The sequence below is a fragment of the Pseudophryne corroboree genome, chromosome 8 (genome assembly GCF_028390025.1).
Source record: "Pseudophryne corroboree isolate aPseCor3 chromosome 8, aPseCor3.hap2, whole genome shotgun sequence".
NCBI classification, from domain to species: Eukaryota; Metazoa; Chordata; class Amphibia; order Anura; family Myobatrachidae; genus Pseudophryne; species Pseudophryne corroboree.
In genome coordinates, this window is record NC_086451.1 from 430139527 (window position 1) to 430283705 (window position 144179).

The 144179-nt window shown below is 43.5% G+C and overlaps 1 protein-coding gene and 1 long non-coding RNA gene across 2 annotated transcripts; one reads left to right on the forward strand and one right to left on the reverse strand.

Moving 5' to 3' along the window:
• Positions 1–5838: 5838 nt before the first annotated feature.
• LOC134947916 (uncharacterized) lies at positions 5839–8599 on the forward strand. Its single transcript, XR_010182854.1, has 4 exons — positions 5839–6069; positions 6586–6721; positions 7139–7262; positions 8195–8599. It is a non-coding gene; the product is annotated as an uncharacterized LOC134947916 (long non-coding RNA).
• A 654-nt stretch (positions 8600–9253) lies between these two features.
• LOC134949933 (uncharacterized) lies at positions 9254–62158 on the reverse strand. Its single transcript, XM_063938619.1, has 7 exons — positions 62095–62158; positions 45525–57350; positions 43702–43778; positions 40439–40499; positions 13438–16197; positions 11280–11348; positions 9254–9279 (listed from the first exon to the last, which is right to left on the reverse strand). The coding sequence occupies exons 1-7, from the start codon at positions 62156–62158 to the stop codon at positions 9254–9256; spliced, it is 14883 nt and encodes a 4960-aa protein (XP_063794689.1).
• Between the last annotated feature and the right edge of the window lie 82021 nt (positions 62159–144179).

The window sequence follows — 144179 nt, forward strand, 5'->3', positions numbered from 1 at the left end:
GGGCAGCGGCCTAGCGTTTGCAATGCTGCTAAAAGCAGCTAGCGAGCGATCAACTCGGAATGAAGGCCAATAGCCAAACACTGCCGGGAAAGCATGGAATTCGTACAGTGAGATCAGTGCATGTTTCTCTGTGTAAAAGTGTCTGAAATAGTTAAAAATAAAAAATAAATTGCGTGGGGTCCCCCCTCCTAAGCATAACCAGCTCCAGGCTCTTTGAGACGGTCCTTGTTGTTAAAATACCGGGGAGGAAATTGCTTAGGGTTCGCCAGCATTTACACAACCAGCACCAGACTCTTGGTCCGGTCCTGGTTCCAAATAATGGGAGACAAAAAAAGTAGGGGTCCCCCATATTTTTGAAACCAGCACCGTGCTCCACTAGCCAAAGAGATATTGCCACAGCCAGGGGACACATTTATACTGGTCCCTGTGGCCGTGGCATTACCCCACCCAACTAGTTACCCCTGGCCGGGGTTCCCTGGGGGACCCCTCAAATCAAGGCGTCCCCCTCCAGGCACTCAAGGGCAAGGATGAAGCCCGAGGCTGTCCCCAGCACCCCTGGGTAGTGGGTGCTGGGCTGATAGCCATTAAAAGTGTTAAAAAAAGAATATTGTCTTTGCTGTGGAAATACAAGTCCCAGCAAGCCTCCCATCATGCTAGTACTTGGAGAACCACAAGTACCAGCATGCAGAGAATTAATGGGCCAGCTGGTACTTGTGGTTCCACAACAAAAAGAAATACCCCCCAAAAAAGGACACACACACCATGATAGTACAAGTTTATTTACACAAACATGCACACTTACACACTCATACATACTTAGTGTCTCACGCAGCACTTCGGTCCCCTTGTCCATGTAGAATCCATTGGGGTACATGTAAAAAAGCAACCAGTATACTCACCTACAATCCAGTGAAAATTGGTCCTCTTCTGTCCATGTAGGCATCCACAGGGTTAAAAATAACAAACTGCAAAAAACCCAGTCCACGTGACTAAAAGGGAACCATGTTTACATGTCAATCAGGCGGAGTGCACCGGCTATAATGGAGGATAGCGATCCTTCATTATAGCCAATGGTGTGAACTTTGTAGTCTGCGGCTAACCACGAGATAAATTGAGGTGACTCTTATGTGTGACCTCAATTAACCTTGCGGTTAGCCGCAGACCGCAAAGTTACCACCATTGGCTATAATGGAAGATCAAGCTGATTGACAGGCCAGGAGCGCACAGCCAATCAGGAGAGCGCTATGATGTGGCGCTCCCTGATTGGCTGCAGGGTCCCCTATTGACAGAAGTCACGAGCGGCCCGGCATTTGGGGAAAGGGAATCCATGTGTAAACGTGGATCCCCTTTAGTCGCGTGGACTGGTTTTTTTGGGATTTGTTATTTTTAACCCTGTGGATGCCTACCTGGACAGAAGAGGACCGATCTTCACTGGATTATAGGTGAGTATATTGTTTTTTTCTTTTACAGGTACCCCAATAGATTCTATATGGACAAGGGGATCGAAGTGCTACTTGGGGCACTAGGTAAGTAAAGTATGTATGAGTGTGTAAGTGTGCATGTTTATGTAAATAAACTTGTACTATCATGGTGTGTGTGTGTGTGTGTGTGTGTGTGTGTGTGTGTGTGTGTGTGTGTGTGTGTGTGTCCTTTTTTTGGGGGTATTTCTTTTGTTGTGGAGCTACGGGTACCAGCTGGCCCGTTAATTCCCTGCATGCCAGTACTTGTGATTCTCCAAGTACCAGTATGTGTGGGAGGCTTGCTGGGACTTGTAATTCCACAGCAAAAGACAATATTCTTTTTTTAACACTTTTAATGGCTATCAGCCCGGCACCCACCACCCAGGGGTGCTGGGGACAGCCTCTGTCTTCACCCCTGGCCCTTGGGTGCCTGGAGGGGGTGACCCTTTGATTTAAGGGGTCCCCACTCCCACAGGCAATCCCGACCAGGGGTAACTAGTTGGGTGGGGTAATGCCACGGCCGCAGTGACCAGTATAAATGTGTCCTCCGGCTGTGGCATTATCTCCCTGGCAAGTGGAGCCCGGTGCTGGTTTCAAAAATATGGGGGACCCATACTTCTTTTGTCCTCCATATTTTTGAAACCAGGACCAGACCCAGAGCCCGATGCTGGTTGTATAAATACTGGGGAACCCTACGCAATTTTTCCCTGGTATTTTAACAACCAGGACCGTCTCAAAAAGACAAACAAAAGGTTTACGTTTCACTTTGCGCTACCCAATGTCCTCAAATTCTTCATACTATACAGATGAACTCCTCAGTAAATCGTTGTATATAGGAAAAAAATATACAAAAAACAACGTGTAAGACTGTATGTATGAGTCCAATCAAAAAATCCCAAATGTGTAGGAAACAGGAAGGTGATAAGTCCTCTCCCCAGCATGCATCAGAAGGATCCCTCAACAAGCGTTCCACACCCAAGGTGTCTGGATAATATTGATGGATGCTCACATGTGTGCTTACATGAATATTGCAGGAGCTTGCACATAAAGGTTTCTTTCACGATCCGTTATTGTACTGAAGTGACCATAGGTTCCTCATGAATGTCTCAGAATAAATTAAAAAGAAACGTATATGTAGTTTCCGTTTATTGGAACTAATTTGATTGATCAAAAATTAAAATTGGAAATCTGTCCCTTACCCTAACAACATGAGTGGGAAGATGATACCCGGGTAATCAAACACAATGTTGACGGGAAATGGACAGTAACTGCACACTGTACAACGCGTTTCGACGTACTGTGACTTATGCCAATAAAAAACATACATTCAATCCATATATGATAACATGCTTACCATTCTTGTAAAAACACTGTCTGTCTATACCAGGTCCTGCAGTTTCCTGCTCTGCTGATAGTCAAATGGTTACACCCACCCCCTCTCATATGGTATATATGGGGAGTTGATTAGTTAATTAGTGTCCAAATTAAGACGTGTTCATGCATTTGGTTAATAGAGGATTGCAACTTAATGTTACCTTATGCCAAACGTGCTTTATGATCAATATAAATGAACATATATATATATATATATATATATATATATATACAGTATATAAAATAACTTAAGACTATTAATCAAGTGGCGTCTGACATCATTATAGAGCGCCCGCTATCCCGGTTCCTATGTGTTGCCATGGCCATCGGACAACAATTAATTCTATTTAGAAGGGGACGTATTGTATGTGCGTCATCAATACCGGAATCCCCCATATGTATGCGTCCCAGCTGTGTGCTCTCCGCCGTCTGACGTCATGACGTCTCAAAAAGCCTGGGGCTGGTTATGCTTAGGAGGGGGGACCCATGCAATTATTTTTATTATTTATAAACTATTTCATATACTGTACACAATGTAGCCCTGCACGGATCTCGCTGATCCGGCCGGACTTCATTGTGTTAAGTCCTGTAGTGTTTTACTATTCTCTCCCGTAAAACACTGCCGGCAATACGAATTACTTCAGCATCGGTGAACTCGAATTGCAAAAACACGGTAGTTTAGTAAATTACCGTGTCTTTTTCAAAAAGTTGCAATCTCACACTGCCGATGTCAGCCGAGATTGTTCTCAGCTGAAATCCTAATCTTAGTAGATATACCCCTATGTTTCTTTTCTATATTTTTATAATTTAGATTGTTTTATATAGTACAATATGTGAGAAATCTTTGGGGGTCTTTAAATCATTTGTTTTAAATAAAGTTGTCTTTAAATGGAAAAAAAAGTTGTGTGAATAATGATCTGATTAGTTGTGATGGGTTACTAAATGGTTGCAACCTTTATTTATTAATTATTTATTAACAGTTTCTTATTTAGCGCAGCATATTCCATTGCACTTTACAATTGGAACAACAATAATAGTATAAAAAAACAGACAGACATAGGCCCTCATGCACGTGCGCATTGCGGCACATATGCATGCGCAGTTCTTCCATTTTTTTTACCTGATCGCTGCGCTGCAAAAATTGGCAGCGAGCAATCAACTCAGAATGACCCCCTTAGGGCCTAATTCAGACCTGATCGCTCGCTAGGGGTTTTTTGCACTGCTGCGAGCAGATAGTCGACGCCCATAGGGGAGTGTATTTTTGATTTGCAAGTGTGTGAACGCATGTGCAGCCGAGCGGTGCAAAAAAGTTTTGTGCAGTTTCTGAGTATCCCAGAACTTACTTAGCCGCTGCGATCACATCAGCCTGTCCGGAGCCGGAATTTACATCAGACACCCGCCCTGCAAACACTTGGAAACGCCTTCATTTTTCCAACCACTCCCAGAAAACGGTCAGTTGCCACCTACATACGCCCTCTTCCTGTCAATCTTCTTGCGATCGGCTGTGCAAATGGTTCTTTGTAAAATCCATCGCTCAGCAATGATCCATTTTGTACCCGTGCGACGTGATTGCGCATTGCGGTTCATACGCATGCGTAGTTCTGACCTGATCGCAGCGCAGCAAAAAAAACTAGCGTGTGATCGGGTCTGAATGACCCCCTTAGAGTAGATCTATATTCTTCATATCATTACAAATCCATCTCTAGTAAAGCCCATTCATAATAACTACAACAAAACACAGTACTAAGAATGGTTTAATACTTTATTCAATATAAATTAATAAATATAAACATTTGTACAAATGAACAAGTACTGTGGAAAGTGTTATACAGTAGATCTTAACACATTCTACATGATGTTACTAAGGACATACACCATACAAGTATCTGCCAGATCTGACTGCTGGTAATGGATGAGAGCAAATAACAATCAACCATTTGCTCCCAAACACTGGAAAATTAACAACAATTATCGTTCAGACAAATTTATATAATCACTGATTTAACCAATTTGTATGAACGATAGATTTTTGTCAATTTTCCACCGTTTGGGAGAAAATGGTCGATTGTCATTTGCTCTCATCCATTACCAGATTTTCATTCCAACCAGTCAGATCTGGCAGATAATTGTATGGTGTATGTCCAATTTAACACATAATAATTGTCAGGTACTAAAAAAGGATTACAACAGCAAAGGACAACATGCGGTAAACACCTAAAGTGATAGAAGTTAGTGGGGTCGATTCAATTCACCGACAGTTGAATAGCGCCGGGAATTAGCTCCCGGCGCTATTCAATGCAGCTCAAGTTAAGTTGGCAAAAGCCCGTTCTCCAAGACTTAACAGGTTGATTTGTCGGGAGAAAGGGCATTCTCCGACTTAACTACCCGCCACGATGCTGATTCCCGACAGAATCAGCCTCGCGCCGGCCGCACGGCAGCACTTTTGTTGGATTTCTTCTCTCATCCCCTGGGGGTGAGAGAAGAATTCCTGACAATTGAGTGTCACTTGGCGCTGTATTGAATAGCGCCGGGAGCTAATTCCCGGCGCTATTCAACTGTCGGTGAATTTAATCGACCCCATGGAGCACTTTAAAATGCGTAGAGAAAGTAGCAATACACTTTGCATTCACTACAGTTCGTAAATACCAATGGTGACTTTGGGGGTTGGACTCACTTCTGTATCAGTTATTGAGTGCTAACTAGAATACTCTTTATAAAGCTGTAGAATCGCTTATAGCAGAAGCTAGACTACATAATACAACTCCATCTGCAGTAGCCAGAGTATATAAAATCAAGGGATACAAATTTATATTGCACCTCAAATATAAGAAAATATACAGTATAAAACACATACTAATATAATATAATAATAAATAACTCAGTCAATGAGTTACAAAACTAAGTCACAAGCCACTATGTACAAAACTCAGTCAATATTCAGTGACTGACTTTCAGGGCCGTCATAGAGGGAGGACAGCCAATACTTCAGTCCTGGTGCCGGACTGAGAGGGAGCCAGGATGGCAGCAGTTAAAAATAGGGCCAGGCTCTGATTGGCCGGCAACTGGCACTACATTCAAAATACTGCCAGCTCTGTCCCTCCATGGCTTTCTGCCGGTAACCGTGCCCTGATCCACGCTGCTGCCACCCGGGCCCCTTGTTAATGCACATATGGACAGCTGCAACCTCTGTCTCCAGCCTACAGCTCTCCAACTAGGGCAACAAGCACCCAGAATGGTAAGCTGTGGGGTTGTGGGGGTGAGGCTAGAGCTGTGAGGGGACGGCACAGGCAGACTTCGGTATGTGTGTGTGGGGGGCTGTGGGACAATTTTTGTGTGTATAGGACAGTGTGTGTGTAGCTGTGTGTGTGGCTGTGTGTGTGTGTGGTGCTAAGGGACAGAATGTGTGTGGCGATGGGGCTGTGTGTGTGTGTGTGTGTGGCGATGAGAGTGTGTGTGTGTGTTTTTGTGTGAGAGTGTGTGTGTGTGTGTGTGTGTGTGTGTGTGTCTATGGGACTGTGTGTCTGTGGCTATGGGGCTGTGTGTGAGTGTCTGGCTGTGTGTGGGTGGCTATGGGACTGTGTGTGTGTGTGTGTGTGTGTGTGTGTGTGTGTGGGGGGGGGGGGCTGCCTATTTTGTCAGTGCTGGGCCCCACAATTTCTGATGGCAGCTCTGCTGACTCTGATGCTTCTCCAATCTAAAGTTATGCAAGGAACTATCTGATCCTAAGAGAAGCTGATTTTTATATACACAGTACATCCATTAACAACTGGATACAACATGGAGCTATGAAAAAATAGCTGGAGTGTCCATGCAGGAATTATAGCTCTGAAGAACCATATTTTGCATCTATAGAATGGTGAACACAGCACACAACACTGCACAGTACAGTAAGTGGCTTTTCAGATATGTAACACTGGTAGTTGCTGTCCAACGTATATTTACTTCTACAATGTTATGTTTCCAGCCTCCAGCCAGAAAATGACTTATATTCAAAGAAACTTTCATCTATTAAACTTAAGGAAACGCAATCATTAAGATTCCTCTCAGTATAATACCATCTGTTGTACTAGATATGTTTAAATGTGTAGATTCCAAAATGCATTCTAGATTACAGAGTTGAGTTATGTTACCATGGCAATAAAACAACAACTACATTTTCAATATTAGTAATGATAATGAATTGTTCTGACAAGCACATTATTTGTGGTGTTGTACAGATTGGGATGGTCTTTGAGGATCGGCATTGTCCCTTCTTGAGGCTTCCGGTGTCCTGTTATGTTCTGTTAACTCTACTCCTTTTTCAGGGTCTGGCAGTAAGGAGGGTCTAGAAGAATTAAACCAGCCTTCGGAATGAGTGAAATAGCTGGGATAAGACGTAACAGCATACCCGGATGTTCGGAAACAAGCCAGTATCTGTGGGAAAAAGAGGTAGAAAATAAAATGCATTTGCTATACAATATACAGAATCAGCATTTCTACATTATCACCAATGTTTAAATGGAAACTGACAGAGGATTTATTAGATCTATAATTTCAATAAATATCAGGCAGAGTCAACTCACCCTATTTATTAACTTAATCTCCAGGTGTAATAAATATTAATCTTGAGCCTGAGAAACCCAGCCCATTGGGTGGAAGCTGCCATTTTCCAGATGCAAACGCTGATGCAAGGGAGCTTTAAAAGGGCAGTGGGGTGATCACGGTAAATGTGGAACCCCAAAACATTGATATTGTTCCCAGATACGCCCCTGCCTCTGTGCTGGTTATTCATACAGTAACCAGCAGTCAACGTCATGACAACTTAGCATGCTAACAGTGAGCAGCACAACTTTCATTTCACTTTGTGATCAATGAGATCTAAGAGGGAAATCGGACAGATATGTTACATAACCCATACAGAGGTAGCACTGCAGCGTCCAGGGTGCAGAGTGTGCAGTGCACGTTGACCCCTGGATTTGGGGGGGGAAGGGTGTGTGCACACAACAGACACCCTGCACCCACATAATTACATTTACCGCTCTGTTGGCTTGGTGCTGGCTGCAGAAATCCCTGGGGGAAATGGCCGCAACTACCATTTTCCCAGTGATTTGCGCATGCAGAGTTAGGATGTCCCTGGCGGGCGCCATGTTTACGGAGACCTGCAGATGTGCTGTAGACTCTTGCACAAAGCCAGAGTCTACTGTTACTCTGGATAGGAGGGGGCCGCAGGGAGCCTACACACGGGTCCCCTCCTCTCATAAAATGCCCCTGATCCTTAACTTTCTTCGGAGACACAAACCATACATTTGGGGTTATTGTCTAAAACAAGTTTTTCTCCAGGCTAATATTTTCATCTAATTTTTATTTTATTTTTTGCTTAGTTTGTATGGAAACTGAATAAGAACAGGTTGTGCAATCTGCAATCGGCATGTCTATATCTATGGGCCAAATTCAGAGGTATGCACAAATCCTGCGGCAACTGCAAATTAGTACCAGGCGATCTGCAAACACATGCAAAAGTTGCAGCCTCAGGGATTTGTAAAGAGGCGCCAACTACCTGCAACTGAAAGACACCACCTGCATATGAAGATGCCGCTTTTGGTTGCATTGGAGTCACACTGGTTGCTCCCAATGTCTGCCATAAGTAAGACACCGGAGCCATTACAACTACGAATGAATTTGCAGACTCAGGTGCATCCCAGTAATGGACATGACACACCTGTATTTGACTAGCCACTCCCCCATTACCTTCCCCAACCGGTCTCTACCTGTCACTCACTTGTAAATAAAGCATTACTGCATTTGTCATTGTACTGCAACTGTGGTGCAAGCGCAAACTCAACTGCGCAAACTGCGCAAACATCGGCATTGCATTCACTTCTGAATCAGGACCCAGATGACTATTTAGCTTTCCCAAAAGTCTCACGTGACTTGCAGGTCTCTCCGTATATTACTGTATGTCAAAACTCTGTGGCCACCGACTGCATAAATCATTAGATTTGTGTGTGTGTGTGTGTGTGTGTGTGTGTGTGTGTGTGTGTGTGTGTGTCAGGGACGTGCGGTGAGCTAAATGGCTTAGGAGCCACTGGCTAGCACCAGAGCCAGATTTACATGCAATATATGAGCCAAAGGGTACATTTGGGCATTATAAACAGGTACAGCAGTATAAACTCCTGGAAATTTGGCTAGTGTTAATCAGAGATGTGCAGAAAAGATAGTCAGGGAAGGCAATGCCTCACCTGCCATAGACTTTTCACTCCAGAGTTTTGGCTATAAAAATTATTAGAATAATGCAAAGAAGATATTTCACGGTAAATGTGGAACCCCAAAACATTGATATTGTTCCCAGATACACCCCTGCCTCTGTGCTGGTTATTCATACAGTAACCAGCAGTCAACGTCATGACAACTTAGCATGCTAACAGTGAGCAGCACAACTTTCATTTCACTTTGTGATCAATGAGATCTAAGAGGGAAATCGGACAGATATGTTACATAACCCATACAGAGGTAGCACTGCAGCGTCCAGGGTGCAGAGTGTGCAGTGCACGTTGACCCCTGGATTTGGGGGGGGAAGGGTGTGTGCACACAACAGACACCCTGCACCCACATAATTACATTTACCGCTCTGTTGGCTTGGTGCTGGCTGCAGAAATCCCTGGGGGAAATGGCCGCAACTACCATTTTCCCAGTGATTTGCGCATGCAGAGTTAGGATGTCCCTGGCGGGCGCCATGTTTACGGAGACCTGCAGATGTGCTGTAGACTCTTGCACAAAGCCAGAGTCTACTGTTACTCTGGATAGGAGGGGGCCGCAGGGAGCCTACACACGGGTCCCCTCCTCTCATAAAATGCCCCTGATCCTTAACTTTCTTCGGAGACACAAACCATACATTTGGGGTTATTGTCTAAAACAAGTTTTTCTCCAGGCTAATATTTTCATCTAATTTTTATTTTATTTTTTGCTTAGTTTGTATGGAAACTGAATAAGAACAGGTTGCGCAATCTGCAATCGGCATGTCTATATCTATGGGCCAAATTCAGAGGTATGCACAAATCCTGCGGCAACTGCAAATTAGTACCAGGCGATCTGCAAACACATGCAAAAGTTGCAGCCTCAGGGATTTGTAAAGAGGCGCCAACTACCTGCAACTGAAAGACACCACCTGCATATGAAGATGCCGCTTTTGGTTGCATTGGAGTCACACTGGTTGCTCCCAATGTCTGCCATAAGTAAGACACCGGAGCCATTACAACTAAGAATGAATTTGCAGACTCAGGTGCATCCCAGTAATGGACATGACACACCTGTATTTGACTAGCCACTCCCCCATTACCTTCCCCAACCGGTCTCTACCTGTCACTCACTTGTAAATAAAGCATTACTGCATTTGTCATTGTACTGCAACTGTGGTGCAAGCGCAAACTCAACTGCGCAAACTGCGCAAACATCGGCATTGCATTCACTTCTGAATCAGGACCCAGATGACTATTTAGCTTTCCCAAAAGTCTCACGTGACTTGCAGGTCTCTCCGTATATTACTGTATGTCAAAACTCTGTGGCCACCGACTGCATAAATCATTAGATTTGTGTGTGTGTGTGTGTGTGTGTGTGTGTGTGTGTGTGTGTGTGTCAGGGACGTGCGGTGAGCTAAATGGCTTAGGAGCCACTGGCTAGCACCAGAGCCAGATTTACATGCAATATATGAGCCAAAGGGTACATTTGGGCATTATAAACAGGTACAGCAGTATAAACTCCTGGAAATTTGGCTAGTGTTAATCAGAGATGTGCAGAAAAGATAGTCAGGGAAGGCAATGCCTCACCTGCCATAGACTTTTCACTCCAGAGTTTTGGCTATAAAAATTATTAGAATAATGCAAAGAAGATATTTCAAACATATTCTTTGTATTTTCCATATACTTTATACAGTCAAAACGTTGGCACAAACGTTAGAATGGCAGGAAAAGCTCTGCCTCACCTGCCTCACCCCACCGCATGTCACGTGTGTGTGTGTGTGTGTGTGTGTGTGTGTGTGTGTGTGTGTCTATGTCACTCTCTTGTGTCTTGTGACAAACGTTATTATAAATTATGATGGAAATTATACATGAAGTCAAATATATTTGCAAACAATTATCTGTCAGTATACACTATGCACATATATAATTTTAGCAATCAATTATAAGGTAAGTACTTACCCCGCACAATAAACCTATGATTAGGGCTACGCCTAAGATAGAAACCAGTCCTAGAAGAATAATCCCCCAATATGGAACTGCAAGGAAACAAGATTCAGTCATCTGTTATAAAATGTGTTATGAGCATAATACTGTACATCACTTATTCAGTATTGAATACTCACATACTTAGTATGCTATATGGAGATTAATTGTACTGTACAGTATTTCTCAGATGATTTTATTCATGTAAAACATCAAGGTTGATACAGGCCAAAAATGTTCTAATTACCTGCAGATTGGGCAGAGGTTGTTTTTGTGGAGACTGTAGCACTCTGGGTTAGTATGGCTCCGTTCAGTGCTGTAGATAAAATATATAGAATTATTTAGACACGTAGTATGGTACAGAGCATATGGTCATACAATTGACTATTGTTTCAGTGTTTCATATTAACCACTTTAGAAAGAAATGGCCAATCATCAATCAGGACAGCCAATATTGTACTTCTGGCAGGCTCGGGTGTTAGGGGCGTGGCCACGTGAGGAGGCATTACCACTACCCCTCATTCAGCACTTGCCTGTGGTGCACTTTGTCAGAGTGCACACCGGGGGAAGTGTCATGGCACAGCTGAGTGTATGGATACGCTTCAACTGCACTCCAAAACCCCTACAGATGCCTGGGTCTGGGTAACTTGCATCCTCCCCCCCCAACACCGGTAGACATTCGATATGCCAGCTGTCGGGATCCTGGTGCTCAGCATACCAGTGCCGGGATCCCGACAGTTGGCATACCAACAAGTATTCTCCATCTTAGGGGTCCACGACACCCCTGGAGGGAGAATAAATAGTGTGGCATTCGTAGCGTGCCACCGTGCCTGCAGCGTGGTGAGCACAGCGAGCCTGCAAGGGGCTCTTTTGCGCTCGCCTCACTACTGGCATGCCGGCGGTCGGGATCCCGGTGCCGGTATGCTCTGGGCCTGAATCCCGACAGCCGGAATAACGTAGTACACCCCCCAACACACAAACACACACACACACACGCACACACACACACACACACATGTACTTCTAATACTCTTCTTGTGCTTTAGTACCAGTGCTTTCAGGAAAAAAAATGGTTCCGTACAGTATCTCTTCGAATATACCACTTGGTTTGTTCTCATATACATTGGGGCTTATGGGGGTCATTCAGAGTTGATTGTAGCCGTGCTAAATTTAGCACAACTACGATCATGAACTCAGACATGCGGGGGTACACCCAGGACAGGGCCAGTCCGCCCCGCATGTCAGTGGCCCCCCCTGTAGAAGTGCAAAGGCATCGCACAGCAGCAATGCCTTTGCACTTCAAGAGTAGCTCCCGGCCAGCACAGCTTTAGCGTGCGAACGGGTCAGAATGACCACCTATATGTATTATGAAAATGAGTAATCAGTAGGACTGTTTTTATTGCACTGCTCCAAGTGGGCCTGGAAATGGGCTTCTCTGCCACAGGTGGTACAGAGTGGAGGCAATAAAAGTGCATAGAAACAAGGACTAGAAATAGCCATGCATCAATCACCCATTAAAGGGAAAGCCCCACAAATGCACAGATGTCACAGCTTTGTTTCATTTAAATAGTCTTACTATACAAATCTTGTTTCCGCACAGCGTGCCTAGGCCACACGTGGCTAAGAATGATCTTACTCACTCATCACTTAGTGCACGTTCCTGCCGCTGACACACTTTAGTTAGAATCTACAGTAGATTTCCTTGGGCAAATTTACAGGGTATCCAGTGTCTAGGTCCACCACACTTAGGTCGACAGTCACTAGGTTGCCCACTATTGGTCAACATGCATTAGGTCGACATGGTTTCTAGGTTGACATGGACACTAGGTCAACATGTTCTAGGTCGACATGAAAGAAGGTCGACATGAGTTTTTCACAATTTTTTTACAAAATTTTCATACTTTACGATCCACTTGCACTACAATTGGGAACGGTGACCTGTGCCAAGCACAGCGATGCAGAGCGAGGCACCTTGCTTGAAACATGGTGAGCAAAGCTCGCCATGCGAGGGGACATCTTGCACTAATTGGGGTTCCTGGTCACTCTACGAAGAAAACGACACAAAAAATAAATAAAAAACCTCATGTCGACCTTTTGTCATGTCGACCTAGAACATGTCGACCTAATGCTTGTGTCAACCTATTTTGGGTGTCAACTTAGTTACTGTCGACCAATAGTGAACCACCCTATGAACCACACCCAATTTACAGACCAGACATAAATACATAATTGCTAAGAACAGTTCTGGTAAAGTGTATGTCCAACTAGTTTACCAGAAACTGTTGAGAAGTTGTTTATTTTACTGATACAATGTTTACTTTAAAAGGTTTACTGTAGATTCATTTTACTGTAGAAATAAAAAAAAATATTCTATATGTTCTGTACATAGAAAATGTGTCACTTACTGGTGACTCTCGTAGAAGAGCTTGCACTTGCTACTACTGATGTGGAAATGTTGGATCCAGGATTGCTGCTAGTTACAGGAACTATTGTGCTTGAGTTACTTGGTCCTACAGAAGTGCCTGTATTATTAGTAGGAGAATTGCTGTTGCTATTTGTGTTGGTGACAGTGGATACTGTAGTTGAGATGGTATTGTTGGTAATGCCACCAGTAGGCGCAGTAGAGGACAATGTTGTGGTAGTAATGTTTGTGGTGCCAGCCACAGTGGTACCAGTGGTATTAGAACTGGAGCTTCCTGCAGCTGTGGATTCTGTAGTAGAGATGGTATTATTGCTGCTGCTGCCAGGAGTTGCAGTAGAGGACAATGTTGTTGTAGTAATGTTTGTGGTACCAGTCATAGTGGTACCAGTGGTATTAGAACTGTTGCTTCCAGTAGTCGTGGAGTCTGTAGTAGAGATGGTATTGTTGATGATGCTGCCAGTAGGTGCAGTAGAGGACAATGTTGTGGTAGTAATGTTGGTGGTGCCAGTCACAGTGGTACCAGTGGTATTAGAACTGTTGCTTCCAGTAGCCGTTGATTCTGTAGTAGAGATGGTATTGTTGATGATGCTGCCAGGAGTTGCAGTAGAGGACAATGTTGTGGCAGTAATGTTTGTGGTGCCAGTCACAGTGGTACCAGTGGTATTAGAACTGGTGCTTCCAGTAGCTGTGGCTTCTGTAGTAGAGATGGTATTGTTGGTGATGCCACCAGGAGTTGCAGTAGAGGACAATGTTGTGGCAGTAATGTTTGTGGTACCAGTCACAGTGGTACCAGTGGTATTAGAACTGGTGCTTCCAGTAGCCGTGGATTCTGTAGTAGAGATGGTATTGTTGATGATGCTGCCAGGAGTTGCAGTAGAGGACAATGTTGTGGCAGTAATGTTTGTGGTACCAGTCACAGTGGTACCAGTGGTATTAGAACTGGTGCTTCCAGTAGCTGTGGATTCTGTAGTAGAGATGGTATGGTTGGTTATGCCACCAGTAGTTGCGGTAGAGGACAATGTTGTGGTATTAATGTTTGTGGTGCCAGTCACAGTGGTACCAGTGGTATTAGAACTGGTGCTTCCAGTAGCTGTGGATTCTGTAGTAGAGATGGTATTGTTGGTGATGCCACCAGGAGTTGCAGTAGAGGACAATGTTGTGGTAGTAATGTTTATGGTGCCACCTATAGTGGAACTAGTTGTATTAGAACTGGTGCTTCCAGTAGCTATGGATTCTGTAGTAGAGATGGTATTGTTCATGATGCCACCAGTAGATGCAGTAGAGGACAATGTTGTGGTAGTAATATTTGTGGTACCAGTCACTGTGGAACCAGTGTTAGTAGAATTAATGCTTACAGTGGTAGTGGATTCTGTGGCACCAGTATTATTAGTGATAGTTCCCGCGGTAATGACTGTGGATATGGTGTTGCCACTTATAGTGGACTCAGTAGTAGCAGGTACTGTTGTAGCAGTTATATTTGTGACAGCCCCTGAAACAATGAGTCCTGATACGGTAGTAGCACTAATCTTAGTCCCAGTAACAGTGGATTCTGTAGTAGAGATGGTATTATTGGTGATGAAACCAGTAGTTGCAGCAGAGGATGATGTTGTGGTGGAACCTGTGACATTGGAACTGGTGCTTCCAATAGCTGTAGGTTGTGTAACACTTGTGCTATTTGTGATAGGTACAGCAAATGTTCCAGATATGGCAGTAACATGTGTTGTCCCAGTAGCAGTGGAATCTCTTGTACCAGTAGCACTAGTAGTACCACTGGAAACAGTTGCACTAGTTTGTGATCCAGATGTAGTGGATGCTGTTGATCCAGTGGTTGCTTGGCTGTTTGTAGAGTCACTAATAGTAGAGCCAGCCACAGAAGATATCATTGAAGCAGTGGATCCAATAGTAGTAGGTGTTGATGTGTTAGTTTGGAAGGTATTAGGCTGTGTTGTAGATACACTAGTAACGGATACAACTGTACTGGACATTGGTAAAGCAGTGGAACTATTACTAGTGGGTGTTGTACTAGATGGTGATTCAGTTGAGGTGATTGCTGTTGACACATTCGTTGCTTGACTGTTTGTAGAGTCACTAGTAATAGATGTAGAAGTAGATGATATCATTGCAATAGTTGATCCAATAGTAGTATGTGTTGGTGTACTTGTTTGAGAGGTAGATTGATTGGTAACAGATACAGATGTACTAGGTGTTGATAAAGTAGTGGAAGTAGTACTAGTGAGTGTTGTACTAGATGGCGATTCAGTTGAGGTGGTTGCTGTTGACACATTGGTTGCTTGACTTTTTGTAGAGTCACTAGTAATAGATGTAGAAGTAGAGGATATTGTTGAAGCAGTAGATCCTATAGTAGTAGGCGTTGTTGTACTTGTTTGAAAGGTGGATTGACTAGTAACAGATACAGATGTGCTGGGTGTTGATAAAGTAGTGGAACTAGTACTAGTGAGCGTTGTACTAGATGGTGATTCTGTTGAGGTGGTTGCTGTTGTTACATTGGTTGCTTGACTATTTGTAGATCTTATAGTAATATATTCAGCAGTAGAGGATTTTAATGATGCAGTGGATACTGTAGTAGTGGGTGTTGCTGTAGATCCACTAGGAGTGGATGCAGATGAAGTGGCTGTTTCTGTGGCTGTGGCTATTGAACTTCTTGTGGTAGTAGATGTTGTAGTATTAGAAGATGTATGTGTGGTAGATACTGGTATTTGGGTAGTGGTAGAAGTACTGAGCACTAGAAGAAAAATACAGAGAATTAACATAAAAATCTATACATTGTTAGAATGCCACATTATTAAATTACAGTACATGCACTAAGATGATAATTTAATAACATTTATTTATCAACATATATAAAGTGCCATCATGTTCAATTACGATTGCATTGATACCTGATAGGTCAGCAGAATACAAAAATAAAATATGTTTGTAGCTCTATTGTTTCCGATTATACTGTAAATGGATCTGAGTCACACACTACCTAAGTTGTGGATATAAGATAATATATATATATAAAACTTGAATGAGCCGCACTCGTTATATGATTAATGAGGGTGCCGGTTTAGAATATTTCCATAGTAAAGTCCATGTCCACCTGAGCCATTTGGAGGTACAGAAGAGCACGGGTAGCCAGCACACCAATTAAGATGCAATTAAAAGCTTTTAATTTAGTTTATAGCAGCAATGCTTAGACATGTAGATAAAAATAAATAAATCACAATTTGCAGTCAATAATCCGGGTATAGCATATTCACCCATTCCTTCAGGATATATATTAAAGAACCATCAGTCAATGAATTTGTTTTGGTGGTAACAGCCACCTTTATCCAGGACTGCCAGGACAGAAACAAATTCATTCCATAGCGAAGCATGGGTATTTAGAAAGTATATATATATATATATATATATATATATATATATAATATACTATATATCAATATATATTTACAACACACACACATATATATATATATATATATATATATATATATACACTGCTCAAAAAAATAAAGGGAACACTAAAATAACACATCCTAGATCTGAATGAATGAAATATTCTTATTAAATACTTTGTTCTTTACATAGTTGAATGTGCTGACAACAAAATCACACAAAAATTATCAATGAAAATCAAATTTATTAACCCATGGAGGTCTGGATTTGGAGTCACCCTCAAAATTAAAGTGGAAAAAAACACACTACAGGCTGATCCAACTTTGATGTAATGTCCTTAAAACAAGTCAAAATGAGGCTCAGTAGTGTGTGTGGCCTCCACGTGCCTGTATGACCTCCCTACAACCCACACAAGTGGCTCAGGTAGTGCAGCTCATCCAGGATGGCACATTAATGTGAGCTGTGGCAAGAAGGTTTGCTGTGTCAGTCAGCGTAGTGTCCAGAGCATGGAGGCGCTACCAGGAGACAGGCCAGTACATCAGGAGACGTGGAGGAGGCCGTAGGAGGGCAACAACCCAGCAGCAGGACCGCTACCTCTGCCTTTGTGCAAGGAGGAACAGGAGGAGCACTGCCAGAGCCCTGCAAAATGACCTCCAGCAAGCCACAAATGTGCATGTGTCTACACAAACGATCAGAAACAGACTCCATGAGGGCGGTATGAGGGCCCGACGTCCACAGGTGGGGGTTGTGCTTACAGCCCAACACCGTGCAGGACGTTTGGCATTTGCCAGAGAACACCAAGATTGGCAAATTCACCACTGGCGCCCTGTGCTCTTCACAGATGAAAGCAGGTTCTCACTGAGCACATGTGACAGATGTGATAGAGTCTGGAGATGCCAAGGAGAATGTTCTGCTGCCTGCAACATCCTCCAGCATGACCGGTTTGGCAGTGGGTCAGTAATGGTGTGGGGTGGCATTTCTTTGGGGGGCTGCACAGCCCTCCATGTACTCACCAGAGGTAGCCTGACTGCCATTAGGTACCGAGATGAGATCCTCAGACCCCTTGTGAGACCATATGCTGGTGCGGTTGGCCCTGGGTTCCTCCTAATGCAAGACTATGCTAGACCTCATGTGGCTGGAGTGTGTCAGCAGTTCCTGCAAGACGAAGGCATTGATGCTATGGACTGGCCCGCCCGTTCCCCAGACCTGAATCCAATTGAGCACATCTGGGACATCATGTCTCGCTCCATCCACCAACGCTACGTTGCACCACAGACTGTCCAGGAGTTGGCGGATGCTTTAGTCCAAGTCTGGGAGGAGATCCCTCAGGAGACCATCCGCCACCTCATCAGGAGCATGCCCAGGCGTTGTAGGGAGGTCATACAGGCACGTGGAGGCCACACACACTACTGAGCCTCATTTTGCCTTGTTTAAGGACATTACATCAAAGTTGGATCAGCCTGTAGTGTGTTTTCCACTTTAATTTTGAGGGTGACTCCAAATCCAGACCTCCATGGTTTAATAAATTTGATTTCCATTGATAATTTTTGTGTGATTTTGTTGTCAGCACATTCAACTATGTAAAAACCAAAGTATTTAATAAGAATATTTCATTCATTCAGATCTAGGATGTGTTAATTCAGTGTTCCCTTTATTTTTTTGAGCAGTGTATATATATTGATAGTATATATATATATATATATATATATTGATAGTACCGGCTCTCCTACCAGCTGAATATTCTGCGCCGGGTGCCCGCGTAGAAGGGATTCAGTAAATACATGTGTAAATGCAGCACTCCAGGCGACTCAATAATGAACAGAAATCGGCAGTATGTTAGCGACGTTTCAATGCTTTAAGTAGTCTGAGGAAAATGCTTAAAGCATTGAAACGTCGCTAACATACTGCCGTTTCCTGATCATTATTGAGTCGCCTGGAGTGCTGCATTTACACACACATATATACAGTATAGTAAGTAGTCAGGTTTTAAGACTCTGTGATAGTGTAGGACCTGCATGAAGGTGGGGTACCTTGAAAATCGGTATGCAGGCTTCCGTGCATTGGCCAATCCACTAACTAAACCCCCATCATTTATTTATTGAATTGTTGAGGATAAGTGAGTTTACTTTGGTGAGTGCTGGGTTCTTTGTTTGTATTTATTAGAGCAATGTGGTCATGGGCTACATGCACCCCGCCCTGTGAGTGGTAAGTACAGCTGTGTACCCCGCTTTGGTGGTGGAGAGTGCTGTGTTACATGCACCCCACCCTGTGAGTGGTAAGTGCATAGCTGTGCCCCGCTTCTGGTGTGGTGAGTGCTGTGGTTTTTTTTCTCTGTGTATATATATATATATATATATATATATATATATCCCCTACAGAGAAACATAAGTTGATTCCAAATTATATTCAAAGTAAAACTTAATTGGCCAAATGAGGGCATTTACTAGGAAATGATTATATCAAAGTATTTATTTAGTAAACATCACCATATTCAGTCTACATTTTAGCCCCCCGAAGGGTCTCTGTCAAGACCAGTAGAGTAAAATTAAGCCATACTCTGAAAACAATAATAATATATATATATATATATATATATATATATACCAGCGGTCAGCCTTGTTGAGGTGGTAGGGGGGTAGTGGGGGGGGCGGATGGGCGAGCAGCAGGTGAGTGAGTGGGATGGTTGCTGGTGGGAGTCAGTGCCGTTTCTTGCGGCGGGCGAGCCGTGCAACCGCACGGGGCGCCCGCCGCGGCACTTTGCAGGTCCCGGTTTCCCTGTCCTCTGTCTTTCCGAGTGCTCTTGCTCGGGGGGCGGAGTTTCGCGGAATGACGCTGTTGCATCATGACGTCACGAGGCAATTGCGTCATTCCGCGAAACTCCGCCCCCCGAGCTGGAGTACTCGTGAAGACGGAGGAGGGCTGGCAGGAGGAGGCGCGAGGATGCTGGAAGGAGGAGGCGCGAGGAAGGAGAGAGGGCCATCCCGAAGAGCGGGAAGATCCTTCATATGTAAGTTGTCTCTCTCTCTCCCTTCCTTCCCCCCCACTTGACACTTGCCTGCCACACTGTGTAAAATTTGGACTCTGCACTGTGTAATACTAATTGGGGACACTTGCCTGCTGCACTGTGTAATTGGGGACACTTGCCTGCCGCACTGTGTAATTGGGGACACTTGCCTGCTGCACTGTGTAATCGGGGACACTTACCTGCCGCACTGTGTAAATTGGGGACTCTTGCCTGCCGCAATATGTAAAATGGGGACTCTTGCGTACTGTGTAAAATGGGGACACGTGCCTGCCGCAATGTGTAAAATGGGGACTTGCCTGCGTACTGTGTAAAATGGGGACACGTGCCTGCCGCAATGTGTAAAATGGGGACTCTTGCCTGCCTACTGTGTAAAATGGGGACACGTGCCTGCCGCACTAAGTAAAATGGGGACATATGCCTGCGTAATGTGTAAAATGGGGATTCTTGCGTGCCATAGTGTGTAAAATGGGGTCTTTTTTCCCCCTGTGGTTGCCGTGATATCAGATGAGGCCACGCCCATTTTAATGAGACCACGCCCATTTTAATGAGACCACACACCCTTGTCGGGAGTGCGCACGCATTTTTTGTTTTTATATCTATGGGGGGGGGGGGGCGCATTTTGAAATCTCGCACTGGGAGCCAAATTGGCTAGAAACAGCCCTGGTGGGAGTGGGGGGAGGTTCCTTGTTTTGGGTGCCTTGAGGCCACAGAGGACTTAATCCTGCCCTGTTTGTCTGGATTCTAAAATATGGTGCATATAATATAAGGCTTACTCCATATTGTACAACACTGATACAAGATTCATATTTCATTATAGTAGGTCTAAAAAAACCAAAGAAAAACATAAGATAAAATCTCTGTAATGGAGTCTTTAAAATTCATATTAAGATAGCTGCATTCATAAAGTTGCAATCATTTTTCAAAGTGTCAAATACCGTTAATATTAATAAAGTTCAAAAACTACTTACAAATAATATTTATTTAAAATGCAAAAAAATAGTTTTTAAAGCTACTTTCAAATTAGTATGATGCAAATTTTGTTTTTGCTTTTCTTCTACCACTACTTCAGAAAAAATAAGTAAATCTTTGACTGTAGAGTGCATAGACCATACAACAGTGATCATATAACAGGAGCAGTTAATGACATTGATGTGAACTGAGTGAATGAATAGAAGGCGCGGCTGCTATGTGTGTCCAAAACTAAAGAAAGGATTTGTTGTGCTGTACAAACAAGAAGTTAAGGACAGATGTGATGTCAGATGTACTCATTAAGGGTGTGAATGGGACCAAATATGTAAATTGGATAAAAATTACAAGAGTCACCATTAAAACAATTCTCCCCGTCATTAACAGAGCTTTTGAAATTGTTGTAAATAAAATAAACTATCCTTAAAATGTATGAGAAATCAAAAAAATTCAACACAAGGTAGAAGAATGGAAATATATATCTATATTTTATATACTATACCTGATGAATTGCTTGTCTGTGCACCTAGAAGCAGAAGACAAAATATATATTATACTACAGTATGATAAAGTCAGATAAAACACTACTGTAGATTTAATGAAGTCATCATTTAATTCAATGCACTAAATAAAAAAAGTCGAAAGCTACTAGCTCAAAAAAATGTATTTGGGTTAGAGAACAATTATAAACTGATGTTTAGGACATACATCGGATGTTGAATTTTTTGCCTTCAAACTCATGTATGTATATATATATATATATATATATATATATATATATACATACATGTATATATATATATATATATATGTATATATATACATATATATATATATATATATATATACACATATATGGAGCTATATCAAACTTTGGAGAGAGATAAAATAGAGAGAGAGATAAAGTACCAACAAATCAAGATCTAACAGTCATTTCTCACAAGGGGTCTATTTACTAAGGTTTGGCGAGAGATAAAATGGACGGAGATAAAATACCAGCCAATCAACTCCTAGGCTGTGTTTGAAAATGGCAGTTAGGAGCTAATAGGCTTGTACTTTATCTCTGACCACTGTTTCTCCATCCAAGGCTTAGTAAATAGACCCCAAAAGTCATTTTTTCAAACATAGCCTGTAACATTGCGGGTAGTAGCTGATTGGTTGGTACTTTATCTCCTTACACTTTACTATTTCACACCAAGGTTGATAAATATCCTCCATGTGATGTGTGCAGGGGCTGGCTGGATAAGTGGGCAGGGTGCCATCTGACGCGGGCCAGTACAAATTTATGTGTGGTTGTTATGGTTTTGTATAAATTGGAAAGTGGAGTATAATATTATTAAATTAGTTCTTGTGGTTTTCAATTTTTTCAAGACAGACTGACACAATTTTGACTTATGGTTATTTTTTTTTATGTATTGTCATATGGAGGAGGTTGGCTAAATCTGTTAATAATACTATTTTGGTGTAACTGTGTTATAATGGTCAGCTCATGGTATAAATAAATCATGCTATATATAACTTAAGCTTTATATCCATATGCAGCAGTCCATTGAAAGTTTCTCTTTAATTCATACTAAACATTGTACTCAAGTGATAAAATAGAAATGAATGTGTCCATTAAAATATCACGTGGACAAGTAGACAAGTAGGGAGGTTTCCCATAGCAATGTTACTTTTTCATAAAATGCCTTAACTTAAAAAAAAAATAATAATAATAATAATAATAATAATAATAATAATAACAATAATACTGAATGAGAAATTTTCATAAAGGTTCTTACTAGAAGAAAAAAATAGTTGTTCTTACATCATAAGAATATCTTTCAGAATATACAGGTTGAGTATCCCATATCCAAATATTCCGAAATACGGAATATTCCGAAATACGGACTTTTTTGAGTGAGAGTGAGATAGTGAAACTTTTGTTTTTTGATGGCTCAATGTACACAAACTTTGTTTAACACACAAAGTTATTAAAATATTGTATTTAAATGACCTTCAGGCTGTGTGTATAAGGTGTATATGAAACATAAATGAATTGTGTGAATGTACACACACTTTGTTTAATGCACAAAGTTATAAAAAATATTGGCTAATACTACCTTCAGGCTGTGTGTACAGGGTGTATATGTAACATAAATGCATTCTGTGCTTAGATTTAGGTCCCATCACCATGATATCTCATTATGGTATGCAATTATTCCAAAATACGGAAAAATCCGATATCCAAAATACCTCTGGTCCCAAGCATTTTGGATAAGGGATACTCAACCTGTATCAGTAGCTCTCATGATATACAGTATATACAAATTAAATTAATTGGCCAAAAACATGGCAACTATATAAACCAAAACTCTCCGTGAGCACTATACAATTATTATTTTATGCATACAGTACATCACATTCTATCTGTATCATTAGTAGTAACTCAGCCTCCTCTCTGCTCAAGATGAAGGACACGGTTAAATTCTTTACATGATGAATAGTAAAAGCATAAATATACAGTGCCTGCTGCACAGACATGTTTCCCTTCTCTGAGTAATTACAGCGTAATCATTTCTGAGATATTTATGGTTTGTTCCAGGTCAACAATTTTAAGTTTCATTATTTATTTTCCTCCTATTTACGTGTTCTATTAATTATATCCCCAATTATATCCCCATGGTTTACCTGTATTGGCAAAGAACAAAGAAATGAGAAGTCCAAATCTGGCCAAAGTCTTTGATGTTCTCATGGTATCTTCTGCTAATGTCCTCCAATAACTGTACTTAAATTTCCCAAAGCAGCAACCAAGAGTCAGAAGTGAAGAACTGGTGAAAATTTGTAACGGGAGTTTTTATGTTGAGGTGTGCTGGGGTAGTGACAACTTGTGTCGTTACTCAGAGGTGACACCCTTTCATACTTTTATTCTTTATTCAAAATGTTTATACAATTATTTCAAGTGTTTTACACATTCACATCAGTAGGACCTGTGACACATCATGTAAATATGCCATGTTAATCACATTATTGTACTCATATGACTGAAAAATGACGTACTGTATATGTACTGTAGCTCAGAGGCAAATATCTTAGGTGTGTCTTGAGTACATGGACTAGAGATAGGGGTGTGTATGCTCTAACTAGGATGTGCTAACAGAGATATCAGTGCATCACACATGATGGTTAGGAAGATTAGCAAAATAATGATCTGGCAGAAAAACCGGTACGCTTTCCACAATTTAGGTAAAACAAGCTTCCTTAGTATATGGAGAATTACGTAAAACAAAAGGAGTTGTTGGGCATGTACAGTCATAATCTTGTTTATATACATTGATAGATGTGTCCTTTTATACCCAATCTCGATAGGCCATACAGTCCAAGACGATCTATGTGATTGAGCCTTTGTCGCATACGTGGAAAAAGGTAGACAGTAGAAAAGGTCGGCCGGTACAAAACATCGACAGGGTCAAAAGGTCAACATGACAAACACTAGTTTTTTTGGTGTCATTCCTTATGTTTCACCATATTTGAGCCAAACTGGAAACGTGTATTATTGTGGGCTCGCATCACTCGCCACGCTTCAGGCAGGGTTACTATTCCCAGTCATCATGAAAAAAAAATCCTTGTGTTGACCATATATGTGTGTCAGCCATAGTCATGTTCACCTTGTGAACCTGTCAACTTTTTGACCCTGTCAACTTTTTGCATGTCGAACATTTTGGTTCGACAAATTGACTGTCTTTCTTTTTTCTGTAGATCTTTAAAATTTATCAGTGCAATCTAGCAAAGTAGTTTATTTTACGTCCTAGAGGATACTGGGGTCCATTTAGTACCATGGGGGTATAGTCGGGTCCACTAGGAGTCATGGGCATTTGAAAGTGTGGGCTGGCTCCTCCCTCTATGCCCCTCCTACAAGACTCAGTTTAGAAAATGTACCCGGAGGAGCCAGTCACGCTGAAGGAAGCTCCTGAAGAGTTTTCTGCATTTATTTTCTATGTTTGTTATTTTCAGGCAGGGCTGGTTGGCACCAGCCTGCCTGCTTCATGGGACTTAGGGGTGGGGGGGGGGGGGTGCGGCTCCCGAGGGAACTATTCCCAAGCCCCAACGCGGCGAGCGTACATTCCCGCAGCTCGCCGCCACCTCTAACAGAGCCAGAAGAAAGAAGAGTGGTGAATACTAAGCCAGCGTCCCGGTTGGCGGGTCGCCGCCCATTATGGCGGCATGAGGGTGCGGAGACGCGCGACTTCTACATGGCTTCATCCTCCAGCTGTTTTATTTGCGTGACTAAGACACATATTATGGGCAGTATTTAATTGGTATATCGCACCTGATCTTCCATCTAAAGTGACATTCATTTGTTCCACATTATCACTCTTATCGCTTGTTCCCCTAGTATTCAGGTTTAGCCACATAAAGTGGCTAAACGTGACTAAAGTAATGGCCGCGATCGCATAAAGTCCTGTTTGAGCACCCAAGCATGTCACTTTCACACATTTCAGCTTGCCACCTCCAGAGGTAGCGGGCTGAAATTACGTTCTCATGCCTGTCAGCAGAAACTGTTGAATAGCTGCCAGCAGGCAATTTAATACCACCCTTTGATTGAGAAAGATGCTCATTGTGGCTGAGTCACTGGGACCTGGTGCATCGAGAGGCTGTTTGGCACAACTGATTACAGTAAGGGGATGTTCACTGAAAATGCATGCCATGGGGACCACAAGTAAGATGCACAGTATGTACATGTTAGGATAGTGATAATTTGGGGTTACCTATGTTTCCTGCTCACTGTATCTCCCCTCAGTGTCACCCTTGTCTGCCTGCACCTCAACCTTTGAATTTAAGCTTTCACAAGCAGGGCCCTCTTCCATCATGAGCCTTACCTTCCCTCACTTAAACCATCATCTCTTTCCCAGTGCCTGTAATGGCACCTGGCCCTTTGGTTCTGTCGCCCTACTGCTCATATAAGTATTATGTCTGCTGATGCAATGATGTTTCTAAACAATGTGCATGTCCTGAAATGCTCTGTACTGTAAGTCCCATCCTTCTATTGGTTTGTTCATACTAATTTTGTTTTGCTACTTTGTAAGGTTCTGCGGCCCCTTGTTGCGCTATATAAAAAAGGATAGAAAGAAGGAGAATACTGTACAATGCATACAGATGATCATGATGGTATAATACTATTGAAAAGTGGCTGCTGTAATCTATTCACATTATTAGTGATATTTTTATTGGTCCACAATAATAAAGCATATATCCATTTCAGCTTTTATAGTGGCAGATACATGTATTCATTTTAAATTATTTAATATTTGTATTTTGTCTTTTACTTAGATCTATCACATTGTAAATGTAACTTTATTAATTACTAGCTGATTTCCTTATTGTCTCTCTCTCTCTCTCTCTCTCTCTCTCTCTCACCATCCCTTTGATAAAGCTAAATATTTATCTTACTTAAAACCCTTTAAGAGGTCTAAGAACACTGTACGCTATTAACGTATGGAATACCGTAAGGGTACGCACGTTGCGTAACAATCGCTTAGCCGTAGTCGAGACGCTCAAGCGTCACGTTCGCTCACGGCCAAGAGATCACAGGCAGGCACGCTATTGGCTGCCGACTAACGTAATGATTCGCTATAGCGTAGCGGACGCTCGGGACCACGAGGAGATCACCAGCGGCGCAGACGCTCACAATGTTAAACCTTTATAACTATACCATAAAACAGTGTATTATGCAGTAAACCTTGGTGTAGTGATAAGATGAGAATACAACACTGTGTAAGATGGTTTACACTAAAGCTGTTTGAGCGATAGAGACGCTCCTATTACCCTCTGCAATATAATGAACATACAATACCGGTCTAAGGGTCTAACGCCTTTTAAGGAAATGAATGAACGTTCAAAAAGAATAATACAATACAAGTCATACACTACCAATATAACATAGACTACCTAACCAGATAACTACACATGAAATACAATATCAGTACAATAACTATATAAGAGAAACGAGAGAGAAAGAGAAGAGAGAGAGAGAGAGATATGGCTCACAATAACAAAAAAGACAATATGATTGCGGAGAAAACTTACGCACAAAGGGGAACGATCGCATGCGCCTCTGGATATCCAGCTCCCGATTATCAGCAATGAGAACCGTTGAAGAGTGAGAGCTGGATATGATCGGCTTGTCTATTTATGCCCCACACACAATACAATTCAATGGTCCCTACAATCTCATTGTTCATTGGACACAGGAATTCGTCTTCGCATTATAACAAAAGGTCATAGGTTGATTCATACAGGTGGGCTGTGACTATTTCCAACTGCTCAGGTGGGTGGGAAACTAGGTTTCCCGCCGCATGGATAAGTAAGTGCAAATAATAGTAAATGGACATAAACTTCTTATGTCCATAACTATTCGCACGAGCGATTAATCCGCTTCAAACCAACACCGGAATATTGCTAATTAAATACTCTTCCGATGGATACTAAACACCACTGTATAATCCTTGTCTGGCCCTTTGTATCAGACAAAGAGGGATCTCTCTGTCCATGAACATGCTACATTAACTAAACTTTCAGAATCTATCAAAGGGACCATGATCTACAAAATACATTATATGGTTAAAATATATATCGATTGAGTCGCCCGCTAGACGCATACAAACTCTACCGTAAATCCGCATATCGTGCGCCTGCGGGTGCACGCGAAGGCGAGTATGCGCACGCACGGGAGAGCTCTTGCACGCGCAGCGGGAGCTCGCATGAGGTGCAAATATGGCAGTGTGTATGGTGATATTTTTCTGACTTTGACACCTTTCATTCTCTTCTTCTCTCTCCCCTCTTGTCCTTCTCTCTCCTTCACTCCCTCTGTGTCTCTCTCCCCCTTTAAACTACTCTAGTATCTCTTTTGCTACTCACTTGTCTGAGTCCAGTCCACATCTAGGTCCCTACACATTGTCAGGTAACATACCCAGATGTACCAATGTACCCACTTGAACACACACATTAATGTGCTCACTCCTCTCAAGGAGTACACTCCTTTACGTGGTGGTCTTGGCGCTCTACAGTTCAAAGCCCTTCTCTACTATGGTATGCTCATGATTATTATGATGCTGTCAGCCCTTCTTTGATCTGTTTTCATTCTTATGATTGGCGACGGCTGGCATTGGGTGCCGTGGACCTAACTTACACAGCTCATGCCAAGGGAATGACATACATTTCATAATCTAATATAAATAGAAACGGTACAGACTAATTGTTGTCTATAGTGTTGCCTGGATTTCTCTCTCTCTCCATCTATCTACTGTATTCTCTCTCTATAGACTGAAAGTATCAAGCATTGCATTTTGGATGTGATACATTCCGCCAGTTGCCGCGTACATAGTAGTGGTTATTATATCCATAAGAATGTAGATTTGCAAATATAAATGCAAAGGGCAACTTTTCCAAAAAGTCCTTTGCGGTGCTAGAAATTCCAGGTTTGTGATCCATTACTCCTTCTGTGCATAAGTGCTGGAACCACAGGGAGGGATCCTATTGGATCCCTATTGGGGACTTCTGTGAAGAGAAGCCCACATGCTTCTATAGGCAATGCCATTTATAGATGGTATTGCCTATTAGGTACAAACTCTGGAAATTGTCATATGGGAAATGTGGTCAAACCTCCAAAAAATTCAGTTTTAATATTTTACATTTATTTGTATTTTGATATCTAAATCAGAAATAATTGACTACAGTGCTAGATTTAATGTAGTGATTGATGAGATCGAATCAATGGCATAAAAACAATAATAATACATGTTGAGTCTCCCATATCCAAAATACTTATGACCAGACACATTTCAGATTTTTCTGTTTTTGGAATATTTTCATACAGATCCCTTTAAGATGCAGACAGAGGAAGATGTGGGCTCCAGAGATGATGAAAAAGCTTGTGGGCACAAAATCTGTCACCTGTAGCACCACCAGGGTCCATGTTGGGTTTAAGGAGAGTCCTAAAGGGCACATTCAGCAGTTGTGGGATCTCCAATGATGGCGAATGCCGAGTGGAGACTGTAGAGGAACCGGTTCTGCGCACTAGTCAGCAAGCAGGTTACTATACTGTATGACGGACAGTCGGGTATGCTGTCTAACCCATCACATGACATCAGTGTAAAGCCACATGTCAACGCTTGAAACATTTTGTTTTTGGAATATATATATCTATTATATTTATAAATTAACAGATATGGACATAGAACCTGTGTTAAAGCAACATTTGTCCATTATATTGTATTATATTGTATAGTCAACAAGATTCATTGCTAAAAATATATAATGTCACAATTATGATATACTGTGTATAGTGATACTAATTTCTTAAGTAATGATGGTAGTAATCCACGTTTCACACCAGTGGTTTTATATTAATTACCAAATAAAAGCATTTCAATTACCGTTTCACTACAATAAAATCTAAAGCAAATTAGACATGATTTCAAAATAATTGGACATTAACCTGTAATTAATTTTGCACGTAAATTAAACAATTCTAAAAATGTCTAAATATAACGAGATCTGCTGTAAAGCATAACATTCATGACATGCAAGCAAGATTATAGTTACTGAAATAGATCTACAGTATATTTCTCATACAAGTTCAAATCAAAGTATACACTAGAGGTAAAAGAGAATCAATACATACAGTAATAAAACATAGAACATACAGTATATGCACAATAAAGTTGATATTTGGAATAGGAAAATGTATTTTTAACAGACTGAAACTTGAAGCAGTTTGGGTTTAGAGTTGAGTCACCTGTGAGGGATTAACAACCAATTTTGGACTGTGCTACAGCCTCACCTCAGGAGCTGCCTCTGGTTTCAACATATTCACATCAAATTACTGAGTTACTGTACAAACAAACATGGGTTCCAATATTTCTTGCCCTAAGGGAGCATCACATCAGTTTATTATGTTAACCCCATACCTTTCTTTTTCAAAAAAAAAAAAAAAAAAAAGGCACATATATTTCCATTATTCATAGAAATTATAAAACATTTGAAAAAAAAGACCTTATCAATAAATAAATAAAAAAAGACAAATTGAGCAATGGCTTTGAATTACATTGACACATGTTGGAAGAATTGTGATCTTATACAGGAGGTAACACCTTTAAAGCAAAGCTTGTTCAGAGAGAAGCTATTGCATTTATAATACATAAATATTATGTCAACAGCGGTCACTAGGGTGTAGACTGTATTTTGCTGTGCTGCCCCACACAGCACCCAAACACAGGAAGAAAATACAAACTCCACACAGATAGGAATTGGTCAGGAATCAAACTCATAATACCAGTGTTATGAGGCAGTAAGGCTAATTACTAGGGTTGGGCTAGGGTGGTCCAAAATTGGGTTGGTTAAGATTTTATTATCTTCCAATTAGTGGTGTGTCAAAGTTAAATTAATACAATGCTTCACTAATAATATAAAAAAAAAATCTGAAATTAGGCTTTCGCATACAATAACCAGAGAGAAACATTTGCTTATGGTATTACATATCAACAAGAAAATGTGTGATACACATGTATATATTAGAGATGAGCGGGTTCGGTTCCTCGGAATCCGAACCCGCCCGAACTTCAGGTTTTTTTACACGGGGCCGAGCGACTCGGATCTTCCCGCCTTGCTCGGTTAACCCGAGCGCGCCCGAACGTCATCATCCCGCTGTCGGATTCTCGCGAGGCTCGGATTCTATCGCGAGACTCGGATTCTATATAAGGAGCCGCGCGTCGCCGCCATTTTCACACGTGCATTGAGATTGATAGGGAGAGGACGTGGCTGGCGTCCTCTCCGTTTATAGAGAAGAGAGTGAGACTAGAGTAGAGAGAGACACAGTATTTACTTTAGTAATTTTGGGGAGCATTAGGAGGAGTACTACTACTTGCTGAAGTGATAGTGTGACTGTATATCTGACTTGTGGGGGAGACAGTGGGGAGCAGTTAGAGTCTGAGAGCAGGAGTACATATTTTAACGTACAGTGCACACTTTTGCTGCCAGAGTGCCACACTGCCATTGTGACCACACTGACCACCAGTATATATTGTGATTGTCTGCTTAGGAGTACTACTTGCAAGTTGCTGATAGTGTGACCAGTGACCTGACCACCAGTTTAATTAATCACCACCAGTTTAATATATATATATATATATAATTGTATATAATATATATATAATTGTATACCACCTACCCGTGTTTTTTTTTTTTTCTTTCTTCTTGATACATACTACTATAGTAGCTTACTGTAGCAGTCTGCGGTGCTGCTGAGCTGACAGTGTCCAGCAGGTCCGTCATCAGTCATTACATAATAAATATATATACCTGTCCGGCTGCAGTACTAGTGATATTATATATATATATATTAATTTCATCTCATTATCATCCAGTCTATATTAGCAGCAGACACAGTACGGTAGTCCACGGCTGTAGCTACCTCTGTGTCGGCAGTCGCTCGTCCATCCATAATTGTATACCACCTACCCGTGTTTTTTTTTTTTTCTTTCTTCTTGATACATACTACTATAGTAGCTTACTGTAGCAGTCTGCGGTGCTGCTGAGCTGACAGTGTCCAGCAGGTCCGTCATCAGTCATTACATAATAAATATATATACCTGTCCGGCTGCAGTACTAGTGATATTATATATATATATATATTAATTTCATCTCATTATCATCCAGTCTATATTAGCAGCAGACACAGTACGGTAGTCCACGGCTGTAGCTACCTCTGTGTCGGCAGTCGCTCGTCCATCCATAATTGTATACCACCTACCCGTGGTTTTTTCTTTTTTCTTTCTTCTTGATACATACTACTATAGTAGCTTACTGTAGCAGTCTGCGGTGCTGCTGAGCTGACAATGTCCAGCAGGTCCGTCATCAGTCATTACATAATAAATATATATACCTGTCCGGCTGCAGTACTAGTGATATTATATATATATATATATTAATTTCATCTCATTATCATCCAGTCTATATTAGCAGCAGACACAGTACGGTAGTCCACGGCTGTAGCTACCTATGTGTCGGCAGTCGCTCGTCCATCCATAATTGTATACCACCTACCCGTGGTTTTTTTTTTCTTTCTTCTTGATACATACTACTATAGTAGCTTACTGTAGCAGTCTGCGGTGCTGCTGAGCTGACAGTGTCCAGCAGGTCCGTCATCAGTCATTACATAATAAATATATATACCTGTCCGGCTGCAGTACTAGTGATATTATATATATATATATATATTAATTTCATCTCATTATCATCCAGTCTATACTAGCAGCAGACACAGTACGGTAGTCCACGGCTGTAGCTACCTCTGTGTCGGCAGTCGCTCGTCCATCCATAATTGTATACCACCTACCCGTGTTTTTTTTTTTTTCTTTCTTCTTGATACATACTACTATAGTAGCTTACTGTAGCAGTCTGCGGTGCTGCTGAGCTGACAGTGTCCAGCAGGTCCGTCATCAGTCATTACATAATAAATATATATACCTGTCCGGCTGCAGTACTAGTGATATTATATATATATATATATTAATTTCATCTCATTATCATCCAGACTATATTAGCAGCAGAAACAGTACGGTAGTCCACGGCTGTAGCTACCTCTGTGTCGGCAGTCGCTCGTCCATCCATAAGTATACTAGTATCCATCCATCTCCATTGTTTACCTGAGGTGCCTTTTAGTTGTGCCTATTAAAATATGGAGAACAAAAATGTTGAGGTTCCAAAATTAGGGAAAGATCAAGATCCACTTCCACCTCGTGCTGAAGCTGCTGCCACTAGTCATGGCCGAGACGATGAAATGCCAGCAACGTCGTCTGCCAAGGCCGATGCCCAATGTCATAGTACAGAGCATGCAAAATCCAAAACACCAAATATCAGTAAAAAAAGGACTCCAAAATCTAAAATAAAATTGTCGGAGGAGAAGCGTAAACTTGCCAATATGCCATTTACCACACGGAGTGGCAAGGAACGGCTGAGGCCCTGGCCTATGTTCATGGCTAGTGGTTCAGCTTCACATGAGGATGGAAGCACTCAGCCTCTCGCTAGAAAAATGAAAAGACTCAAGCTGGCAAAAGCACCGCAAAGAACTGTGCGTTCTTCGAAATCCCAAATCCACAAGGAGAGTCCAATTGTGTCGGTTGCGATGCCTGACCTTCCCAACACTGGACGTGAAGAGCATGCGCCTTCCACCATTTGCACGCCCCCTGCAAGTGCTGGAAGGAGCACCCGCAGTCCAGTTCCTGATAGTCATATTGAAGATGTCACTGTTGAAGTACACCAGGATGAGGAGGATATGGGTGTTGCTGGCGCTGGGGAGGAAATTGACAAGGAGGATTCTGATGGTGAGGTGGTTTGTTTAAGTCAGGCACCCGGGGAGACACCTGTTGTCCATGGGAGGAATATGGCCGTTGACATGCCTGGTGAAAATACCAAAAAAATCAGCTCTTCGGTGTGGAAGTATTTCAACAGAAATGCGGACAACATTTGTCAAGCCGTGTGTTGCCTTTGTCAAGCTGTAATAAGTAGGGGTAAGGACGTTAACCACCTCGGAACATCCTCCCTTATACGTCACCTGCAGCGCATTCATAATAAGTCAGTGACAAGTTCAAAAACTTTGGGCGACAGCGGAAGCAGTCCACTGACCAGTAAATCCCTTCCTCTTGTAACCAAGCTCACGCAAACCACCCAACCAACTCCCTCAGTGTCAATTTCCTCCTTCCCCAGGAATGCCAATAGTCCTGCAGGCCATGTCACTGGCAATTCTGACGATTCCTCTCCTGCCTGGGATTCCTCCGATGCATCCTTGCGTGTAACGCCTACTGCTGCTGGCGCTGCTGTTGTTGCTGCTGGGAGTCGATGGTCATCCCAGAGGGGAAATCGTAAGACCACTTTTACTACTTCCACCAAGCAATTGACTGTCCAACAGTCCTTTGCGAGGAAGATGAAATATCACAGCAGTCATCCTGCTGCAAAGCGGATAACTGAGGCCTTGACAACTATGTTGGTGTTAGACGTGCGTCCGGTATCCGCCGTTAGTTCACAGGGAACTAGACAATTTCTTGAGGTAGTGTGCCCCCGTTACCAAATACCATCTAGGTTCCACTTCTCTAGGCAGGCGATACCGAGAATGTACACGGACGTCAGAAAAAGACTCACCAGTGTCCTAAAAAATGCAGTTGTACCCAATGTCCACTTAAACACGGACATGTGGACAAGTGGAGCAGGGCAGGGTCAGGACTATATGACTGTGACAGCCCACTGGGTAGATGTATGGACTCCCGCCGCAAGAACAGCAGCGGCGGCACCAGTAGCAGCATCTCGCAAACGCCAACTCTTTCCTAGGCAGGCTACGCTTTGTATCACCGGTTTCCAGAATACGCACACAGCTGAAAACCTCTTACGGCAACTGAGGAAGATCATCGCGGAATGGCTTACCCCAATTGGACTCTCCTGTGGATTTGTGGCATCGGACAACGCCAGCAATATTGTGTGTGCATTAAATATGGGCAAATTCCAGCACGTCCCATGTTTTGCACATACCTTGAATTTGGTGGTGCAGAATTTTTTAAAAAACGACAGGGGCGTGCAAGAGATGCTGTCGGTGGCCAGAAGAATTGCGGGACACTTTCGGCGTACAGGCACCACGTACAGAAGACTGGAGCAACATCAAAAACGCCTGAACCTGCCCTGCCATCATCTGAAGCAAGAAGTGGTAACGAGGTGGAATTCAACCCTATATATGCTTCAGAGGTTGGAGGAGCAGCAAAAGGCCATTCAAGCCTATACAATTCAGCACGATATAGGAGGTGGAATGCACCTGTCTCAAGCGCAGTGGAGAATGATTTCAACGTTGTGCAAGGTTCTGCTGCCCTTTGAACTTGCCACACGTGAAGTCAGTTCAGACACTGCCAGCCTGAGTCAGGTCATTCCCCTCATCAGGCTTTTGCAGAAGAAGCTGGAGACATTGAAGGAGGAGCTAACACGGAGCGATTCCGCTAGGCATGTGGGACTTGTGGATGGAGCCCTTAATTCGCTTAACAAGGATTCACGGGTGGTCAATCTGTTGAAATCAGAGCACTACATTTTGGCCACCGTGCTCGATCCTAGATTTAAAACCTACCTTGGATCTCTCTTTCCGGCAGACACAAGTCTGCTGGGGTTCAAAGACCTGCTGGTGAAAAAATTGTCAAGTCAAGCGGAACGCGACCTGTCAACATCTCCTCCTTCACATTCTCCCGCAACTGGGGGTGCGAGGAAAAGGCTCAGAATTCCGAGCCCACCCGCTGGCGGTGATGCAGGGCAGTCTGGAGCGACTGCTGATGCTGACATCTGGTCCGGACTGAAGGACCTGCCAACGATTACTGACATGTCGTCTACTGTCACTGCATATGATTCTCTCCCCATTGAAAGAATGGTGGAGGATTATATGAGTGACCGCATCCAAGTAGGCACGTCACACTGTCCGTACTTATACTTGCAGGAAAAAGAGGCAATTTGGAGGCCCTTGCACAAACTGGCTTTATTCTACCTAAGTTGCCCTCCCACAAGTGTGTACTCCGAAAGAGTGTTTAGTGCCGCCGCTCACCTTGTCAGCAATCGGCGTACGAGGTTACTTCCAGAAAATGTGGAGAAGATGATGTTCATTAAAATGAATTATAATCAATTCCTCCGTGGAGACATTGACCAGCAGCAATTGCCTCCACAAAGTACACAGGGAGCTGAGATGGTGGATTCCAGTGGGGACGAATTGATAATCTGTGAGGAGGGGGATGTACACGGTGATATATCGGAGGATGATGATGAGGTGGACATCTTGCCTCTGTAGAGCCAGTTTGTGCAAGGAGAGATTAATTGCTTCTTTTTTGGTGGGGGTCCAAACCAACCCGTCATTTCAGTCACAGTCGTGTGGCAGACCCTGTCACTGAAGTGATGGGTTGGTTAAAGTGTGCATGTCCTGTTTATACAACATAAGGGTGGGTGGGAGGGCCCAAGGACAATTCCATCTTGCACCTCTTTTTTCTTTTTTTCTTCTTTGCGTCATGTGCTGTTTGGGGAGTGTTTTTTGGAAGGGCCATCCTGCGTGACACTGCAGTGCCACTCCTAGATGGGCCAGGTGTTTGTGTCGGCCACTAGGGTCGCTTATCTTACTCACACAGCTACCTCATTGCGCCTCTTTTTTTCTTTGCGTCATGTGCTGTTTGGGGAGTGTTTTTTGGAAGGGCCATCCTGCGTGACACTGCAGTGCCACTCCTAGATGGGCCAGGTGTTTGTGTCGGCCACTAGGGTCCCTTATCTTACTCACACAGCTACCTCATTGCGCCTCTTTTTTTCTTTGCGTCATGTGCTGTTTGGGGAGTGTTTTTTGGAAGGGCCATCCTGCGTGACACTGCAGTGCCACTCCTAGATGGGCCAGGTGTTTGTGTCGGCCACTAGGGTCGCTTATCTTACTCACACAGCTACCTCATTGCGCCTCTTTTTTTCTTTGCGTCATGTGCTGTTTGGGGAGTGTTTTTTGGAAGGGCCATCCTGCGTGACACTGCAGTGCCACTCCTAGATGGGCCAGGTGTTTGTGTCGGCCACTAGGGTCGCTTATCTTACTCACACAGCTACCTCATTGCGCCTCTTTTTTTCTTTGCGTCATGTGCTGTTTGGGGAGTGTTTTTTGGAAGGGCCATCCTGCGTGACACTGCAGTGCCACTCCTAGATGGGCCCGGTGTTTGTGTCGGCCACTAGGGTCGCTTAGCTTAGTCATCCAGCGACCTCGGTGCAAATTTTAGGACTAAAAAAAATATTGTGAGGTGTGAGGTATTCAGAATAGACTGAAAATGAGTGGAAATTATGGTTTTTGAGGTTAATAATACTTTGGGGTCAAAATGACCCCCAAATTCTATGATTTAAGCTGTTTTTTAGTGTTTTTTGAAAAAAACACCCGAATCCAAAACACACCCGAATCCAACAAAAAAAATTCGGTGAGGTTTTGCCAAAACGCGGTCGAACCCAAAACACGGCCGCGGAACCGAACCCAAAACCAAAACACAAAACCCGAAAAATTTCAAGTGCACATCTCTAGTATATATCACTATGCTCCACACACTTGCATGTTGGTCAGAACTGTCTCTTACACGTTATTCCTTAAAGAAACAATTTTTAAAGAGAATGATCTTTTTACATCTTTGCAGTCAGGATGCCAACTGTCACAAAACCGACAGCAGCATCCTGACACTAATAATCCTGACACCGGATGGGGTAAGTATTCTACCCCTCCCCTGTCCCCTACCCTAGCCCTTCAGGGGTGGCAGCTATGGCTAACTCTCAGGGGGTGGCAGCTATGGCTAACCACCCCCCTAGTACTTAAGCCTAACCCCACTAGTGCCTAAATCGATTTTTTTTCCCCAGAGCCTAACCCTAACCTGATACTCACCTTTGGGATGTTGGCTGTTGTGTTCTGGTGAGGGTCTTCTGAGTGGTGACGGGATTTTGGCGTCGGTCACTTGACCACCAGCATCACGACCACCTTTCTGTCTCAAATATTTTATTTGTTCAGTACCTCTCTCCACATGTGTGCAATTGAGCCCCCTTTTGTTTGTTTTTCTCTTTTCTTTCCAAGTGTGTATGTAATTTTCTTTTCCCTCATTACCTGTTTCTAATTTAGTATGTTCACCCTTATCTCTCAATATGTTGTACTTTGCCCCAATTTCTGTGTGTAAGTCTCTGCTGTTAGAAACTGTAATGAGCACAGCTTAGTAGATCATAGCCAGATTAGGGTTTTTTGCTCCAATCAGTCTTCTGGTAACCAGTCAGCTGTGCAGACTAGGTCTCATTGTGCTGGACTTAATGCTGACTCTAAATTGCTGCAGATGTAGTTAGAATCCTGCTCGATTCTTTGACAAGTGCTTATTGGATTTTTCAGCCATTATTGGCAGTCTCCCTGAACACTCTGTTTTGGGTTGTAATCAGCCTGACCCTGTCTTATCCTGGTGCATACTTTCATTTATTCTCTGAGCTGCTCAGCAAAGTTCATTGGCTTATATCATTTGGAATACCTATTACCTGATTATATTTCTCTATGGTAAAGAGCTAAACGCTAACCTGGACTCTGTGAGAGATCTGATAGATATTTTGCTACAGTGATTTGATTTGTGGATAATAGTGCTATTAATCTGGAGGATTGTTAAAATCTACTCAATAGCTTGCTGCTGTGCAAATTACTTGCGTTATTGGAATGAACTGTACAGTATTTATATACAAAGCATTTACCTATACATACTGTACTAAAAATCTGTTACTTCTCATCAATTCTATATTGTGGTAAAGACTTGTATTATTTGAGAGAATTTTTCAGCAACACATTTATTAGTGCTATTTAGAAATTGGAGAGCATACTGTTCAGTGAAGACTGCCCATGCTATACTGAAGAGCTGGCATGCTGTTTTCTGTAAAGTTTTAGTTGTCTCTAAGGTATCCTGTTCTCTTTAAATATATATGTCTGTGCTCTTGAGCTTATGCTATTTATAGTGGAAGTCTGGATGGCCGCTGAGCACCAGTGAATCATTGTGGTTCCAGAAAAGGGGCTGTTGTACTGTAGGTGAAGCACTCAGTAAGTGGAATACTCAAGCAAGTGTAAGCTCAAGATCACACTAGGCACTAACAATATCTGCATTGTTGGTGTGCTCCCCCCATTTTTGGGTCTATCTGTGTTCCACTACTTCGCTATCATTTCAGTGCTACACCAACACCTTTTCATTTGTGTGTGTGTGTGTGTGTGTGTGTGTGTGTGGGGGGGGGGGGGGGGATGGTAGCTGAAGTTATCTTTATTTTATTCCATGTTACATAAAAAGCAGCATAGTTTAGGAATTAATTAATATTTTGATTAAAAAAAGCAATTGTTTTCATAGTTTGCAAATCCTACACTGACCATAGGCAAACACAGGGGGTTTCCAGTTGCCTGGAAACCCCCCTCTCTAGCCCACACCATGACCATAATAGCCAGTGTATATAATGTTACTAGTGCTGTATGTTTTAAAGATCTCCTCAGTATTACAAATAAAATAGTTAGCAATACAGTTGGATCTTTTACAATGTGCCAGCCAGTAATTAACACACATGTGTGCACCCACTGGGAGATCTGTAAAACATGCACTGCTAGGGGTGCTCTGCTATAGACCATCCATAGGGTTAATTATTAATACCGTCCAGGGCAGTTTCCAGGTTCTTCTGCCGCTCCCCCCAGCCTTGCTCTAATCCTCTGGATTGGTGATCACATATGATATAAAGCATTCAGCTAAGGCAGGATGTCCCACTGCCACATCTAATGGCTTACTGTGGTCGCTGGCCCTATATACAGTATGTTGGAATTATGACATACAGTGCATTGCAGTTTGTATGAAGCATGTTATGGCTGCTTCATGCTAATTTTGCCCTCTTTGTGGACTGGCCACCTGCACTTTAACATCAACCAGTTGGAAACCCCCGTCTAGAAATCCGGTGTTTGCCACTGCTGACAATTATGCTTTAAGTAACACTGCATGAAAGATTATTAAACCACACCTAGACGGCCTTAAATAAGCTGGACGGACAAGTACTAAAACAACAATAGGATCATTGAGTAGTACAAGGAAATAAAATAGAAAAGAAATGAGCCAATACTCGTGCACACAAGCATTTTAGAAAACATGAAACTCAATGAGATTTTCTTGTCTTGTGTTTTTTAATTGTACTTTGTTTAGAATCCACCTTATTTTTACTATTCTAATTTAGATATTTTTCTGTAGTACGACAGTAGTATTTTTGTTCTTTAAATTCTTGATTTTAAATAAAGTTGTCTTTAAATGGAAAAATGTTTTGTGTGAGTTATGGTAATAATCTGATTAGTTGTGACGGGTTACTAAATGTTTCCAAACTCTTAGTATATCTCTCTTCTTTATAGCATTTTACTTCCATCCGTAACAAAGCTCATTGATGATGATGATAACGATGATGATGATGATGATGATGATAATAATAATAATAATAATAATAACAATAACAAAATACAACACTTGGCTAGTTTAAAAAAAATACTTTAATAGCTATAAATTAATATAAATAAACATTTTGTAACAAATGCAATGAACAATTACAGTTAAATCTGTTATTGATCTAAACACATTCTGCATGACATTACTAATGCATATAACACATAATAATTGTCAGGTATAAAAACAACACTGCAATAACAAAGATTCAGAATGTGCTCTTAAAGCGATAAAAGCCATAGAGCAAGGTTATTGGGTATGGCTCCTGCATAGAACGCAGCACAGAAGTGATCAATTAAGTGACAATAGCTTCCTGACTCTAATATTTAATTAAGAATAAATAGAAATAAAAGTGCATGTCTTTTTCAATGTTGATACAAGCTGGATATCAACACTTGGTTCAATTTGAAACAAAATCAGGTTTCTTCCGTTACAGTTCCCAGGCATATAGAAGGGTGCACAAACCATTAAGTAGGTTTGCACCTTAAATGCATGACTACAGTTCCTAAATGCCCATTGGTGTCTTTGGGGGTTGGACTCTCTTTTGTCTCATTTACCTGCTAAAAAATACTGTTTATGAAGCTGTAGAATGGGGTATAACAGAAGCTTGACTACAATCTGCAATAGCCAGAGTATTTAAAATACAGAAATAACAATAAATATTGCATATTAAATATGAGAAACGGTATAATACATACTGATATAAAATAATAAATAAATAACAATCATTGAGTATTCATAAAACGTGTTGATGCCCTCTCTTTGGCCATTACCCCTAAACTCACTATGTACAAAAATCAGTCACTATTCTGTGACTAACTGTGATGCTCCTACAATCTAATGTTATGTAAGAACTATATGATCATTAGAGAAGCTGATTTTCCAATACATCCATAACCAAATGGATACACCATGGAGCTATGAAAAGACTCTTTTCCTTATATTCCCATCTCATGTGTTAGACGTGGGGTTTCTAGAATACAAGATGGATTACAGAGTTTTGTTTTGTTACCACGGCAATGAAATAACAACATTTTGAACAATAATAATATTAATTCATTGTTCTGACAAGGACATTATTTGTGGTGCTGCGTAGTCTGCGATGGTCTCTGAGGGTCATCATGGCCCCTTCTTGAGACTGACGGTGTCCTGTTATGTTCTGTTAACTGTACTCCCTTTTCAGGGTCTGTCAATAAGGAGGGTCTGGAAGAATTTAACCAGCCGTAATGAGTGAAATAGCTGGGATAAGAAGCGACGGCATAGGTGGATGTTCGGCAACAAGTCAGTATCTGTGGGAAAAGAGACAGAAAAAAAATGCATTTATTATACTGAAAAAAGAAACAGAATTTTTAAAGAATCATCAATGGTTAAATGTAAACTTACAGAGGGCCTAATTTAGGACTATGATAGCTGTAATATCAGGCACAGTCAAATAGCCCTATTTATTAACTTAGGGCCTGATACAGAGAAGTACGCATTTGCAGCTGCAAGTGCGATTTTCTATGCAATGCAACAGCAGATATCAGCACGTGAAGCTCCTGCCCAGAAATTAGAAGAGACACCCACTGTAGCTACAGCAACTCATTCATAGTTGCATACAATACACATACACAGCCTAAACGCAAGAACAAGGAACATGGGGGGTCATTCCCACCCGATCGCTCGCTGCAGTTTGCCGCAGCGCAGCGACCGGGTCGGAACTGCGCATGACAGCTTTCATTGCCTAGCGATTGCCTCTGAGACAGTGGCGGTCGCTGTGCGGGAGGGGGCTGAACGGCGTCAGTAAGCCGCTGTTTAGGGGGAGTGGTCCAAACAAAGCAGGTGTGGCTGGACCATTGGGGGGACGGGCCCCGGTAGCTGCGTGACGTCTCACGCAGCCGCTGCAGCCAGTGGCAGCGACAATTAACTCCCGGCCAGACGCAGGAGCTGCGCTGGCCGGGAGTTACTCCTCAAATACAAAGGCATCGGGGGCCGGCACTGACATGCGGGGCAGACTGGCCCTGTGCTGGGCGTCCCCCCGCATGTCAGGGAAGATGATCGTAGCCGTGCTAAATTTAGCACAGCTACGATCATCTCGGAATGACCCCCATTGGGCTGCAGGGTAGACGAATGACTTCACAGACTGGGCCCAGAAGTAGTCACGTAGGCGCCATGTGTAGGACTCACAGCCGACATCAGATAAAAGCCCCCAAAACAGCCATGACACACCTGCGTTTTAACAACCACTCCCCGCTAACACCATGTCAACACCCGCAAATGGTCACTTCCTTTCAATCACTTTGCATGCTGGTTTGCAGCAGCACCTTGACGCATGAACACAGCACATGTGCAGTCTGCCGATAATCACTCAGTTCCATGGAATATCGGCTCTGCTTACTTCTCTGAATCAGGCCCTTAATCTTAAATATAAATTTTGAACCTGAGAAATCCATCAGGTGCATGCTGCCATTTTCATGGTGCAAACTCTGATAAAAAAATCACTATGGAAGGGCAACCAGGTGATCATGGTAAATTGGGAACCCCAAAAGATTGTTATCGTAGCCCATATACACCCCTGCCTCTGAGCTGATTATTCATACAGTAACCAGCAGTCAAAAGTCATGACACGCTAACATTGAGCAGCACAACTTTCATTTCACTTTGTGATCAATGAGATCTAAGCAGGAAATCAGACAGAAAGGTTATAACTCATACAGAGGGAGCATACAGTGATTAGACCATCTGCAGCAAAGATTAACAATATAATAAAATCCACAATAATCCTTGTATCAATGACACAAGACATACAATTGTGGCTATTGTCTAAAATGTAGGTACTCAAATTCAGGACCTCAAACAGTTCACATTTTCCAGGTCTCCTCACAGAATAGCAAGTGAAATAATTAGCTCCACCTGTGGATCTTTTAAAATGTATCAGTGAGTAATAAGTACACCTGTGCACCTGCTAGGTGACCTGGAAAACGTGAACTGTGTGGGGTCCTGAGGACCGGGTTCGAGAGCCACTGGTCTAAAATAAGTTTTTTCCTGGGTAATATTTTCATAATTTTTCTTTTTACTTAGTTTCTATGGAAACTGAATAACAAGTTGAGCAATCTGCATTTGCTGGGTGGTTTATAGTTATAGTGTGAATGGGTCCTGGATCACATCGGCCCAGGTAACCTGTTCACACCGCACCTGACCCAGAAATAACCCGAGAATAACCCTACTGTCGACCCGGAAATTCGGGATTTACCCCTTTCACACCGCACATCGACCCACGTCGACCCGGCTATATACCAGGTTATTTGTGCAGTGGGAAAGGTGTATCAGTATTTAGAAAAGAAAATATTTGTTTACAATTTTTAACATGTCTAGATCTATAGGCCTCATTCCCACCATGACTGCAAATCCGTACGCAGTGGATCTGCAAAAATATCCAAATGATCCAGCGAAAGTCTCAGACGCCCCAGAAATGATCGGGATATGCTTGAGTTTGACTCTCAATCAGGCCCCATATGATTATTTAGCTTTCTCAAAAGTCACATCTGACTTTCAGGTCTCTCCCTAAATTACTGTAAGTCAGATATCTGTGACTACTGAATGCATACTGTAAGTGGCTGAAAGTCATTGGATTTCTGTGTACGTGTTTCTTTATTTGTAACGGACACATATTGATCAATGATGGGTTAATCTTTACTGTCAATATTTATTGTAGCTCAATCGATGATGTTGAAATTTATACATAAAGTTAAAAATAATTGCAAACATTTTAGATACACTATGCAAATGTATAAATCACATGTGCTCAATATTAGCAATAATTTACAAGGTAAGTACTTACCCCACACAATAAACCAATGATTAGGGCTACACCCATGATAGATATCAGTCCTAGTAGAATAATCCCCCAATATGGAACTGCAAGGAAACAAGATTCAATTCATCTGTTATAAAATGTGTTATGAGCATAATACAGTACATCACTTATTCAGTATTGAATACTCACATACTATATACAAATTCACAATATCTCTCAAATGATAAAATGTATATAATACATCAATGTTACTAATGATTATATTATACATTATCATTATTACTAATTACAATAATATGACAATTGCTCTTATACATTATATGGATGTTTTCGTTATAATGCTTAAACATTGGTGATATAATGTAATCAGGCCAAAAATTTTCTAATTACCTGCAGATTGGTCAGAGGTTGTTTGGGTGGAGACTGTAGTACTCTGGGTTAGTATGGCTCCGTTCGGTGCTGTAGATAAAATATATAGAATGATTTAGCGTATAGAACAGAAAAAATGGTTCATACAATTGACTGACCATTGTTAAAGTGTTTCTTAGTTACCACTTTGTAAGCAGTGGCGCACGCAGGGGGTGTTTCTGAGCACCCAGAAACCCCACCCCCCTGATAGACCACATGTATTTTTCAGAGACGGAGACATCCCATGAGTGCCGCCTACATTGGAATGCTATTGTGAGGTTGTATTGGAAAATGATGGAAGACACCGGGGCATTGTATGGAGTAAAAAGTAGAGTGCAGGTTTATGCTATATATATATATATATATATATATATATATATAAAAATATATACACACACGGAACCCCCCCCCCCCCCCCCCCTGGAAAATCCTGTGTTTGTCCCTGGTAAGAACAATCTCCAATCAGGGCAGTGAAGACTGATGACTGATTCGGATGCTAGTGGAGCGGGCACATTAGGGGGCATGACTACTCCCCGTCACGCAAGACTTCTCTATGGTGCACATTGGGAGAAGTGTCATGGCATTGCTGGGTGCTTGGTTACACATAATCTAAACTCTGAATCCCCTACAGATGCCTGGGCAATCTGTACCTGCCACCTCCGCATCCCCTGCCTCACAGGTGGCTACTTCTGTATTAGCCTACGGCAGCTGGAACCCTTAATCAGGCCCTGCCCCCCCACCCATTCCCCCCTTCCCCCCACACACTCTCCGGGGATCATATAGCCTACTATTTAAGTAATTGTGCTTTTAATAAAGTAATCTGTTTAGCATTTCTTCTAAAATGTGCCTTGGTTTATTCCCACATAGCGCTATTAAATGTTTTTATTACACTGCTCCAAATGTGTCTGGTCATGTGCTTCCCTGCCACAGGGGGTACAGAGTGGAGGCAATAAAAGTGTATAAAAACCAAAGACTGCTTGCTCTGTGCTTGTGCAATATTCCAAATCTTTTGGAGAGTAGAAATTGCTGTACACCTATCACCCACTGAGGGGAAAGCCCCTACAAATGCACAAAAATCACAGCTTTGTATCATTTAATTAGTCTTGCTATGCAAATGTAGTTTCTGTATTACTATACCTACTGTATGCCGAATGGGGCTAGGTACGACCTCATCACTTGCACATACAGTAATGCAGGTTTCTGCCACTCTGCAAACTCTGCTATCTCACTGTGCAAACCTACACACTTTAGCTGAAATCTAGGTTCACTTGTGCAAATTTACAGAGCAGACACACTGTACAGTAAATACATTATTGCTAAGAACAGTTACAGTACTGATAAAGTGTATGTCCATCTAGTTTACCAGTCACTGTTGAGAAGTTTAATTCTCACAGGTTCATTTTACTGTATATATAAAGAGAAAACAAATTGTCTCTTACTGGTGACTCTTGTAGAAGAGCTTGCACTTGTCACTACTGATGTGGAAATGTTGGATCCAAGATTACTTCTAGTTACAGGAACTATTGTGCTTGAGTCACTTGATCCTACAGAAGTGCCTGTATTATTAGTAGGAGTATTGCTGTTGCTATCTGTGTTGGTGACAGTAGATTTTGTAGTTGAGATGGTATTGTTGGTGATGCCACCAGTAGTTGCAGTAGAGCACAATGTTGTGGTATTAATGTTTGTGGCGCCAGCCACAGTGGTACCAGTGGTATTAGGACTGATGCTTCCAGTAGCTGTGGATTCTGTAGTAGAGATGGTATTGTTGGTGATGCCACCAGTAATTGCAGTAGAGGACAATGTTTTGGTAGTAATCTTGGTGGTGCCAGTCACAGTGGTACCAGTTATATTAGAACTGATGCTTCCTGCAGCTGTGGATTCTGTAGTTGAGATGGTATTGTTGGTGATGCCACCAGTAGTTGCAGTAGAGGACAATGTTGTGGCAGTAATGTTTGTGGTGCCAGCCACAGTGGAACCAGTGGTATTAGAACTGATGCTTCCAGTAGCTGTGGATTCTGTAGTAGAGATGGTATTGTTGGTGATGCCACCAGTAGTTGCAGTAGAGGACAATGTTGTGGCAGTAATGTTTGTGGTGCCAGCCACAGTGGAACCAGTGGTATTAGAACTGATGCTTCCAGTAGCTGTGGATTCTGTAGTTGAGATGGTATTGTTGGTGATGCCACCAGTAGTTGCAGTAGAGGACAATGTTGTGGTATTAATGTTTGTGGTGCCAGTCACAGTGGAACCAGTGGTATTAGAACTGATGCTTCCAGTAGCTGTGGATTCTGTAGTTGAGATGGTATTGTTGGTGATGCCACCAGTAGTTGCAGTAGAGGACAATGTTGTGGTATTAATGTTTGTGGTGCCAGTCACAGTGGTACCAGTCATATTAGAACTGATGCTTCCTGCAGCTGTGGATTCTGTAGTTGAGATGGTATTGTTGGTGATGCCACCAGTAGTTGCAGTAGAGGACAATGTTGTGGTAGTAATGTTGGTGGTGCCAGTCATAGTGGTACCAGTCATATTAGAACTGATGCTTCCTGCAGCTGTGGATTCTGTAGTTGAGATGGTATTGTTGGTGATGCCACCAGTAGTTGCAGTAGAGGACAATGTTGTGGCAGTAATGTTTGTGGTGCCAGCTACAGTGAAATCAGTGGTATTAGGACTGATGCTTCCTGCAGCTGTGGATTCTGTAGTTGAGATGGTATTGTTGGTGATGCCACCAGTAGTTGCAGTAGAGGACAATGTTGTGGTAGTAATGTTTGTGGTGCCAGTCACAGTGGTACCAGTCATATTAGAACTGATGCTTCCTGCAGCTGTGGATTCTGTAGTTGAGATGGTATTGTTGGTGATGCCACCAGTAGTTGCCGTGGAGGGCAATGTTGTGGTAGCAATATTTGTGGTGCCAGTCACAGTGGTACCAGTAATATTAGATCTGGTGCTGCCAGTAGCTGTTGATTCTGTAGCACTAGTACTACTGGTAATAGTTCCAGTACTAATGGTTCCAGAAATTGTGTTAGCATTTATAGTGTTCTTAGTAGCTGCAGATTTTGTTGTAGTTGTGATATTAGTGTTAGCGTCTACAGCACTGGGTCCTGATATGGTTGTAGCACTAATAATAGTCCCAGTAACAGTGGATTCTTTAGTAAAGTTGGTATTGTTGGTAATTCCACCAGTAGATGCAGTAGAGGACCCTAATGTGGTAGTAATATTTGTGGTACCAGTTACAATGGAACCATTGGAATTAGAATCAATGCTTACAGTGGTAGTGGATTCTGGGGCACCAGTATTATTAGTGACAGTTCCTGCAGCAATGGATGCATGTATGGATGTAGCACTTTTTGAGGTTTGAGTAGTAGCAGATTCTGTTGTAGCAGTGATATTTGTGACAGCTACTGAAACTATGGGTCCCGATATAGTAGTAGCACTAATCTTAGTCCCAGTAACAGTGGATTCTATAGTTGAGATGGTATTATTGGTGATGCCACCAGTAGTTGGAGTATAGGACAATGCTGTGGTAGAAATAATTGTGGTGCTACTAACAGTGGTATCTGAGATATTGGAAATGGTGCTTACAGTTGCTGTGGATTGTGTAACACCAGTGCTACTGGTAATATTTCCAGCAGTATTGGTTCCAGATATGGAAGAAAGATTTGTTGTTCCAGAAGAAGAATTTGTTGTACCAATAGTATCAGTAAAAGTAATAGAACCAATTGTACTACTTTGTGATCCAGATGAGGTGGTTGCTATTGATCCGTTGTTTGCTTGACTATTTGCATAGTCACTAGTAATAAATTCAGCCCCAGAGGATATAATTGAAGCAGTTGATGCAATAGTAGTTGGTGTTGATGTATTGGTTTGAGAGGTAGTGGGTGGAGTTGTAGATATACTACTAACTGATACAATGATACTGGACATTGGTAAAGAAGTGAAACCAATACTAGTGGGTGGTGTACTAGTTTGTGATTCAGTTGAGGTGGTTGATGTTGACATGTTGGTTGCTTGACTATTTGTATTACTAGTAATAGATCCAGCAGTAGAGGATACAATTGAAGTGATGGATCCTACAGTAGTAGGTATTGTGCTTGTTTGAGAGATAGAATGAATAGTAACAGGTACAGATGTACTGGGTGTTGATAAAGTAGTGGAACTAATACTAGTAGGAGAGATACTAGATGGTAATACAGTTGAGCTGTTTGCTGTTGACAAAGTGGTTGCTTCATTATTTGCAGATTCACTAGTAATAGATCCAGCAGTAGATGATATAGTTGAAGAGTTGGATCTTGCAGTAGTAGGTATTTTTGTACTTCTTTGTGAGGTATATTGACTTGTAATAAATACGGAAGTATTGGGTGTTGAAAAAGTAGTGGAACTAGTACTAGTGAGTTTTGTGCTAGATGGTGATTCAGTTGAGGTTGTTGCTGTTGACACAGTAGTTGCTTGACTTTTTGTAGATTCACTAGTAACAGGTCCGAAAGTAGAGGATATAGTTGAAGTTGTCGATCCTACAGTAGTAGGTGTTGTGCTTGTTTGAGAAGTAGACTGACTTTTAACAGGTAGAGATGTACTTGGTGTTGATAAAATACTAGAATTAGTACTTGTCAGAGTACTACTAGATAATGAATCAGTTGAGGTGGTTGCTGTTGATACAGTGGTTGCTTGACTATTTGTAGATTGACTAGTAATAGTTCCAGCTGTAGAGGATATAGTTGAAGTAGTGGATCCTACAGTAGTGGGTACTGTTGTACTTATTTGAGAGGTAGATTGACTAATACCAGGTAGAGATGTACTTGGTGTTGATAAAATTGTGGAACTAGTACTAGTAGGAATAGTACTAGATGGTGATACAGTTGAGGTGGTTGCTGTTGATACAGAGGTAGCTTGACTATTTGTAGAATGACTAGTAATAGGTCCAGCAGTTGAAGATATAGTTAAAGTGGTGGATCCTACAGTATTAGGAACTGTTGTACTTGTTTGTGAGGTAGATTGACTAGTAACAGACACAGAAGTACTTGGTGTTGAAATAGTGGAACTAGTACTAGTAGGAATAGTACTAGATGGTGATTCAGTTGAGGGAGTTGCTGTTGATAAAGTAATTGCTTGATTATTTGTAGATTCACTAGTAATAGGTCCAGCAGTAGAGGATATAGTTGAAGTTGTGTATCCTACATTAGTAGGTGATGTGCTTGTTTGAGAGGTAAAATTACTAGTAACAGGTAGAGATGTACTTGCTGTTGATAAAATAGTAGAACTAGTAATTGTCGGAGTACTACTAGATGATGATTCAGTTGAGGTGGTTACTGATTCACTAGTAAAAGGACCAGCAGTAGAGGATATAGTTGAAGTGGTGGATCCTACAGTAGTAGGTACTGTTGAACTTACTTGAGATATAGATTGACTAGTAACTGATACAGAAGAACTTGGTGCTGAAAAAACAGTGGGACTAGTACTAGTGGGTTTTGTACTAGATGGTGAGTCAGTTGCTGTTGATACAGTAGTTGCTTGACTATTTGAAGATTCACTTGTAATAGGTCCAGCAGTAGAGGATATCATAGAAGTTGTCGATCCTACAGTAGTAGGTATTGTTGTGCTTGTTTGAGAGGTAGATTGACTAGTAACAGGTAGAGATGTACTTGGTGTTGTTACAGTTGTGGAACTAGTACTAGTAGAAATAGTACTAGATGGTGATACAGGTGAGGTGGTTGCTGTTGATACAGAGGTTTCTTGACTATTTGTAGATTGACTAGTAATTGGTCCAGCAGTAGAGGTTAGAGTTAAAGGGATGGATCCTACAGTAGTAGGACCTGTTGTAAATGTTTGTGAGGTAGATTGACTAGTAACAGATACAGAAGTACTTGGTATTGAAAAAGTAGTGGAACTAGTAGTAATGGGTGTTGCACTAGATGGTGATTCAGTTGAGGGAGTTGCTGTTGATACAGTGATTGCTTGACTATTTGTAGATTCACTAGTAATAGGTCCAGCAGTAGAGGATATAGTTGAAGTTGTGGATACTACAGTAGTAGGTGTTGTGCTTGTTTGAGAGGTAGATTGACTAGTAACAGGTAGAGATGTTCTTGCTGTTGATAAAATAATAGAACTAGTACTAATCGGAGTGCTACTAGATGGTGATTCAGTTGAAGTGGTTGCTGTTGACACAGTCGTTGCTTGACTATTTGTAGATTCACTAGTAATAGGTCCAGCAGTAGAGGGTATAGTTGAAGTGTTGGATCTTACAGTAGTAGGTACTGTTGAACTTGCTTGAGATGTAGATTGACTAGTAACAGATACAGAAGAAGTTGGTGTTGAAAAAGCAGTGGGACTAGTAGTAGTGGGTGTTACAGTAGATGGTGATTCAGTTGAGGGAGTTGCTGTTGATACAGTGATTGCTTGACTATTTGTAGATTCACTAGTAATAGGTCCAGCAGTAGAGGATATAGTTGAAGTTGTGGATACTACAGTAGAAGGTGTTGTGCTTGTTTGAGAGGTAGATTGACTAGTAACAGGTAGAGATGTACTTTCTGTTGATAAAATAGTAGAACCAGTACTAGTCGGAGTGCTACTAGATGGTGATTCAGTTGAAGTGGTTGCTGTTGACACAGTCGTTGCTTGACTATTTGTAGATTCACTAGTAATAGGTCCAGCAGTAGAGGGTATAGTTGAAGTGTTGGATCCTACAGTAGTAGGTACTGTTGAACTTGCTTGAGATGTAGATTGACTAGTAACAGATACAGAAGAAGTTGGTGTTGAAAAAGCAGTGGGACTAGTAGTAGTGGGTGTTACAGTAGATGGTGATTCAGTTGAGGGAGTTGCTGTTGATACAGTGATTGCTTGACTATTTGTAGATTCACTAGTAATAGGTCCAGCAGTAGAGGATATAGTTGAAGTGGTGGATCCTACAGTAGTAGGTACTGTTGAACTTGCTTGAGATGTAGATTGACTAGTAACAGATACAGAAGAAGTTGGTGTTGAAAAAGTAGTGGAACTAGTAGTAATGGGTGTTGCACTAGATGGTGATTCAGTTGAGGGAGTTGCTGTTGATACAGTGATTGCTTGACTATTTGTAGATTCACTAGTAACAGGTCCAGCAGTAGAGGATATAGTTGAAGTGGTGGATACTACAGTAGTTGGTGTTGTACTTGTTTGAGAGGTAGATTGACTAGTAACAGGTAGAGATGTACTTGCTGTTGATAAAATAGTAGAACTAGTACTAGTCGGAATGCTACTAGATGGTGATTCAGTTGAAGTGGTTGCTGTTGACACAGTCGTTGCTTGACTATTTGTAGATTCACTAGTAACAGGTCCAGCAGTAGAGGGTATAGTTGAAGTGTTGGACCCTACAGTAGTAGGTACTGTTGAACTTGCTTGAGATGTAGATTGACTAGTAACAGATACAGAAGAAGTTGATGTTGAAAAAGCAGTGGGACTAGTAGTAGTGGGTGTTACAGTAGATGGTGATTCAGTTGAGGGAGTTGCTGTTGATACAGTGATTGCTTGACTATTTGTAGATTCACTAGTAATAGGTCCAGCAGTAGAGGATATAGTTGAAGTGGTGGATCCTACAGTAGTAGGTACTGTTGAACTTGCTTGAGATGTAGATTGACTAGTAACAGATACAGAAGAAGTTGGTGTTGAAAAAGTAGTGGAACTAGTAGTAATGGGTGTTGCACTAGATGGTGATTCAGTTGAGGGAGTTGCTGTTGATACAGTGATTGCTTGACTATTTGTAGATTCACTAGTAATAGGTCCAGCAGTAGAGGATATAGTTGAAGTTGTGGATACTACAGTAGAAGGCGTTGTGCTTGTTTGAGAGGTAGATTGACTAGTAACAGATACAGAAGAAGTTCGTGTTGAAAAAGCAGTGGAACTAGTACTAGTGGGTGTTGTACTAGATGGTGATTCAGTTGAGGTGGTTGCTGTTGACACAGTCTTTGCTTGACTATTTGTAGATTCACTAGTAGTAGGTCCAGCAGTAGAGGATATAGTTGAAGTGGTGGATCCTACAGTAGTAGGTACTGTTGAACTTGCTTTAGATGTAGATTGACTAGTAACAGATACAGAAGAAGTTGGTGTTGAAAAAGTAATGGAACTAGTAGTAATGGGTGTTGCACTAGATGGTGATTCAGTTGAGGGAGTTGCTGTTGATACAGTGATTGCTTGACTATTTGTAGATTCACTAGTAATAGGTCCAGCAGTAGAGGATATAGTTGAAGTTGTGGATACTACAGTAGTTGGTGTTGTACTTGTTTGAGAGGTAGATTGACTAGTAACAGGTAGAGATGTACTTGCTGTTGATAAAATAGTAGAACTAGTACTAGTCGGAATGCTACTAGATGGTGATTCAGTTGAAGTGGTTGTTGTTGACACAGTCGTTGCTTGACTATTTGTAGATTCACTAGTAATAGGTCCAGCAGTAGAGGGTATAGTTGAAGTGTTGGATCCTACAGTAGTAAGTACTGTTGAACTTGCTTGAGATGTAGATTGACTAGTAACAGAAACAGAAGAACTTGGTGTTGAAAAAGCAGTGGGACTAGTAGTAGTGGGTGTTGCACTAGATGGTGATTCAGTTGAGGGAGTTGCTGTTGATACAGTGATTGCTTGACTATTTGTAGATTCACTAGTAATAGGTCCAGCAGAAGAGGAAATAGTTGAAGTTGTGGATACTACAGTAGAAGGTGTTGTGCTTGTTTGAGAGGTAGATTGACTAGTAACAGGTAGAGATGTACTTGGTGTTGATAAATTAGTTGAACTAGTACTAGTCGGAGTACTAATAGATGGTGATTCATTTGAAGTGGTTGCTGTTGACACAGTTCTTGTTTGACTATTTGTAGATTCACTAGTAGTAGGTCCAGCAGTAGAGAATATAGTTGAAGTGGTGGATCCTACAGTAGTAGGTACTTTTGAACTTACTTGAGATATAGATTGACTAGTAGCTGATACAGAAGAACTTGGTGTTGAAAAAACAGTGGAACTATTACTAGTGGGTGTTGTACTAGATGGTGATTCAGTTGAGGTGGTTGCTGTTGACACAGTCTTTGCTTGACTATTTGTAGATTCACTAGTAGTAGGTCCAGCAGTAGAGGATATAGTTGAAGTGGTGGATCCTACAGTAGTAGGTACTGTTGAACTTGCTTGAGATGTAGATTGACTAGTAACAAATACAGAAGAAGTTGGTGTTGAAAAAGCAGTGGGACTAGTAATAGTGGGTGTTGCACTAGATAGTGAATCAGTTGAGGGAGTTGCTGTTGATACAGTGATTGCTTGACTATTTGTAGATTCACTAGTAATAGGTCCAGCAGTAGAGGATATAGTTGAAGTTGTGGATACTACAGTAGAAGGTGTTGTGCTTGTTTGAGAGGTAGATTGACTAGTAACAGGTAGAGATGTACTTGGTGTTGATAAAATAGTTGAACTAGTACTAGTTGGAGTGCTACTAGATGGTGATTCAGTTGAAGTGGTTGCTGTTGACACAGTCGTTGCTTGACTATTTGTAGATTCACTAGTAGTAGGTCCAGCAGTAGAGGATATAGTTGAAGTGGTGGATCCTACAGTAGTAGGTACTGTTGAACTTGCTTGAGATGTAGATTGACTAGTAACAGAATCAGAAGAAGTTGGTGTTGAAAAAGCAGTGGGACTAGTAGTAGTGGGTGTTGCACTAGATAGTGATTCAGTTGAGGGAGTTGCTGTTGATACAGTGATTGCTTGACTATTTGTAGATTGACTAGTAATAGGTCCAGCAGTAGAGGATTTAGTTGAAGTTGTGGATACTACGGTAGAAGGGGTTGTGCTTGTTTGAGAGGTAGATTGACTAGTAACAGGTAGAGATGTACTTGGTGTTGATACAATAGTTGAACTAGTACTAATCGGAGTGCTACTAGATGGTGATTCGGTTGAAGTGGTTGCTGCTGACACGGTTGTTGCTTGACTATTTGTAGATTCACTAGTAATAGGTCCAGCGGTAGAGGATATAGTTGAAGTTGTGGATACTACAGTAGAAGGTGTTGTGCTTGTTTGAGAGGTAGATTGACTAGTAACAGGTAGAGATGTACTTGCTGTTGATAAAATAGTTGAACTAGTACTAGTCGGAGTGCTACTAGATGGTGATTCAGTTGAAGTGGTTGCTGTTGACACAGTCGTTGCTTGACTATTTGTAGATTCCCTAGTAGTAGGTCCAGCAGTAGAGAATATAGTTGAAATGGTGGATCCTACAGTAGTAGGTACTGTTGAACTTACTTGAGATATAGATTGACTAGTAGCTGATAAAGAAGAACTTGGTGTTGAAAAAACAGTGGAACTAGTACTAGTGGGTGTTGTACTAGATGGTATTTCAGTTGAGGTGGTTGCTGTTGACACAGTCTTTGCTTGACTATTTGTAGATTCACTAGTAGTAGGTCCAGCAGTAGAGGATATAGTTGAAGTGGTGGATCCTACAGTAGTAGGTACTGTTGAACTTGCTTGAGATGTAGATTGACTAGTAACAGAATCAGAAGAAGTTGGTGTTGAAAAAGCAGTGGGACTAGTAGCAGTGGGTGTTGCACTAGATGGTGATTCAGTTGACGGAGTTGCTGTTGATACAGTGATTGCTTGACTATTTGTAGGTTCACTAGTAATAGGTCCAGCAGTAGAGGATATAGTTGAAGTTGTGGATACTACAGTAGAAGGTGTTGTGCTTGTTTGAGAGGTAGATTGACTAGTAACAGGTAGAGATGTACTTGGTGTTGATAAAATAGTTGAACTAGTACTAGTTGGAGTGCTACTAGATGGTGATTCAGTTGAAGTGGTTGCTGTTGACACAGTCGTTGCTTGACTATTTGTAGATTCACTAGTAGTAGGTCCAGCAGTAGAGGATATAGTTGAAGTGGTGGATCCTACAGTAGTAGGTACTGTCGAACTTGCTTGAGATGTAGATTGACTAGTAACAAAATCAGAAGAAGTTGGTGTTGAAAAAGCAGTGGGACTAGTAGTAGTGGGTGTTGCACTAGATAGTGATTCAGTTGAGGGAGTTGCTGTTGATACAGTGATTGCTTGACTATTTGTAGATTGACTAGTAATAGGTCCAGCAGTAGAGGATTTAGTTGAAGTTGTGGATACTACGGTAGAAGGGGTTGTGCTTGTTTGAGAGGTAGATTGACTAGTAACAGGTAGAGATGTACTTGGTGTTGATACAATAGTTAAACTAGTACTAATCGGAGTGCTACTAGATGGTGATTCGGTTGAAGTGGTTGCTGCTGACACGGTTGTTGCTTGACTATTTGTAGATTCACTAGTAATAGGTAAAGTAGAGGATATAGTTGAAGTTGTGGATACTACAGTAGTTGGTGTTGTGCTTGTTTGAGAGGTAGATTGACTAGTAACAGGTAGAGATGTTCTTGCTGTTGATAAAATAATAGAACTAGTACTAGTTGGAGTGCTACTAGATGGTGATTCAGTTGAAGTGGTTGCTGTTGACACAGTCGTTGCTTGACTATTTGTAGATTCACTAGTAGTAGGTCCAGCAGTAGAGGGTATAGTTGAAGTGGTGGATCCTACAGTAGTAGGTACTGTTGAACTTGCTTGAGATGTAGATTGACTAGTAACAGAATCTGAAGAAGTTGGTGTTGAAAAAGCAGTGGGACTAGTAGTAGTGGGTGTTGCAGTAGATAGTGATTCAGTTGAGGGAGTTGCTGTTGATACAGTGATTGCTTGACTATTTGTAGATTGACTAGTAATAGGTCCAGCAGTAGAGGATATAGTTGAAGTTGTGGATACTACGGTAGAAGGGGTTGTGCTTGTTTGAGAGGTAGATTGACTAGTAACAGGTAGAGATGTACTTGGTGTTGATACAATAGTTGAACTAGTACTAATCGGAGTGCTACTAGATGGTGATTCGGTTGAAGTGGTTGCTGCTGACACGGTTGTTGCTTGACTATTTGTAGATTCACTAGTAATAGGTCCAGCAGTAGAGGATATAGTTGAAGTTGTGGATACTACAGTAGAAGGTGTTGTGCTTGTTTGAGAGGTAGATTGACTAGTAACAGGTAGAGATGTACTTGCTGTTGATAAAATAGTTGAACTAGTACTAGTCGGAGTGCTACTAGATGGTGATTCAGTTGAAGTGGTTGCTGTTGACACAGTCGTTGCTTGACTATTTGTAGATTCACTAGTAGTAGGTCCAGCAGTAGAGGGTATAGTTGAAGTGGTGTATCCTACAGTAGTAGGTACTGTTGAACTTACTTGAGATATAGATTGACTAGTAACTGATACAGAAGAACTTGGTGTTGAAAAAACAGTGGGACTAGTACTAGTGGGTGTTGTACTAGATGGTGATTCAGTTGAGGTGGTTGCTGTTGATACAGTAGTTGCTTGACTATTTGTGGATTCACTTGTAATAGGTCCAGCAGTAGAGGATATCATAGAAGTTGTCGATCCTACAGTAGTAGGTATTGTTGTGCTTGTTTGAGAGGTAGATTGACTAGAAACAGGTAGAGATGTACTTGGTGTTGATAAAGTTGTGGAACTAGTAGTAGTAGAAATAGTACTAGATGGTGATACAGGTGAGGTGGTTGCTGTTGATACAGAGGTTTCTTGACTATTTGTAGATTGACTAGTAATTGGTCCAGCAGTAGAGGATATAGTTAAAGGGATGGATCCTACAGTAGTAGGACCTGTTGTATTTGTTTGTGAGTTAAATTGACTATTAACAGATACAGAAGAAGTTGGTGTTGAAAAAGTAGTGGAACTAGTAGTAATGGGTGTTGCACTAGATGGTGATTCAGTTGAGGGAGTTTCTGTTGATACAGTGATTGCTTGACTATTTGTAGATTCACTAGTAATAGGTCCAGCAGTAGAGGATATAGTTGAAGTTGTCGATCCTACAGTAGTAGGTATTGTTGTGCTTGTTTGAGAGGTAGATTGACTAGTTACATCTAGAGATGTACTTGGTGTTGATAAAGTAGTGGAACTAGTACTAGTAGAAATAGTAGTGCTGGGTAGTGATAACGATGTGGAACTAGTACTAGTGGGTGGTATACTAGATGGTGATTCAGCTGAGGCGGTTGCCGTTTGCTGAGTATTTGCTTGACTATGTGTAGATCCACTAGTAACTGATGTTTCAGCTAGATTTGTTGTACCAGTACTTGATAACAGTTTTATATTAGATGTGGATGCAGATGACTTTGCTGTTTCTGTCGAGGTGGTTATTGAACTTATTGTGGTGGTAGATGTTGTGGTATTAGAAGATGCAGGTGTAGTAGATTCTGGCATTTGGGTAGTGGCAGACGTGCTGATCACTAGAGGAAAAACACACAAAATTAACATTAAAACATGCATTATTAAAATGTCTTAATTTGAACTACATGTACTAAGCTGATTATGTACAGTTATAACAACTATTTATAACATAAAACTAATATTTGTAGCTTAATAGGGATTTTTTCAATTATAAATATATCTGAGTTAGTCGTTTACTAAATGAGCTGTGGAAACAAAGATATTTTTCACCCAGTCTGGTTATAATATTTCAGTCATTTTTGGAGTATATGAATCAGTAATTTAATTGAGCCTGTATTTGGGTTATAAAAATGTGTGGAACATTTTTTACATTTTAGAATGGGTCTTTGCATTAATATTGCAGAGGTCTCATGATTTTGTATACAGTACATGGATTTTAAACTGTTTCGAATACATGATTTGACTACATGATGTTCTAAATAATATGTTAATTTGCACTTGAATTTTTTTTTATTGCCACATAATTTTAACAATCATATATATATATATATATATATATATATATATATAAAATATATATATAATATATATATATATATATATTATAGCTACAGCATTACCTCTTACACTATTTGGTAAATTGATGAGTGCAGCACTGTTTAATTTTACTTTTTAAGTACAGTATTTGGTTGCCAACTTTTTAACAGCTACTTGGTTCATTCATATAATTGGTTGTCATAGTGTCGGCTCCAGATGTGGGACTGCAGCGAGGTCCAAAATTTATGTAGGGGAGCCACACCAACTGCCAGTGAGTCCTGGCTAGTGATGTTTGTGGGGGCAGTTGGTAGGGCTCCCCTATTTGAATTTTGGACTGCACTGCAGCCCCTCATCTATGGCTGCCACTTATCATAAATTCATAGTCCAGCGCTTTGGGTTTGTTTTTGTATTGTAGGTACAGCAGGGATCATATAATTGGTATTGATAAAGCAGAAAAGGTTGGTGACATTGAATTAAACTACAGTAAGTGAATAAGTAGGAGGTGAGGAAGTTACTTCTGTCCAATTCTCAAACATTGTGTGTACTGTAACTTAAATAATAAAATCTGGGCAATGGTGGGAGTCACAGCTCGTCAGTCATGCACACCCAGTATGGTGTGGGAACAGAGGTAAGGGGGAGGATGAGGAAGAGGATGGGAATGTTTTATAGGATAATGGGCCTAATTCAGACCTGATCGGTGCTGTGCGAAATCGCACAGCAGCCGATTAGGTCTGAAGTGCGCATGCACCGGCTGTCAGAGGCTAACGATCGCCTCTGCCTGATTGACAGGGAGAGACGGTCGCTGGGTGGGAGGGGGTGTGGTTTAGGGGGCGTGGTCCAGCCAATGCAGGCGTGGCCGGACCGCGCAGGGGGCAGGCCAGGGCAGGCGGCGGCGGCGGCTGTGTGACGTCACAGGCGGCCGCTGCGACCCAGGCAGCATCAAGCAGCTCCCAGCCAGCGCGCAGGAGCTGCGCTGGCTGGGGGCTACTCCTGAAGTACAAAAGCATCGCCACTGTGCGATGCTTTTGTACTTCTGCGGGGGATCGGGCCTGACATGCGTACTGTATACATTATACCAGAATGGTTTTATCTACAGCACTATGTTTAATGAATACAGTACATATTGTAATTCAAAGCACTAAAAGAATTAGTTCAGAAATAGGAAGCTACAAGTGCAAAAATAAATTGTTTTTGGGTTCGAGAACAATTATTAATTGCATGCAGTTCGAGACTTTGCAATCCACCACACACAGGAGCATACTGTTTGGAACAGAGCTTGGAGAGAGATAAAGTGAAAAAAAGTTAAAATGACAACCAATCAGCTCCCGTAATTTTTTAAACACCGTCTGTACACTGACAGTTAGGAGCTGATTGGTTGGTTATCTCTCTCCACTTCGACGTTTTCCAATTTTTTATACATATGACCCATAGCATGCTGAATTTTCATCCTTCAGACTGCAGGATGGAAAAAGTTGGCAGTTTGGCTATGAACACTACCGTTGCGGGATGTACTAAGGCCAGAAATGTGTCCAAAACTCAAAAAATTAAGTTTTCAGAGTTTTGGCTAGTTTAGTATCAACTATCAAGCTCCAAAATGTGATACATTCGGAACTTGGACACAGTGAGTAACACCATCTTTAGATGGCGTTACCCCAGCCTATGGTGCCGATCCAGCACCTCCTGTGGTGCCGGTGCAATTTTACACATGCACAGGAGAACTCCTGGGTCCTAACCCAGAAAGTCCAGTGATCGCATAGGACAACTCTAATCAGGAGAGCTGTCCTTTGTGATAGTAACCTTATGTCTAGGTACATACTGGTATTATTAACACTGGTATGGAACTGACAACTGGCAAGATGTATCACATTGCGAATGTGATGTATAGTACATCCCTCCCCATGTGAGATGTACTAATCCATGAAGAGTGATAAAGTGGAGAGAGATAAAGTACCAGCCAATCAGCACCTAACTGCCATGTTACAGACTGTCTTTAAAAAAATACAGCTAGGAGCTGATTAGTTGGTAGTTTATATCTCTCCTCTTTATCACTCACCAAGGTATAAATGAATCAGACTATACATAAGTAGACCTTTCTAACAATATATAATGGTCTACTATTAATTATTTAAAAAAAATTCTACTAAAATTATAAATTGTTTATTATTATTGTTATCCTTTATTTATATGGCGCCACAAGGGATCCGAAGCGCCCTATTACAGAATACATAAACAAATAATCAAAACAGGAAAACAGCAACTTACAGATGAAGACAATATAGGACAAGTACAGGGTAAATATAAGCATAGCTACATCAACAGACGACACTGAGATAAGGGGTGGCAGAAAACCACAGGTTTTGGTAAATGAAAGAGTTCCTTAAAGTGTCAAGTGGAGACTTTACTCATCTCAGTAAATCAACTTCTAGCTAACTCCCTATAAATCTGCTCATCAAAGTATCACTTGGAGGCGGAGCCGGATTAATGGCGGGGCGGAAGGGGCGGTCGTTCCAGGGCCCCCACACACTGTCCTCACAACTGCAAAAGAAACATCGGCAGCTGAGACGTTCCATTACAGCTGTAGCCGCCGAGGAGCTTCACTCACTGCAGTGTGAAGTCTCGCGAGATTTGACATTATGACATTATCTCGCGAGACTTCACACTGCTGTGAGTGAAGCTCCTCGGCGGACGCAGCAGTAAGGGAACAGCTCAGCTGCCGAGGAGGACGGAGAGGAGACAGGTAAATGCTGTACTCCTACTCCAATGTTTTTTTGCATTTGTGAGGACAGTGTTTGGGGGGGGCCCACAAATTTGTTGCCCAGGGCCCCCACAGACCTTAATCCGGCCTTGCTTGGAGGGTAAAAATTTTATGACCCCTAATGCAGAATAATATCTAGGTTTATATAAAAAAAATTACTGACATTGAAGAAAAATAATTTTATTTATAATAGCAGACAATTATGGTAAAAAAAAAAAAGTTAAGTAACATCATTAATATACTGTAACATTAGTTTATGGCATTTACTATTCTTTTGTCACTTGGACAGCGTGTAGACTCACTTGTGTCTACATAGGTAATAAGTGTTGCTTAAAGCCCATTTCACAGTTACTCTACTTGCAATTAAAGAACATGATATATTAATAATTCAATATTATTCCCACCAACTAGCACAAATGTGCCACATTCTCCCCTTGTTAGAGAGCAGTTCTCCATCTGCTCTGCCTGAGTTTGGTATATACAGTGACCGACAGTAAGTCCACAAGGTCTCAACATGTGGGAGAACTTTGAATACAACGTTAAGGCCACATATATTTTTTAATAACAATTTAATTGGAAAATATTACAGAAAGAGATGATAGAGCACTGAACACCTACAGTATCCTAATGCAGCTCTGAGAGAAAAAAAGCAATAAAAGTCCAACAATACTTCATATAGACATTAAATAAAGAATAAATGGTTTTCCGTAGTGTGCGGAGGTATCATAGGCGATCTTCTCAGTTCTACTTTCAGACATTTTCTCCAGATCCACATTGATGTTTAGAAATTGGGTTAGAGGAACAAACAAAACTTCATAGTGTAATATACTTGAAATTAATTAATAGATAAAAAAACACAATGAGGTGTCCATCATTATATTAATGTCAAGTATATTTTATACTATGAAGTTTTGTTTGTTCTTCTTTCCCAATTTATGTTCATCAGCATGGATCTGGAGAGAATATCTGATATTAGTATTGCGAATATTTGTCAATGATACATTTGCACACTATATAAAAAAATAAATCTTTATTAATAATAATAATAATAATAATTAATTAAAAAAATTATACTGTACACTCTTATTAGAAGAAAGCAATAGTTCTTCCATTAGTCTATTCATATGAATCTCTCATAATAAATATTCAAATTAAATTAATTTGCCAATAAAATTACAATTTAGAAAACTATATAAACCAGAACTTGCGCTGAGCACTATACACACTGATTTTAATGTGCATACATAACATTCTATCTGTATTATTATTAGTGGTAGCTCAGCCTCCTCTCTGCTCAAGATGAAGAACGCGCTTGAATTCTTTAGATACTAAATACAGCAGTAAAAGCATAAATACACAGTGCCTGCTGCACAGACATGTTTCCCTTCTCTGAGTAATTATAGCATAAGCATTTCTGAGATATTTATGGTTTGTTTCAGATAAACAATTAAACGTTTAATTATTTATATTTTCTATTTGCATATTCTATTAATCATATTGCAGTGACTTACTTGTATTGCCAAAGAACAAAGCTATGAGAAGCCCAAATCTGACCAAAATCTTTGCTGTTCCCATGGTATCTTCTTCTAATGTCCTCCAATAATTGTTATTAAATTTCCCAAAGCAGTGACCAAGAATCAGATGTGAAGAACTGGTGAAAATTTGCAACAGGGGTTTTTATGTTGAGGTGTGCTGGGGTAGTGACAACTTGTGTCATTACTCAGAGGTGACACCCTGTCATACTTTTCTTCTTTATTGTAAATGTTTATCAGTTATTTCAATTGTTTTACACATTCACATCACTAGGACCTGTGACACATCATGTAAATATGCCAATTCAATCACAAAGTTGTACTGATAGGATATTAAAAAATGACATATAGCTTAGGGGCAAACATCTTAGGTGTGTCGAGAGTACATGGAATAGAGATAGACGTGTGTATTCTCTAACTAGGATGTGCTAACAGAGATATCAGTGCATCACACATGACGTTTAGGAAGATTAGCAAGATAATGACCTTGCAGAAAAACAGGTACGCTTTCCACAATTTATGTAAAGCAAGATTACTTAGTTTGTTGAGAATTGCGACGTAACACAGAAGTGGGTTACTTGGCATTTAGAGTTATAATCTTGTTTATTTACATTTACTTTACACATTTTGGTGCTCATTAAAACAATTAAAATTGATAAAAAATTAAATTTTCAGGAAGAAACACACCAATATCTTATTTTTCAACTGTGTGTGTGTACCAAAAATTCTTACACATCATTTTCCATGTCAACTGAGATATAATCCCCCACACAAAAAAAAATTATTATCCCCCACATAAAAAACGCACATTATCCCCCACAGAAACAGTAAAAAACATATTGTCCTCCACAGAAAAACAAACAAAACACACTATCCCCTTAGAAAAAAATACACATTATCCACCACAAAAAAAACACATTATCTCACAATAAAAATCCCCACATTATCCTCACAGACATAAAACCTTATTATTCCCAACAGTTATTTTTTTTATCCCTCACAGGAAAAAAAAATATTTTTCCCCTCAGAAAAAAACCCATTATCCCCTCACAGATAAAAAATGTCTCATTGGCCCAAACAGAAAACATTGTACAACCGAACACAGAAAACTTACCTTACCTTTTGGGTTCTCTGAAGGAGAGGAGATCCCAGTCCCTCCCCGGCCATCCATCAGTGCCTGCACTGCAGCCTCAGTGCTGTCTCCAGCGCACTGTGTGTGCGGGACCATGGCAGGCTGTGTGACCTACAATGTCATGATGCCGTGTCACCTAAGGTCATGGCCCAGGACACGTCGGACCTGCAGGATGAGCCCAGTGATGTTCTACTGAAGATAAATCTGCTAGTGTGGCTGTCACTGACTTGACCAGTTTAGGGTCCTGGTGGCAACCACACTGGCCATTGAGCCAGCCCTGCTCCTCAATGTCCACTTGACAGCTGGTGCTCGGAGGCAAATTTCTCAATTGCCTCCAGGAGTTCCACCACTGTTCTTAGTATCCCCCACCAATAAGGGCTGGAACCTATAGTAGCAGGGAGGGAGCACCATGGTGAAGTGTCCAAAAATCCCATACCTTCAGTGGTGCGGAGTGGGAGGGTACCAATTACCCAGGCCTAGGTCTGATGGAGGGGGCCCCGCATCCTTACCTGGAAGCAGCAGCTTTTCTCCTCAGTCCAGCATGCAGTGCTCCCTGAGGCCTAGCCTGATTAACAGGCTCAGGACATTTGGGGGTGGGGAAGGGGTGGCGACCGGGTCCGTTCCTTAAAATGGAGGTGTGTCGCCTCCGTTTTGTTGGAGTGCCAAGGTCAGTGTCTGTTAGTTTAAAGATGGGGACTGCTCTCACTCATACATGGGTATATGGGGGTATGTAGGGAGAGGGGTGGGGAAAGGATTCGGTGTAGCTAGACTGGGAGGTGTCCTGCCTCCTTGATAGATACACAATGTGGGGGTTGTCAGTGCACACAGGAATGGGGGTATGCGGATTCCACATCCACAGCCCCACCCCCCTCTCTCTCTCTTTCTCTCTCTCTCTCTCTCTCTCTATATATATATATATATATATATATATATATTCCCCTTCTCACTCTCCCTTCCTTCCAATCCGCATACCCCCATTCCTGTGTGTGCTGACAACCCGCACAATGAAGGTCAGTGTCTGTGTCTGGCGATGGAGCTTTATTGATCATGGCTGGGGAACTGAGATGAAAATCTGAGTAACCTGAAGGTCACTCAGATGACTGATGGTCACACACAGTGATCTAATGGTGCTGCATTGCATTCAGCTGTACTAGCTGTATGCTATTGCACTGCTGCTTCAATGTGGCTGTGCAATAGCGTACAACACTGAATCATGCCCATAATGTCAGGTATGATTATACTTATTATTATTTATATGGCACCACCAGGGTTCCGCAGTACCTAGCAAAGTACATAAATAAACAAAACAGTAACTTACAGCACAAGACAATGCAAGATGAGTACATGGTTTATAAACATTGCTGCATCAGCGGTTATAACACTCAAATAAGCAGCAGGGTGGCAGAAACCGAGGGCTAGGTGCCATTGATAGATTAGATAATAGACTCAGGGGGACATTTACTAAGCAGTGATAAGAGCGGAGAAGTGAGCCAGTGGAGAAGTTGTCCCATCAACCAATCAGCAACTCTGTATAATTTTATAGTATGCATATTATAGATGTTACTTCAGTGCTGATTGGTTGCTATGGGAACTTCTCCACTGGCTCAGTTCTAAGCTCTTATCACTGCTTAGTAAATGTCCCCCTAATAAGAGAAGAAAAGCACATAGGGGGCTCTCAGGGCCCTGCTCCTGAGAGCTTACATTATAAAGGGGAGAGGCAGACAGACAGGGGTGACACAGTTGGAGTAGACAGAGAGTATGTAACAGAGGGGCTGCCGACATTGTCAGCTGTTGGGATATTGGCATCGGTATTCTCAACACCGGGATCCTGACAGCCGGCATTGTAACTGCATCCCCCTGAGAGATGTCTGGGTTTGATGAAGAAGTGGGTCTCGAGAGCCCATTTAAAATTTTGCATTTGCTGTGTGCTTTTATATGTGTTTTATAGGCGGATTCTTGTGACTTGACAGCTTCTAATAGTGTAAATATGAACTTTTTTTGAAACAGAAAACCGTGCTATTTCGCTGTTACTTTTGGCCTGCTTGTGTTGTGTAGACGATGACTATTCATAAACAGTAGAAGTAACAGTGACACACTCAGGTTATAAAAACTGTTTATTATGTATTTATAAGTTTTTATGAGCTATCCCTCAATGTGCAGCAAAAAAGGTGACCACCAGAGCAAGTAAACCTTTGTTTCAACTAGCATCCAAGCTGGAAGGACGTCTGCCGGTGTGACAAGTTGCAAAGAATTAGAACAAAAATGATGGAACAGAGGGGGCTATATATATATATATATATATAGAGAGAGAGAGAGAGAGAGAGAGAGAGAGAGAGAGAGAGAGAGAGAGAGAGAGAGAGAATAAAATAAATAAATAAATACACTAAAGAAACATTAAACATCCTAGCTGGTACATTATAAAGTCAAAGTGCTTATTTTTTAAAGATACTTTTTGTATTATGTTTGGTAAAGAGACCAGCACTTATGAAAGAATTTTTTTTTACTGTTTTGCATTTTTTTTTTTTAAATGCTGGTTCCGTGTTTTGTTTTTTCTTCATATTCCTAAATTTCCTTTGTTATCCAAATTATAAGGAGTAACCTTTATTTAATTGTTTTCCCTATTATAATGAAAAAATATATATTGGTGGTATTTGTAGACTGAGAATGATTCATATAATAAATAACTGGATAACTGCAGTCATAATTTTGTGCTATAATAAAATGTAAATATTTGAAGCATGCTGTACAATGCCATATGTATTCCTTCCCTTATACGTAAGAATAACATAGACACACCTGCTCTGAGATAGTTACCAGTGATGAACGTGATACTGACATGCAGTTAACGTCAAGACTTAGAGAAAGTGAAACTACGTCAATTATAAGACAGTCATTGTGTAAGGTTAGCTGTTGCTGGGATACAAAAGAATGTATACTCGGTAAACAGAATACACCAAGTTACGCAGACTTTACAGTTACTATAAACAAATGTAAATTCACTGTGATGTACAAACAGACCTACAGGTGTTTTTTGTTTGTTTTTGTTTGTTTTACAAAAATGTGGACAATGGGGGTCATTCTGATCCGATCGCATGCTGCAGTTTGTCGTAGCGGTGCGATCGGGTCAGAACTGCGCATGAGCCGGCGTCGCAGTGCGCTGGTGCATGCCAGAGAGCCGAAGGCCGTCAGGCGCTACGATCACCTTTGCCTGATTGACAGGCAGAGGCGGTCGCTGGGCGGGGAGGGGGGCAGGACGGCCGCCTTTTCGTGTGCGCGGTACAGCTAATGCAGGCGTGGCCGAACCGAACGTGGGCGGGCCGCAGCGGCTGCGTGTCGTCACATACAGCCGCTGCGGGCCAGTGAGCAATGAGTAGCTCCCGGCCAGCAACCTAAAGCTGTGCTGGTCGGGAGCTACTCTTGAAGTGCAAAGGCATCGCCGCTCTGTGATGCCTTTGCACTTCTGCAGGGGGGCTGGCACTGACATGCGGGGCGGACTAGCTCTGTGCTGGGCGTCCCCCCGCATGTCTGAGTTCATGATCGTAGCCGTGCTAAATTTAGCACAGCTACGATCATCTCGGAATGACCCCCAATAGAACTACAGTCATTGGCGTTTCTATAATGGGTGCAGTGTGTGCGGTGCACATGGGCCCCTGAGTCCAGAGGGGGACACATCGCACACACTGCACCCATTTTTTTAATGCTCACCCCTCCAGAGTCACACTCTGACTTCACCGGCGCTGATAAAACCACGTGAAAATAGCACAGCGGCCATTTTCATGGAATTCTGCACATGCACAGTAGAGAAATCTCAGGGAAATTGGCCGCCACACCATTTTCCCAGAGAACTGCGCATGCGTAGTAGAGTCTGAGCCCTCTAGTGCTCAGACTCTACAGCGCTCCGGGCAGAGAGGAGGGGGCTCGTACGGAGGAGGCTGAAGACGGGCCTCCTCCTCTCTTAAAGCGCCACTGACTACAGTATATACTGTACAAGAAATATTTTAAATATAAATATTTAAATAGAGGAAGCAACCAACTTTGCTTTAACACTGATAGAGAATACTTAAAAACAAAATAGAATAGGTAGATGAATAGAATAGGTAGATGAATAGAATAGGTAGATGAATAATGCTGATTATCTATCATGGTCAACATTTAAAGAACAATGAAAGGAAAAAGAAGTCTGACTTAAGGTGGGCACACATGGGACAATGGGGCAGATGTATTAACCTGGAGAAGGCATAAGGAAGTGAGAAACCAGTGATATGTGCAAGGTGATAAAGGCACCAGCCAATCAGCTCCAATATGTAAATTAACAGTTAGGATCTGATTGGCTGGTTCCTTTATCACCTTGCACATATCACTGGTTTATCACTTCCTTATGCCTTCTCCAGGTTAATACATCTGCCCCAATGTGCATACGATGCGACATTGTCAGCGATGGGACACAGTGGAGGGGCCGGCATGGCCAAGTGCATACACACTGGCAGCGACGAGCAACAGAAGGGTGGGGGTCCGGGGTCATGCTGCATTCTCCAGCATGTCATTACTAGCAACAGCGCCAGATCTTCTTGCATGTACGCATTGGAATAGTGCGGAACTCACAGCACTTTTTAAAAATGATTTGTTTTTCCGATCGGTTAAAAATGGGCAAATCATTTACAATCTCATGGCATCTGTACGCACCTTTAGAGCATTGGCACACTGCCAACTCCGCAGTGAAAAAATCATGTCTCTGAATCAGGCCCTGTATTGAATGAGGGTGCTGATGTCTGGGATTGAGGGTAAATTGCTTCAGCGAAGCCTTCCAGGCACTGCCCGTGCCACGCCAGAGAGAGGACAGGAGGAGGCCCGTGTGCCGGCTCTGTCTGAGCCCACTCCTCTCTAGCAAGCAGCGCTGTGACTCTGGTCTCCAAGGGACCCTAGCACTGTCCCAGACTCTACAGCTCATGCGCAGAACACTGGGAAAATGGCGCCGCACCATTTTTCCAGTGATTTCTGGATTGCTGCTGCTGCACTGTGGGACTCCGGAGGGTAAGTATTAAAAATAATGGGTGCGGGGTGGTGGGCCCCCCCTGGACCCTGGGGGCCCGTGTGCACCACACACACTGCACCCGTTATAAATACGCCAGTGCCGCCAGGTGAAACTGTCATGCACAGACTGCCCGTCGCGCAAATACATGACACAGAAGCCCGTCGCTGGCAGGTATTTTTATTTATTAAGTGTATGTTCCATATAAAATTTTAATAAATGCACACGCAACATATATACAAAATACACATCTGCTGTATCCTCCTTTAAAAATCAAGGCGCATCTCTTTTCCAGCAGTACTTTACAGTTCTTCAAAAGGAAATATGAATTAATAAATAAAAATAAATGACAGTAACCTCACATAATACAGCAGTCACACTGTTTATTTAATATCAGTGGCCCTAACAGTTTATTTATTATCAAATTGTAGCATTATCATTTGGTCATTGTTATAATCATCATTATTTAGCATCATCATCAATTCCTTATTTCTTCTCATTGCACAAGAACTCAGCACTCACAACCGCTCTGCTTCCCGACTCTTGTATGTGTGTTTGCGTCGTGTGTGGTATACAAGATCTACAATGTCTAGGTCGACAGTCATTAGGTCAATCCCATATGGTCGACAGGCGTTAGGTTGACACCAATAAAATGTCAACATGTCTTAGGTCGACACTGTCAAAGGGTCGACATGCATTAGGTCGACCCTGCTAAAAGGTGAACATGTGAAGCTGTCAACATGGACAATGGTCGACACAAAAAAGGTTGACACTGCTTTTATTTTCACCGCCAGAGCACAGGGAACCCCAATAAGTTTTCCACGTGGATTGTAAAGTATGAAAAAGGTGTAAAAATGGGGAAAAAAATTAAAAAGCTGTGTCGACATGTTTTGACCATATGCATGTTGACCAGTATGATGTTGACCATATGATCCTATCGACCTTTTGTCAGTATCGACCTAATGTCTGCCGACCATATGGGGTTGGCCTAATGACTGCCGACCTAGACATTGTCTTTCTAAACATTGGAACCCGTTTGCACCCAGGTCTTCCTCACTGGTAATTATGTCCAGCTATGCTTGTCTGCCTTCTCCCTTCCCCGATATTCTTCACTTGTAGGAGCCGTACAGTAAGTACAATTTATTTATTTATTTATTAACAGTTTCTTATATAGCGCAGCAAATTCCGTTGCGCTTTACGTCTGGACACAATGATATGACAAAACTGGGTAATTACAAACAGTCATAGAGGTAGGAAAGCCCTAAGTTTGCAGATGGACGTCTGTATACATTTAAAACAATACAAGTTATTAGGTGATCCCATGCGCACTCCAGGAGCAGCAACATGTGGAAGTGCACTCAGTGGGGGAGATTCAAATGTGTGAAAAGTCAGTTGGGAGTCTGTTTTTTCCTACCTAATAGACAGGGAAAAACAGACACCCAACCGACTTTTCACACATTTGAATTCCCCCACAGTGTCACCACACACCAATTCAACAATTTATACAAAACACTTTTTTGTCACTAACACAGATAGCGCTCACTTCATGAGTCAAACAAGATGTATATTATCAAATACCACCAAGTAATTTGACATAAGTCAGTCTCTCAATTCAACGCTTGCTCCAACATTTGTGGTCAAAGGCAGATGGTTTTCCTTCTTTCAATCATTTCTATTATTGAATCGCTCGAAGAGAAGAAACATATATAGTGTAGTACTGACTACTACATATCATGTATCAAAGAAGGAAAGATAGTTCTTTCAATCACCGATGGTGTATGTAAACTATAGTAGCGTACCGTACTCACACCAAAGTGGAGTAGATTACTCCTATAAAGGTAATTTTGTACTTCTTTACACGACACCACACCTGGCCAGTGAACTCTTTAGCTTACTATAGGGTCACCCAATTGTGCACGGCAAATATAGTATTCAATGGGCGTACCCAGCTTACGGCAACAAATACTGTAACCCGTATATAAATTAGAGATGAGCGGGTTCGGTTTCTTTGAATCCGAACCCGCACGAACTTCACTTTTTTTTTCACGGGTCCGAGCGACTCGGATCTTCCCGCCTTGCTCGGTTAACCCGAGCGCGCCCGAACGTCATCATGACGCTGTCGGATTCTCGCGAGACTCGGATTCTATATAAGGAGCCGCGCGTCGCCGCCATTTTCACACGTGCATTGAGATTGATAGGGAGAGGACGTGGCTGGCGTCCTCTCCATTAGAATAGATTAGAAGAGAGAGAGAGAGAGAGAGATTGTGCAGACAGAGTTTACCACAGTGACCAGTGCAGTTGTTGTTAAGTTAACTTTTATTTAATATATCCGTTCTCTGCTATATCCGTTCTCTGCCTGAAAAAAACGATACACAGCAGTCACACAGTGTGACTCAGTCTGTGTGCACTCAGCTCAGCCCAGTGTGCTGCACATCAATGTATAAAAGCTTATAATAATTGTGGGGGAGACTGGGGAGCACTGCAGGTTGTTATAGCAGGAGCCAGGAGTACATAATATTATATTAATTTAAAATTAAACAGTGCACACTTTTGCTGCAGGAGTGCCACTGCCAGTGTGACTAGTGGTGACCAGTGCCTGACCACCAGTATAGTAGTATATTGTTGTATACTATCTCTTTATCAACCAGTCTATATTAGCAGCAGACACAGTACAGTGCGGTAGTTCACGGCTGTGGCTACCTCTGTGTCGGCAGTCGGCACTCGGCAGGCAGTCCGTCCATCCATAATTGTATAATTATATACCACCTAACCGTGGTATTTTTTTTTCTTTCTTTATACCGTCGTCATAGTCATACTAGTTGTTACGAGTATACTACTATCTCTTTATCAACCAGTGTACAGTGCGGTAGTTCACGGCTGTGGCTACCTCTGTGTCGGCAGTCGGCAGGCAGTCCGTCCATCCATAATTGTATTATTATAATATATACCACCTAACCGTGGTTTTTTTTTCATTCTTTATACCGTCATAGTGTCATACTAGTTGTTACGAGTATACTACTATCTCTTTATCAACCAGTGTACAGTGCGGTAGTTCACGGCTGTGGCTACCTCTGTGTCGGCAGTCGGCAGGCAGTCCGTCCATCCATAATTGTATTATAATATATACCACCTAACCGTGGTTTTTTTTTCATTCTTTATACCGTCATAGTGTCATACTAGTTGTTACGAGTATACTACTATCTCTTTATCAACCAGTGTACAGTGCGGTAGTTCACGGCTGTGGCTACCTCTGTGTCGGCAGTCGGCAGGCAGTCCGTCCATCCATAATTGTATTATAATATATACCACCTAACCGTGGTTTTTTTTTCATTCTTTATACCGTCATAGTCAGTCATACTAGTTGTTACGAGTATACTACTATCTCTTTATCAACCAGTGTACAGTGCGGTAGTTCACGGCTGTGGCTACCTCTGTGTCGGCACTCGGCAGGCAGTCCGTCCATCCATAATTGTATTATAATATATACCACCTAACCGTGGTTTTTTTTTCATTCTTTATACCGTCATAGTGTCATACTAGTTGTTACGAGTATACTACTATCTCTTTATCAACCAGTGTACAGTGCGGTAGTTCACGGCTGTGGCTACCTCTGTGTCGGCAGTCGGCAGGCAGTCCGTCCATCCATAATTGTATTATAATATATACCACCTAACCGTGGTTTTTTTTTCATTCTTTATACCGTCATAGTGTCATACTAGTTGTTACGAGTATACTACTATCTCTTTATCAACCAGTGTACAGTGCGGTAGTTCACGGCTGTGGCTACCTCTGTGTCGGCAGTCGGCAGGCAGTCCGTCCATCCATAATTGTATTATAATATATACCACCTAACCGTGGTTTTTTTTTCATTCTTTATACCGTCATAGTCAGTCATACTAGTTGTTACGAGTATACTACTATCTCTTTATCAACCAGTGTACAGTGCGGTAGTTCACGGCTGTGGCTACCTCTGTGTCGGAACTCGGCAGGCAGTCCGTCCATCCATAATTGTATTACAATATATACCACCTAACCGTGGTTTTTTTTTCATTCTTTATACCGTCATAGTCAGTCATACTAGTTGTTACGAGTATACTACTATCTCTTTATCAACCAGTGTACAGTGCGGTAGTTCACGGCTGTGGCTACCTCTGTGTCGGAACTCGGCAGGCAGTCCGTCCATCCATAATTGTATTACAATATATACCACCTAACCGTGGTTTTTTTTTCATTCTTTATACCGTCATAGTCAGTCATACTAGTTGTTACGAGTATACTACTATCTCTTTATCAACCAGTGTACAGTGCGGTAGTTCACGGCTGTGGCTACCTCTGTGTCGGAACTCGGCAGGCAGTCCGTCCATCCATAATTGTATTATTATAATATATACCACCTAACCGTGGTTTTTTTTTCATTCTTTATACCGTCATAGTGTCATACTAGTTGTTACGAGTATACTACTATCTCTTTATCAACCAGTGTACAGTGCGGTAGTTCACGGCTGTGGCTACCTCTGTGTCGGAACTCGGCAGGCAGTCCGTCCATCCATAATTGTATTATTATAATATATACCACCTAACCGTGGTTTTTTTTTCATTCTTTATACCGTCATAGTCAGTCATACTAGTTGTTACGAGTATACTACTATCTCTTTATCAACCAGTGTACAGTGCGGTAGTTCACGGCTGTGGCTACCTCTGTGTCGGCAGTCGGCAGGCAGTCCGTCCATCCATAATTGTATTATAATATATACCACCTAACCGTGGTTTTTTTTTCATTCTTTATACCGTCATAGTCAGTCATACTAGTTGTTACGAGTATACTACTATCTCTTTATCAACCAGTGTACAGTGCGGTAGTTCACGGCTGTGGCTACCTCTGTGTCGGAACTCGGCAGGCAGTCCGTCCATCCATAATTGTATTACAATATATACCACCTAACCGTGGTTTTTTTTTCATTCTTTATACCGTCATAGTCAGTCATACTAGTTGTTACGAGTATACTACTATCTCTTTATCAACCAGTGTACAGTGCGGTAGTTCACGGCTGTGGCTACCTCTGTGTCGGCACTCGGCAGGCAGTCCGTCCATCCATAATTGTATTACAATATATACCACCTAACCGTGGTTTTTTTATACCACCTAACCGTGGCAGTCCGTCCATAATTGTATACTAGTATCCAATCCATCCATCTCCATTGTTTACCTGAGGTGCCTTTTAGTTCTGCCTATAAAATATGGAGAACAAAAAAGTTGAGGTTCCAAAATTAGGGAAAGATCAAGATCCACTTCCACCTCGTGCTGAAGCTGCTGCCACTAGTCATGGCCGAGACGATGAAATGCCAGCAACGTCGTCTGCCAAGGCCGATGCCCAATGTCATAGTACAGAGCATGTCAAATCCAAAACACCAAATATCAGAAAAAAAAGGACTCCAAAACCTAAAATAAAATTGTCGGAGGAGAAGCGTAAACTTGCCAATATGCCATTTACCACACGGAGTGGCAAGGAACGGCTGAGGCCCTGGCCTATGTTCATGGCTAGTGGTTCAGCTTCACATGAGGATGGAAGCACTCAGCCTCTCGCTAGAAAACTGAAAAGACTCAAGCTGGCAAAAGCACCGCAAAGAACTGTGCGTTCTTTGAAATCCCAAATCCACAAGGAGAGTCCAATTGTGTCGTTTGCGATGCCTGACCTTCCCAACACTGGACGTGAAGAGCATGCGCCTTCCACTATTTGCATGCCCCCTGCAAGTGCTGGAAGGAGCACCCGCAGTCCAGTTCCTGATAGTCAGATTGAAGATGTCAGTGTTGAAGTACACCAGGATGAGGAGGATATGGGTGTTGCTGGCGCTGGGGAGGAAATTGACCAGAAGGATTCTGATGGTGAGGTGGTTTGTTTAAGTCAGGCACCCGGGGAGACACCTGTTGTCCGTGGGAGGAATATGGCCGTTGACATGCCAGGTGAAAATACCAAAAAAATCAGCTCTTCGGTGTGGAGGTATTTCACCAGAAATGCGGACAACAGGTGTCAAGCCGTGTGTTCCCTTTGTCAAGCTGTAATAAGTAGGGGTAAGGACGTTAACCACCTCGGAACATCCTCCCTTATACGTCACCTGCAGCGCATTCATAATAAGTCAGTGACAAGTTCAAAAACTTTGGGTGACAGCGGAAGCAGTCCACTGACCAGTAAATCCCTTCCTCTTGTAACCAAGCTCACGCAAACCACCCCACCAACTCCCTCAGTGTCAATTTCCTCCTTCCCCAGGAATGCCAATAGTCCTGCAGGCCATGTCACTGGCAAGTCTGACGAGTCCTCTCCTGCCTGGGATTCCTCCGATGCATCCTTGCGTGTAACGCCTACTGCTGCTGGCGCTGCTGTTGTTGCCGCTGGGAGTTGATGGTCATCCCAGAGGGGAAGTCGTAAGCCCACTTGTACTACTTCCAGTAAGCAATTGACTGTTCAACAGTCCTTTGCGAGGAAGATGAAATATCACAGCAGTCATCCTACTGCAAAGCGGATAACTGAGTCCTTGACAACTATGTTGGTGTTAGACGTGCGTCCGGTATCCGCCGTTAGTTCACAGGGAACTAGACAATTTATTGAGGCAGTGTGCCCCCGTTACCAAATACCATCTAGGTTCCACTTCTCTAGGCAGGCGATACCGAGAATGTACACGGACGTCAGAAAAAGACTCACCAGTGTCCTAAAAAATGCAGTTGTACCCAATGTCCACTTAACCACGGACATGTGGACAAGTGGAGCAGGGCAGGGTCAGGACTATATGACTGTGACAGCCCACTGGGTAGATGTATGGACTCCCGCCGCAAGAACAGCAGCGGCGGCACCAGTAGCAGCATCTCGCAAACGCCAACTCTTTCCTAGGCAGGCTACGCTTTGTATCACCGCTTTCCAGAATACGCACACAGCTGAAAACCTCTTACGGCAACTGAGGAAGATCATCGCGGAATGGCTTACCCCAATTGGACTCTCCTGTGGATTTGTGGCATCGGACAACGCCAGCAATATTGTGTGTGCATTAAATATGGGCAAATTCCAGCACGTCCCATGTTTTGCACATACCTTGAATTTGGTGGTGCAGAATTTTTAAAAAAACGACAGGGGCGTGCAAGAGATGCTATCGGTGGCCAGAAAAATTGCGGGACACTTTCGGCGTACAGGCACCACGTACAGAAGACTGGAGCACCACCAAAAACTACTGAACCTGCCCTGCCATCATCTGAAGCAAGAAGTGGTAACGAGGTGGAATTCAACCCTCTATATGCTTCAGAGGTTGGAGGAGCAGCAAAAGGCCATTCAAGCCTATACAATTGAGCACGATATAGGAGATGGAATGCACCTGTCTCAAGTGCAGTGGAGAATGATTTCAACGTTGTGCAAGGTTCTGATGCCCTTTGAACTTGCCACACGTGAAGTCAGTTCAGACACTGCCAGCCTGAGTCAGGTCATTCCCCTCATCAGGCTTTTGCAGAAGAAGCTGGAGGCATTGAAGAAGGAGCTAACACGGAGCGATTCCGCTAGGCATGTGGGACTTGTGGATGCAGCCCTTAATTCGCTTAACAAGGATTCACGGGTGGTCAATCTGTTGAAATCAGAGCACTACATTTTGGCCACCGTGCTCGATCCTAGATTTAAAGCCTACCTTGGATCTCTCTTTCCGGCAGACACAGGTCTGCTGGGGTTGAAAGACCTGCTGGTGACAAAATTGTCAAGTCAAGCGGAACGCAACCTGTCAACATCTCCTCCTTCACATTCTCCCGCAACTGGGGGTGCGAGGAAAAGGCTCAGAATTCCGAGCCCACCCGCTGGCGGTGATGCAGGGCAGTCTGGAGCGACTGCTGATGCTGACATCTGGTCCGGACTGAAGGACCTGACAACGATTACGGACATGTCGTCTACTGTCACTGCATATGATTCTCTCAACATTGATAGAATGGTGGAGGATTATATGAGTGACCGCATCCAAGTAGGCACGTCACACAGTCCGTACTTATACTGGCAGGAAAAAGAGGCAATTTGGAGGCCCTTGCACAAACTGGCTTTATTCTACCTAAGTTGCCCTCCCACAAGTGTGTACTCCGAAAGAGTGTTTAGTGCCGCCGCTCACCTTGTCAGCAATCGGCGTACGAGGTTACATCCAGAAAATGTGGAGAAGATGATGTTCATTAAAATGAATTATAATCAATTCCTCCGCGGAGACATTGACCAGCAGCAATTGCCTCCACAAAGTACACAGGGAGCTGAGATGGTGGATTCCAGTGGGGACGAATTGATAATCTGTGAGGAGGGGGATGTACACGGTGATATATCGGAGGGTGAAGATGAGGTGGACATCTTGCCTCTGTAGAGCTAGTTTGTGCAAGGAGAGATTAATTGCTTCTTTTTTGGGGGGGGTCCAAACCAACCCGTCATATCAGTCACAGTCGTGTGGCAGACCCTGTCACTGAAATGATGGGTTGGTTAAAGTGTGCATGTCCTGTTTTGTTTATACAACATAAGGGTGGGTGGGAGGGCCCAAGGATAATTCCATCTTGCACCTCTTTTTTCTTTTCTTTTTCTTTGCATCATGTGCTGATTGGGGAGGGTTTTTTGGAAGGGACATCCAGCGTGACACTGCAGTGCCACTCCTAGATGGGCCCGGTGTTTGTGTCGGCCACTAGGGTCGCTAATCTTACTCACACAGCTACCTCATTGCGCCTCTTTTTTTCTTTGCGTCATGTGCTGTTTGGGGAGGGTTTTTTGGAAGGGACATCCTGCGTGACACTGCAGTGCCACTCCTAGATGTGCCCGGTGTTTGTGTCGGCCACTAGGGTCGCTAATCTTACTCACACAGTCAGCTACCTCATTGCGCCTCTTTTTTTCTTTGCGTCATGTGCTGTTTGGGGAGGGTTTTTTGGAAGGGCCATCCTGCGTGACACTGCAGTGCCACTCCTAGATGGGCCCGGTGTTTGTGTCGGCCACTAGGGTCGCTAATCTTACTCACACAGCTACCTCATTGCGCCTCTTTTTTTCTTTGCGTCATGTGCTGTTTGGGGAGGGTTTTTTGGAAGGGCCATCCTGCGTGACACTGCAGTGCCACTCCTAGATGGGCCCGGTGTTTGTGTCGGCCACTAGGGTCGCTAATCTTACTCACACAGCTACCTCATTGCGCCTCTTTTTTTCTTTGCGTCATGTGTTGTTTGGGGAGGGTTTTTTGGAAGGGACATCCTGCGTGACACTGCAGTGCCACTCCTAGATGGGCCCGGTGTTTGTGTCGGCCACTAGGGTCGCTTATCTTACTCACACAGCGACCTCGGTGCAAATTTTAGGACTAAAAATAATATTGTGAGGTGTGAGGTATTCAGAATAGACTGAAAATGAGTGTAAATTATGGTTTTTGAGGTTAATAATACTTTGGGATCAAAATGACCCCCAAATTCTATGATTTAAGCTGTTTTTTAGTGTTTTTGGAAAAAAACACCCGAATCCAAAACACACCCGAATCCTACAAAAATAATTCGGTGAGGTTTTGCCAAAACGCGTTCGAACCCAAAACACGGCCGCGGAACCGAACCCAAAACCAAAACACAAAACCCGAAAAATTTCAGGCGCTCATCTCTAATATAAATGTATCTTTCTTGGGATCAAAGATTCCTTGTCTGGTTCCCAATCGTTCCTAGGAATCCTCGTGCTTACAGTGAGATGTCACAATGAAACAAGGACGTCTATATCAGGACTTATGTCTTAAAAAACTTTACATTTATTTCACATAACAGATATACTTTAAAACAAAAATACTTGTACATAGGTCAGACTCCTAATGTAAATGATGTCATATAAGGGTACACCACTTTATGGTGATGATGTGTCCGGACTCACCACCAGGCAGTGAACACCTTATCTCCTCCAGAGTCCAAATCCTACAGCGCTCTACACCAACACGTTTCTACTGTTAAGTCTTCCTCAGGCTGTTCTGCCACTGAACAGTCAACTCACGCAAAAGCCAGATTGTTCTAGGAGTCCAAGAAACTTCCTACTTCTGCAATATACAGTACAGAGGTGTAGAAAGAGGAGTAAACAGATCACAACTTTACATTCACAACCCGCATCCTCTCCTTGCATTGCCCGGGAATAAGCGTAAGTTATTTTACAGCTAAGCCCACCCCCCGGCCAATAGGAATCCGGGGTGCGGGTTAAACTCCATAATGGAGTATGCTGATTCCCGGGCGCCTTGAATTTCCATGCATACCACCGAAAAGGTTAAAAGGAAATTTTTCCCGAAATTTCTGTTTTCCCAAAGTCACTGACCTCTGCAGTATAAAGTAAAGAATATGGATAATGATTTAGAAAATGTAAAATCACATTGTAACGAATGGACCATTTAAATTAATGGGAAAAGCTTAGAAATAAATTTACTTCCAAAATGCTCAACCAGCCCCAATAGAAGAAAGTCTAAGCTGAGTTAAGGTCCATATAGATGGGCCGATGCGGAAGAGATGTGTGCTGAGCGAACCGCTCAGCACACTTCTTTCCCGCCGCTCAGCACAGCGCGATCTGTGCTGAGCGTGCAGGGGGAGACGGAGGGGCCGCTCACTTTACCCAGAGGGTGAAGTGAGCGACCCGCTAGATTGGCCTGCACGGCAGGCCAATCTAGCACCAGTGATAACGATGCGCGGGGCTGCACATCGCTATCGCTGTTAGGGCTACACACGGAACGATCTTGCTGAAAATCTAAGCAATCTAGTCAGATCGCTTAGATTATCGCTCCGTGTGTACCCCCCTTTAGACTAAAACAGGGAGACATTCAAGTGACAGGTCACCCTAGACAGTGAATGCCAGCCCTAGGCTGGTCAGCACAGACATACAAAAATTCGCAAAGTGTAAATATGTAGATTGAACAACAAGTACATTCATACTGATTGACAGCTAATACATTCTTACAAGCTTATCTGATCATGCCTAAAGGTGTATAGGTCAATAGGTCAGACAGCACCTAATGTTTTTATTATCTTATCTGTCAGTCAGTCTATTTGAACTTACACCATGGGTGGAAATTGGAATTCAATTGTTTAAAAAGTCGGTTGGGTGTCTGTTTTTTTCCTGTCTATTAGATAGGAAAAAAACAGACTTCCAACTGACTTTTCAAACAATTGAATACCCCCCATGTGTCTTCTAGACACCGTTAATGCTGTATATTATTGTGTGTCTCTTGTTGAGAGTAATGCAAATTACCGCTGGTACTGTATCAGCTGCTGAGTCATAATTAAATGTCATTTTCTCTTTCTTTTCTAATGATGTGCACCGGGAATTTTTCTAGTGATGTGCACCGGAAATTTTTAGTGTTTTGTGTTTTGGTTTTGGATTTGGTTCCGCTGCCGTGTTTTGGATTCGGCCGCGTTTTGGCAAAACCTCCCTGAAAATTTTTTGTCGGATTCGGGTGTGTTTTGATTCAGGTGTTTTTTACAAAAAACCCTCAAAAACAGCTTAAATCATAGAATTTGGGGGTCATTTTGATCCCATAGTATTATTAACCTCAATAACCATAATTTCCACTAATTTTCAGTCAATTCTGAACACCTCACACCTCACAATATTATTTTTAGTCCTAAAATTTGCACCGAGGTCGCTGGATGGCTAAGCTAAGCGACACAAGTGGCCGACACAAACACCTGGCCCATCTAGGAGTGGCACTGCAGTGTCAGGCAGGATGGCACTTCAAAAAAATTGTCCCCAAACAGCACATGATGCAAAGAAAAAAAGAGGCGCACCAAGGTCGCTGTGTGACTAAGCTAAGCGACCCAAGTGGCCGACAAAAACACCTGGCCCATCTAGGAGTGGCACTGCAGTGTCAGGCAGGATGGCACTTCAAAAAAATAGTCCCCAAACAGCACATGATGCAAAGAAAAAAAGAGGCGCAATGAGGTAGCTGTGTGACTAAGCTAAACGACCCAAGTGGCCGACACAATGACCCAAGTGGCCGACACAAACACCTGGCCCATCTAGGAGTGGCACTGCAGTGTCAGACAGGATGGCACTTCAAAAAAATATTCCCCAAACAGCACATGATGCAAAGAAATAAAGAGGCGCACCAAGGTCGCTGTGTGACTAAGCTGAGCGACACAAGTGGCCGACACAAACACCTGGCCCATCTAGGAGTGGCACTGCAGTGTCAGACAGGATGGTACTTCAAAAAAATAGTCCCCAAACAGCACATGATGCAAAGAAAAAAAGAGGCGCACCAAGGTCGCTGTGTGACTAAGCTAAGCGACACAAGTGGCCGACACAAACACCTGGCCCATCTAGGAGTGGCACTGCAGTTTTCTAGCGAGAGGATGAGTGCTTCCATCCTCATGTGAAGCTGAACCACTAGCCATGAACATGGGCCAGGTTCTCAGCCGTTCCTTGCCATTCTGTGTCGTAAATGGCATATTGGCAAGGTTACGCTTCTCCTCAGACGCTTTTAATTTAGATTTTTGGGTAATTTTACTGAACTTTTATTTTTTGGATTTTACATGCTCTCTACTATGACATTGGGCATCGGCCTTGGCAGACGACGTTGATGGCATTTCATCGTCTCGGCCATGACTAGTGGCAGCAGCTTCAGCACGAGGTGGAAGTGGATCTTGATCTTTCCCTATTTTACCCTCCACATTTTTGTTCTCCATTTTTTAATGTGTGAAATTATTTGGCAGTATCAATAGCAATGGCCTACTACTATATATAATGTGCACAACTGAAATGCACCACAGGTATGGATGGATAGTATACTTGACGACACAGAGGTAGGTACAGCAGTGGCCTTCCATACCGTACTGCTATATATACTGGTGGTCACTGTCAGCAAACTGCAAAACTAAAATGCACCACAGGTATAGAATCTAGATGGATAGTATACTTGACGACACAGAGGTAGGTAGAGCAGTGGCCTTCCGTACCGTACTGCTATATATACTGGTGGTCACTGTCAGCAAACTGCAAAACTAAAATGCACCACAGGTATAGAATCTAGATGGATAGTATACTTGACAACACAAAGATAGGTAGAGCAGTGGCCTTCCGTACCGTACTGCTATATATACTGGTGGTCACTGGTCAGCAAAACTCTGCAGTGTACTCCTCCTATATAATACTGCTGGTCCCCAGTCCCCACAATACAGCAGTGTGAGCACAGATATATGCAGCACACTGAGCACAGATATGGAGCGTTTTTCAGGCAGACAACGTATAATACTGGTGGTCACTGGTCAGCAAAACTCTGCACTGTACTCCTCCTATAATACTGCTGGTCCCCAGAATAAAGATATGCAGCCCCCTGAAACAAAGTGAGAGGACGCCAGCCACGTCCTCTCACTATCATTTCCAATGCACGAGTGAAAAATGGCGGCGACGCGCGGCTCCTTATATAGAATCCGAATCTTGCGAGAATCCGACAGCGGGATGATGACGTTCGGGCGCGCTCGGGTTAACCGAGCCGTACCGGAGAATCCAAGTATGCCTCAGACCCGTGTAAAATGGGTGAAGTTCGGGGGGGTTCGGTTTCTGAGGAACCGAACACGCTCATCTCTAGTAAATAGCTTCAGCGAAGCCTTCCAGGCACTGCCCGTGCCACGCCAGAGAGAGGACAGGAGGAGGCCCGTGTGCCGGCTCTGTCTGAGCCCTCTCCTCTCTAGCAAGCAGCGCTGTGACTCTGGTCTCCAAGGGACCCTAGCACTGTCCCAGACTCTACAACGCATGCGCAGAACACTGGGAAAATGGCGCCGCACCATTTTTCCAGTGATTTCTGTATTGCTGCTGCTGCACTGTGGGACTCCGGAGGGTAAGTATTAAAAATAATGGGTGCGGGGTGGTGGGTCCCCCCTGGACCCTGGGGGCCCGTGTGCACCACACACACTGCACCCGTTATAAATCCGCCAGTGCCGCCAGGTGAAACTGTCATGCACAGACTGCCCGTCGCGCAAATACATGACACAGAAGCCCGTCGCTGGCAGGTATTTTTATTTATTAAGTGTATGTTCCATATAAAATTTTAATAAATGCACACGCAACATATATACAAAATACACATCTGCTGTATCCTCCTTTAAAAATCAAGTAGCATCTCTTTTCCAGCAGTACTTTACAGTTCTTCAAAAGGAAATATGAATGAATAAATAAAAATAAATGACAGTAACCTCACATAATACTAGAGATGAGCGCCGGAAATTTTTCGGGTTTTGTGTTTTGGTTTTGGGTTCGGTTCCGCGGCCGTGTTTTGGGTTCGACCGCGTTTTGGCAAAACCTCACCGAATTTTTTTTGTCGGATTCGGGTGTGTTTTGGATTCAGGTGTTTTTTTCAAAAAACCCTAAAAAACAGCTTAAATCATAGAATTTGGGGGTCATTTTGATCCCAAAGTATTATTAACCTCAAAAACCATAATTTACACTCATTTTCAGTCTATTCTGAATACCTCACACCTCACAATATTATTTTTAGTCCTAAAATTTGCACCGAGGTCGCTGTGTGAGTAAGATAAGCGACCCTAGTGGCCGACACAAACACCGGGCCCATCTAGGAGTGGCACTGCAGTGTCACGCAGGATGTCCCTTCCAAAAAACCCTCCCCAAACAGCACATGACGCAAAGAAAAAAAGAGGCGCAATGAGGTAGCTGACTGTGTGAGTAAGATAAGCGACCCTAGTGGCCGACACAAACACCGGGCCCATCTAGGAGTGGCACTGCAGTGTCACGCAGGATGGCCCTTCCAAAAAACCCTCCCCAAACAGCACATGACGCAAAGAAAAAAAGAGGCGCAATGAGGTAGCTGACTGTGTGAGTAAGATAAGCGACCCTAGTGGCCGACACAAACACCGGGCCCATCTAGGAGTGGCACTGCAGTGTCACGCAGGATGGCCCTTCCAAAAAACCCTCCCCAAACAGCACATGACGCAAAGAAAAAAAGAGGCGCAATGAGGTAGCTGACTGTGTGAGTAAGATAAGCGACCCTAGTGGCCGACACAAACACCGGGCCCATCTAGGAGTGGCACTGCAGTGTCACGCAGGATGGCCCTTCCAAAAAACCCTCCCCAAACAGCACATGACGCAAAGAAAAAAAGAGGCGCAATGAGGTAGCTGACTGTGTGAGTAAGATAAGCGACCCTAGTGGCCGACACAAACACCGGGCCCATCTAGGAGTGGCACTGCAGTGTCACGCAGGATGGCCCTTCCAAAAAACCCTCCCCAAACAGCACATGACGCAAAGAAAAAAAGAGGCGCAATGAGGTAGCTGACTGTGTGAGTAAGATAAGCGACCCTAGTGGCCGACACAAACACCGGGCCCATCTAGGAGTGGCACTGCAGTGTCACGCAGGATGGCCCTTCCAAAAAACCCTCCCCAAACAGCACATGACGCAAAGAAAAAGAAAAGAAAAAAGAGGTGCAAGATGGAATTGTCCTTGGGCCCTCCCACCCACCCTTATGTTGTATAAACAGGACATGCACACTTTAACCAACCCATCATTTCAGTGACAGGGTCTGCCACACGACTGTGACTGATATGACGGGTTGGTTTGGACCCCCCCCCAAAAAAGAAGCAATTAATCTCTCCTTGCACAAACTGGCTCTACAGAGGCAAGATGTCCACCTCATCATCATCCTCCGATATATCACCGTGTACATCCCCCTCCTCACAGATTATCAATTCGTCCCCACTGGAATCCACCATCTCAGCTCCCTGTGTACTTTGTGGAGGCAATTGCTGCTGGTCAATGTCTCCGCGGAGGAATTGATTATAATTCATTTTAATGAACATCATCTTCTCCACATTTTCTGGATGTAACCTCGTACGCCGATTGCTGACAAGGTGAGCGGCGGCACTAAACACTCTTTCGGAGTACACACTTGTGGGAGGGCAACTTAGGTAGAATAAAGCCAGTTTGTGCAAGGGCCTCCAAATTGCCTCTTTTTCCTGCCAGTATAAGTACGGACTGTGTGACGTGCCTACTTGGATGCGGTCACTCATATAATCCTCCACCATTCTTTCAATGTTGAGAGAATCATATGCAGTGACAGTAGACGACATGTCCGTAATCGTTGTCAGGTCCTTCAGTCCGGACCAGATGTCAGCATCAGCAGTCGCTCCAGACTGCCCTGCATCACCGCCAGCGGGTGGGCTCGGAATTCTGAGCCTTTTCCTCGCACCCCCAGTTGCGGGAGAATGTGAAGGAGGAGATGTTGACAGGTCGCGTTCCGCTTGACTTGACAATTTTGTCACCAGCAGGTCTTTGAACCCCAGCAGACTTGTGTCTGCCGGAAAGAGAGATCCAAGGTAGGTTTTAAATCTAGGATCGAGCACGGTGGCCAAAATGTAGTGCTCTGATTTCAACAGATTGACCACCCGTGAATCCTTGTTAAGCGAATTAAGGGCTCCATCCACAAGTCCCACATGCCTAGCGGAATCGCTCCGTGTTAGCTCCTCCTTCAATGTCTCCAGCTTCTTCTGCAAAAGCCTGATGAGGGGAATGACCTGACTCAGGCTGGCAGTGTCTGAACTGACTTCACGTGTGGCAAGTTCAAAGGGCATCAGAACCTTGCACAACGTTGAAATCATTCTCCACTGCACTTGAGACAGGTGCATTCCACCTCCTATATCGTGCTCAATTGTATAGGCTTGAATGGCCTTTTGCTGCTCCTCCAACCTCTGAAGCATATAGAGGGTTGAATTCCACCTCGTTACCACTTCTTGCTTCAGATGATGGCAGGGCAGGTTCAGTAGTTTTTGGTGGTGCTCCAGTCTTCTGTACGTGGTGCCTGTAAGCCGAAAGTGTCCCGCAATTCTTCTGGCCACCGACAGCATCTCTTGCACGCCCCTGTCGTTTTTTAAAAAATTCTGCACCACCAAATTCAAGGTATGTGCAAAACATGGGACGTGCTGGAATTTGCCCATATTTAATGCACACACAATATTGCTGGCGTTGTCCGATGCCACAAATCCACAGGAGAGTCCAATTGGGGTAAGCCATTCCGCGATGATCTTCCTCAGTTGCCGTAAGAGGTTTTCAGCTGTGTGCGTATTCTGGAAAGCGGTGATACAAAGCGTAGCCTGCCTAGGAAAGAGTTGGCGTTTGCGAGATGCTGCTACTGGTGCCGCCGCTGCTGTTCTTGCGGCGGGAGTCCATACATCTACCCAGTGGGCTGTCACAGTCATATAGTCCTGACCCTGCCCTGCTCCACTTGTCCACATGTCCGTGGTTAAGTGGACATTGGGTACAACTGCATTTTTTAGGACACTGGTGAGTCTTTTTCTGACGTCCGTGTACATTCTCGGTATCGCCTGCCTAGAGAAGTGGAACCTAGATGGTATTTGGTAACGGGGGCACACTGCCTCAATAAATTGTCTAGTTCCCTGTGAACTAACGGCGGATACCGGATGCACGTCTAACACCAACATAGTTGTCAAGGCCTCAGTTATCCGCTTTGCAGCAGGATGACTGCTGTGATATTTCATCTTCCTCGCAAAGGACTGTTGGACAGTCAATTGCTTACTGGAAGTAGTACAAGTGGGCTTACGACTTCCCCTCTGGGATGACCATCGACTCCCAGCAGCAACAACAGCAGCGCCAGCAGCAGTAGGCGTTACACGCAAGGATGCATCGGAGGAATCCCAGGCAGGAGAGGACTCGTCAGAATTGCCAGTGACATGGCCTGCAGGACTATTGGCATTCCTGGGGAAGGAGGAAATTGACACTGAGGGAGTTGGTGGGGTGGTTTGCGTGAGCTTGGTTACAAGAGGAAGGGATTTACTGGTCAGTGGACTGCTTCCGCTGTCGGCCAAAGTTTTTGAACTTGTCACTGACTTATTATGAATGCGCTGCAGGTGACGTATAAGGGAGGATGTTCCGAGGTGGTTAACATCCTTACCCCTACTTATTACAGCTTGACAAAGGGAACACACGGCTTGACAAATGTTGTCCGCATTTCTGGTGAAATACTTCCACACCGAAGAGCTGATTTTTTTGGTATTTTCACCAGGCATGTCAACGGCCATATTCCTCCCACGGACAACAGGTGTCTCCACGGGTGCCTGACTTAAACAAACCACCTCACCATCAGAATCCTCCTGGTCAATTTCCTCCCCAGCGCCAGCAACACCCATATCCTCCTCATCCTGGTGTACTTCAACACTGACATCTTCAATCTGACTATCAGGAACTGGACTGCGGGTGCTCCTTCCAGCACTTGCAGGGGGCGTGCAAATGGTGGAAGGCGCATGCTCTTCACGTCCAGTGTTGGGAAGGTCAGGCATCGCAACCGACACAATTGGACTCTCCTTGTGGATTTGGGATTTCGAAGAACGCACAGTTCTTTGCGGTGCTACTGCTTTTGCCAGCTTGAGTCTTTTCATTTTTCTAGCGAGAGGCTGAGTGCCTCCATCCTCATGTGAAGCTGAACCACTAGCCATGAACATAGGCCAGGGCCTCAACCGTTCCTTGCCACTCCGTGTGGTAAATGGCATATTGGCAAGTTTACGCTTCTCCTCCGACAATTTTATTTTAGGTTTTGGAGTCCTTTTTTTACTGATATTTGGTGTTTTGGATTTGACATGCTCTGTACTATGCCATTGGGCATCGGCCTTGGCAGACGACGTTGCTGGCATTTCATCGTCTCGGCCATGACTAGTGGCAGCAGCTTCAGCACGAGGTGGAAGTGGATCTTGATCTTTCCCTAATTTTGGAACCTCAACATTTTTGTTCTCCATATTTTAATAGGCACAACTAAAAGGCACCTCAGGTAAACAATGGAGATGGATGGATACTAGTATACAATTATGGATGGACTGCCGAGTGCCGACACAGAGGTAGCTACAGCCGTGGACTACCGTACTGTACTGTGTCTGCTGCTAATATGGACTGGATGATAATGAGATGTAGTATGTATAAAGAAGAAAGAAAAAAAAAACCACGGGTAGGTGGTATACAATTATGGACGGACTGCCGAGTGCCGACACAGAGGTAGCTACAGCCGTGGACTACCGTACTGTGTCTGCTGCTAATATAGACTGGTTGATAAAGAGATGTAGTATGTATGTATAAAGAAGAAAGAAAAAAAAACCACGGGTAGGTGGTATACAATTATGGATGGACTGCCGAGTGCCGACACAGAGGTAGCTACAGCCGTGGACTACCGTACTGTACTGTGTCTGCTGCTAATATAGACTGGATGATAATGAGATGTAGTATGTATAAAGAAGAAAGAAAAAAAAAACCACGGGTAGGTGGTATACAATTATGGATGGACTGCCGAGTGCCGACACAGAGGTAGCTACAGCCGTGGACTACCGTACTGTACTGTGTCTGCTGCTAATATAGACTGGATGATAATGAGATGTAGTATGTATAAAGAAGAAAGAAAAAAAAAACCACGGGTAGGTGGTATACAATTATGGATGGACTGCCGAGTGCCGACACAGAGGTTCCTACAGCCGTGGACTACCGTACTGTGTCTGCTGCTAATATAGACTGGTTGATAAAGAGATGTAGTATGTATGAATAAAGAAGAAAGAAAAAAAAACCACGGGTAGGTGGTATACAATTATGGACGGACTGCCGAGTGCCGACACAGAGGTAGCTACAGCCGTGGACTACCGTACTGTGTCTGCTGCTAATATAGACTGGTTGATAAAGAGATGTAGTATGTATGTATAAAGAAGAAAGAAAAAAAAACCACGGGTAGGTGGTATACAATTATGGATGGACTGCCGAGTGCCGACACAGAGGTAGCTACAGCCGTGGACTACCGTACTGTGTCTGCTGCTAATATAGACTGGTTGATAAAGAGATGTAGTATGTATGTATAAAGAAGAAAGAAAAAAAAACCACGGGTAGGTGGTATACAATTATGGATGGACTGCCGAGTGCCGACACAGAGGTAGCTACAGCCGTGGACTACCGTACTGTACTGTGTCTGCTGCTAATATAGACTGGATGATAATGAGATGTAGTATGTATAAAGAAGAAAGAAAAAAAAACCACGGGTAGGTGGTATACAATTATGGATGGACTACCGAGTGCCGACACAGAGGTAGCTACAGCCGTGGACTACCGTACTGTGTCTGCTGCTAATATAGACTGGTTGATAATGAGATGTAGTATGTATAAAGAAGAAAGAAAAAAAAAACCACGGGTAGGTGGTATACAATTATGGACGGACTGCCGAGTGCCGACACAGAGGTAGCTACAGCCGTGGACTACCGTACTGTACTGTGTCTGCTGCTAATATAGACTGGATGATAATGAGATGTAGTATGTATAAAGAAGAAAGAAAAAAAAACCCACGGGTAGGTGGTATACAATTATGGATGGACTGCCGAGTGCCGACACAGAGGTAGCTACAGCCGTGAACTACCGTACTGTGTCTGCTGCGACTGGATGATAAATAATGATATAAAAAATATATATATATATCACTTCTGCAGCCGGACAGGTATATATTATATAATGACGGACCTGCTGGACACTGTCTGTCAGCAGAATGAGTTTTTTATTTTATAGAATAAAAAAACACCACACAAGTCACACGACGTGTGTTTAACTTTTACAGGCAGACATTCACAATACAATATAGTATACTATATACTGGTGGTCAGGTCACTGGTCAGTCACACTGGCAGTGGCACTCCTGCAGAAAAAAAGTGTGCACTGTTTAATTTTAATATGTACTCCTGGCTCCTGCTATAACCTAACTGCTCCCCAGTCTCCCCCACAATTAAGCTGTGTGAGCACAGTCAGATATTATACATAGATGATGCAGCAGCACACTGGGCTGAGCACAGATATGGTATGTGACTGAGTCACTGTGTATCGTTTTTTCAGGCAGAGAACGGATTATATTAAATAATATAAAACTGCACTGGTGGTCACTTGTCAGTCACTAGTATAACTAACTAATACTATCAGCAAAATTCTGCACTCTCTGTCTGAGTACTCCTCCTAAGCACCAGTAAATGAAGTGTCACTGTCTCACTCTGTCACTAGTATAACTAACTAATACTATCAGCAAAATTCTGCACTCTCTGTCTGAGTACTCCTCCTAAGCTCCAGTAAATGAAGTGTCACTGTCTCACTCTCACTCTCCTATCTATTTCTTCTCTAAACGGAGAGGACGCCAGCCACGTCCTCTCACTATCAATCTCAATGCACGTGTAAAATGGCGGCGACGCGCGGCTCCTTATATAGAATCCGAGTCTCGCGATAGAATCCGAGCCTCGCGAGAATCCGACAGCGTCATGATGACATTCGGGCGCGCTCGGGTTAACCGAGCAAGGCGGGAAGATCCGAGTCGCTCGGATCCGTGTAAAAAAAGCTGAAGTTCGGGCGGGTTCGGATTCCGAGGAACCGAACCCGCTCATCTCTACATAATACAGCAGTCACACTGTTTATTTAATATCAGTGGCCCTAACAGTTTATTTATTATCAAATTGTAGCATTATCATTTGGTCATTGTTATAATCATCATTATTTAGCATCATCATCAATTCCTTATTTCTTCTCATTGCACAAGAACTCAGCACTCACAACCGTTCTGCTTCCCGACTGTTGTATGTGTGTTTGCGTCGTGTGTGGTATACAAGATCTACAATGTCTAGGTCGACAGTCATTAGGTCAATCCCATATGGTCGACAGGCGTTAGGTTGACACCAATAAAATGTCAACATGTCTTAGGTCGACACTGTCAAAGGGTCGACATGCATTAGGTCGACCCTGCTAAAAGGTGAACATGTGAAGCTGTCAACATGGACAATGGTCGACACAAAAAAGGTTGACACTGCTTTTATTTTCACCGCCAGAGCACAGGGAACCCCAATAAGTTTTCCATGTGGATTGTAAAGTATGAAAAAGGTGTAAAAATGGGGGGGGGAAATAAAAAGCTGTGTCGACATGTTTTGACCATATGCATGTTGACCAGTATGATGTTGACCATATGATCCTATCGACCTTTTGTCAGTGTCGACCGAAAGCATGTCGACCTTTTTCCAGTGCCGACCATATGGGGTTGGCCTAATGACTGCCGACCTAGACATTGTATTTCTTAACATTGGAACCCGTTTGCACCCAGGTCTTCCTCACTGGTAATTATGTCCAGCTATGCTTGTCTGCCTTCTCCCTTCCCCGATATTCTTCACTTGTAGGAGCCGTACAGTAAGTATAATTTATTTATTTATTTATTAACAGTTTCTTATATAGCGCAGCAAATTCCGTTGCGCTTTACGTCTGGACACAATGATATGACAAAACTGGGTAATTACAAACAGTCATAGAGGTAGGAAAGCCCTAAGTTTGCAGATGGACGTCTGTATACATTTAAAACAATACAAGTTATTAGGTGATCCCATGCGCACTCCAAGAGCAGCAACATGTGGAAGTGCACTCAGTGGGGGAGATTCAAATGTGTGAAAAGTCAGTTGGGAGTCTGTTTTTTCCTACCTAATAGACAGGGAAAAACAGACACCCAACCGACTTTTCACACATTTGAATTCCCCCACAGTGTCACCACACACCAATTCAACAATTTATACAAAACACTTTTTTGTCACTAACACAGATACTGTAGCGCTCACTTCATGAGTCAAACAAGATGTGTCTAATCAAATACTACCAAGTAATTTGACATAAGTCAGTCTCTCAATTCAACGCTTGCTGCAACGGTTGTGGTCAAAGGCAGATGATTTTCCTTCTTTCAATCATTTCTCTTATTGAATCGCTCGAAAGGAAGAAACATATATAGTGTAGTACTGACTACTTCATATCATGTAACAAAGAAGGAAAGATAGTTCTTTCAATCACCGATGGTGTCTGTAAACTATAGTAGCGTACCGTACTCACACCAAAGTGGAGTAGATTACTCCTATAAAGGTAATTTTGTACTTCTTTACACGACACCACACCAGGCCAGTGAACTCTTTAGCTTACTATAGGGTCACCCCATTGTGCACGGCAAAGATAGTTTTCAATGGGCGTACCCAACTTACGGCAACAAATACTGTAACCCGCATATAAATGTATCTTTCTTGGGATCAAAGATTCCTTGTCTGGTTCCCAATCCTTCCTAGGAATCCTCGTGCTTACAGTGAGCTGTCACAATGAAACAAGGACGTCTATGCCAGGACTTATGTCTTAAAAAACTTCACATTTATTTCACATAACAGATATACTTTAAAACAAAAATACTTGTGCATAGTTCAGACTCCTAATGTAAATGATGTCATATAAGGGTACACCACTTTATGGTGATGATGTGTCCGGACTCACCACCAGGCAGTGAACAAATTATCTCCTCCAGAGTCCAAATCCTACAGCGCTCTACACCAACACGTTTCTACTGTTAAGTCTTCCTCAGGCTGTTCTTCCACTGAACAGTCAACTCACGCAAGAGCCAGATTGTTCTAGGAGTCCAAGAAACTTCCTACTTCTGCAATATACAGTACAGAGGTGTAGAAAGAGGAGTAAACAGATCACAACTTTACATTCACAACCCGCATCCTCTCCTTGCATTGCCCGGTAATCAGCGTAAGTTATTTTACAGCTAAGCCCGCCCCCCGGCCAATAGGAGTCCGGGGTGCGGGTTAAACTCCATAATGGAGTATGCTGATTCCCGGGCGCCTTGAATTTCCATGCATACCACCGAAAAGGTTAAAAGGAAATTTTTGTTTTCCCAAAGTCACTGACCTCTGCAGTATAAAGTAAAGAATATGGATAATGATTTAGAAAATGTAAAATCACATTGTAACGAATGGACCATTTAAATTAATGGGAAAAGCTTAGAAATAAATTTACTTCCAAAATACTCAACCAGCCCCAATAGAAGAAAGTCTAAGCTGAGTTAGACTAAAACAGAGAGACATTCAAGTGACAGGTCACCCTAGACAGTGAATGCCCGCCCTAGGCTGGTCAGCACAGACATACAAAATTTCACAAAGTGTAAATATGTAGATTGAACAACAAGTACATTCATACTGATTGACAGCTAATACATTCTTACAAGCTTATCTGATCATGCCTAAAGGTGTATAGGTCAATAGGTCAGACAGCACCTAATGTTTTTATTATCTTATCTGTCAGTCAGTCTATTTGAACTTACACCATGGGTGGAAATTGGAATTCAATTGTTTAAAAAGTCGGTTGGGTGTCTGTTTTTTCCCTGTCTATTAGATAGGAAAAAACAGACTTCCAACTGACTTTTCAAACAATTGAATACCCCCACGTGTCTTCTAGACACCGTTAATGCTGTATATTATTGTGTGTCTCTTGTTGAGAGTAATGCAAATTACCACTGGTACTGTATCAGCTGCTGAGTCATAATTACAGTAAATGTCATTTTCTCTTTCTTTTCTAATGAATAACTAGCACATTTGATTAATATTTTGTTGTTGTTCAGCATGTCTTATATGTCCATGGGGAGGGGGGTGAATGTACCCCTGCAGACAACCTCCGTCATCTAATACTCTGGGGTTGTTTCTAACTTCCCTTGGGTCATCGCACTGGTGATAGTATAATGGACAGAGGAACCCAAAATCTCTGTTAATTATACCAAAATAATAAAAGCATAAACAAAAGCATAAAAATGTTTCAAATAAAGTTTAATTGAATAAAACAATTCTTGAATCCAATCTGACTTTATTAAATAGAAAATTTAAAATAATTTCGTTCATGATCCACTATGGTCCAATGGGGCATTTTTCTTCTCTCTGCCCAGAACCATTGTAATCCAAAGGGTTGCAGGTCAATAAAAACAATACAAATAAAAATGATATCATACTAGTGATGTCCACTGCAACTGATAAAATCCCCAAAACCGTGTTTGGCTGGTGCTGCTGCTTTGATCCCACATAATACAAGACTCGTTAGTTTTCAATGGGTCTAATTCAGAGTCAGGAGCAAATCTAAAACAAACCATGTTGTAATGTGAAGGGAGCAAATGCATTTATTTTATTTGCATGCAGGGAAAATAGTTTTAATTTTTGCATGTAGAGACATCAAATAGTGGCAGCTGTGTTTTTATAGTGAATTTAGCCTTTACCTAGGACACGCCCCCTTCCCAACTATAATTGTCTCTGCTCATTTGAAATCTGTCCCAAGTGCAGTTTGATATGGTTTTGCACAGATGCAAATTGCTTTTTTTTAGTTTTTTTGCTCTTCCTACATGAGAAAAAAAATCAATAGGAGGGATTGGTTTGTGATCACCGCAGGCAGGATTCCTGCGATCACAGTATCGATGCCGGCAACCCAATGGTCATGATCCCGATAGGAGAGATATATGTTATCTACCCCTCCACCCCCCCCCCCAGTAGCCTTCTCTTCCAGCTGCCTACCCCTAACCTCCCCCCTTAGTGCCTAAAACTAACCCCCCTTCTCCGCAGCCTAATCCTAACCCTCCACCCTTAGTGCCTATACCTAACACCCACACCCCACCTAGTGATGCCTATCCCTGACCCCCCTTCCTGCAGCCTAACCCTAACCCCTCCCTTCCCCCGAGTGCAGCCTAACCCTAACCCCCAGTGCAGCACCCCCTCCTCCCCACCCTCCACACAGCCAGATCCCAGCTATACTTACCATCAGGATCAAGGCTGTCGGTATTCCGTCATCTGAATGCTTACCTGGTCGGAATTCTGTCATCGGTGTTCTGATGCGTGTCTGGATCCTGGTGTCGGTATTTCAACTGCTTGGATCTTGAATGTATACTGTTGTGGAGCTTTACAGCGTGAAGTGTTTGTGCACACAGATAACAGATCTTACTTTGCCTCCCAGTGATGTGCTAGACAAAGCATTCTGACCACACGGAAATAAGGGCCACAAGAAGCACAAACAACTTTCCTTGAGTGGAAAACTGACCTGGGATTTTTAACACGTTGAATTTTTTTCAATCTCTTTCATCCAATGAGGATGTCACTAACAACAGCAAATTGTGCAATTGTGCAAGGATACTACAGTAATTGTACATGACAGATTACCACAGCATCATTTTGCACACCTTAATTAATTATTTATTTATTTTATTTGAATACATTATTTTTCATTATTTAATATTTATGAAAATCATCTGCAACATGAGCAAGTGCCATCTTATCAGTGACGTGTGGTGGGGTGAGGCAGAGCCTTTCTGGTCATACTAACGTATATGTCAGAGTTTTGACTATATAAAGTATATGAAACATGCAAAGAATATATTAGAAATATCTTCTTTGCATTATTCTAATCATGCTTACAGTGAAAACTCTGGAGTAAAATGTCTATGACAGGTGAGGCACTGCCTATCCTGCCTGCCTTATCTGTACATCTCTGGTCAAACTCATCAAATTTCCAGCAGTATACAGTATACTGCTGCATCTTTGTATAATGCCCACATGCACCCTTTGTCTCATATATTGTGTGTAAATATGGCTCCAGTACTAGCCAGTGCCTCCTGAGCCATTTACCTCACCGCACATCCCTGTATCTTATAACCTTCACTATGTTTTTTTGACTAATATATTCTTGTATTTATACATTAAAAATATAAATCTATAGTTTTTCTCTCACAAACCTATCCTATTTAGTTATTATATTTGTAAGTGATGGATATTAATCATCATATCATGTAATTACTAACCATCTTGTTTTAAGTTGCAATATATTTTGACACCACAAGATGGCGCCTGTATAGTTATACTACTACATTACATGTGTAACTACAGTTGATAAGGTTAGAAAGACACCTGTCCAAATGACAAAGATGCCACATGGGGAAGGTTTCCAGATGATAGATCAACAGACAATAGGTCGATACCATATGGTCGACAGGCATTATGTCGACCGGTACAATAAGTTGACAGAGGAAAGATCAACAGTGCTAAAGGTCGACATGTTCAAAATGTTGACATGACATATATGATCGACACTTTTTTTTGGGGCAGTACGGATGGTGTAATGGTTAGCATTACTGCCTCACAGCACTGAGGTCATGGGTTTGGCTCCCACCACGGTAATAACTGTGTGGAGTTTGTATATTCTCCCTGTACTTGCGTGGGTTTCCTCCGGGTACTCCGGTTTCCTCCCACAATCTAAAAATATACTGGTAGGTTAATTGACTCCCAACAAAAATTAACCCTAGCGTGAATGTGTGTGCGTGTACAAGTGGTAGGGAATATAGAGTGTAAGCTCCACTGGGGCAGGGACTGATGTGAATGGCCAAATATTCTCTATAAAGCGCTGTGGAATATGTTTGCGCTATATAAATAACTGGTAATAAATAAATAAAAATACATTTTATTTATTTGTTATTTTTTTTCAACCTTTTCATAATTCTCCATCCACGTGGAATATGACTGCCGAACGCAGAGGTAGCGGAGTAAGGCACCTATTCCGAAGCATGGCAAGCAGAGGGAGCCTGTGATGGGACATTTTTCCACTAATTTGGCTTAGAAATGGTTAAAAATAGAAAATGGCACAAAAAACCTTGATTTGACTATTTTTGTGTTGACCATTTTCATGTAGATGTTTTAACCCTGTTGACCTTTTGTACTGTCTAGCTTACCTTTGCAATGTCAAGCATTTCACCATGTTGACCATATTGTGTCGACCTACTGACTGTCGACCTGTCCATTGTTGATCTTTTAATCCACACGCAGTGGGGTAAGCATGCTTGCAGGGATTGAGATAAGAGATGCTGTGGTATGAACATCATTAATATTCTATGCCAGAGCTTCTCAATCTGGGTGCTTAAGGAACACTAACAGTCCAGGTTTTGAGGAAATACATGTTTGAGCGCAGATGGTAAACTAAAAATGACTGCAGTAATAATTAAGTCAGCTGTGCTCAAGCATCGAAAGCCTTAAAACCCGGACTGTTAGTGTGCCTTGAGGATCAAGGGGCAGATGTACTAAGCCTTGAACAGTGATAAAAACAGCTCCTAACTCTCATTTTTTCAAACACAGCCTGTAATGTGGCAGATAGGAGCTCAGTGGCTGGTACTTTATCCCTTTCCACTTTATCATGCTCCAAAGCTTAGTACATTTCTCCAACTTGCAGGAATTAATTTAAGAAAAGTACAGTTTAAAAAAATTTCCACTTATCATTCATCTAGGACCTTCTAGATATGTTTTTATTGGTCTTTTTGGTTTTGATTTCACTCATCTGTTACTGTAGTTGAGTACAGTGCATGGTGAAGGATAATTTATCTGTCCATAACACCTTCCACCACAGCTTGGTAGGCCATGGCTTGTGCCCTTTGCATCTTTTGTTTTGCCATAACCCTCTAGGTGTAGATAGAAAGTGGTTTACATAAAACCTGGAATGTTGGGGTGCCTTGAGGACCGCATTTGAGAACCTCTGATATATGGGCTTAGTCATGGACACCATGAAGTTTGTGGTTCCAACATGTGAGCACAAGGCATGACCTGCAGGTGTGGACTGACTAAGGAGAGACTAACTAGAGTGCTGCTATACTGGAGGTGGAAACTACAATTTGTACTAAGGCATGACGTTCAGTAGAATGGACGAAAGTTCCAGAGTTATGAGGCACCAGGATACCACAGGCTCACAGAGCTTGAGGCAAAAAGCACAGAGATGAAAGTGTTAGAGCAGTGGTTCTCAAACTCGGTCCTCAGGACCCCACACAGTGCATGTTTTGCAGGTAACCCAGCAAGTGCACAGGTGTATTAATTACTCACTGACACATTTTAAAAGGTCCACAGGTGCAGCTAATTATTTCACTTGTGATTCTGTGAGGAGACCTGCAAAACATGCACTGTGTGGGGTCCTGAGGACCGAGTTTGAGAACCTGTGTGTTAGAGGAACGAGGCACTAATATTTTGAATAATGGCAAAGTGACAGTTCAGGAGGCATGAGGCATTAGCATTTCTATAATGCACCAGAGTCCTGGGGGGCCCACACCGCACACACTGCACCCATTTCTCCTATACTTACCTATCCGGAGTCCATCGATGACCGTGTGTGGGGGCCCTCCTCTCCCGTAGCTGTCGCGCCGCTGCTGGCGCACTGACCACTAGAGACTCTGGCACAGTGCCAGAGTCTACAGCACATGCGCAGGACTCTGAAAAAATGGCGAGGAGGCCATTTTTTTGAGTCCTGCGCATGTGCTGTAGACTCTGGCACTGTGCCAGAGTCTACAGCACTCAGAGCGCTAGCTGTGGCGCAACGGCTAGGGGAGAGGAGGGGGCCCACACACGGAGTATGCACACGGGTCCCCTCCTCTCTGGAGACGCCCCTGGCATGAGGCACCAGGTTAAGAAGTCTGAATAAAATTCCTACTATGTTTTATTTTATTTTGGCACCAGAACTTGTGAATAATGAATCAATACAATAAAAAAGATTAAAACAGACAGTACAAAAAAAACCTTTTATAGAGATATTGAGACAACTAAGTGAGAGACAGTTTTAAATAGTAGCACTCAATGACCCACTGCCCTGTGAAGGGTGGACAGATAGCATCAGAGTCACTGACTGCAACTGGAAGCACACTGGAGACCAAGTAGTGGAGGGTGTGAACGAAATGGAAGACGGGTCCTGCTAGTGGGAGCTCAATGCAGTCTAGGTCAAAATCACAAGGGGTCCTAGAAGCCAAAGTGTCCAACTAGCAAAGTGACTAGGAGAACTTCTGACATCAGAGAAGTGGACTCTTAGGTGCCAGAATCTTTAAAAGGTCCATGTACGCTCCTTGGTGTCCAAGATGACAGCACTCAGGCAGGATCATTTTTTTGTTACTTTTATGAATTTCTTTTATAAGCAATTTTACAGCAATGGAATTACCATGATAAGAGAAAATCTATCTTGTATTGCTTTCTTTAAAAGTACTTTCTACTGTACAGTACAGTATCTACAGAATAGTTTCATTTGTTGGTTTGTGCGTCCTGCAACTTTTACTAATCTCATACATTTCAGCTGTTTATTAGAGAAGGACATTGCATACCAACATAGTGAAAATATTAATATTTAGATTTCGTTCTTGGTCTGATTTGCAAATTGATTGAAGTGTTCTGCTACATTCTGGCAATGAAGATGATCTCCTGTTCACATGCACCAATTACAGTTATTGCTTAAAAAGACTGGTTTTCAGTATAGTCTGAAAATGTTTTTACATACAGGATATATATATATATATTAGAGATGTGCACTTGAAATTTTTCGGGTTTTGTGTTTTGGTTTTGGGTTCGGTTCCGCGGCCGTGTTTTGGGTTCGACCGCGTTTTGGCAAAACCTCACCAAATTTTTTTTGTCGGATTCGGGTGTGTTTTGGATTCGGGTGTTTTTTTCAAAAAACCCTAAAAAACAGCTTAAATCATAGAATTTGGGGGTCATTTTGATCCCAAAGTATTATTAACCTCAAAAACCATAATTTCCACTCATTTTCAGTCTATTCTGAACACCTCACACCTCACAATATTATTTTTAGTCCTAAAATTTGCAGGACGAGGTCGCTGGATGACTAAGCTAAGCGACCCAAGTGGCCGACACAAACACCTGGCCCATCTAGGAGTGGCACTGCAGTGTCACGCAGGATGGCCCTTCCAAAAAACACTCCCCAAACAGCACATGACGCAAAGAAAAAAAGAGGCGCAATGAGGTAGCTGTGTGAGTAAGCTAAGCGACCCTAGTGGCCGACACAAACACCTGGCCCATCTAGGAGTGGCACTGCAGTGTCACGCAGGATGGCCCTTCCAAAAAACACTCCCCAAACAGCACATGACGCAAAGAAAAAAAGAGGCGCAATGAGGTAGCTGTGTGAGTAAGCTAAGCGACCCTAGTGGCCGACACAAACACCTGGCCCATCTAGGAGTGGCACTGCAGTGTCACGCAGGATGGCCCTTCCAAAAAACACTCCCCAAACAGCACATGACGCAAAGAAAAAAAGAGGCGCAATGAGGTAGCTGTGTGAGTAAGGTAAGCGACCCTAGTGGCCGACACAAACACCTGGCCCATCTAGGAGTGGCACTGCAGTGTCACGCAGGATGGCCCTTCCAAAAAACACTCCCCAAACAGCACATGACGCAAAGAAAAAAAGAGGCGCAATGAGGTAGCTGTGTGAGTAAGCTAAGCGACCCTAGTGGCCGACACAAACACCTGGCCCATCTAGGAGTAACACTGCAGTGTCACGCAGGATGGCCCTTCCAAAAAACACTCCCCAAACAGCACATGACGCAAAGAAAAAAAGAGGCGCAATGAGGTAGCTGTGTGAGTAAGCTAAGCGACCCTAGTGGCCGACACAAACACCTGGCCCATCTAGGAGAGGCACTGCAGTGTCACGCAGGATGGCCCTTCCAAAAAACACTCCCCAAACAGCACATGATGCAAAGAAAAAAAGAGGCGCAATGAGGTAGCTGTGTCAGTAAACTAAGCGACCCTAGTGGCCGACACAAACACCTGGCCCATCTAGGAGTGGCACTGCAGTGTCACGCAGGATGGCCCTTCCAAAAAACACTCCCCAAACAGCACATGTCGCAAAGAAAAATTTAAGAAAAAAGAGGTGCAAGATGGAATTGTCCTTGGGCCCTCCCACCCACCCTTATGTTGTATAAACAGGACATGCACACTTTAACCAACCCATCATTTCAGTGACAGGGTCTACCACACGACTGTGACTGAAATGACGGGTTGGTTTGGACCCCCACCAAAAAAGAAGCAATTAATCTCTCCTTGCACAAACTGGCTCTACAGAGGCAAGATGTCCACCTCATCATCATCCTCCGATATATCACCGTGTACATCCCCCTCCTCACAGATTATCAATTCGTCCCCACTGGAATCCACCATCTCAGCTCCCTGTGTACTTTGTGGAGGCAATTGCTGCTGGTCAATGTCTCCACGGAGGAATTGATTATAATTAATTTTAATGAACATCATCTTCTCCACATTTTCTGGAAGTAACCTCGTACGCCGATTGCTGACAAGGTGAGCGGGGGCACTAAACACTCTTTCGGAGTACACACTTGTGGGAGGGCAACTTAGGTAGAATAAAGCCAGTTTGTGCAAGGGCCTCCAAATTGCCTCTTTTTCCTGCCAGTATAAGTACGGACTGTCTGACGTGCCTACTTGGATGCGGTCACTCATATAATCCTCCACCATTCTTTCAATGGGGAGAGAATCATATGCAGTTACAGTAGACGACATGTCCGTAATCGTTGTCAGGTCCTTCAGTCCGGACCAGATGTCAGCATCAGCAGTCGCTCCAGACTGCCCTGCATCACCGCCAGCGGGTGGGCTCGGAATTCTGAGCCTTTTCCTCGCACCCCCAGTTGCGGGAGAATGTGAAGGAGGAGATGTTGACAGGTCGCGTTCCGCTTGATTTGACAATTTTCTCACCAGCAGGTCTTTGAACCCCAGCAGACTTGTGTCTGCCGGAAAGAGAGATCCAAGGTAGGTTTTAAATCTAGGATCGAGCACGGTGGCCAAAATGTAGTGATCTGATTTCAACAGATTGACCACCCGTGAATCCTTGTTAAGCGAATTAAGGGCTCCATCCACAAGTCCCACATGCCTAGCGGAATCGCTCCGTGTTAGCTCCTCCTTCAATGTCTCCAGCTTCTTCTGCAAAAGCCTGATGAGGGGAATGACCTGACTCAGGCTGGCAGTGTCTGAACTGACTTCACGTGTGGCAAGTTCAAATTGCAGCAGAACCTTGCACAACGTTGAAATCATTCTCCACTGCGCTTGAGACAGGTGCATTCCACCTCCTATATCGTGCTCAATTGTATAGGCTTGAATGGCCTTTTGCTGCTGCTCCTCCAACCTCTGAAGCATATATAGGGTTGAATTCCACCTCGTTACCACTTCTTGCTTCAGATGATGGCAGGGCAGGTTCAGGCGTTTTTGGTGTTGCTCCAGTCTTCTGTACGTGGTGCCTGTACGCCGAAAGTGTCCCGCAATTCTTCTGGCCACCGACAGCATCTCTTGCACGCCCCTGTCGTTTTTTAAAAAATTCTGCACCACCAAATTCAAGGTATGTGCAAAACATGGGACGCGCTGGAATTTGCCCATATTTAATGCACACACAATATTGCTGGCGTTGTCCGATGCCACAAATCCACAGGAGAGTCCAATTGGGGTAAGCCATTCTGCGATGATCTTCCTCAGTTGCCGTAAGAGGTTTTCAGCTGTGTGCGTATTCTGGAAACCGGTGATACAAAGCGTAGCCTGCCTAGGAAAGAGTTGGCGTTTGCGAGATGCTGCTACTGGTGCCGCCGCTGCTGTTCTTGCGGCGGGAGTCCATACATCTACCCAGTGGGCTGTCACAGTCATATAGTCCTGACCCTGCCCTGCTCCACTTGTCCACATGTCCGTGGTTAAGTGGACATTGGGTACAACTGCATTTTTTAGGACACTGGTGAGTCTTTTTCTGACGTCCGTGTACATTCTCGGTATCGCCTGCCTAGAGAAGTGGAACCTAGATGGTATTTGGTAACGGGGGCACACTACCTCAAGAAATTGTCTAGTTCCCTGTGAACTAACGGCGGATACCGGACGCACGTCTAACACCAACATAGTTGTCAAGGCCTCAGTTATCCGCTTTGCAACAGGATGACTGCTGTGATATTTCATCTTCCTCGCAAAGGACTGTTGGACAGTCAATTGCTTGGTGGAAGTAGTAAAAGTGGGCTTACGACTTCCCCTCTGGGATGACCATCGACTCCCAGCAGCAACAACAGCAGCGCCAGCAGCAGTAGGCGTTACACGCAAGGATGCATCGGAGGAATCCCAGGCAGGAGAGGACTCGTCAGAATTGCCAGTGACATGGCCTGCAGGACTATTGGCATTCCTGGGGAAGGAGGAAATTGACACTGAGGGAGTTGGTGGGGTGGTTTGCGTGAGCTTGGTTACAAGAGGAAGGGATTTACTGGTCAGTGGACTGCTTCCGCTGTCGCCCAAAGTTTTTGAACTTGTCACTGACTTATTATGAATGCGCTGCAGGTGACGTATAAGGGAGGATGTTCCGAGGTGGTTAACGTCCTTACCCCTACTTATTACAGCTTGACAAAGGCAACACACGGCTTAACAAATGTTGTCCGCATTTCTGTTGAAATACTTCCACACCGAAGAGCTGATTTTTTTGGTATTTTCACCAGGCATGTCAACGGCCATATTCCTCCCACGGACAACAGGTGTCTCCCCGGGTGCCTGACTTAAACAAACCACCTCACCATCAGAATCCTCCTTGTCAATTTCCTCCCCTTCGCCAGCAACACCCATATCCTCCTCATCCTGGTGTACTTCAACACTGACATCTTCAATCTGACTATCATGAACTGGACTGCGGGTGCTCCTTCCAGCACTTGCAGGGGGCGTGCAAATGGTGGAAGGCGCATGCTCTTCACGTCCAGTGTTGGGAAGGTCAGGCATCGCAACCGACACAATTGGACTCTCCTTGTGGATTTGGGATTTGGAAGAACGCAGTTCTTTGTGGTGCTTTTGCCAGCTTGAGTCTTTTCATTTTTCTAGCGAGAGGCTGAGTGCTTCCATCCTCATGTGAAGCTGAACCACTAGCCATGAACATAGGCCAGGGCCTCAGCCGTTCCTTGCCACTCCGTGTGGTAAATGGCATATTGGCAAGTTTACGCTTCTCCTCCGACAATTTTATTTTAGATTTTTGAGTCCTTTTTTTACTGATATTTGGTGTTTTGGATTTTACATGCTCTGTACTATGACATTGGGCATCGGCCTTGGCAGACGACGTTGCTGGCATTTCATCGTCTCGGCCATGACTAGTGGCAGCAGCTTCAGCACGAGGTGGAAGTCGATCTTGATCTTTCCCTAATTTTGGAACCTCAACATTTTTGTTCTCCATATTTTAATAGGCACAACTAAAAGGCACCTCAGGTAAACAATGGAGATGGATGGATACTAGTATACTTATGGATGGACGAGCGACTGCCGACACAGAGGTAGCTACAGCCGTGGACTACCGTACTGTGTCTGCTGCTAATATAGACTGGATGATAATGAGATAAAATTAAAATATATATATATATCACACTAGTACTGCAGCCGGACAGGTATATATATTATGTAATGACGGACCTGCTGGACACTGTCTGTCAGCACTGCAGACTCCTAAAGTAAGCTACTAGTATCAAGAAGATAGAAAAAAAAAATAAACCACGGGTAGGTGGTATACAATTATGGATGGACGAGCGACTGCCGACACAGAGGTAGCTACAGCCGTGGACTACCATACTGTGTCTGCTGCTAATATAGACTGGATGATAATGAGATAAAATTAAAAAAAAAATATATATATATATATATATATCACACTAGTACTGCAGCCGGACAGGTATATATTATGTAATGACAGACCTGCTGGACACTGTCTGCAGAATGCGTTTATAAAAACACCACACGACGAGTGTTTAACTTTTTCAGGCAGACAATCACAATATACTGGTGGTCAGCAGACAATCACAATACTGGTGGTCAGTGGTCACTGGTCAGTCACACTGGCAGTGGCACTCTGGCAGCAAAAGTGTGCCCTGTACTTAAAATATGTACTCCTGCTATAACTGCTCCCCAGTCTCCCCAACAATTAAGCTGTGTGAGCAGTGAGCACTCAGCAGTCAGATAATGATATATTACAGTATATGATGCAGCACACTGGGCTGAGCACAGATATGGTATGTGTGACTGTGTCACACTGTGTATCGTTTTTTTTCAGGCAGAGAACGGATTCATTAAACTGGTGGCACTGGTCACTGCCACTGGTCACACTATCAGCAGCAAGTAGTACTCCTCCTATATTATGCTCCCCAAAATTTGTGTCTCTCTCTCTCTAGTACTATTAGTCACTCTAAACGGAGAGGACGCCAGCCACGTCCTCTCCCTATCAATCTCAATGCACGTGTGAAAATGGCGGCGACGCGCGGCTCCTTATATAGAATCCGAGTCTCGCGATAGAATCCGAGCCTCGCGAGAATCCGACAGCGGGATGATGACGTTCGGGCGCGCTCGGGTTAACCGAGCAAGGCGGGAGGATCCGAGCCTGCTCGGCCCCGTGTAAAAAAAGCTGAAGTTCGGCGGGTTCGGATTCCGAGAAACCGAACCCGCTCATCTCTAATATATATATATATATATATATATTAAAAAAGAGTGGATTAGTGCGCTTGTCCAAATTGTGCGAAGTTCCTTACTGATAAAATGTAGTCTTAAAGTCACAAATAAATTTGGTCAAATGACCAGTCCAATATGTGAGTTTTTCCAAAACTTGTGTTTGATTAAATTGTCAAACAGTCCACACTTTCCCCGTTTTAACGGGTGGCTGCTCAGTTCTTCAAAAAGTGCCACTAGGTATGCGTAGCCCAAAGGGGAATCTGAAAGTAGAAGAAGAAACAACAGAGCGCCTATAGTGTAGTATCCCTTAAATTAGTTTTTGTCACACGCAAGAATAATATTGCGTACCGGATTACGGCTTGACTCAATGCCTATCGGTCCCCCGGTCTTCTAGTCCACGTCTCTGTCAAAATAATTACCAGGCTTCATGCAGCAGCAGCAGCAGCTCCTCGAGTAGTCCGAGGGGGCGGAGCTTGTGAGTGGGATACTACACTATAGGCGCTCTGTTGTTTCTTCCTCTACTTTCAGATAGATATATATATATATATATATATATACATACACACACATATTAGTGCTTACACATGATTTTGCTCATGTGAATGTCTGCTATTGCTGAGTGGAACTACTTTTACAAAAAAGATGGTAGTGCCATCTAATATTGTGATGTATATTTTATATTCTGCGGATTGATCACAACATTTCTTTGTAAACCATATAGGCAATTTTTTCTTCTTAGATTAACCCAAAAAGATGCTTGGGGGCAAGCCTTGCAACTCGTGAGCAAGCCAGGTAAAACTACCCCTGGGAGAAGCAGCTGCTCTGAGATCTACGCCTGCAGCCCTGAGTGCTTGCCCCTGCGACTTGCTGATCATCAGAATAAATCAGACACTTTCAGAGAACTGCTAGTGCTTGAATTGAAAAGGAACATTGTTGGGGCTAAGGGGTATACGTGGAATAAACACAGTCTCTCCTGCGCCACATCCCGTCCGAGTCTCTGCCTCAATTAGGCTCCTCTGCAGAGCAGTCACTTTCAGTCTGGTTCTGTTGCACAACTTTGGTGGAATCAAGTTCATCAGGAGAAGGATTGGAACACCATCTTTCAGTGCACCGAGTGTCAAGCATCTGTTTATTTCCTTTATTGCTCCTCTCCCTGATGTCACATCGAGATTATACATATCTCAGTTTCTTTATAGGTCACTAAGCTATAGAATAGTGAAAACACCATACAAATGTATCCAGTAGTGTGAGCGTGATGCTGGAACGAATAAACAGACAAAAATATAGATATTTTATTTTCATCTCCATAGTTCATAAACAGTCCTTCTAAAACAAAAAAATTGCTATGTACAGACACAACCCTTACAGTTTTATTATATCTGTCTGTCTATCTATCTATCTATCTATCTATCTATCTATCTATCTATCTATCTATCTATCTATCTAGCATATATACAAGGAGGGAATACCCTCTCACCAGAAGGAATCACCCAATAGACAGAATGATACTGTATTTTATTTTTAATTAAAAGGGACATTCAGGTTTAAAATAAAAAGATTGTATCCATATACATCAGATCAACCAATGGCAGTGAATGAGAAGAGATGTTATAAAACCAGACATTCACCTTATTCAGGTGTGAGCTCAAAAAGGGGGGGGGGGGGCCTCGCAGAATCTGACAATGGATATGATATGATATGATAAGACCTACGCGTTTCATCCATAGGACTTCTTCAGAGGTCGGTATCTTAAATGGGTGGAAATAGGAATTGCTCTTCCTATAAGAGCTGTCCTTCATGATGTGCTTTCACCCCTGGCCTTTCTGAATTATAACCCAGGAGTCCATCTGTGCATGCGCAGAGAAACAAGGCTGTCGCGGAGCATGCTGGAAGGGATCCGATCGGGTCCCTCTGACAGCATCTACTGTGGAGAGAAGCCCATAGGATTCTATAGAGTAATGTCAGCTTTTACTGGCATTACCCTCCACATCAGAATCCCAGTGGCCAGTGGCTAGCATATTAGGGAAATGCGGTAAAAACCCCAAAACAGGGTTTTTACCACATTTTCCCATTAGTACATCCCATTCTTATACTGAACAGCAGAAGAAATATGTTTGGAAAACTATAAATGAATACATAGAGAAGTAATAAAATTACAGATCACTATATTTAATTACCTAAATAAAATAAAATGATGTGCCGATTAGTAATATTGTATCATCTTTGGGAACTCATAATAAAATGTAATATCAAGTGTAGAACCAATATCTAAAGCTCATTCAAAGGACATTTAAAAGTACAACCTAAAGTTCTCAAATAGGTCAGGAATTGATCTATCAATCTATGGGGGAAATTCAAAGGTCGATTTTGGTCAATTTGCATATTTATTTATTTTTGCAAAAAATACGTCCTTTTGCAAATTGCTAATTTACTAAGGATTAATTTGCATGGAAGTCACATGTCACATGTGACTTTGTACTCCAATCGTTGCAATTCACCATCGGTGCAAACATTTTAAGAATCATTTTTGTAAGATCGCTCCACTTCACACCACAATCACGATAAAGTTGCACCTCCATGCGCTAAATCATTGCTCTGATTTTTTTTTTTATGTTTTCACATGGACGAACCATTTTTTTTAACTAAGATCATCAAAGCAACAAAAAAAATCACATCAAAATTGCACCTCAATATACCACTTCTAAAAAACATGTTAAATCCATTGTAATTAACACTAAACCAATCAAAATGCTTATAAAAGCAGCTTTGTTAATTATTGTTGTTTTTTTTTTTTTTAAAAGCTAACTCGCAGAAAGTCCCGCACCTTCGGCAACTCAGAGGCTATTTTATTTAGCCTTTATGTGCCTAGATTTATCAAGCCTCGGAGAGTGATACGTGGCATGGTGCTAAGTACCAAACAATCAGCTACTAACTGTCATGTTACAAGATGTGTTTGAAAAATTATAGATAGGAGCTGATTGGTTGTTTCTTTATCACTGTGCTATTTATTACTATCCAAGGCTTGATAAATCTGGGCCATAGTCTGTCGGTAACAAGTAGTGGTGGTGAAAAACATACCTATAAGGAGTATAGTAGCAATGTTATGCTTATGATTATCACTATAACTTATATATATATAACATCAATATATTTTGAAACTTAAAGTAATAGAATAAAGGTAAATATAAGGATGACAACAGTATCACGTCATTGACAATAACTGGATATCCTTCTTTCACGCATTTATGCAATTCTGCATCTCTCTATTGCATCCAGGCTCTGTCATTGTTAGCCCGAGGGGGTAAGGGAGCGACAGTTATCCAACAACTCCACACCCCATATAAAGGGCACTGCACGCAGTAACTAGATGCACCCGTCTCATGGTTAGTCTAATTCCACTGACCATCTGTTTTGCTGTAGTTGTTACGAGCTACAGTAAATATATAAAATACATCAGCACATTTGTAAATTATTTTCTATTATAATAATGGTGGCAACGAGTTATGCAAAAATCATTAAGTTGGCCCTTACTATAATAATATGAAATGTTTTTTTTTATTTTACAGAAAGAAACACATTTAAAAACTAAAGGGAGCACAGATTACTATGGCTCTACTAAATGGGGCCCATATTATTATTATTATTATTTTTAGAATTAAAGGGCACATATTATTATTCTACTAATGGGAGGTATATATTAGTCTGAAACTAAATGGGGCATAGATTTTTATTATAAGGCCGGGGGGGCAAAATTAAAATGAATTAAACTTAAGGTGTGCGTGGGGGTGTGTGTGTGTATATTGTAGTATGCTGTGTCCTTTGTGGAATGGCCACGCCCCTAAAATGGATGATTAGCCACAATAAGAAATGTCTGGTCCTACGCCTTTAGTGGACCCATGCTATTCCATTCTCCAGTCAGATATATGAATCCCTACCCATGGGTGGGACCATCACTGAGCACTGTGATGGCCCCGCCCCCTGATCATGTGACATCATACTGTCATGCCTGGGATAACAGGTAATGAGAGTCACACCTGTAGAAGTCCAGCTATGGGTGAAATACGTTGGTACACTTATCTCCTCCAGAACTATTAGTATTCATTCTTGGTACTTACCTTATTTAAAATACATATACATAGTATCTAAGGTTGAAAAAAGATAATTGTCCATCGAGTTCAACCTATTTGTGGTCTCCTATGCACGATTATTTTGTGTAAAATTTTGACTGATGCTGATGTCTGCCGTTACGTTTTATCACTCTTTTTATAATAACCATAGTGCGTGACTATGCCCCGTATCCCTGGATATCCTTATCCATTAGGAATTTATCTAACCCATTCTTAAAGGTGTTGACTGAGTCGGCCATTACAACTCCCTCAGGCAAGGAATTCCAAACACGTATCGTCCTTACCGTAAAAAAGCCTTTACGCCGTATTGTGCGGAATATCTTCTCCTCTAACCTGAGCGAGTGTTCACGAGTTCTCTGTGTTGATCTAACCAAAAACAGGTCCTGCGCAAGATCTGTATATTGTCCCCTTATATATTTGTAAATGTTGATCATGTCCCCTCTTAATCTCCTCTTTTCCAGTGTAAACATGCCTAGTCTTGCAAGCCTTTCCTCGTATTCCAGCGTCTCCATACCCTTAATTAGTTTGGTTGCCCGCCTTTGAACCTTTTCTAGCTCCAGGATATCCTTTTTGTATTAAGGTGCCCAGAATTGTACACAGTATTCAAGGTGTGGCCTCACAAGTGATTTATATAACGGGAGTATAATACTCTCGTCCGTAGCATCAATACCCCGTTTTATGCATGCTAATATCTTATTAGCCTTCTCTGTTGCAGTCCTACTTTGGGTACTACTGCTTAGTTTGCTATCTATGAGGACACCTAAGTCCTTTTCCAATACAGAATCCCCTAATTTTACCCCATTTAGTAGGTAGGTGTTATTTTTGTTCTTGTTACCACAGTGCATTGCCTTACACTTGTCTGTATTGAAGCGCATTCTCCATGTCACTGCCCAAGCTTCTAATTTAACTAAGTCGTTCTGAAGCGACTCAGCATCCCCCTCCGCATTTATAACGTTACACAATTTGGTATCATCTGCAAAAATTGACACCATGCTCTCTAGACCTTCTGTTAGGTCGTTAATGAAAATATTGAACAATAGCGGTCCTAATACTGAGCCTTGCAGCACACCACTTAGTACTTCAGTCCAAGTTGAAAAAGATCCATTAACCACAACGCGCTGCTCCCTATTATCTAACCAGTTTTTGACCCAAGTGCATATTGTAGCCCTGATTCTTGTAGCTTGTAGATAAGTCTCATGTGTGGTACAGTGTCGAATGCTTTGGCAAAATCTAAAAATATTACATCCACCTCTTTACCCTGATCTAGGTTTGTGCTTACTGTTTCATAAAAGCCAAGTAAGTTGGTTTGACAGGATCTGTCCTTCATTAACCCATGTTGATTCCTTTTAATGACCTTATTGACTTCAAGGAACTTCTGAATACTATCTCTTAGAATACCAATACTATCTCTTAGGCTTGTTCAATCTGATTGCATAGGACCCCTCTGGGACCAGATTTATTCCTGCATGGAGTTACTTCCAGATACCAAGTTAAACATTACTTACTGTTTTTTATTTCATTTTTAATTTATGTTTATTTGCCTAATGGGCCCTACACAGTGGGCGATGTTAGCGATTTTATCGACCAACGATATTATCGATGGTCGATATTGCCGCCAACGATTTTTGCCTACACACTGGACGATATCGATGGTCAATTTAGACGATAGAGGAGTACATATATGTATATCGTCCGAATTTTCTTGCATGTATAAACGAGGATAGATCAAAGATTAAGGATCACTGGGCCGTGCATCATTCATCATTGATGCATATACACTGACCGATATGAACGATTTATCGTTCATTTTTTTAGTGATATCGCTCATATCGATCATCGTTATCAGCAAGTGTGTAGGGCCCATTAGTGCTTACATCCTTATTTTCACAACTGAGGGCTGGTGTTGGTAGCGGGAAGCCTCAGTTGTAGGGGCTGACGGGTACTTAAACTTAGGAGGTGAGATGGAACTCCTAGATATGCGCACAGGCTGCAGCACCAAAGCCCAAAGGCGTGACCACGACAACTAGAGGTATCTTTGAGGTGTTTTATTAAATAATAAAAGTCATGAAAAAGTGCAACAAAACAACAACTATTAGGAGAGTCTCTGGATTCCTACTGGGCTGAGACCAGTATCTTGGGAATTAATTTAGGGTGTTTAGTGATGCTTGAGATCGTTGGTGAAGTAGTAGAATGATGCTAGAGATCGATGGTGAAATAGTAGAATGATGCTAGAAATCGTAGGAACAGCACTTTGCTGTACTATTGAATACTGAGGTTAATGTGAACAAAGTTCTGCTGAAGAAGCTACTGATAGCCAAAGCATATACTCTGCTGACACAGGGTGCAAATAGCAGAAAGTCAGGCTGCACCGCAGAGAGTTATCACTGGAGAAGCAGGCTGCACCGCAGAGAGTTATCACAGGAGAAGCAGGCTGCACTGCAGAGAGTTAGCACAGGAGAAGCAGGCTGCACCGCAGGGAGTTATCACAGGAGAAGCAGGCTGCACAGCAGGGAGTTATCACAGGAGAAGCAGGCTGCACCGCAGGGAGTTATCACAGGAGAAGCAGGCTGCACCGCAGGGAGTTATCACAGGAGAAGCAGGCTGCACCGCAGAGAGTAGACACAGGGGAGTCAGGCTGTACTGCAGAGTATAACACAGGAGAGTCTCTAGTGAAGCTGAAGACTGGAATCACTGGAAAGACAGGCATTGGCTGACAGCTTGACACAGGCACCAGCAGTGCTGCGGATTGGTAAGAAGAATGACATGTGACTTTATCCAACATGGCTACACCCATGACCGAGTTTGAAGGGGAAAGAACCATGTGCCAAACAACAATGGCGGTGAAGGCCATGGCAGCAGAGGACTCCACGCTCTCCTGTACACGCACAGCGGCAACAGAGATGACAGCGGCGGCCGCGGCTCACAGAGGACACCACACTTAGTCTCCATGCGGCAGGATCGCGGGTGCGGCGGTGATGGCCGCAACGAAACCCAGAGCGCCATACCCAGCTTAAGTGAAAACACTAAGAAGGCCGCTGAGCCGGCACTGCAGGTAACATAAAAATGAAATGTAAAACAAAACATAGTTATGACCCAGGCCTGGCATGCTGAGCCAATCTTAGGAGACACCTAACTGGTAGAAAGTGGTGACCAGATGCCCGGATCATAACAGCACCCCCCCCTCCCCTTTAGGAGTGGCCCCAGGACACTTCTTAGGTTTCAGAGGAATTCTGGCATGGAAATCCCGGCCCAATTTAGGAGCATGGACATTTGATGCATTCATCCAGGAACGTTCCTCAGGACCGTAGCCCTTCCAATCAATCAGATATTGAAGATGACCATATCTGAGGCGTGAATCTAAGATCTTGGCAACCTCATACTCAACACCACATTGAGTCTGGACTTTAGGAGTAGAGGGAAGCACTCAGTGAAAGTGATTCAGAATTACTGGCTTGAGGAGAGAAACATGGAATGTCTTAGGAACTTTCAGAAATGGAGGTAGCTGAGGTTTGTAAGCCACTGGATTAATAACTTGTTCAATCAGGAAATATAGTGGGGAGGGGGAAAACTTCATGCTTGGGACCCTCAATCTTAGATTTTTTGTAGACAACCAGACACAATCACCAACTTTAAAAGCAAGAATTGCCCTACGCTTCTTATCCGCAAACCTCTTGTACCTGGAGGACGCTTTCAGAAGAGCTACTCGAACCTTCTTCCAGTTATCTGAAAACCGCCGAAGCATGATATCAGCTGCAGGCACTGATGTTGTTGGTAGCGGTTGGAATTCTGGGACTTTTGTATGAAACCCATAGTTGGTGAAGAATGGTGTGGAAGAAGATGAAGAATGGTACTGATTGTTGTGGCAAAACTCAACCCATGGGTGAAGTTGAACCCAATCATCTTGGGAAGATGATACATAGATACGGAGGAAGGCCTCCAAGACCTGATTCACCCTCTCAGTTTGCCCATTGGTTTGGGGCTGATAGGCTGTAGAGAATTTCAACTTGACTTGGAGAGCCTGGCAGAGACTTCGCCAGAACTTGGCCACAAACTGAACACCTCTGTCGGAAATTATCTCCTCTGGAAGACCATGTAATCTGAAAATTTCTTGGATGAAGACTTGTTCCAACTTGGAAGCTGACGGAAGACCAGTGATAGGAATAAAATGAGCCATCTTGGTGAACCGGTCAACTACCACCCAGATGGTGTTAAATTTATTACACATGGGGAGATCCGTGACGAAATCCATAGATAAGTGAGTCCACGGATAATGAGGAACAGATAACGTAACCAGTTGCCCAATGGGTGACTGGCGGGGCACTTTGTGTTGAGCACACTTTGGACATGATGCGACAAATTCAGTAATGTCCTTCTTCAGGGTTGGCCACCAGTATGATCTGGAAATTAATTCTAAGGTCTTCTGAATGCCTGTGTGTCTTGCGAAGCGGGAGGAATGTGCCCAATGCAAGAGCTTCCTTCTGAGAGCCAGCTTTACAAAACTTTTCCCTGATGGGGGCATAGAGTCGATCATCACTGCGGAGAATGCCACTGGATCAATAGTGTAATGCTTGTCAATAGACTCAGGCTCATTTTCTTGCTCCCAAGAATGGGAGAGGGCATCAGCCTTACGATTCTGTGACCCAGGACAAAACTGAAGTTTGAAGTCAAATCTGGAGAAAAAGAGTGCCCACCTGGCTTGACGAGGGTTAAGACACTGAGCGTTTTTTAAATACAAAAAGTTCTTGTGATCCATCAGAATGATGAGGGTATGAGAAGCGCCTTCTAACAAATATCTCCACTCCTCCAGTGCAAGTTTGATAGCCAAAAGCTCTTGGTCACCAATGGCATAGTTACGCTCGGCTGGGGAAAACTTCCGAGAGAAAAACCCACAGGGATGTAGATGACCATAATTGGCTCTTTGAGACAGGACTGCGCCCACTCCAACAGAAGAGGCATCCACCTCTAGGGTAAAGGGTGAGCTAGTATCAGGCTGTTTTAATACTGTAACAGAGATGAACCTCTGTTTCAACTGATGGAAGGCTTGAACGGCTTCTTCTGACCACTTGGAAGGGTTAGCACCTTTCTTTGTAAGCGCAGTAATAGGTGCTGCGATGGTGGAGAAGTCTCTAATAAATTTTCTGTAATAGTTGGCGAAACCTAGAAATCTCTGGATGCCTTTGAGGGTTACAGGAATCGGCCAATCTTGGATAGCTTGAAGCTTCTCGGAATCCATCTCCAGGACAGAACCGGACACAATATACCCCAGGAATGGGATGGATTTAACTTCAAAGACGCATTTTTCCAGTTTTGCAATACAGATGATTGGTACGAAGACGGGACAAAACTTCTTTCAACCAGAAGCGATGTTCCTCCAAATCATTTGCAAAGATAAGGATATCATCGAGATAAACCACAACGTGTCAATAGAGAATGTCCCTAAAGATTTAATTCACGAAGTGTTGAAATGCAGCTGGAGCATTGCTGAGTCCAAAGGGCATGACGAGGTACTGATAATGTCCATCACGGGTGTTAAAAAGGGTCTTCCACTCATCCCCCTTTCGGATTCGGATGAGATTATAAACTCATTTAGTGTGGTCTGTAGGAAAACTGCCAGGATGCAACTCAAAGTGGATCTCACACTGGTTTAGGAAACCCCTGCAGGCTTTCGGGGATCCGTCATATTTAGCTGGTGTCTGCAAGTGGAGACATGGATCAGAAATGGGTATGGCGGGTGGGGACACCACCGTAGGTGCTACAGTCGGTACACTGGACGCCCCTGACCCACGGAGGGTGGCTTGAATTTCATCCAGCCAGGAGGAGAGGTCCTGAAGACTTCGGACGACATGGCCTTGTGCAGCTTCCTGATGTTCAAGGCGGGCTGCCAGTTCTTGCATTGGCCTAGTCCCTTGGACTTGATCTCCGTCCGGCTCCATTAGGTCAGTGCTTACTGTCACAACTGAGGGCTGGTGTTGGTAGCGGGAAGCCTCAGTTGTAGGGGCTGACGGGTACTTAAACTTAGGAGGTGAGATGGAACTCCTAGATATGCGCACAGGCTGCAGCACCAAAGCCCGAAGGCGTGACCACGACAACTAGAGGTATCTTTGAGGTGTTTTATTAAATAATAAAAGTCATGAAAAAGTGCAACAAAACAACAACTATTAGGAGAGTTTCTGGATTCCTACTGGGCTGAGACCAGTATCTTGGGAATTAATTTAGGGTGTTTAGTGATGCTTGAGATCATTGGTGAAGTAGTAGAATGATGCTAGAGATCGATGGTGAAATAGTAGAATGATGCTAGAAATCGTAGGAACAGCACTTTGCTGTACTATTGAATACTGAGGTTAATGTGAACAAAGTTCTGCTGGAGAAGATACTGATAGCCAAAGCATATACTCTGCTGACACAGGGTGCAAATAGCAGAAAGTCAGGCTGCACCGCAGAGAGTTATCACAGGAGAAGCAGGCTGCACCGCAGAGAGTTATCACAGGAGAAGCAGGCTGCACCGCAGAGAGTTAGCACAGGAGAAGCAGGCTGCACCGCAGGGAGTAATCACAGGAGAAGCAGGCTGCACCGCAGGGAGTTGTCACAGGAGAAGCAGGCTGCACCGCAGGGAGTTATCACAGGAGAAGCAGGCTGCACCGCAGGGAGTTATCACAGGAGAAGCAGGCTGCACCGCAGAGAGTAGACACAGGGGAGTCAGGCTGTACTGCAGAGTATAACACAGGAGAGTCTCTAGTGAAGCTGAAGACTGGAATCACTGGAAAGACAGGCATTGGCTGACAGCTTGACACAGGCACCAGCAGTGCTGCGGATTGGTAAGAAGAATGACATGTGACTTTATCCAACATGGCTGCACCCATGACCGAGTTTGAAGGGGAAAGAACCATGTGCCAAACAACAATGGCAGCGAAGGCCGCGGCAGCAGAGGACTCCACGCTCTCCTGTACACGCACAGCGGCCACCGAGATGACAGCGGCAGCCGCAGCTCACAGAGGACCTTTTAAAAAAAAAGAAACAATAGGGTTGGTCTGAAGTTTGATGTTGCTCTTGGACAGGTCTCGGGTCTCCTAGTTACACTGGTGCCCAGAGTTTATTGCTGTGCCAGCTAGACAGGAGAGGGACCCGGATGGAGACTGCACATGGGTCCCCTCCTTTCTTGATGCGCCACTGGTTGAGACCTATAATTATAGAAAATGACTATGTATAGCGGATTTTGACTGTGATTCATTGTGACATGGATATTTTTTTTTTACTTATTGCTTATTTGAATCAATTCATCATTTCATTCTAATCCTACAGCAAGTCAGAATATTCCCTTTTTTTAGATAATTATATGTTATTATTTTGTGCATGTTTGTTTGTATACTATTACTATTTTTATCTATTGATCCAAATAAAAATGATATTTTAAATAAAATCTACAATTAAGAATGCCTGAGAAAGAGAGTTAATCTTTACCTCTTCTTCTACTGTAGGTATTTGTTCCAAGATAGTAAAATTACGTATGTTGCTCCTCTGTGGTTAAATATTACTCTAAGTGCGCACAACGGGCCTGATTCAGAAATGTCTAATAATGCTGCCACAGCTGTGAATGTGTATGCAGCGACTGTGAAAAATGAAAATGCCGCATCCTCTGGATTTGTATTGAGAGGCCCATTGGCGGCTTTGTGAGTCAAAGCGGCTGCGTACAAAGATGCAGTGTTGGTTGCAGATCAGTTGATTAGTGAACTCCGGAGTAGCCCTATTGTCATGCAGCATGGCCGCAGTAATTAAGATGTCAGAGCCATAGTAGATAAAATTCCTCGTGGTGACCTGTGTCCTGTGAACCTTAATTGCATAGGGCATGAATCAGACTTGTATGATATTGCAAAGGAAGAAGCTGTGCAATACGGTACAGCTAATATGCAGCTGCAGCCAGGGTCGTCATGACTTTGCCTCTCCTACAAATGGACCCGGTCGCCGCCTCTTCCCCATCCCCAAACACCCTTAGCCTGTCAATCAGGTTGGGGCTTAAGGGACACTGGGGGTGATTCCAAGTTGTTCGCTCGTTATTTTTTTCCCTCTACGGAGCGATTAGTCGCAAACTGCGCATGCGCAATGTACGCAGTGCGCCTATACCAAGTAAATTAGCACAAAAGTTTGGTATTTTACTCACGGCGTAACAAAGTTTTTTCATCGTTCTGCTGATCGGAGTGTGATTGACAGGAAGTGGGTGTTTCAGGGTGGAAACTGGCCGTTTTCTGGGAGTGTGCGGAAAAACGCAGGCGTTTCAGGGAAAAACGCAGGAGTGGCTGGAGAAACGGGGGAGTGGTTGGGCAAACGCTGGGTGTGTTTGTGACGTCAAACCAGGAACGAAAAGGACTGAGCTGGTCGCAATGACAGAGTAAGTCTGGAGCTACTCAGAAACTGCGGGGTAATCGTTACGAGAAAATTAGCGAATCTTTTGTTCGCAATTCTGCTGAGCTAAGATTCACTCCCAGTAGGCGGTGGCTTAGCATGTGCAATGCTGCTAAAAGCAGCTAGCGAGCGAACAACTCGGAATCACCCCCACTGTGTGCAAGGACACAAGACCCATTCTGCACATGTGCAGAAGGGATCGGTATGTGTGACCGGCGGACTAACCACCACTTACCGCAGCCTAACCCTAACCATCCCACTTAATTCATAAACCCACCCCCCCACCCGGTGGAGCCTAACCTTAACCCCCCTTCCCGCAGACTAACTCTAACCACCCCCACAGAGCCTAATTCAACCCCCCCACACCCTCCCCACCCCATGGTTGTGTCTTAACCTACCCCCCCTTCCTGCAGGCAAGTCATAACTCTCCTGGCTATACTTACCATCGGGACTGCAGCTGTCAGGATTCCAGTGTCGATGTTTTGATGGGTATTGGTATTCTGGGATTGTTAGTCCAACTGCCGGGATCCCGACAGCTGGAATCTTGAACGTATACCATGCAGAATGGGTCCTGCAGTGTCCCTGTCATCATACACGAACCATCGAGTTAGCGTACAAATATGAATCACGCCCATAGACATTTCACCTACAGATATTCACAAAACACAAATACAAATACACAACAATCTTTATTCCTGCCTACGGTGGTTTGGGCGGATTTCTGCCTAACCCAGCAACTGTTGCTAGGTGGCAGTCCTATTTCCTAAAACACATTATTCTTGCAGGCTACAGATTCTTGCAAACTACTGTTTCTTTGCAATTAAAAAAATATTTTTCCGTTGTTGTGACTATATGATTCCAGATTCATGGTCATAATTACATTTTACAGCAACTCCTTGACATTGCAAAGTCGCTATACAACCCTCAAGTGCAATCAATTTATTTAACTAATATATCAGATCAAAAAGAAAATACTGTAATTACATAGGTTTGCAATACACATTAGTTGGCATAGTCAGTTGTTACAGCTGCCAATACTACTAATAAAATTCATACATTCGACAGGATTGACAGACGTGCGGAATGCCGGACGATCTCTGATGTTTTTTTTAAGGGGGCAAACACTTATAAGGCAAAACCATGCCTTGTAAGGGATTGCCCCTTAAAAACAATGTCCAAGATCGTCCGGCATTCCGCACATCTGTCAATCTCGAACTCTAATACATCCCGCCGATTGACTCAATTATTGTAATAAAAAAACCCTACAGATCCTTCCAATAATACTAATGAAGAATCGTTTTTTCACTTTCTGGCCATTGCAGAACTAATTAATTAACTTTTTGTCCTACCACCTTTTCAGACAAGCTTATCAAATTCCAGAACCGCTCACATTACCTTCATAGCTTTCCTATCCAATTATATTCCCACAGGACAGTCCACACAGTGTTGGACTGGGGCATGTAGGGCCCACCGGGGGAATGCAGTGGTAGGGGCCCATGTTAGGGGTGTGGCCAGTCTGCACATCATTGGTTTGACTAACCATAAGAGAGTGCAATGTCTGGGCCCCTTCAGAAATATATACAGTAAATTCAGCTGCTGCATGCATGATAATGTACCAGATTGATAACAGATTAATAACAGCAATGCACTGTAGAAAATACACCAAAGTCCAGTATAAGGTAACATATGTATGATGTATAATTCAAGTGCATAGTCTGGAACCTGATCCTTAGAGCAGGAGGTGGGCCCCCAGCAGTGGGGCCCACCGGTTGTTTCCACCGTACCCCTGTGGGCCAGTCCAGGCTTGAGTCCACACATATCCCTACATATTTTCTTTCTTCACTCTCCTTTCCTCCTGACCCTGGTTCATCACTGCTGTGATGTTATATCATGCAGCCCACCAAGAACCTTTGTAATCTGGTGGACAACTATGCAATAGATAGCACCTATCCTTGTGTATCAATGCCTATTTCCCCATAGATTGTAAGCTTCGAGCAGGGCACTCCTACCTCTATGACTGTTTGTTTTTACCCAGTTTTGTCTAATTGTGTCCAGTTGTAAAGTGCAATGGAATTTGCATCACTCTATAAGAAACTGTTAATAAATAAATAATACCTGTAACAATAACTTAAACCTATCTGGTAAAATAATTTCAGGGATTTTTGTTACATGAATTTGCAAATACATGGAAAGCTACTGAGCTGCGTCACGACTTCTCTGATATCAGCAGTCCTAAAACTACATAATAGCAGTGCCCACATATGGCCATGTGAATTGTCTACAGTAAGGCCTCATGATAAAGGCTCATACAAAAATATATCCAGATTGAGGACTTAGCACTGCAAGGACCAGCATGCCTTCCAAATATCTCTGAAATTCTATAATACTTAAACCTACAGATAGGTTTAAGTATTGTTTCAGGTATTAGTCAGTGTACTGGGGAAAAACCAGGGGGGGAAGCCCCCCCCCCCCTCTGTTTGCTGTGACCCCTCCCCTTGTCTTGCACCTGATAAGGATCTCCAGACTGATTGAGCTGCTACCACTGTTTGCATGTGTGAGAAGGCATTGAATGGGAGCAGCATTTGGAAGGCATGCTGGTCCTAGTGGTGCTTATGGGAGATCTAGGGGGTGGCTCTCAGGTAAGCTAGCCCTCAATCTGGATGTATGTTTGTATGAGCCTTTGTCATGAGGCCTTACAATATATAAATCCCATGGCCCTATGTAGGCACTGCTATTATGTAATGTTAGGACTGCTGATATCAGAGAAACTGTGATGCGGCTCAGCAGCTTTCCATGTAATGTATTTTCAAATTCATGTAACAAATATCTCTGAAATTCTATTACCAGATAGGTTCAGGTATTGTTGCGAGTATTAATCAGTTTGCTGGATGGATATCGGGGGGGGGGGGGGGGGGGGCGTGGGAACACCCAAGCCCACTCTGTTTGCCATGTACTGATGAAATGTCGGCATGACTATAATGTCAACAAAAGGTCCCTGGTGGTCTAGTGGTGACTTTCCTGGTATGGAGGGTACGGAGACTCCAGATGTGTCTTCCAGGTTTGGTGGTGACATCCGGCTGATTCAGTGCCTTTTACCTTAAATTTGACTAATTCTAACACCTAACTAATCCCCAGTGCCTATTACTAACATCCCCTCCTGCAACCCAACCCTAACCATCCCGCTAGTTCCTTACCATAATTCTACCCTACCATAGCCTCACCCTAACCCAGAGGTTCCCAAACACGGTCTCAAGGCACCCCAACAATCCAGGTTTTAGGTATATCCATGGCTAAGCACAGATGGTTAAATCAAATCTACTGAGGTGCTAATTAAGTCACCTGTGGCCAAGCATGGATACATTTAAAACCAGGACCGTTGGGGTGCCTTGAGGACCACGTTTGGGAACCTCTGCCCTAACCTAATGCCTAACCCTAACCCTCCCCTCCCATAGCATAACCCAAACCCTTCACTGCTAGACCATGCAGAACGTCAGCATTTCACATGCTGACATGTTCAATGTTGACATTTTAATAATGTTGACATTAGGACCACATCCCAGTAGAGATATAGATTTTCACTTTTCTACAAAATGTTTTATGTACAGAAATGTCCACATGTCTGGAAGAAGATTTGTGGGAATACATTTAGGGGGTAATTCAGACCTGATTGTAGCAGCAAATTTGTTAGCAGTTGGGAAAAACCATGTGCACTGCAGGGGGGGGGGGGGGTGCAGATATAACATTTGCAGAGAGAGTTAGATTTGGGTGGGTTATTTTCTTTCTGTGCAGGGTAAATACTGGCTGCATTTTTTTTAGACTACACCCAAATCTCTCTCTCTCTGCACGTGTTATATATCCCCCCCCCCCTGCAGTGCACATGGGGGGGTCATTGCGAGTTGATCGCTTGCTAGCAGTTTTTAGCAGCCATGCAAACGCATAGTCGCCGCCCAGAGGGGGAGTGTATTTTCGCTTTGCAGAAATTTTCGCTGTGCAGGCGCGCGGCAGCAAACACATTTTGTGCAGAACAAGACCATCCCTGTAGTTACTTATTCTGTGCGATGATTGCTGCGACGAGTGACACAGTAATGACGTCAGATACCCACCCAGCAAATGCCCGGCCATGCCTGTTTTTTTCAAAACACTCCCAGAAAACGGTCAGTTGCCACCCAGAAAATCCCACTTCCTGTCAATCTCCTTGCGTTCGGCTATGCGATTGGAATCATCGCTAGAACCACTGCAAAACCACAAAGGACTTCGTGCCCGTATGACACGCGTGCGCATTGCGGTGCATACGCATGCGCAGATTAGCCGTTTTTTTCACTGATCGCTACGCAGTGAACAACAGCAGCTAGCGATCAACTCGGAGTGACCCCCATGGTTTTGCCCAACTGCTAACAAATTTGCTGCTACGATCAGGTCTGAATCACCCCCTTAGAGCAAGTGCTAGAATATTTTCAACTAGGAATGATCTATATTTAATGGGGCAAAAGATACCACCTACAGTATAATAAATATTGAGAACCATTTTTCTATATGTGCAATTTAATAAGTGTAGACAAGAATATTAGTGGTTAAAAAAAAAGTAAACTGTTATGTTTGGAAAATCTATTAACCAATAGGCGCAACCAGTTTTCACAATCCAGACACAGTATTTTTTCTTATGTACTGAACGCTAATACATTATCAAGTCCCAGGTCTTAATCTAATATTGAAATATTTTAAAATACTGTACTTAAGTAATGTTGGGTATATAATTGTGTTGGAAGCACGTAACATTTTGCTATAATCTCATTAATAATTATTAGTAGTTTATTTGGGAAGCGGATCCCTTTTAATTAGAGCAATATTCACCAGATTTATTATTTTTTATTCCATTACCTATCCACTTGTTGAATATGGTAGAATCCTGCTCCTTTTAAAATTACAGGTTGCCTGCAAATGGCAAAAATAAGTTTGGTGTTTATGGAGATTACTGTACAGCTGATGGGAACAGTGTTCCATACTTTTCCAAGATTACATAAGTAAAGGATTAACCAAAGCTTCTGATGAAGATTTGTGAGTGTGTTGGACATCAGCCAGACTCATGTCTTGACTTAAATATCACCCTGCAGATAAACTTACTTAACTGCCTGTCAAGTAGAACTCATCTCTAATAAATATATAAATCCCTGTGCAATTTGTAAAGTTTGAGGTTAGAGAAATTGATCTGACTTTCAGTTAGACTCGGATGGAGTTTTAATAAATATATTCTGGGACATTTGTTTAGCCATGTACACTTTCTGATTTTTCTATAGAACATTTTATTATCTTTGGAGTAAAGTGTTTCAGCATCTGCAATGGCTAAATTCAGGGGCAGAGCTTAAGTCTGGCACACAACTACAGGCTAACTTCTAGGGACTGCATTGGCTGCAGCACCTAGAAACCAGATAGGGCTGCTGTGATAGCAGGGGAGTGGCTTCACATGGGAAGAGCTCTCTCTGCTATAGCAGTCCGGACTGGCAGTCCCAGGGGGAGAAAACACCTGTTGCTAAGATTAGCACCTGCGGGTGGAGGTAATTATCCAGAATCAGTGCAGGAGATGACTACTGCACTAGTGCATGTGACATCAATCAGAAATAAGTTCTAAATGCAATAGATGAAAACCCATAGCTATATAGGGGTCTATTCAATTGATGTCCGGTCCTTTCCGATGGAAAGGATCGGACAGTTCAGTATTCAATTTGAGGCCAAATCTGACAGGTTTTAGCCGTTTCCTACAATGTCAATCCAAGTTTTTTAAAGTCGGATTGACAGGGGGGCGTGGTCTGGAGGCTGAACAGAGAGGAAGCACAGACAGTGAGCTCCTCTGTCTTTGAAAGAATAAAGCCTTTATATTCTTTCCCCTGCTCAGAGAAAGCCCTGGGAAGTCAGCTCCTGTGATTGTGGGAACCCCCCACAGCGGTGGTCTAGGGCTGCGGAATCGGGGAGCCGGTGTACTGGCTCCTGCGGGTTGCGGCCTAGACACCACTTGGAAGCCGGGGCCTCAATTTTGGACTTTCCGCTGCTGGACCCGCGGAGCGCCGTTCCTGGAAGCGTACCCGGGATAATCCTGCCTGCGTCCCCTGGGACCGGGCCCACTCTCCGGACTGCTGGGACCAGCTATTTAGCGGGGGAGAGAGGTGACGGACCGAGCGCGGACACTGGAAGCCCGGAACTCCGGGGGCGGCCGCCATTTTAGATCTCGGGATCCACGGAGCGACGTGCAGGAAGGGAGGCCGAGTGTCTCCTGCATCTGAAGAGGTGAGCGGCTCCCCGAGCATAATCCCCTCCAGTGAGGCCCGCACTAACATCAGCGAACGGCCGCTGCCTACGGCCCAGAGCCAGACGCCGGAAGGGACACAATCACAGAAACATTCTATACAGTGGGCACTGAACTGGGTCTCTTGCCTGAGTCTCCCTGAGCTGCTGAGGTGCAGAAGCAGTGAGAGGTGCTGGGTGTCACCACAGTTTGGGGAGCACTGCTGAGAACCTCCTAATTAAACTACTCGCAGTCCTGCTCGCAGGTACAAATCAGCAATCCATTACACGTAGACCCTCCTGAAATTAAGGGGCAGATATATACAACCGATAACCCCTGAACAGGGGCGAAAATTGCTGTTTGATCCCACACAAATGATATGCCTGTGCTGTGCTGAGATGTGATCCTTTAGCTCATAATGTCCTCCTAATACCTCCCCGCAACCATTTTAGCTGATACATACCCACACGGGGTAGTCACCCTGCTGGATTGAAGCAACCTCTACCCCCCTTATACTGCATTAGACTCATCTCTGGGAATTCAGAAGTCATGGCTCCAAAGAAGCATAAAGCATCCAAACCGGTCAATCAAGTGGCCTTTTTTAAGCCGTCTCCTTTCCGTAACAAACCTACAGAAGCTGGAACCCCTGCAGTAGGCTCCTCTCCTCAGACCATGCGGTCCCCTCCTTTGACCCCTGAGCCCCCTCCCAGTGAAGCACCATCTCCAAAGCGCCTTGAGGATTGTGAAGCTTTAACAGTAGGCAGTATGAAGCTTCTGCTGCACCAGTTCAAAGACGACGTGACATCGGAATTCAGAGCTATGCTGAAATCCTGCCAGAGCTCCATAGAGGATCTGGGTGAGAGGACTGGGCAGTTGGAAACGAAGATGAGTGAAGTAGTCGGTTCACATAATTCACTGATAGATTCCCATGACACCTTGGAGGGTGAAGTGAACTTTCTGCGCGATAAGGTGGCGGATTTGGAGGATCGCTCGCGCAGAAACAATTTAAAACTCAGAGGGGTCCCCGACTCGATCTCGAATAGCAGTCTCCACGATTATACTATGGAGATATTCAAAAAACTGCTACCTTCCGCTAGCTCCTCAGACCTGATACTGGATCGAATTAATCGAATCCCGAAGGCCCGGGGTGCTCCAGAGGGATCGTCCAGGGATATTCTGATGCGGGTTCACTTCTTCCATATTAAGGAGTCCTTGCTCAAGGCGGCTAGAGCCTCCTCTGCCACAGCAGAAGCCTTGGGTAAACTGCAATTATATGGTGACCTTTCGCAGTATACTCTCAACAAAAGACGTTCCTTCTACCCCGTCACTACGGTTCTTCGGAAGGCTGGCATTCTTTATAGATGGGGCTTCCCCACTCATCTGCTGATCTCCAGAGACGGTTCTACTATAGCTATCTCGTCAGCGGATGAAGGTATGAAGCTTCTACGTAAATGGAATCTGGGGGAAGATCGCAAGACCAGCTCCCCTGATCACCGACTCCAGCAGGACTGGACGACGGTTGAGAAGTAGAAATATTTTGCTCATAGTTTCCTTTTTTGCCATATGTGCCCTTACCTGGAACACCGTCCCAGGCCCTTGAAGTTAACTGCAGAGACTGCTACATTTAGTGTATAAGTCGACACAACCATTGAGATTGCTGTCCCTTATTTGTTAGATAATACATGCAAGTGCACGCTTATATATGTGAAGTACAGAGTTCATTTTATGTCTCTACCTAACTGGTATTTGTTAGTTAATCTAATTGTACTAGGTCTCAAATTTGGTTTAACATTATGTGTCTCTGCGGGCAGGAGCCTCGGGGGTGTGAGGGTTGTAGACCGTGTGGGTCAGGGACGTGCGGTGAGCTGCCTCACCCCACCGCACGTCACTGGTGTGGGTGTACATACGCTGAGATATACAATCCTCGGTTGTTCGGTTGCGGGGAGGTTGACCACCAACCTCTCTATTTCATAGGGTGAGGCGCTGGATGTTTTGGAGCCTTACAATGGCCCCATATCTTTATGGGGTCTGTTCCTTTTTTCTCTTTCATACCTTTCTTTTGTCTACCCTTGTTTGTTTCCCCTGTGTGTCTTGTCTCCCCCAGGGTTCTGTTCCTAGATATTGGCTACAGCGGTTGTTATGTACCCTTACTAATCAATTATGGTCAGATTAGTTTAGCTAAATGTTAAAGGGTTAAACTCCCCACAGAAGCGTAAACTAGCATTGTCCTCCTTCCATAGAATGAAAGCAAATGTGGTTGCGATTCAAGAAACCCATTTTAGAAAACTGGACTCTCCTAAATTCTCTGATAACCGCTTTCCCACCTGCTATATGGCCAATGGCCCTACTAAAAAAGCTGGGGTAGCGATACTCTTTTCCCTGAACTGCACTTTCACATTATAATCCCAAATAATAGATCCTGAGGGTCGATATCTCATATTAATAGGGCTATTGGAAAACACAATGGTCACCTTAGTCTCATGCTATGCCCCGAACACTGGCCAGCTCACTTTCTGTAGGAAGCTCTGTTCCCTGATACATAAGCACACTAAGGGGGCAGTTATGATCTTGGGGGATTTCATTTTGGTAGTAGACCCTTTACTAGATAGATCTAGTGCTACTAGAAGCACCCTAGTGGGAGGTCGGAATACCCGGGACGGGAGGCCTAGCCTCTGCCAGTTACTGGGAGAATTCGACCTATATGATGCATGGAGAACTAAACACCCCACAGAGCGGGATTATTCCTTCTACTCACATGCTCATAGCTCTTACTTCAGAATAGACCTGGCCCTGACAAATAAGGAGACCCTGAAGGCCATCCGAGAAATTAACATATTACCTATGACTTGGTCCGATCACTCCCCTCTGACAGTAGTCTGGGAGCTGGAGACCGGTGGGATCCCCCCGGGGCCCTGGAGACTGGGGAGGTTTTTACTCAACAACCCTGACGCCCTTCTCACTATTCGACAATCCATACACCTATACCTTGAGACTAACAAATCGGAAGATACATCGACTTCTAATAATTGGTGCTCGCTTAAAGCGGTAATTCGAGGCCATGCCATCCAAACTGCTGCCAGACTTAAACGTTCTCAACAGGCTGAACGCCAGCTTGCTGAAAAAGAGGCGGCCAGACTGGAATTGTTACACAAAGCGAATCCCCTTAATAAATCCACATATAAGCTATTATTAGCTGCCCGGGAAAGGGTAAATGTTTTTTCACTTAGAGAAGTGCAGCGCAATATTGCTCGATTAAACCAGAGGTTTTATGTACTCGGTAACAAGGCGGGACGCCTCTTGGCTCGGAAGCTACAGAGCAAATGGGCTAGGGCCAGGATACACTATGTCTGTTCCACTACGGGATCTCGGGTATCGGACCCCTATGATATTGCAAACACCTTTGCAGAGTACTATTCCCAACTATATGATTTAAGGTCTGATCCGACTACCCCCCAACCCAGAGAGGTAGATATACAGTCTTTTCTGAAAGAGATATCCCTCCCGGTGTTAGACTCTGCGGCCTGCCTGTCCCTTTGTTCTCCTTGGTCACTGGAAGAACTAGATGCAGCTATCTCTGCTCTCCCGAAAGACAAAGCCCCTGGCCCTGATGGCTTCTCATCCAATTTCTATAAAGCATATAAGAATGAACTGGCCCCCTTACTGCTGTCTGTTTTTAATGAGGCATCGGGCGAGGGGAAATTTCCCAGAGAAATGCTTGAGGCACAGATAGTAGCCATCCCTAAACCTGGCAAGGCTCCCACAGCAGTCCAAAATTACCGTCCCATAGCCTTGTTAAACACAGATGTCAAGCTCTTCGCAAAGCTAATCGCTAATCGCCTTTCCCCCCTGCTTCCTTCCCTCATAGCTGCTGATCAGGTGGGCTTTGTCCCAGGCAGGCAGGCCCCAGATAACACCCGAAGAGTGTTTAACATATTAGAACATTCTGTTGAGTATAAAACGCCCCTTCTTATACTCTCACTTGACGCCGAAAAGGCATTTGACAGACTCCACTGGGGATACCTGAGAGCTGTACTAGGCAAATTTGGGTTTGTAGGGAGGATCTTGGATTCCATTTTTGCTCTGTACTCTGCCCCCTCTGCAAGGGTGTTTGTCAATGGTTGTTTGTCAGGGGATTTCAATATCACCAACGGCACTAGACAGGGTTGCCCCCTGTCACCCCTCATATTCGCCTTAGCTATTGAACCGCTGGCTGAGACAATTAGGTCTGAGCCAACAATTACAGGCCCAGAAATAGGAGGTTTGACTCATAAGATTAGTCTATTTGCCGATGACATCCTGCTCTGCTTAACGCGCCCAGTAGACTCACTAACTGCACTCCACACTATTCTAGACCGATATGCCAGAATATCATATTACAAGTTGAACACGACCAAAACCGAAGTCTTACCACTTCACATACCGCCACGCACTGTGACCTTACTTAAGGATCAATACCGATATGCCTGGCAGGTCAGATCCATTAAATATTTGGGAATTCACCTCTCCCTAGATAGAGACTTATATGAATGCAACTATTTGCCCCTCTTTGGCGCCTTCGAAAAATTAATAAAAGAGTGGTACCTTCATGAAATCTCATGGTTGGGATGCATTTCCGTGACCAAAATTATATTACTCCCTAAACTCTTATATCTGTTCCGAGCTATCCCACGTAGCTTCCCCAGGCCCCTCCTGGTGAAAGCTAACAGGATCATTTCCCAGTATATATGGAAGGGAACTAGGCCCCGCATAGCTAGACAGGTCCTGATGCTACCTAAGGCGGTCGGGGGGGTGGCCTACCCAAACCTGGAGGCCTACCACTCCGCTTGCCTTCTTAGTCAGGCCCAAGATTGGTTCGACGTGCACAGTCCCAAGCCGTGGGTACTCATGGAGCGGTCTTTTCTCGGCTCGATTGACTTGAGAGAGATATTTCTAATGCCCGCCATGCACTCTTAAGCTTTGGCATGCAGTGGCGGCATTGGACCCTAAAATAGTATTGCCCACGGCTGATTTACAAACTAGGACTATTGCCAGTCTCATACCCAACCTTGGATTGGACACATGGATCGAGGCTGGGATTGTGCATTTAGGGGACCTATACTCGGAGGGAGGTCTGGTGCCCTTCTCTGGTTTATTGGGCCACTCGGGTATCCTAAGGCAAGATTTCTTCAAATACCTACAAGTCCGACACTGGTTACAGTCATGTGGGAGGGATGGGGTAGCTCCCGTCCCCCTCCCGGCCTCCCTTCGCTTCAGACTGTCCTCTCCAGACCATGGCGGGGGAATATCTAAATGGTATCAGTATATAATCCTACTCTCCAAGCAGGGTAAGACTCCCTCGCAGTTGAAGTGGGAGAGGGACCTCTCCATTGAGCTGCGGGAGGAGGTGTGGGACTCCATCTCCTCAAGGTGCTTTGGGATCTCGAGATGCCTTCAACATTCCGAGATGTACTTTAAATTGTGCCAAAGGGCGTACTTTACTCCACAGCGGCTCCACACCATTTGGCCTTCGGTTTCCCGGCTGTGCTGGAGGAATTGTGGTCACGTTGGTAATATTCTGCACGTCTTTTGGGAGTGCCCCGTTTTGGGACCGCTGTGGACCGAAGTATTCTCTCTTCTCCAGGAGGTACTGGGGGTGGAGGTCCCTATGAATCCTATGTTTGCCTTATTTCATTACACATCTCCTGACCTGCTACGTTGTGATAGATATATTGCTGGCCATATTCTCATATCCACCAAGGCTGCGATTGGACAGCTTTGGAAATCACCAAATGTACCCACTATCCAAGCCATTGTCACCAGCACACATAAACACTAACTATTTGAAATGGCTGGAGGTGCTTATTCTACCTCACCAAAGTCCATACTGCATTCTTGGCTAAAGTGGAAAGAGTTTCGGGTGCGGAGAGGGCTGCCTATTATTCCCATTAGCCCTATAGATTTGTCACAACTACACTCTCCACAATCTGACGCTACCTGATATTTTTAATATACATCAGTTATTCCATTTGTTTTTTATACCTATACTTCACTAGGTGTATTGGGAACACTCCCAATTATGGAACTCGACCCGCATCTGTGTCATCCCCTATGTGTCTTACTGTCTTGTCCCTCTCTGTGTCTTACTTTATTTCCTTTCTATACGTTAGTAGTTTAGTTCAATATTTGTCAGTCGCTGGATTTAGTAGTTCATGATTAGGACATCTCATACACCGTTGTACTGTCAATGTATCGTTATATCTTTGCTTGATATGCAATCAGTCAACTCCTATTCATGAAGAACTGTACATGTACTGTTGTATCTGGCCTTGTTTGTTTGCGATCAAAAAAATAAATAAAAATTATTGTTTTAAAAAAAAGTCGGATTGACATTGTCGAAAACGGACCAAAAACCAGTCAGATTTGGCCACAACTTCGACAAAACACGTGATCCATGGTTAATCCACGGATCTACGTGTTTTCCGACAAGTAAGAGAAATGGCAGCTCCATTGAATAGGTTGAATCATGATTTGACCTAAAAATGTCGGAAACTGCCGGCAGTTCCGACTATAATTGAATAGACCCCATAATCAATTTATTAAAGTAAATGATCGATCCAAAGTAAAGGGGTGCTACCATAGACACAAAGGTTATCCACAGAATTAATTTCTTCTCTCATTTTTGTATAAAACTTTGCAAAATTTTGGTAACAAAATAAATAAAAAAGTTTTGGAGCATTACTGGCATAAAAAATTTAGCAATTCATTTTTTTCTGTACAGATGTAACCATGCTCATCTTTGCTGCAAGGCGGCATGCTGCAACATGGCTTGCTCCATTAATTCCTAAAGGAGTCACAGCCCAGCGCTCCATGCAGCATGCCACATAGCTACATCTGTATCTATGGTTACGTCAGCCAACATTCACTCAGTAGGCACTTAGATAAAACCAGAGCCATGCGCTTCCTTCATCCCAGCGGCGGCGGGCAGCCAATGCAGAAGCAGAGGGAGAGCTGCAGTGGCTTCACCGCCAATTACACTGCGCTGCTGCGGCTCCAGTCCCCCTGCCTCCTCCTCCTCCTCCCCTGCCCGGGATCTACTGCATGAAGCCTGCACCGAGGAGCCTGAGCCAGCGGGGAGAGATGGTAAGTATATATCTGTCTATCTAGCTGTCTGTCTGTCTATCTATCTATCTATCTATTCTGTCTGCCGCAATGTGTAAAAAGGCGGACTGGCTGCTGTAATGTGTAAAAAGGGGGATGCTGTCTGCCATAATGTGTAAAAAGGGGGACGCTGTCTGCCGTAATGTGTAAAAAGGGGGACGCTGTCTGCCGTAATGTGTAAAAAGAGGGACGCTGTCTGCCGTAATGTGTAAAAAGGGGGATGCTGTCTGCCGTAATGTGTAAAAAGGGGACGCTGTCTGCCATAATGTGTAAAAAGGGGGACGGTGTCTGCCGTAATGTGTAAAAAGGGGGACTGGCTGCAGTAATGTGTAAAAAGGGGGATGCTGTCTGCCGTAATGTGTAAAAAGGGGGACGCTGTCTGCCGTACAGTGTAAAAAGGGGACACTGTCTGCCGCAATGTGTAAAAAGGGCACGCTGTCTGCCATAATCTGTAAAAAGGGAACTCTGTCTGCCGTAATGTGTAAAAAGGGGGATGCTGTCTGCCATAATGTGTAAAAAGGGGGACGCTGTCTGCCGTAATGTGTGAAAAGGGGGACGCTGTCTGCCATAATGTGTAAAAAGGGGGACGCTGTCTGCCATAATGTGTAAAAAGGGGGACAGGCTGCCGAAAATGTGTAAAAAAGGGGACTGTCTGCCGTAATGTGTAAAAGGGGGCTCTACCTGGTGTAGTGGCGCTACTGTGTGGCGTAATTTGAATAATGGAGTCTCCTGTGCACCGTAGTATGAATTGGTATTATTTTGTGGCCACACCCCTTCCCCATATATTTTTTGAGCGCGTATGGCGCACACTGCCCCTATCTTGCATGGGGGGGGTGCCAATTCCGTTTCTTGCACACAGCGCTAAAATGCCTAGTTACGGCACTGGTTAAACCTTTCCTAGATAGTGACCCCAGTATTGACTCAGTATGGAGTCTTTTCAAACCACTTACCTGGCATGGTCAGATCACAAGCCACTGTGCCACACCACTGTGTCCCCAGTTTTTGATGAGGAGATCTGCTATGTTTATCACAGATGCGATCGCAAATGCAAGAAGAGGTGGTATGCACCTTCTCCTGCATTTGCATTGCAAACGATTGCATTTGCAAAGCTGCTGCAAGCAGCTTTTGCAAGTGCAAAACTTAATGAATTAGGGAAGGTATTCAGAGGTGGCGCAATTTTGAAAAAATGCAGACAGACGATTTTCACCAACTGCGCATATGCCGTGATTGCATTGTGCATGTGTAGGGTTTCACTATGCGATCACATCCCAGCAGGCGTGTCATGTGCATTTTCAGGGTGGACGGATGATATCACCTGCGTTTCTTGCGATAGGAAACATGGCGGTGGTGCGTCTGTGTATGCAGCCTCGCTGCCCATACAGCTGTCTTTCTCTATTTTGAGATTTCTGAGATGCGATCGCAATTGAATTACGATCACATCATTGGGCATCGCTACACATGCTGGGCGTCCTTGCCCTGTGCTGGGCGACAAGCAGAAAGCAATTTTTATCAGTAGCAGTTTTTGCTATTTTAGAAAAAAATGCTACCAACTCTGAATACCCCCCTAGGTCCCCAGTTTGGACATGACCCATAGGCAAATGCAGAGGGGTTTCTGGTTGCCTGGAAACCCCCCTCCTCTTGGCAAGTGGCTCAAATTATAACAACAATAGCAATGGTATATAATACCATTACTAGAGCTGCTGCCACATCATGCAGGTTAAGAGACAGAGTTGCTGCACATGCCCAGTGGTTGCAGCTTCTTCTACCAAGTTTGCGGTGTGTGGTACTGAGTCCTCAATCAGTGCACTAGACCCAAGAGTAGCTACCAGGAAGAAGAGACCGGAGCCTTACCATGACTTGGGAGAATGTGTGCTTAGAAAGTGCAGTACTGGTTCCATTATGTTTGTGTATTTATTATAGTATGTTTAACTTTTCCCTGACCACTTATCTTATTTATCTTATTTAAATATGTTTGATACAGTCTATACTATAGACCAGAGGTTCCCAAATGCGGTCCTCAATGCACCCCAACAGTCCACGTTTTAGGTATATCCATGGCTCAGCACAAATGCTTAAATCAAATTGATTAAGGTGCTAATTAAAACCAGAAAAAATATGTGCCTAGGCGTCCCTATAACAAAGATGGATTCAAAGTGTTTGTGGATAAAAACACTCTTTAATCAATTCAGACATACACCATGAGACTTAGTTAAAACATAAAACTTTACAAGACATATAAAAGAATATTGCACTTTTCCCAAAATGGTTTCTCGCCCTCTAATTGTTTTGCGGTAGGCAAAGAGCTTTTTGTGCAAAAAGCAATGGGTCCCGTTAGAATTCACACGGCACCACCGCAAAAGGCTTTTTCTTTTGAAGGCTGAGTAGGGAACCACGGACTGCATTCAAATACAGGTTTCCATGTCATCCAAACAACGCGTTTCGGAGTAGAATTTCCTTTTTCAAGCTTGGGAAAAGTGCAATATTCTTTTATATGTCTTGTTGTCAGGAACTGGTGCAGAATCCGGAATTCGGGATCAGGTACCAAGTGGTTGACGTTACCCAGAACAGAGGCGCGGAGTCTAACACGCCGGAAGGTTTTCACCAGGGAACCCCGCCAGGGCCGTCTTTTTGTATGGGCTCAATGGGCTCTTGCCCAAGGGCCCCAGGAGTAAAAGGGCCCTAGGCTGATAGCTGAGGGTCCCCTCTTTCCAGGGGTACCAAATTTTTGAAAATCGGCCCAGGGGAACCGGAGATATCCGACTTCAAAGCAGTGCCCACGAAATTGCGGCCAAATGCCGCCGTTCCGGCCCCCCCACCCATCGACCGCCTCTGCCTTTCAATCAGGCAGAGGCGATCGTAGCGCAGCGACGGGCGGCCATGCGCCAGCGCACTGCGGCACCAGTGCATGCGCAGTTCTGACCCTATCGCTGCGCTGCGATAAACTGCAGCGTGCGATCGGGTCAGAATGACCCCCTGTATTCCATGTTCTGCAGAATGGGAGATTGTGGATTACATTTGGAAACTCCCCTCTAGAAATCCTGCATTTGCCACTGTGACCCACCCAAATTTAAATCTCTGCACAGTTTATACCTGCAGGGCAAAGTTACATTACTCTTTTTTGCTTTGTTCCCACCTTAAAATCAGTTTCAAAATGTGCTTTAATAGCTTTAATTTACAATGAATATACTGTCTGGAAAATTCTTTGTAAGTATTATTTATTCTACAGACAAATCATTTGACATATATACACATCTAAACAATTTATAGGAGTTGTAAGACTTTCTTCTAGCAATGTTTTTATCATGTTTTGGTAATCATAATGTATACGGTCATAACATCATTACCTGAGCTAAGTCAATTAGCATTTAAATAACAGGTAGAGTAGCTTTAAAGCCCTAATTTAGTGTCAACTAAATATGTTCTATCTATAAAACAAATTGTTATATGTTTCTCATTCCTATGTAGATTTATGAGCAAACTCATATCTTTAATGTCAACTGTTGTATCTCCATTATGACTCTAACATAAACATTTACAGCCTTTAATTACTGTAGCTCTGCTGTGTTAGACAAAAGAGTTTTCAACGTATCCTTGCCAAAAAGTACAGCATATGAAATAATACAGGTCAGATTTGAATCATTAGAACTTGTCATTCTGTATAAATTTTTACCAACTGCAGTCCTCAGGGACCACTAACAGTGCAGGTTTTACAGGTCTCCTCAGTATCACAATTGATATAATTACAGTAGCAACACATGTGGATATTTTAAAACATTTCAGCCAGTAATAAATACACTTGTGCATCAACTAGGAGATCTACAAAACATGGACTGTTAGGGGTCGCTGAGGACTGGAGACGGGAATTTACTGTTCTTAACAGTAGGACTCCACACCAACTCCTGAGTAGAAATACTGTATAGAATGTTGTATAAAAACATGATTTACCTACAGTGCATCCGGAAAGTATTCACAGCGCTTCACTTTTTCCACATTTTGTTATGTTACAGCCTTATTCCAAAATGGAATACAATCATTTTTTCCCTCAAAATTCTACACACAAAGGCCCTCACCCCGAGTTGATCGCTAGCTGCTTTCATTCTCAGTGCAGCGATTAGGTAAAAAAAGCGTCACTTCTGCGCATGCGTATGGGCCGCAGTGCGCATGCGCGACGTACTTTCTCAAAAGCCGATGTAGTTTCACACAAGGTCTAGCGACGCTTTTCAGTCGCACTGCTGGCCGCAGAGTGATTGACAGGAAGTGGGTGTTTCTGGATGGTAACTGACCATTTTCGGGGAGTGAGTGAAAAAACGCAGGCGTGTCGGATAAAAATGCAGGAGTGGCTGGGGAAACGCAGGCATGGCTGGCCGAAAAAGGGGCGTGTTTGTGACGTCAAAACATTAACTAAACAGTCTGAAGTGATCACTAGCTAGGAGTAAGTCTCGAGCTACTCAGAAACTGCACAATCTTTTTTTGTAGCAATGATGCGATCCATTCGGTCGCACTTCTGCTAAGCTAAGATACACTCCCAGAGGGCGGCGGCCTAGCGTTTGCAATGCTGCTAAAGGCAGCTAGCGAGCAAACAACTCAGAATGAGGGCCAATACCCCATAATGACAATGTGAAAAAAGTTTTTTTTAGATTTTTGCTAATTTATTAAAAATAAAAGACTAAGAAATCACGTGTACGTAAGTATTCACAGCCTTTGCTCAATACTTTGTTGATGCACCTTTGGTAGCAATTACAGCCTCATGTCTTTTTGAATATGATGCCACAAGCTTGGCACACCTATCTTTGGGCAGTTTCACCCATTCCTCTTTGCAGCGCATCTGAAGCTCCATCAGCCATTTTCAGATCTCTCCAGAGATGTTATATTGGATACAAGTTTGGGCTCTGGCTGGGCCAATCAAGGACATTTCACAGAGTTGTTCAGAAGCCACTACTTTGATATCTTGGCTGTGTGCTTAGGGTCGTTGTCCTGCTGAAAGATGAACCGTCACCCCAGTCTGAGGTCAAAGCGCTCAGGAGCAGGTTTTCATCCAGGATGTCTCTGTACATTGCTGCATTCATCTTTCCCTCTATCCTGACTAATCTGCCAGTTCCTGCCACTGAAAAACATCCCCACAGCATGGTGCTGCTACCACCATGCTTCACTGTAGGGATGGTACTGGCCTGGTGATGAGCGGTGCCTGGTTTCCTCCAAACATGACGCCTGGTATTCATGCCAAAGAGTTCAATCTTTGTCTCCTTAGACCAGAGAATTTTGTTTCTCATGGTCTGAGAGTAATTCAGGTGCATTTTGGCAAACTCCAGGTGGGCTGCCATTAGAGATGTGCACTTGAAATTTTTCGGGTTTTGTGTTTTGGTTTTGGGTTCGGTTCCGCGGCCGTGTTTTGGGTTCGACCGCGTTTTGGCAAAACCTCACCGAATTTTTTTTGTCGGATTCGGGTGTGTTTTGGATTCGGGTGTGTTTTTCAAAAAACACTAAAAAACAGCTTAAATCATAGAATTTGGGGGTCATTTTGATCCCAAAGTATTATTAACCTCAAAAACCATAATTTCCACTCATTTTCAGTCTATTCTGAATACCTCACACCTCACAATATTATTTTTAGTCCTAAAATTTGCACCGAGGTCGCTGGATGACTAAGCTAAGCGACCCTAGTGGCCGACACAAACACCTGGCCCATCTAGGAGTGGCACTGCAGTGTCACGCAGGATGTCCCTTCCAAAAAACACTCCCCAAACAGCACATGACGCAAAGAAGAAAAAAAGAGGCGCAATGAGGTAGCTGTGTGAGTAAGCTAAGCGACCCTAGTGGCCGACACAAACACCTGGCCCATCTAGGAGTGGCACTGCAGTGTCACGCAGGATGTCCCTTCCAAAAAACACTCCCCAAACAGCACATGACGCAAAGAAGAAAAAAAGAGGCGCAATGAGGTAGCTGTGTGAGTAAGCTAAGCGACCCTAGTGGCCGACACAAACACCTGGCCCATCTAGGAGTGGCACTGCAGTGTCACGCAGGATGTCCCTTCCAAAAAACACTCCCCAAACAGCACATGACGCAAAGAAGAAAAAAAGAGGCGCAGTGAGGTAGCTGTGTGAGTAAGCTAAGCGACCCTAGTGGCCGACACAAACACCTGGCCCATCTAGGAGTGGCACTGCAGTGTCACGCAGGATGTCCCTTCCAAAAAACACTCCCCAAACAGCACATGACGCAAAGAAGAAAAAAAGAGGCGCAATGAGGTAGCTGTGTGAGTAAGCTAAGCGACCCTAGTGGCCGACACAAACACCTGGCCCATCTAGGAGTGGCACTGCAGTGTCACGCAGGATGTCCCTTCCAAAAAACCCTCCCCAAACAGCACATGACGCAAAGAAAAAAAGAGGCGCAATGAGGTAGCTGTGTGAGTAAGATAAGTGACCCTAGTGGCCGACACAAACACCGGGCCCATCAAGGAGTGGCACTGCAGTGTCTCACGCAGGATGTCCCTTCCAAAAAACCCTCCCCAAACAGCACATGACGCAAAGAAAAAAAGAGGCGCAATGAGATAGCTGTGTGAGTAAGATAAGCGACCCTAGTGGCCGACACAAACACCTGGCCCATCTAGGAGTGGCACTGCAGTGTCACGCAGGATGTCCCTTCCAAAAAACCCTCCCCAAACAGCACATGACACAAAGAAAAAAAGAGGCGCAATGAGGTAGCTGTGTGAGTAAGCTAAGCGACCCTAGTGGCCGACACAAACACCGGGCCCATCTAGGAGTGGCACTGCAGTGTCACGCAGGATGTCCCTTCCAAAAAACCCTCCCCAAACAGCACATGACGCAAAGAAAAAAAGAGGCGCAATGAGGTAGCTGTGTGAGTAAGATAAGCGACCCTAGTGGCCGACACAAACACCGGGCCAATCTAGGAGTGGCACTGCAGTGTCACGCAGGATGGCCCTTCATAAAAACCCTCCTCAAACAGCACATGACGCAAAGAAAAAAAGAGGCGCAATGAGGTAGCTGTGTGACTAAGCTTAGCGACCCTAGTGGCCGACACAAACACCGGGCCCATCTAGGAGTGGCACTGCAGTGTCACGCAGGATGGCCCTTCCAAAAAACCCTCCCCAAACAGCACATGACGCAAAGAAGAAAAAAAGAGGCGCAATGAGGTAGCTGTGTGAGTAAGATAAGCGACCCTAGTGGCCGACACAAACACCGGGCCTATCTAGGAGTGGCACTGCAGTGTCACGCAGGATGTCCCTTCCAAAAAACACTCCCCAAACAGCACATGACGCAAAGAAGAAAAAAAGAGGTGCAATGAGGTAGCTGTGTGACTAAGCTTAGCGACCCTAGTGGCCGACACAAACACCGGGCCCATCTAGGAGTGGCACTGCAGTGTCACGCAGGATGTCCCTTCCAAAAAACACTCCCCAAACAGCACATGACGCAAAGAAGAAAAAAAGAGGCGCAATGAGGTAGCTGTGTGAGTAAGCTAAGCGACCCTAGTGGCCGACACAAACACCTGGCCCATCTAGGAGTGGCACTGCAGTGTCACGCAGGATGTCCCTTCCAAAAAACCCTCCCCAAACAGCACATGACGCAAAGAAAAAAAGAGGCGCAATGAGGTAGCTGTGTGACTAAGCTTAGCGACCCTAGTGGCCGACACAAACACCGGGCCCATCTAGGAGTGGCACTGCAGTGTCACGCAGGATGGCCCTTCCAAAAAACACTCCCCAAACAGCACATGACGCAAATAAAAATGAAAGAAAAAAGAGGTGCAAGATGGAATTGTCCTTGGGCCCTCCCACCCACCCTTATGTTGTATAAACAGGACATGCACACTTTAACCAACCCATCATTTCAGTGACAGGGTCTGCCACACGACTGTGACTGAAATGACGGGTTGGTTTGGACCCCCACCTAAAAAGAAGCAATTAATCTCTCCTTGCACAAACTGGCTCTACAGAGGCAAGATGTCCACCTCATCATCATCCTCTGATATATCACCGTGTACATCCCCCTCCTCACAGATTATCAATTCGTCCCCACTGGAATCCACCATCTCAGCTCCCTGTGTACTTTGTGGAGGCAATTGCTGCTGGTCAATGTCTCCACGGAGGAATTGATTATAATTCATTTTAATGAACATCATCTTCTCCACATTTTCTGGATGTAACCTCGTACGCCGATTGCTGACAAGGTGAGCGGCGGCACTAAACACTCTTTCGGAGTACACACTTGTGGGAGGGCAACTTAGGTAGAATAAAGCCAGTTTGTGTAAGGGCCTCCAAATTGCCTCTTTTTCCTGCCAGTATAAGTACGGACTGTGTGACGTGCCTACTTGGATGCGGTCACTCATATAATCCTCCACCATTCTTTCAATGGTGAGAGAATCATATGCAGTGACAGTAGACGACATGTCCGTAATCGTTGTCAGGTCCTTCAGTCCGGACCAGATGTCAGCATCAGCAGTCGCTCCAGACTGCCCTGCATCACCGCCAGCGGGTGGGCTCGGAATTCTGAGCCTTTTCCTCGCACCCCCAGTTGCGGGAGAATGTGAAGGAGGAGATGTTGACAGGTCGCGTTCCGCTTGACTTGACAATTTTCTCACCAGCAGGTCTTTCAACCCCAGCAGACTTGTGTCTGCCGGAAAGAGAGATCCAAGGTAGGCTTTAAATCTAGGATCGAGCATGGTGGCCAAAATGTAGTGCTCTGATTTCAACAGATTGACCACCCGTGAATCCTTGTTAAGCGAATTAAGGGCTCCATCCACAAGTCCCACATGCCTGGCGGAATCGCTCTGTGTTAGCTCCTCCTTCAATGTCTCCAGCTTCTTCTGCAAAAGCCTGATGAGGGGAATGACCTGACTCAGGCTGGCAGTGTCTGAACTGACTTCACGTGTGGCAAGTTCAAAGGGCATCAGAACCTTGCACAACGTTGAAATCATTCTCCACTGCGCTTGAGACAGGTGCATTCCACCTCCTATATCGTGCTGAATTGTATAGGCTTGAATGGCCTTTTGCTGCTCCTCCAACCTCTGAAGCATATAGAGGGTTGAATTCCACCTCGTTACCACTTCTTGCTTCAGATGATGGCAGGGCAGGTTCAGTTGTTTTTGGTGGTGCTCCAGTCTTCTGTACGTGGTGCCTGTACGCCGAAAGTGTCCCGCAATTCTTCTGGCCACCGACAGCATCTCTTGCACACCCCTGTCGTTTTTAAAAAAATTCTGCACCACCAAATTCAAGGTATGTGCAAAACATGGGACGTGCTGGAATTTGCCCATATTTAATGCACACACAATATTGCTGGCGTTGTCCGATGCCACAAATCCACAGGAGAGTCCAATTGGGGTAAGCCATTCCGCGATGATCTTCCTCAGTTGCCGTAAGAGGTTTTCAGCTGTGTGCGTATTCTGGAAACCGGTGATACAAAGCGTAGCCTGCCTAGGAAAGAGTTGTCGTTTGCGAGATGCTGCTACTGGTGCCGCCGCTGCTGTTCTTGCGGCGGGAGTCCATACATCTACCCAGTGGGCTGTCACAGTCATATAGTCCTGACCCTGCCCTGCTCCACTTGTCCACATGTCCGTGGTTAAGTGGACATTGGGTACAACTGCATTTTTTAGGACACTGGTGAGTCTTTTTCTGACGTCCGTGTACATTCTCGGTATCGCCTGCCTAGAGAAGTGGAACCTAGATGGTATTTGGTAACGGGGGCACACTGCCTCAATAAATTGTCTAGTTCCCTGTGAACTAACGGCGGATAGCGGACGCACGTCTAACACCAACATAGTTGTCAAGGCCTCAGTTATCCGCTTTGCAGCAGGATGACTGCTGTGATATTTCATCTTCCTCGCAAAGGACTGTTGGACAGTCAATTGCTTACTGGAAGTAGTACAAGTGGTCTTCCGACTTCCCCTCTGGGATGACGATCGACTCCCAGCAGCAACAACAGCAGCGCCAGCAGCAGTAGGCATTACACTCAAGGATGCATCGGAGGAATCCCAGGCAGGAGAGGACTCGTCAGAATTGCCAGTGACATGGCCTGCAGGACTATTGGCATTCCTGGGTAAGGAGGAAATTGACACTGAGGGAGTTGGTGGGGTGGTTTGCGTGAGCTTGGTTACAAGAGGAAGGGATTTACTGGTCAGTGGACTGCTTCCGCTGTCACCCAAAGTTTTTGAACTTGTCACTGACTTATTATGAATGCGCTGCAGGTGACGTATAAGGGAGGATGTTCCGAGGTGGTTAACGTCCTTACCCCTACTTATTACAGCTTGACAAAGGCAACACAAGGCTTGACACCTGTTGTCCGCATTTCTGTTGAAATACTTCCACACCGAAGAGCTGATTTTTTTGGTATTTTCACCAGGCATGTCAACGGCCCTATTCCTCCCACGGACAACAGGTGTCTCCCCGGGTGCCTGACTTAAACAAACCACCTCACCATCAGAATCCTCCTGGTCAATTTCCTCCCCAGCGCCAGCAACACCCATATCCTCCTCATCCTGGTGTACTTCAACACTGACATCTTCAATCTGACTATCAGGAACTGGACTGCGGGTGCTCCTTCCAGCACTTGCAGGGGGCGTGCAAATGGTGGAAGGCGCATGCTCTTCACGTCCAGTGTTGGGAAGGTCAGGCATCGCAACCGACACAATTGGAGTCGGACTCTCCTTGTGGATTTGGGATTTCGAAGAACGCACAGTTCTTTGCGGTGCTTTTGCCAGCTTGAGTCTTTTCATTTTTCTAGCGAGAGGCTGAGTGCTTCCATCCTCATGTGAAGCTGAACCACTAGCCATGAACATAGGCCAGGGCCTCAGCCGTTCCTTGCCACTCCGTGTGGTAAATGGCATATTGGCAAGTTTACGCTTCTCCGACAATTTGATTTTAGATTTTGGAGTCCTTTTTTTACTGATATTTGGTGTTTTGGATTTTACATGCTCTGTACTATGACATTGGGCATCGGCCTTGGCAGACGACGTTGCTGGCATTTCATCGTCTCGGCCATGACTAGTGGCAGCAGATTCAGCACGAGGTGGAAGTGGATCTTGATCTTTCCCTAATTTTGGAACCTTAACATTTTTGTTCTCCATATTTTAATAGGCACAACTAAAAGGCACCTCAGGTAAACAATGGAGATGGATGGATACTAGTATACTTATGGATGGACTGCCGAGTGCCGACACAGAGGTAGCTACAGCCGTGGACTACCGTACTGTGTCTGCTGCTAATATAGACTGGATGATAATGAGATGAAATCAATATATATGTATATATAATATCACTAGTACTGCAGCCGGACAGGTATATATTATATATTTATTATGTAATGACTGATGACGGACCTGCTGGACACTGTCAGCTCAGCAGCACCGCAGACTGCTACAGTAAGCTACTATAGTAGTATGTATAAAGAAGAAAGAAAAAAACAACAACCACGGGTAGGTGGTATACAATTATGGATGGACTGCCGAGTGCCGACACAGAGGTAGCTACAGCCGTGGACTACCGTACTGTGTCTGCTGCTAATATAGACTGGATGATAATGAGATGAAATCAATATATATGTATATATAATATCACTAGTACTGCAGCCGGACAGGTATATATTATATATTTATTATGTAATGACTGATGACGGACCTGCTGGACACTGTCAGCTCAGCAGCACCGCAGACTGCTACAGTAAGCTACTATAGTAGTATGTATAAAGAAGAAAGAAAAAAACAACAACCACGGGTAGGTGGTATACAATTATGGATGGACTGCCGAGTGCCGACACAGAGGTAGCTACAGCCGTGGACTACCGTACTGTGTCTGCTGCTAATATAGACTGGATGATAATGAGATGAAATCAATATATATGTATATATAATATCACTAGTACTGCAGCCGGACAGGTATATATTATATATTTATTATGTAATGACTGATGACGGACCTGCTGGACACTGTCAGCTCAGCAGCACCGCAGACTGCTACAGTAAGCTACTATAGTAGTATGTATAAAGAAGAAAGAAAAAAACAACAACCACGGGTAGGTGCTATACAATTATGGATGGACTGCCGAGTGCCGACACAGAGGTAGCTACAGCCGTGGACTAACGTACTGTGTCTGCTGCTAATATAGACTGGATGATAATGAGATGAAATCAATATATATGTATATATAATATCACTAGTACTGCAGCCGGACAGGTATATATTATATATTTATTATGTAATGACTGATGACGGACCTGCTGGACACTGTCAGCTCAGCAGCACCGCAGACTGCTACAGTAAGCTACTATAGTAGTATGTATAAAGAAGAAAGAAAAAAACAACAACCACGGGTAGGTGGTATACAATTATGGATGGACTGCCGAGTGCCGACACAGAGGTAGCTACAGCCGTGGACTAACGTACTGTGTCTGCTGCTAATATAGACTGGATGATAATGAGATGAAATCAATATATATGTACATATAATATCACTAGAACTGCAGCCGGACAGGTATATATTATATATTTATTATGTAATGACTGATGACGGACCTGCTGGACACTGTCAGCTCAGCAGCACCGCAGAATGCTACAGTAAGCTACTATAGTAGTATGTATAAAGAAGAAAGAAAAAAACAACAACCACGGGTAGGTGGTATACAATTATGGATGGACTGCCGAGTGCCGACACAGAGGTAGCTACAGCCGTGGACTAACGTACTGTGTCTGCTGATAATATAGACTGGATGATAATGAGATGAAATCAATATATATGTATATATAATATCACTAGTACTGCAGCCGGACAGGTATATATTATATATTTATTATGTAATGACTGATGACGGACCTGCTGGACACTGTCAGCTCAGCAGCACCGCAGACTGCTACAGTAAGCTACTATAGTAGTATGTATAAAGAAGAAAGAAAAAAAAAAAAACACGGGTAGGTGCTAGGTGGTATACAATATTATATATATATTATATACAATTATATATATATATGTATAATATATATTAAACTCATTAACTGGTGGTGATTTATTAAACTGGTGGTCAGGTCACTGGTCACACTATCAGCAACTTGCAAGTAGTACTCCTGAGTCCTAAGCAGACAATCACAATATATATTATACTGGTGGTCAGTGTGGTCACAAACAATGGCAGTGTGGCTGTGTGGCTGGCACTCTGGCAGCAAAAGTGTGCACTGTACGTTATATGTACTCCTGAGTCCTGAGTCCTGCTCTCAGACTCTAACTGCTCCCCACTGTCAGTGTCTCCCCCACAAGTCAGATAATACAGTCACACTATCTCTCTCTATCACTTCAGCAAGTACTAGTAGTAGTAGTACTCCTCCTAATGCTCCCCAAATTACTACTGTGTCTCTCTCTGTCTCACTCTCTTCTCGAATCTCTATAAACGGAGAGGACGCCAGACACGTCCTCTCCCTATGAATCTCAATGCACGTTTGAAAAATGGCGGCGACGCGCGGCTCCTTATATAGAATCCGAGTCTCGCGATAGAATCCGAGCCTCGCGAGAATCCGACAGCGTGATGATGACGTTCGGGCGCGCTCGGGTTAACCGAGCAAGGCGGGAAGATCCGAGTCGCTCGGACCCGTGTAAAAAAACATGAAGTTCGGGCGGGTTCGGATTCCGAGGAACCGAACCCGCTCATCTCTAGCTGCCATGTGCTTTTTACTATGGAGTTGCTTCCATCTGGCCACTCTACCATACAGGCCTGATTGGTGGATTGCTGCAGAGATGGTTGTCCTTCTGGAAGGTTCTCCTCTATCCAAAGGCGAATACTGTAGCTCTGACAGAGTGACCATCGGGTTCTTGGTCACCTCCCTGACTAGGGCCCTTCTCCCCTTTTCAGCTAGCCATAAAATAGAACTAACTGAATACCCCTTCAAGTCTCCAAGGCTTCAAACAAACTCTA

Coding starts and splice junctions, on each gene's coding strand:
- LOC134949933 (XM_063938619.1), bottom strand. CDS start 62,158: ATGGGAACAGCAAAGATTTTGGTCAGATTTGGGCTTCTCATAGCTTTG. Junction 43,779..45,524: donor CTCTTCTACAAGAGTCACCA/GTAAGAGACAAT, acceptor GTTTCCTTGCAG/TTCCATATTGGGGGATTATT. Junction 40,500..43,701: donor TCATTGGTTTATTGTGTGGG/GTAAGTACTTAC, acceptor TGGCTATTGCAG/ATTGTAGTCAAGCTTCTGTT.